The following is a 144,179-nucleotide window of genomic DNA, read 5'->3' as shown; positions in this document are numbered from 1 at the left end:
AAAGGAGGTAATAATCTCTGCGTTGCACAATTATTGTGATGGATGAATGAAGAAATTCCTATGTAGCAGGTACTGTTGGTTTACTAGCCAACACCCATTTCTTCCTTTCTGCTCATTAACCCACCACCCACCTGTCAGTTTCTTGTACTGTGGTGGCTTGCGTGTTGCTGCAATGCTAGAAGCTATGCTACTGGTATTTCAAATACCAGCAGGGACACTCATGGGAGACAGGCTTCAGCAGCGCTTCCAGACTAAGACAGACTAGGAAGAAAGGCCCAGCGATCTAGTTCTAAAAATTAACCAATGAAAACCTTATGGATCACAACAGAATACTGTATGATATATAGTGCTGGAAGATAAGCTCCCTAAGTTGGAAGACATTATACAACAGCTGCAACAACGGATTCAAACATACCTATGGTAACGGAGATGGCGCAGGACCTGGTAACGCTTTGTTCTGTTATACGTAAAGTAAGGTTGCCATGTGTCAGAGCCGACTCCATGGCGACTAACAGCAACAACTCGTTAACAGAGATGTAAAATTTGCACAGGTGGCCACCCTCTTGGAGGATGACCGTATGCCAGCTGACGGGTAAACCCTGATCCTCGGAATACACTTCTGGGAGTCTTCTCTCTCTGTAGACTCCTCGATGTGCAAAATCAAAATGCTCTTATTATGTAAATCAGGGCTGTTCTTGTATTTATTGCCCAAATTTTCCTCATTGAAAGAGTTGTGAAATGCCTACCCCTCAAAAAAGAACACTTCGTAACTTTTAATTATTTTTCACCTCTCTGTAGAATTTGGCCCTGTTGATCACTTCCTTTTAATGAAAGTCTCTCCTCTTTTGCCTTAAATGCCAATACTTTTTTTTCTGGTTTTCTTCTCTAGTCTCAAAGGACAGCTTCCCTTTCTCTGTCCCCTAAACATCACCGTCCCTCAGGGTTCCATCCTTACCCTTCTCCTTTCTTGATCCTATCCACTCCCTTGGATTCATGACCCTGAAGTAATTATCTCCAGTTGACACCTCTCTTTTCAGAGCCTGGCAATAATTCCAGTGGTGTGCTGGGCATCTCCACCTGGATGTCCTGTTCAAACGAAACTTATATATCTTCCCTTTCCTCACTCATCTCTGCCGCTCCTCCTGCATCCCCTTTCTTAGGGAATCCTGCTGCTGTCTCTCCATTGTTATAAGCCAGAAACCTGTGGTCGTCTGTAGTTCCTCCCTCCCCATTACAATCAGTTGACTGCTTTCATATCATCAAGTTCCCTGCATCTTCACTGCTTCTCCTTTGGTTCATGATTTCTAATGTGCATCATTTCTAATCTGGGTTATTACAACAGGCTCTTAGCTGGACTCCTGCTTTTCAGTTCCTTCTTTATTTTATCTTCAGACTGTATAGACAGAATGATACTTTAAAAATACAAATCTTATCAACTCACTACCCTAATTTAAATTTCCCTTGCTACTTTCAAGAAAAATGTAAACTTCTTAGCATAGTATACAAGGCCCTTTTGTGATCTAACCTGTTAGTTCTCAACCAGACAACACCGATTAAAAAAACACCAATGTCCTGGCTCCACCCCCAAAGATTTTGATGCAGTTAATTTAACTTAAGGCATATTTTTAAAAACCCTCCAGGTGGTTTTAATGTAAGCAGAGGCAAGAGCCACTACATGCAGCTTAAATCTCCAGTCTCAACATGGTTGATTGCCTTTTGGCACCATAAATTGCAGTTATACAAAGCGATTTGCACTTTGTGAAATGTCAGAAAGAATGCTAATCTAAATTTTACTGCTAACTAGCTACGGCAGCCAGCCTCTATGATGGCCCCCAATGACCCCTGTCTCTTGGTATTCACACACCTCTGTTATGCCCTCCCCTTGAGTTTGGCTAAACTCACTGACTCGCCTCTATTAACAGAATACAGCAGAAGTGATGGGATATCCCATTTGAGATTAGGTTGTGAAATGGCTGTGGCTTGTATGTTGGGTGCTCTCTCTCACTCTCACTTGCTTACTATGAGGGAAGCCAGCTGCCATGTGGTGAGCTGCCCTATGGAGAGGCTCATGTGTCAAGGAACTGAGGGAAGCCCGAAGCTAGCAGCTAGTGAGGAACTGAGGTCCTTAGCTCAACAGCCTCAAAGAAATAATCCTACCATCAACCACCTGAGTGAGCTGGGAGTGAATTCTCTCTCAGCTGAGCCTTCAGCAGCAGCTTGATTGGAACCTCATGAGAGACCGTGACCCAGAGGCATCCAGCTAAGCTTGGAGCTGATTCTTGACTGATAGAAACTATGAGACAATAAACATTTTTTCTTCTTTTTAGCTTCCACATTTTGAGGTAATTGGTTACAAAGCAATAGACAACCAATACACACTGACTGTGTAGTCAAAAACAGTGATTTCATCCCCACACTCCAATCTTCTCATCTGTAAAAATGGGGATAATACAACCCAGCCCACAAAGTTGTCATGAGAATCAAATGATAGGATGCAAATACAAGCTATTCATGCACAGTAAGGTGCTATGTAAAAGGAAGACATCCATCCCAGAACTATCATAATTTAGTTAGACGGCTTTTCAGTCTTAATTGTTTAATGGTAAGTATCATGAGATCGATCCCTGGTTGCACAGTGGTTAAGCGTTCAGCTGCTAACTGAAAGGTTCCAACCTACCAGCCATTCCTCGGGAGAAAGATGCAGCTATCTGCTTCTGAAAGCATTACAGCCTTAGAAACCCTGGGGGACAGTCCTACTCCGTTGTATAGTCGCTATGAATCGGAATCAATTTGACAGCAATGGGTGGTGTGGATCATGACAGTCTAGAATTAACAGGCTAGAGGTACAGAGTTAACTGCAATATATCTGCTGGGGCAATGCTGCAGTGCCCAGATGTTTATTTAATTAGTTTCACATTAAATGCCTAAAAAAAAACTTTCTTTATTCATCTATGAGCTGACAATTAGCACCTGTAATAAAAATCACGTCATGCTTCATGGGTGTTTTGGTTTTCTATTTATGTTAAGACTAAGGGCTTCTTTTTACAAAAGAATTCATATAAGGTGACAGTAGAAAGGGTCCTATATTCAAAGCCTTAGCCTGGGCCCTGGGCCATGGGATGGACAGAGCCATTACAGTCTGCAACAGTCATTCAGTGGGGGTATCCCACTTGCCCTGTGTTATGCTGACCACTGAAAATTCAAAGAGCTGGAAATATGGACTCAGTTCCTGTGGAGCTCACCTCGACGAGGGTGATGGAGCTGTGAAAAGTTGCATGTGCAAAAGAGCACCCACTAAGGAGCATCTACTGAGGGAGATGGGGCTGTGAAAAGCTGCGTTTGCAATGGAGCACCCACTAAGGAGCATCTAATGAGGGAGATAACCCGTTGCTGTTGAGTTGATTCTGACTCATAGCAACCCCATAGGTCAGAGTAGAACTGCCCCATAGCATTTCCAAGGATTGCCTGATGGATTCGAACCGCCAACCTTTTGGTTCGCAGCTGTAGCAGTTAACCACTACGCCACCAGGGTTTCCCATGAGAGAGATGGAGCTGTTAAAAGCTGCATGTGCAGTGGAGCAGACACTAAGGAGCGGGAAGTATTGTGTGGGTAAAATACCCTACAGTCTATAAGAGGAAGAGATGGCCAGGATAAACCCTAGGATTGGATTTCTATTTCATCCTGTTCACTCTGCTCTATAACATGGTGTCTCCGACCACAGAAAAGTAGTAAGACATGATACGTGAATAAAAATATTTTTAAAATTTTTCAGGGACTTATGCTGAGGGGAGGAGGTAGGAATCGGTAGAGCACAGGGCATTTTTAGGGCAGTGACACTGTTCCTCATGACACTGTAATGGTGGACACATGACATTATTCATTTTCCAAAACCCACAGTACTATTCAACACCAAGAGTAAACCCTGAGGTAAACTGCTGACTTTAGTTAATAATGATGTATCGATATTAGCCTATCAATTGTAACAAATGTACCACAGGACTACAAGACGTTAAAAACAGGAGAAACCGTGTAGAGGGAAAGGGGGCAGATGGGAGCTCTCTGTACATTCTGCACAGCTTTTTTCTGAACTAAAAACTACTCTAAAAAACAGTCTATTGAAAAAAATTTACAGTGGCTCCCATCTTTTTATTGTTGTTATTAGGTGCCATCAAGTTAGTTCCTACTCATAGGGAGCCTATGTACAGCAGAATGAAACACTGCCAGGTCCTGCGCAACCCTCACAATCTTTGCTATGTTTGAGCCCATTGTCAGAGCCACCATGTCAGTCTATCTCATTGAGGGTCTTCCCCTTTTCCGCTGACCCCCTATTTACCACTCACCTGTCACCACCACTCGTCTGTCACCACTACTCGTCTGTCACCACCACTCGTCTGTCAGTTTGTCATACTGTGGTGACTTCTGTGTTGCTGTGATGCTGGAAGCTGCCACTGATATTTCAAATACCAGCAGAGGACACATGGTGGACCGGTTTCAGCAGTGCTTCCAGACTATGACAGCCTAGGAAGAAGGACCTAGCGATCTACTTCTAAGACAATTGGTCAGTGAAAGCCTTATGAATAGCAGCAGAACGTTGTCTCGGAAGATGAACCCCTCAGGTTGGAAGGCACTCAAAATACAAATAGGGAAGAGCTGCCTCCTCAAAGTAGAGTCAACCTTAATGACATGGATGGAGTCACGCTTTTGGGACCTTAGTTTGCTGATGTGGCACAACTCAAAATGAGAAGAAACAGCTGCAAACATCCATCTTTTTATTACTTCTTATCATCTTCAAAACTCAATCATTACTTCAAAAATTATTTTCTGGCACTTACTATTTGCCATTGCGTTGGGCAAATCTGCTGCAAAAGAACTCTTTAAAGTATCAAAAAGCAAAGATGTCACTTTAAGGACTAAGGTACACCTGATCCAAGCCATGGTATCTTCAATCACTTCATATGCATGCGAAAGCTGGAAAATAAGTAAGGAAGACTGAGGAAGAACTGATACCTTTGAATTCTGGTGTTGGCAAAGAATACTGAATATATCATGGACTGCCAGAAGAATGAACAAATCTGTCTTGGAATAAACACAGCTAGAGTGCTCCTTGGAAGCAAGGATGGCAAGACTTTGTCTCACATACTTTGGATAAATTATCAGGAGGGACCAGTCCCTGGAGAAGAACATCATGCTTGGTAAAGTGGAGGATTGGAAGTGAAGGAGATGAAGACCCTCATCGAGATGGACTGACACAGTGAATGCAATGATGGGCTCAAACATAGGCTGGTGCAGGACCAGGCAGTGGGCGGTTCTGTTGCACACAGGGTTGGTATGAGTCAGAAACAACTCAACGGCACCTAACAACAGCAACATTGTTTGCAAAGCACTTATGCTTAATGCTGTAGGACACAAAATATATGCGAAAAGGAGAAAATTATAACAACACAGTTCACTGAGTACCAGGCATTGTGTTAAGAACTTTGATGCGTGGTCTCATTTTATCATCTCAAAAACTTTAATAGGAAGATAAAAGTAAATCTATCAACAATGATAAGCTAAGGCTCAGTAAGGGAGGGGTTATACAAGAATTTTCCTGGAGTTATACAAGAATGAAATATCATAGCCAAGACTTCAGCCAGACTTTTCTCTGAGTCACTCACTGAACCTCACTGACTCCCGTCTACTTCCCATTGGTTGTTTAAAGCATCAAGTGACAGTTTATACAGCACTTTATGGTTCCACAAAGGCATCTTCATACAGTATCTTATCTCTTTTCACAACAAATCTCTGAAATTGATATTATCCTCCATATATAGAAGAGAAAACAAAGGTTCAAAAGCTTACGTGATTTGTCCAAGGTCAGCCAGCTCATTTGTGGCAGGCCTGAGACTCCACAAGGAGCACCACACAGGGTGGGAAACTGCGCATTGTCGGGGGCACGTTGTCCTCTGTGACGTAAGAGTGATAATGCTTGTCCGGCCTACTAGCATTGTTCTGAGAATTGAAGGAATTATGCAAAGTTGGAAAGCACTTAAGAAATACCAAGTCTTACCCCCATTTTATATGTTTCTGAGGCTCAGAATCTTGAAGAACTTGTGCAGGACCACCCAGGAAGGCCCAGTAAGAACCCAAGGGTCTATACCAAGCTCCCGGATGACCAGCCAGCATTGCAGGTCCCTGGGCCTTAGTCAGTGTTTGGAGAAACACCAGTTGCTGAGCTTTTTGTCTGTAAGGACGTGCTTTCTGTGATCACAAGGAAGTAAGCTAACTAAAGAAGGTAACTTCTCTGCACATTCCTTGCTCAGAGCAGGGTGTATGGGAAGGAGTTTTGCAGCAATGGCCTCGGGTTCAGGACTCCTTGCTCTGCAGGGGCACAGGTGCCGTCTCTGTACCCCAGGTCCCATTTGTAATGCAATGCACGGCTTAGGCATCCCTGGGGGTACAAAAGGTTAACATGTTTGACTGCTAAACCAAAGGATGGAGGTTCAAGTTCACTCAGAGACACCTCAAAAGTAAGGCCTAGTGATCTACTGAAAACTCAGCCATCGAAACTCAGCGGCTCGCACTTCTCCTCTGACTCACATGGGGTTGCCAGGAGTCGGAGCTGGCTTGACAGCAACTGGTAAACTGGAATGCGTGGCTTACAACAGGGCTTCTCAGACTTTTCTATGGAAAATCTACAGACTCTACTCTGAATGATGTTTTCAAATGCACGAAATAAGATACACAGGATTACAAAAGAAACAAATTATATTAAAATGCAGTCATGAAAATGTTCAAAGTTTGTAATATAGTAACATAAACGCTTCTTTATTAAAGTATTAGATAAAAGATTTAACAGTGGATCTAATAACTATTGTGATCTCAAAGTAGAGATGAACAAAAACAATATTTCAAGATATTTGTAACACCTTAAAACGATGTTTAGAAATCTGTCATTTCTGTTGGGGACAAAGTTACAGGTATTCCTAAATACCACAATAGTTTGTTGCCAATATTTGTAATTTAAAAAATACTAAATTTCAATTAGAGGTTACTAAAATTAAAATGTCATTTTTTTCCTATCCATTCCGTGTGCATCCCTCAACACTCCAGAATCCTATCTATGAATCCTTTGGGACCCCAGATTAAGAATCCCTGGTTTAAAGGAAATTCAAGAGGCTTTTAAGTAGAAAGTAATACATTGTGGAGGAAATAACAGTTATGATTATATTTAGTATTTATTTTTTGCCATTTTTTATATTTTTTAAATCACAAATCTATCCAAACTCTTACCTTGATGAATTAACACTCTGTGCCTCAGTGTCCCCAGCTCATGATGACAGTAATAGTAACGAAGGGTACAAAGTAAGGGTCAAGAATATGGCATTTGGAGTCTGAAACAAAATGAATCTAGTGCCACCATGTATTAGCTGGGTGGTCGTGGGCAAATTATATGAACTCTCTATTCTGTTTTTAATTTTAAAATAGGAGTAATGTTATTAACTTCTGAGGGCTGTTTAAAGGTCATATAAAATTATATATATATGTATATGTGGACACTCACACACACACATATATATATATATATATATATATATATATATATCAATCATTTGGCACAGCATCTGACCCGTACTAAATGCTTAATTAGCAACCGGGAACCCTGGTTGCCCCGGCTGCTAACTAAAAGGTCAGTAGTTCGAATCTACCAGCCACTCCTTAGAAACCCTACAGGACAGTTCTACTCTGTCCTATACGGTTGCTATGAGCCAGAATCGACTCAACAGCAATGGGTTTGGTTCTTTTTTTTTGCTTTTATCACTGCAACTACAATAATTATTACCTGTTAGCATGGGGCATTTCGGCTATCAAATAGAAGTCGATATGCCTGGTACATACAATGACACATTTTACAGGCTCTCTTTCAGCAGAATCTACAGGTGGACTCAGAGGAGATGAGAAAGAACCAAAACCTCACACTTGCTTAGGGACCATCAGCTTCAGCTAGAAAATGGGGCAGAAATCAGCCCTTGTGCAAACGGAGTGAGAGTCCTGACCTTCGGTGTGATTGGAAAAATAGGCTATTTTGGCCTTGGGGAGCCTCTTATCACCCTTTCAGAGCACCTTCAGTTTTTAGCTCCCCCTTCCCTGGAATCCAGGACCTCTGGTGTCCAGCCTTCTTCCCCTAGCACTCCACTGTAACATCTCATGCAAGACAGGACAAGACTTGAGGGGATTAGTGCTGATTAGGCCTCTCCTGTGCGCTGGGTAGTTTGCTCTCTCCAGGTAGCAGGTGTCCTGAAACTTGGGAACACTTTTATTTTTCTGTGTTTTGTTCTCCTAAGGCCCAGCTTTCTCAGCCACAGCTGCCTAAACGGAATCAATTAATAATACTGAGGTATTGAGGATGGCTTGGTCCCAATCTGCTTCATAAAAACATACCTGTATATTAACAGAAGCTTTTACTATCAATACTGGTATGCTGTGGGCCCCTGGGAGGCATAAGCGGTTTTCCACCAGCTACTAACCTTGATGGTTGGTGGTTCAAACCCATCCAGTTGAGCTGCAGAAGAAAGGCCTGGTGATCTGATGCTGTAAAGATTACAGCCAAGAAAACCCTATGGAGCAATTCTACTCTGTAATGCATGGGGTCACCATGAGTCGGGATCAACTTGACAGCAATGGGGTTTGTGTCGTTTTGTTTTTCTTTTACTATGGTGGAAAGCCATAGGCATGGATCCATATAGGCATGGGTTGCAGCCTGCCTCTCCCACCTCCGAGGTTGCCACCTTGACCAAGGCAGGTATCCTCTCTGTGACTATTTATCATAAAATGGGAATGATAATAGCTACTTAGCTCTGTTGCTAAAATTATGAAATGAAATTTTGTTTATAAAGAGTCTAGAAAACTGTAGGTACTAAAGAGGGTAGTTATTGATATTAAGAGCAATGGGGCTTTTGGAGCCCAGGAAAATATTGGATGTTAGATGGGAAGGACTGTGGATACCTTGTATCACCCTATGTAGGTATCTGCTTTCTTTCTCAGTGGATGGTATTGCTTCCACACCGAAAAGATAAACACACTTCTGTCTAGACATGAACACAGCACTCGTGAGGAAAATTCTACCCAACCAATCTTCTTTCCCTTGTTTGGGGATGGGGCAAGACCTAAAACACAAATATGTAATCTCCCCGCTCCAGTCAAAGACGTCACCTTGGAGACTAAGGTGCACCTGACCCAAGCCACGGTATTTCAATCGCATCATATGCATGTGAATGCTGGACAATGAATAAGGGAGGCCGAAGAATTGAGGCCTTTGAATTGTGGTGTTGGTGAAGAATATTGAACATACCATGGACTGTCAAAAGAATGAACAAATCTGTCTTGGAAGAAGTACAACTACAAAGCTCCCTAGAAGCAAGGATGGTGAGACTGCATCTTAGATATTTTGGACATGTTGTCAGGAGGGATCAGTCCCTGGATTAGGATATCACGCTGGTAAAGTAGAGGGTCAGTGGAAAAGAGGAAGACCCTCAATGAGACGGACTGACACAGTGGCTGCAACGATGAGCTCAAGCATAACGATTGTGAGCATGCCCGGGCAGTGTTTCATTCTGTGGCAGGTAGGGTCGCTAGGAGTTGGCACCTAACAACTGTTAACAACAACATTCCAAACCAGACCGTCTATACTGGGTAATGCCTGGACTCTTGAAAAAATTCTAAACATCTGATGAAAATCAAAGTTAGGCAAGCACACAGCTTTGAGAATGACTGAGGGGTTTCAACCTTTTTCCTTCTTTTACTTATAAAGGCTTGAAGAGACATTCAGCATAGCCTCTTGGTCCTCCTTAAAGTTCTGGACTCTTCAGCTGTGAAATCCAAATCCCTCCTCCGCAAAATCTCCCAGAGCAAAGCTCTGGCCTTGAAATCTCTGGACTGCAGCCATGACAAAGGCACTTACTCCCGCCAGCATGTAGAGGAGAAACATGGAAAATACCGCTCAGGCGGGAACACAATCACGCGTTTCCAGGATACCTCAGCCAGGAGGAATCTTCGTCAGCGGATTCTCGGGAAAGAGAAGCCATGTCTTAGCCTCCCCCCTTGGCTGATCATCACTAGTGTTGCTGAACTGAAAAGAGCTTCAGGATATTGAAGGTGAATCACCCAGATGGAGAAATCTGAATCTCAGTTTCTGAATTTAAGAACAAGGTCTCAATCTGCATATTCCATCTTTGTGGGGCTCATATGTTTCCACGTGTTTAGGAAAAGCTTTTATTGGGGCCCAAGTTTGCCTTCCTATAACTCCCTGTTCCATACTGTGTACGCCTTTTTTTTTTTACTATGGATTTTAGGAGTAAATGTTTGATTTAATCATACTGCTATCCCAATTCAGGGCACACTGTCATGTCTGATCTCCTAAACTCCTGTCTTGTCTTATTTTAATTTTTCACTTCATCCTCCATCTCTCATTACCACTCCTGGACATTGAGTAGGCATCCACTCTAAGGTGTTTAATGTATATCTCTGTGCATAGATTCCTGAAAAATACACAGGAGTATTTTGTGTATGTAAATACTTTTTAGTTTCCATGACAGTGTCTCATCATATTTCTTACCTTTTCACTCAATGCTATGCTCTATGTAAACTTGCTAGTATTGCTTCTCCCATTGCCATTGAGTCGATTCTGACTCATGGCAACCTTTAGGACAGAGTAGAACTGTCCCATAGTATTTCCAAGGCTGTAATCTTTACAGGAGTAGACTGCCACATCTTTGTCCTGTGGAGCGCCTGGAGGGCTGGAACCGCTGACCTTTCAGTTAGCAACCGAATGCTTAGCCACTGCGCCACCAAGGCTCCTTTATTGCTTCTAAGAGCTGCATAATATTAATATTCCGTCTAATGACAGGCAACTATCTGCTACCAATAACGTTGCTATGTGAATTTTTCTATATGGTTCCTTACGGGTCTAAGCAAGAATTTCTCAGGCATGTTGCCAAGAGAGAGGTTGCTGTATTACAGGATACGCAGATACCTAATTTCATTAAAAACTGCCAGAGTGCTTCCAGAAAGGGTGGGTCAGTTCACACTCCTACCAGCTGTGCCTGTGGATTCCTGTTTCTCCTGACTTGTTGAAAACTCTGAGTTTTCTAACTTTTAAATTTTTGCCAATTGAGCAGATATTAATGGCATATCACTGCTGTTTTAAATTTTATTTCTCTTACTCCTGATGAGGTTGAGAATCTCTTTACTCAAGTTTAATTGTCCAGGCTTTTCCTTTTGTGAATTGTGTATTCATATCCTTTGCCCGTTTCCTTTTTTTTTTTTTTCCCTTGATGGTTAGCAGGAATTCCTTTTATAATCTAAATATTAATTCCTGGTTGATTTTTAGCTTGGCAAATATCTTCCCTCGGTGTTTTATGCATCTGTTAACATTGTCTATTATGCTCATGTTCAGCAGAAATACTTAATTTTTATGTAGTCAACTCCAACAATTTTCAACCTTATACTTTGTGTTTCAGAGTCTTGTTTAAAAATCCTTTTCCACCCCAATGTCATATTTTCTCTCATTAGCTTTAAAGTTTAAAGTTGTTTCCTTCATATTCCGGTCATCGAGCCATCTGGAGTCCAATGTACATGCAGCATGAAGGGAGGAATCTACATTTTTATTTTCAATATAATGAAGCCAGCTTTCCCAGCACTCTCTATTAGATAATTTATCTGTCCCCATCCTATTGTGTATCATTTTCTTACACACATGTTCCGTTCCTGGACACTCTCATCTGTTCCGTGTTTTATTTGTTTGCTGCTGTGCTAGTAGAGTCTATTCTCTATTTGTAGGGACAATTCCCATTTATCTATCTGTCCATCCATTTATTTACAAAATTGTCTCAGTTATTTATCAATCTTAATTCTTCATGTACGCTTTGGAATCAGTCTATTAAGCTTCTCAAAAATTCCTGCTTGGAGGGAGGGGGCCAAGATGGTTGACTAGGCAGATGCTACCTCGGATCCCTCTTGCAACAAAGACTCAGAAAAACAAGTGAATCGATCACATACATGACAATCTATGAACATTGACCATCAAACACAGATCTAAAGAGTTGACCTGAGTGACAGGTGAGCGAAAAGCTGCATCCTGAACCAGCAATGGCTTCTGGAACCCGCGACCCACCCCACAGCCTTGAGCCCCGACAGTTCCCTGGTGCCAAGTGGCGGGGCTGATTGCGGCTTGCTGAGATGGGGTAGGCACGGGACACAGCCCTAACCCCTAGCCCCCTGGGGTAACCTCCTCAGAGACTCAGCCAGCGCAAGCAGGCTGCAAGCTGATGGGGCTAATGAGAGAACAAACAACCACAGGGAAGCAGCGACTGTTTTCGGAGCCTGGAGCCAGCGTCCCAGTCAGAAAACCTTGGCGTGGGGCTTTGGACTGGGTGCAGGGGAGCTGAGCAGGGCTTCCTGAGACGGTGCAAACACGGGAGGCAGACCTAGCCCCCAGAAGTGACCTCGGGGGAAGCCCAGCCAGTGCACGCAGGCAGCGCAGCGAAGTGGCTGACAGGAGGAGAAGTCACCGGGAGGCAGCGACTGGTTTTGGAGCCAGGAGTGCGGCGTCCCAGCTGGGGAATGTAGGCGCTGGGCTTTGGACTGCGAGCGGAGGAACTGACCACGGCTTCTGAGACAGCACAAGCACGGGATGCGGGCCTGACCCTCGGGGACAATCTCTACCCAGCCAGCACACAGAGTCGACGCGCCCCTCGGGAATCTCAGATAAAACAGTCATCCCAAGCAAGATAAGTAACTTTGTGTATATTCTGGGCTGCTACTCTCTTCTATTTATCTGAACCCTCCCCTCCCCTTCCCAGGTGGCTTCATTAACATTGGAATTTCCTGGGCCAGACAGTGAAGTGCTCTGCAGTTTTTCTTTGTTTGTTTTGTCTTTTCCTAATCCATTCTCCTGGCCTGAGAGAAGCAACTACAAAAAACCCAGGGACCAAGAATCCTTCCCTGACTTCCCAAAATTGGACTAAAAATACAGAACCGGCTCCAGCCAAGCATCTGAGATCCACAGTCTTGGGCTTTCATCCCTACAGGGAACAAGGTGGCTATAATAATGCAAAGGCAATTCTGATAGGGATCGGACTGTAATTGTTTTAGCAGATTACTGGAAAGACAAGTTTCCCAGGTCTGATATCTCTACCTATTAAACAGAGCCCTCACTGACCCACAACGGGGAACTCAGGGCTGAAGCTCTACCCAACCCACCTAACCTCCTGCCATAGGGGTCTGAAGATAGTGACATCTACCAATCTGTAGAGGTACATGCATTGGGTGCGTAAGGTACAGCTGCAGAGCCCACCTACCAAAGTGCTTTAGGAATAGAGACACACCTACCTCACTGGCACTTGGGGGAAGCCTGCCAGCATCCTGTCCCTCCTGGAATGTGACCCCCTGCTGCTACTAGAATCTGGTACACACAACTATCACCACTACTCCTCTAGGCGAATAGGTGACAGTCTACACCACACACTTGGTGACCCAAAATCAGATTCTACTCAAGAATAGTGACTGGACTCTTAGGCTTATATTTCTGGTAACAGCCCAAACCACCTGGTAAGAGGACATAAGTGATTCAAAGCCTACAACAATCAAGACAGCGCAATCTAGTAGCCCATCTACATACATTGAAAGAAAACAAAACAAGATAAGTCTTAGTGAGCAAATATAAAATAAACCCTTACAATATCTTATAGATGGCTCGGAGCCAACAGTTGATATCAAACCACATAAAGAAGCAGACCATGATTGCTTCTACAACTCCCCAAATTAAAGAATCAAAATCTTTCCCAAATGAAGATACAGTCCTGGAATTGCCAGATGCAGAATATAAAAAACTAATTCACAGAATGCTTCAAGACATCAGGGATGACCTCAGAAATGAAATAAGAAAAAGCCAAGGAACACACTGCTAAAGAAGTTGAAGAAATCAAAAAGATTATTCAAGAACATAGTGGAAAAATTAATAAGCTACAAGAATCCATAGAGAGACAGCATTCAGAAATCCAAAAGATTAACAGTAAAATTACAGAATTAGACAACTCAATAGGAAGTCAGAGGAGCAGAATCGAGGAATTGGAATGCAGAGTGGCGGCAGTTGGAGGATAAAGCAATTGACACCAATATAGCTGAAGAAAAACCAGATAAAAGAATTAAAAAAAAGTGAAGAAACCCTAAGAATCATGTGGGACTCTATCAAGAAGAATAACTTGCGTGTGATTGGTGTTCCAGAACAAGGAGGGATAACAGAAAATACAAAGAGAATAGTTGAAGATCTGTTGGCAGAAAACTTCCCTGACATCATGAAAGACAAAAGGATATCTATCCAAGATGCTCATCGAACCCCATGTAAGATTGATCCAAAAAGAAAATCACCAAGACATATTATCATTAAACTTGCCAAAACCAAAGATAAACAGAAAATTTTAAAAGCAGCCAGGGATAAAAGAAAGGTCTCCTACAAAGGAGAATCAATAAGAATAAGTTCAGACTACTCAGCAGAAACCATGCAGTCAAGAAGGCAATGGGATGACATATATAGAGTACTGAAGGAGAAAAACTGCCAGCCAAGGATCATTTATCCAGCAAAACTCTCTCTCAAATATGAAGGTGAAATTAAAACATTTACAGATAAACACAAGCTTAGAGCATTTGCAAAAACCAAACCAAAGCTACAAGAAATACTGAAGGAAATTGGTCAGAAAATCAATAACACCAGATAACAACACAATACAAGGTCACAGAACAGAACATCCTGATATCAACTCAAATAAGGAAATCACAAAAACAAATTAAGATTAATTTTAAAAAGAAAAAAATGCTCAAAACAGGGAATCATTGAAGTCAATATGTAAAAGATCACAATAATCAAAAAGAGGGACTAAATACAGGACACATAGAACTGCAATATGGAGAGGAAAACAAGGCGATATAGGACGATACAAGTTAGGTTTTTACTTAGAAAAATAGGGGCAAATATTAAGGTAACCACAAAGAGGTATAACAATTCCATTACTCAAAATAAAAACCAAGAAAAACATAACGACTCAGCAAACATAAATTGGACGACTATGAAAATGAGGAACACACAATTTACAAAGAAAAACATCTCAGCACAAAAAAGTAAGTGGAAAAATGAAATTGTCAACAACACACACAAAAAGGCATCAAAATGACAGCACTAAACACATAAAAAAAAAAAAAAAAAACACATACTTATCTATAATTACGCTGAATTTAAACAGACTAAATGCATCAATAAAGAGACAGAGAGTCTCAGGCTGGATAAAGAAACACGATCCGTCTATATGCTGCCTACAAGAGACACACCTTAGACTTAGAGACACAAACAAACTAAAACTCAAAGGATGGAAAAAAATATATCAAGCAAACAATGAACAAAAAAGAGCAAGAGTAGCAATATTAATTTCTGACAAAATAGACTTTAAAGTTAAATCCACCAGAAAGGATAAAGAAGGACACTATATAATGATTAAAGAGACAATAGACCAGGAAGATATAACCATATTAAATATTTATGCACCCAATGACAGGGCCACAAGATACATAAAACAAACTTTAACAGAACTGAAAAGTGAGATAGACACCTCCACAATTACAGTAGGAGACTTCAACACACCACTTTCGGAGAAGGACAGGACATCCAGTAAGAAGCTCAATAGAGACACAGAAGACCTAATTGCTACAATCAACCAAATTGACCTCATAGACCTATACAGAACACTCCACCCAACAACTGCAAAATACACTTCTTTTCTAGTGCACATGGAACATTCTCTAGAATAGATCACATATTAGGTCATAAAACAAACCTTTGCAGAATCCAAAACATCGAAATATTACAAAGCATCTTCTCAGATCACAAGGCCATAAAAGTGGAAATCAATAACAGAAAAATTAGGGAAAAGAAATCAAATACTTGGAAACTGAACAATACCCTGCTCAAAAAAGACTGGGTTATAGAAGACATTAAGGAGGGAATAAAGAAATTCATAGAATGCAACGAGAATGAAAACACTTCCTATCAAAGCCTCTGGGACACAGCAAAAGCAGTGCTCAGAGGTCAATTTATATCGATAAATGCACAGATACAAAAAGAAGAAAGAGCCAAAATCAGAGAACTGTCCCTACAACTTGAACAGATAGAAAGTGAGCAACAAAAGAATCCATCAAGCACCGGAAGAAAACAAATAATAAAAATTAGAGCTGAACTAAATGAAATAGAGAACAGAAAAGCAATTGAAAGAATTAATGAAGTCAAAAGCTGGTTCTTTGAAAAAATTAACAAAATTGATAAACCATTGGCCAGACTGACTAAAGAGATACAGGAAAGGAAACAAATAACCCAAATAAGAGACGAGATGGGCCATATCACGACAGACCCAACTGAAATTAGAAGAATCATATCAGATTATTACGAAAAATTGTACTCTAACAAATTTGCAAACCTACAAGAAATGGATGAATTCCTAGAAAAACACTACCTACCTAAACTAACATAATCAGAAGCAGAACAACTAAATAGACCCATAACAAAAAAAGAGATTGATAAGGTAATCAAAAAACTCCCAACAAAAAAAAGCTCTGGCACAGACGGCTTCACTGCAGAGTTCCACCAAACTTTCAGCGAAGAGTTAACACCACTACTACTAAAGGTATTTCAAAGCATAGAAAAAGACGGAATACTACCCAACTCATTCTATGAAGCCATCATCTCCCTGATACCAAAACCAGGTAAAGACATCACAAAAAAAGAAAATTACAGACCTATATCCCTCATGAATATAGATGCAAAAATCCTCAACAAAATTCTAGCCAATAGAATTCAACAACATATCAAAAAAATAATCCACCACGACCAAAAAATTTTTTTTCTTTTTTTTATGCAAGCCTGGTTTAATATTTGAAAAGCCATTAATGTAATCCACCATATAAATAAAACAAAAGACAAAAACCACATGATCTTATCAATTGATGCAGAAAAGGCATTCGACAAAGTCCAACACCCATTCATGATAAAAACTCTCAGCAAAATAGGAATTGAAGGAAAATTCCTCAACATAATAAAGGGCATCTATAAGTCTTTTTTTTGTAAGTCAACAGCCAACATCATTCTAAATGGAGAGAGCCTGAAAGCATTTCCCTTGAGAATGGGAACCAGACAAGGATGCCCTTTATCACTGCTCTTATTCAACATTGTGCTAGAGGTCCTAGCCAGAGCAATTAGGCTGGACAAAGATATAAAGGGCATCCGGATTGGCAAGAAGGAAGTAAAATTTCTCTATTTGCAGATGACATGATCTTATACCCAGAAAACCCTAAGGAATCCTCCAGAAAACTACTGAAAGTAATAGAAGAGTTTGGCAGAGTCTCAGGTTATAAGATAAACATACAAAAATCAGTTGGATTCCTCTACACCAACAAAAAGAACATTGAAGAGGAAACCACCAAATCAATACCATTCACAGTAGCCCCCAAGAAGATAAAATACTTAGGAATAAATCTTACCAAAGATGTAAAAGACCTATACAAAGAAAACTACAAAGTACAACTACAAGAAACTAAAATGGACCTACGTGAGTGGAAAAACATACCTTGCTCATGGATAGGAAGACTTAACATAGTAAAAATGTCTATTCTACCAAAAGCCATCTATACATACAATGCACTTCCGATCCAAATGCCAATGACATTTTTTAAAGTGATGGAGAAACAAATCACCAACTTCATATGGAAGGGAAAGAAGCCTCGGATAAGTAAAGCATTACTGAAAAAGAAGAAGAAAGTGGGAGGCCTCACTCTACCTGATTTTAGAACATATTATACAGCCACAGTAGTCAAAACAGCCTGGTACTGGTACAACAACAGACACATAGACCAATGGAACAGAATTGAGAACCCACATAAAAATCCATCCACATATGAGCAGCTGTTATTTGACAAAGGCCCAGTGTCAGTTAATTGGGCAGAAGATTGTCTTTTTAACAAATGGTGCTGGCATAACTGGATATCCATTTGCAAAAAAATGAAACAGGACCCATACCTCACACCATGCACAAAAACTAACTCCAAGTGGATCAAAGACCTAAACATAAAGACTAAAACAATAAAGATCATGGAAGAAAAAATAGGGACAACCCTAGGAGCCCTAATACAAGGCATAAACAGAATACAAAACATTACCAAAAATGATGAAGAGAAACCCGATAACTGGGAGCTCCTAAAAATCAAACACCTATGCTCATCTAAAGACTTCACCAAAAGAGTAGAAAGACCACCTACAGATTGGGAAAAAATTTTCAGCTATGATATCTCCAACCAGCGCCTGATCTCTAAAATCTATATGATTCTGTTAAAACTCAACCAGAAAAAGACAGACAACCCAATCAAGAAGTGGACAAAGGATATGAACACGCACTTCACTAAAGAAGATATTCAGGCAGCTAACAGACACATGAGAAAGTGCTCTCGATCATTAGCCATTAGAGAAATGCAAATTAAAACTATGATGAGATTCCATCTCACTCCAACAAGGCTGCCATTAATCCAAAAAACACAAAATAATAAACATTGGAGAGGCTGCGGAGAGATTGGAACTCTTATACACTGCTGGTGGGAATGTAAAATGGTACAACCACTTTGGAAATCTATCTGGCATTTTCTTAAAAAGTTAAAAATAGAACTGCCATACAACCGAGAAATCCCACTCCTCGGAATATACCCTAGAGAAATAAGAGCCTTTACACGAACAGATATCTGCACACCCATGTTCATTGCAGCTCTGTTTACAATAGCAAAAAGCTGGAAGCAACCAAGGTGTCCATCAATAGATGAATGGTTAAATAAATTATGGTACATTCACACAATGGAATACTACGCATCGATAAAGAACAGTGACGAATCTGTGAAACATTTCATAACATGGAGGTACCTGGAAGGCATTATGCTGAGTGAAATTAGTTAGATGCAAAAGGACAAATACTGTATAAGACCACTATTATAAGTTCTTGAGAAATAGTATAAACTGAGAAGAACACATTCTTTTGTGGTTATGAGGGGGGGAGGGAGGAAGGGTGGGAAAGGGTTATTTACTGATTAGTTAGTAGATAAGAACTACTTTAGGTGAAGGGAAGGACAATACTCAATACATGGAAGGTCAGCTCCACTGGACTGGACCAAAAGCAAAGAAGTTTCCAGGATAAACTGAATGCTTCAAAGGTCAGCGGAGCAAGTGTGGGGGTTTGGGGACTACGGCTTAAAGGGACTTCTAAGTCAATTGGCATAATAAACTCTATTATGATAACATTCTGCATCCCACTTAGAAGTGTGGCGTCTGGGGTCTTAAATGCTAACAAGCGGTCATCTAAGATGCATCAATGAGTCTCAACCCACCTGGATCAAAGGAGAATGAAGAACACCAAGGTCACACGGTGACTATGAGCCCATGACAGAAAGGGCCACATGAACTAGAGACTTACATCATCCTGAAACCAGAAGAACTGGATGGTGCCCGGCCACAACTGATGACTGCCCTGACAGAGAACACAACAGAGAACTCCTGAGGGAGCAGGAGAACAGTGGGATGCAGACCCCAAATTCTCATAAAAAGACCAGACTTGATGGTCTGACTGAGACTAGAAGAATCCCGGTGGTCATGGTCCCCAAACCTTCTGTTGGCCCAGGACAGGAACTATTCCCGAAGACTACTCATCGGACATGGGAGGGACTGGACAATGGGCTGGAGAGAGATGCCGATGAAGAGTGAGCTACTTGTATCAGATGGACACTTGAGACTGTATTGGCATCTCCTGTCTGGAGGGGAGATGGGAGGGTAGAGAGGGTTAGAAACTGGCAAAAGGGTCACGAAAGGAGAGACTGGAGGAAGGGAGTGGGCTGACTCATTAGGGGGAGGGTAGGTGGGAGTATGGAGTAAGGTGTATACAAGGTTACATGTGACAGACTGACTTGATTTGTAAACTTTCACTTAAAGCACAATAAAAATTATTTAAAAAAAAATCCAGCTTGAGTTTTCACTGGAACACATCGAATATCTAGATTAATTTGGAGAATTGACAGACATAATACCAACTAATTCCATTAATTCAGTCATCTATCCATTATTCATGTCTTCTTCATTGGCTTTTAACAGAGTTAAAAGTTTTAACAGTATGTTTTTATATATTCCTTGTTATTTCTATTCCTGGAAACTTTAGAGATTCTTGACATTATGAATGGCATCTCATTTTCATTTCAATTTCTTGTTGGATATTGATAGTGTAAATTGAATTTGTACCTAGCAACCCTGCTGAACTCTCTTACTAATTTTTTAGTGCATTGCTCTGTGAATTTTCGATGTATATCTGACTTCTTTTATTGGATGGTACACTGAAGCTAGGTGCATGGGTGCTCTTTATACTTTTCACCAAACCACTTTGGACCTTTCCCATGCCGATCCCTTCACGAATATCCTGGCTATTGTTTTTGAGAATTTCCTCCCAGACCTTACACTGGTAAGGTCATTGCCTTACCTGATCCTCACAGTAGCCTTTCGTGGTGTTATTATTATTCACGCTTTACAGAGGCTAAGAGAAGTAAGTTGTCTCAGGTCACACAGCCAGTAAAAGACCAACACAAAACCAGGTAGCTCTGACTCCAAAGCCAAGCCTTCTACGTCGGTACTACTCAAAGTGTGGGCCCTAGACCTATGTGCATACTCTCAATGCAAAAGATACAGTTTTTTAAAATTCTTTTTCCCTATGCTATGTTTATTCCGATTATACTTACTGAAATGTAATTTATGTTGAATTTAATAATAAAAATTAAAAAATGGAGTAATAATAAATTTAAAATTGGGGGCTAGTGTTTTGTCTATCTTTTTAAAATAAATTTTTCCTCGTGATTACTTTTAGTGTATTTTACACATCTGTAAGTTGTTGACAATAATTTGGCAATAATTTGAAAATCACTTAAAAAAAAGGAAAAAAAGCGGCCCTTTCCCACTGATAGTTTGAGAATCACTGATACAGATTACATAGCTTTCCTCTGTAAAGATATCTATTAGTGGGTTAAGTGCCTGACGATCTAAATAGGGTGTAACACAAGTTATGAGCCAGTATATATTTGGATGCTCAATTGTTTCAATCATTTTAAGTAGGTGATTTGTGTTTCTGAAATGCTCAGTCTGGGTGAGAGCCATCCTGAGCAAGCCCTGTTCTACAAAGGAATGCCTCAGAGCATTTCTTTCCACTGTCCCCCTTTCAGCCTTCTCTGCTACTTCAAACCTCAGCATCCAGTGGGCCTAAAAGGCAAGAACCTACTGCTGGCCCTGTAAATACTAAGCAATGTCTGAAGTAGGAGTTGGGGAAGAGTCTTTTATTCTAAAAGAAAATCACCAACCTTTAGGTTCAACTCTCTCCCTTTTGGAAAAAGCAAATATTGAGCTTCAGTGTGACAGAACCTAGAGATTAGTTATGAAGTTGTTGACAATGTTAACAAAACTCTGTTATTTAGAACACTAAAGTACAGTGTTTGAACATAGACTGAAATATTTAAGAAGTCAGCACAGATGAGTTCATATAGTAATATTGAGATATATCATTGAATCTGTGAAGGGACATGTTAATATCTGTAGGGAAACTGTGATCATTAATGTTGTGTGCCAACTTGGCTGGGCCATGACTCTCGGTGGTTTGGTAGTTATAATGTAGTTTGGCAGTTGTAGGATGATGTAATCACTTCCACAATGAGATCTGATACAATGCGACCGCCTCCACGATGGGATCTGCTATGAGTAGCCAATCAGTTGAAAGGGAGTTTCCTTGGGGGTGTGGCCTACATCCAATACAGGTGAACTTTCTAGCAAGGTTCCCTGGCTTTTTCTTGCTCTGGACCCAGCTGGCTCCTGTTCATCTGACTTCTAGTTCTTGGGGCTTGAGCTAGTAGTTTGCCTACTGATCTTGGGATTTGTTGGCCTCTGCTGTCTGGATCTTGGGTTCGGCAGCACCTGCAGCTACATGAGTTGGGAGAGGCCTCCAGTCTGGCCCACAGACTTGGGACTTTCCAGCCTCTACAACTGTGTGAGCCATTTCCTTGATATAAATCTCTCTCTCCACAGAGTTTCCAAGGAGCGGCTGGTGGATTCAAATTCATCTTGGTAGCTCTTAACCACTGTGCCATCAGGGCTCCCTCTGTCTCTCTCTCTCTCTACGTTTATATATGGTTTCACTTCTCTAGAGCATACAGCCTAAGACAGAAACAAAAAACTTAAAAAAGTTAAGATCAAATCACTAGAGCTATATGACCTGAGTGTGTGGTAAAAGTGAATTAATATAACCTAAACAAAAAAAAAAAAATTTTTTTTTTTTTTTTTAAACTACAGCCTATATTAACTTTTTTTTTTTTTTTTTAAACTACAGCCAGGGTCACCTAGACAATTCAGGGCTCCCTAGGAGCTTTCTTGTCCTGTTGGAAAAGAATCTTGAATGTACCATGGACTGCCAGAAGAACAAACAAATCCGTCTTGGAAGAAGTACAGCCAGAACACTCCTTAGAAGCAAGGCTGGCAAAACTTTGTCTTACATACTTTGAACATATCATCAGAAGGAATCAGTCCCTGGAGAAGGCCATCATGCTTGATAAAGTAGAGGTTCAGCACAAAAAAAGGAAGACCCTCAATGAGATAGAGTGACACAGTGGCTACAACTTTGGGCTAAAACATAGTAACAATTATGAGGATGACAAAGAACCAGGCAGCAGTTCATTCTGTTGTACATAGGGTTGCTATGAGTTGAAGCTGACTTGACAGCACCTAACAAAAACATTGTGTAGGAAGCTTTCTATCCCTTAATAGGGTCATACAATGTTCTTATAACATTGCCGTTGAGTCGATTCCAACTCATAGTGACCTTATAGGACAGAGTAGAACTGTCCCGTAGAGTTTCCAAGGAGCACCTGGTGGATTCAAACTACTGACCTTTTCATTAGCAGCTATAGCACTTAACCACTCTGCCACAAGGGTTCCCCCCAGTATTCTTATGGTGGCGTCAAATTAACAAAGGAAAGCTTGATTTCCTGAAGCTGTGAGAGCAAGAGTGAGTCTCAGGGGAAACCGCCGGTACACATCTCCTTAAACCGTACGTAATCTCTAAATAAAGACAATTATAATTGTCTTTATAAATAAACTTTATAAAGTCATACTTGCCCCTAATATGATACAACTAACATGAGTACAACTGAAAACTCACTAGATGGATTTACATCTTATTTTATAATAAGTACTGTATAAGGAAAAACCCTGGTAGCACAATCATTAAAACACTTGGCTGCTAAACAAAAGGTCTGCAGTTCAAACCCACCAGCCTCTCTGCAGGAGGAAGATGTGGCCATCTGCTTCCGTAAAGATTTACAGCCTTGGAAACCCTGTGGGGCAGTTCCACTCTGTCCCACAGGGTAGCTGTGAGTAGGAATCCACCTCACGGCTGTGGTGTTGGTTTGGCTTGGTAATGGAATAAAAGACGGGAGAAAGCCAAGATATTTGATTAATTTCCCACACTCCAGCACACAAATCTATGTCAAATCTATTCTTGAGATTCTCTCTAAATTCATATGGGATATAATCAATTTTGTACTTTGACCTTGTGGATTTGTTTTAATTTCCTTCAGCTTCAGCTTGAACTTGCATATGAGCAATTGCTGGTCTGTTCCCCAGTCAGCCCCTGGCCTTGTTCTGTCTCATGATATTGAGCTTCTCTATAGTCTCTTTCCACAGATACAGTCAGTTTGATTCCTGTGTACTCCAGTGAGGTTCACATGTGTAGTTGCCATTTATGTTGTTGAAAAAAGGTATTTCCAGTGAATAGGTCATTGATCTTGTAAAATTCTATCATGAAATCTCCAGCGTGATTTCTATCAACAGGAATATATTTTCCAACTACTGATTCTTCTTTGTTTCCAACTTTTGCATCAATCACCAGTAATTCTCAATGCATCTTGAATGCATGTTTGATCAATTTCAGACTGCAGAAGTTGGTAAAAATCTTGATTTACTTCGTCTTTGGCATTAACGGTTGCTGTGTAACTGTGAATAATAGTCATATTAACTGGACTTCCTTGTAGGCTTATGGATAATATCCTATCACTGATAGCATTATTTTTCAAATGGAATGAGGTGATACTGCAGGGTTTAAAATCAGGAAAGGCATTCATCAGGGTTGTATCTTTTCACCATAGTTATTCATGCTGAGCCAATCATCTGAGAAACTAGATGATATGAAAAAGAATGTGGCAACATGACTGGAGGAAGACTCATTAACAGCCTGCATTATGCAGGTAACACAACCTTGCTTGCTGAAAGTGAAGAGGACTTCGCACACTTACTGATGAAGATCAAAGACTACAGCCTACAGTATGCACTGCGCTTCAACCTGAAGAAAACAAAAATTCTCACGATTGGACCAGTAAACAACATCATGATAAATGGAGAAAATATTGAAGTTGTCAAGGATTTCATTTTACTTGGATCCTTGGAAGCAGCAGTCAAGAAATTAAATGACCAATGTGCATCAAGCAAAACCGCTGCAAAAGACCTCTTTAAAGTGTTGTGAAGCAAAGATGTCATTTTGAGGACTAAGGTGTGCCTAGCCAGAGACATACTATTTTTAATTGCCTCATATGCATGTGAAAGGTAGACAATGGATAAGGAAGAATGAAGAAGAATTGATGATTTGAATTACGGTGTTGGTGAAGAATATTGAATATACCACAGACTTCCAGAAGAACGAACAAATCTGTCTTGGAAGAAGTACAACAAGAATGCTCCTTAGAAGTAAGGATGACAAGACTTTGTCTTATGTACTTTGGACATGTTATCAGGAAGGACCAGTTCCTGGAGAAGGACATCATGCTTGTTAAAGTAGAGGGTCAGTGAAAAAAAGCCACACCCTCAACCAGATGGACTGACACAGTGACTGCAACATGGACTCAAACATAGCAACAAATGTGAGGATGGTGCAGGATGAGGTAGTGTTTCCTTATGTTGTACATAGAGTCACCATGAGTCGTAACTGATTGGATGGCACCTAATTACAACAACAAACACACAAACGTCTTATCCAATCTCCCCTCAATCTCTCCAACATTTGTTATTTTCTGTTTTTTGGATTAGTGCCATTATTGTCCTGTTGGATGGTATCTCAATGTCGTTTTGATTTTCATTTCTCTAATGGCTAATGTTTGAGAATACCTCCTTGTATGTCTTGTTAGCCATCTGAATGTCTGCAGTGAAATTTCTGTTCATGTCCTTTGTCCATTTTTAAATTGGATTATTTAACTTTTTGTCATTGAGGTGTTGTGGCATCTTGTAGATTTTAGAGATTAGACCCTCGTAGGATATGTCATAGTCAAATTTTTTTTACAGGTCTGTAGGTTTTCTGTTTACTTTTTTGGTCAAGTCTTTTGATGAGCATAAGTGTTTAATTTTTAGGAGTTTCCAGTTATCAAGTTTCTCTTCTGGTATTTGTGTATTGTTAGTTATTGTTCATATACTAACTATGCCATATTTTCTGCCCTAGTATTGTCCCTATTTTTTTTTTCAATGATCCTTATCATTTTAGATTTTGTATTTAGGTCTTTGATCTATTTTGAGTTAGTTTTTGTGTATGGCATGAGATATGGATCTTGTTTCATTTTTTTTTACAGATGGAGATCCAGTTATGCCAGCACCATTTGTTAAAGAGACTGTCTTTTCCCTCATTTAACTGACTTTATACCTTTGTCAAATATCAGCTGCTCATAGATGGATGCATTTACGTCTGAGCTCTCAATTCTGTTTCACTGGTCTATGCGTCTGTTGTTGTATCAGTACCAGCCTGTTTTGGCTATCATGGCTGTATAATAAGTTCTAAAATCAGGTAGTGTGAGGCCTCCCACATTGTTCTTCTTATGTAATGCTTTACTTATCCGAGACCTCTCCCTTTTTCATATAAAGTTGGTGATTTGTTTCTACATCTTGTTAAAGAATGCTACTGGAATTTGGATCAGGATTCCATTGTATCTGTAGATCATGTTGGGTAGAACTGATATTTTCACAATGTTGAGTCTTCCTATCCATGAGCATAGTATGTTTTTCTACTTACACAGCTCTCTTTTAGCTCCTTGCAATAGTTTTTTGTAGTTTTCTTTGCGTAGGACTTTTACATACCTGGTTAGATTTATTCCTTAAGTACTTTATCTTCTTGGGGACTATTGTAAATGATATTGATTTAGTGATTTCCTTTTTGAAGTTCTGTTTGTTGGTGTAGAGAAATACAACTGATTTTTGCATGTTAATCTTGTGTCCTGCTGCTTTGCTGAAATCTTCTATTAGTTCCAGTTGCTTTCTTGTGGATTCTTTGGGGTTTTCAGTGTATAAGATCATATAGTCTACAAATAAGTGTAGTTTTACCTCTTCCTTACCTATTTGGAAGCCCTTTATTTCTTCTTCTTGCCTTATTGCTCTAGCTAGGACTTCCAACAGAGTTGAACAAGAGTACTGATAAAGGGCATCCTTGTCTGCTTCCCATTCTCAGGGAGAATGCCTTTAGTCTCTCTTTGTTTAGAATGATTTGGGCTATTGGCTTTGTATAAATGCCCTTTGTTATATTGAGTAATTTCCCTTCCATTCCTATTTAGCTGAGAGTTTTTAATCAGGAATGGGTGTTGGACTTTTTCACACGCCTTTTCTGTGTCAATTGATAAGATCATGTGGTTCTTTTCTCTTGTTTTATTTATGTGGTGGATTACCTTAATGGATTTCCTAATGCTGAACCATCCTGCACACCTGCTATTAATCCCACTTGGTCATGATCTTTTATTTTTTTTTTTTATGTGGTTGAATTGTATTGGCTAGAATTTTGATGAGGATTTTTGCATCTATGTTCATGAGGGATATTGGTCTGTAGTTTTCTGTTTTTGTGTTATCTTTGCCTGGCTTTTGTATCAGGGTTATGCTGGCTGAGTTCAAGAATATTCCTTCCTTTTTTATGCTCTGAAATACAGTGAGTAGTATTGATGTTAGTTCTTCTCTGAAAGTTTGGTAGAATTCGCCTGTAAATCTGTCCAGGCCAGGGCTTTTTTTGATGGGGAGGTTTTTTATTTTTTATTTTTTTAACCCCTTCTGTCACTTCATTCGTTACGGGTCTGTTCAGTTTTTCTACCTCAGTTTCTGTTAGTTTAGGTAGGCAGTGTGTTTCAAGACATTTGTCCATTTCTTCTAGGTTTTCAAATTTTTTGGAGTACAATTTTTCATAGTATTCCATTATGATCTTTTTTATTTCAATCAGGTCTGTTGTGATATCACTTGTCTCATTTTTTATTTGGGTTGTTTGCTTTCTCTCCTGTTTTTCTTTTGTCTGTTTGGACAATGGTTTGTTGATCTTTTCAGAGAGCCAACTTTTGGTCTTGTTGATTCTTTCAATTGTTTTTCTATTCTCTGTTTCACTTATTTCTGCTCTAATCTTACTGTTTTCTTTCCTCTGGTCACTGAGGGCTCCTTTGGTTTGCTCTCCTTCTATTTGTTCGAGTTGTAGGATTAATATTTTGACTTTGGCCCTTTCTTCTTTTTATGATATGTGTGTTTATTACTATATATTGACCTCTAAGCACTGCTTTTGCTGTGTCCCAAAGGTTATGATAGGAATTGTTTTCATTCTTATTTGATTCTATGAATTTTTTAATCCCATCCTTGATTTCTTGTGTTACCCAGTAGTTTTTAAGCAAGATGTTGTTCAATTTCCATGTATTTGATTTTTTTTTTCCTTGATGTTTCTATTATTGGTTTCTACTTCTTTTTACTTTTATGGCATTATGATCAGAGAAGATGCTTTGTATTATTTTGATGTTTTGGATTTTTTTAAGGCTTGCTTTGTGGCCTAAAATGTGGTCTATTCCGGAGAATGTTCTATGCATGCTGGAAAAGAATGTGTATGTTGCTGCTATTGGGTGGTGTATTCTGTATATGTCTAAGAGGTTGAGTTGGTTGGTTTTGGCATTTAGACATTTTTGTGCCTTTATTGAGTTTCTTTCTAGATGTTCTGTCCTTCACTGAAAGTGGTGTGCTGAAATCTCCTACTATTATTGTAGAATGGCCTACTTCTGTTTTCAATGCTGTTAGAGTTTTTTATGTATTTTGGAGATTCGTCATTAGGTGCATATATATTTATTATGACTATGTCTTCCTAGTATATCAGCCCTTTCATCATTGTACAGTGTCCTTCCTTATCTTTATGGTGGATTTTCCTCTACAGTCTATTTTGTCAGAGATTCATATTGCCACTCCTGCTCTTTTTTGGTTATTGTTTGCTTGATTTTTTTTTTTCCATCCTTTGAGTTTTAGTTTGTTTATGTCTTTGTGTCTAAGGTGTGTCTCTTATTGACAGTGTATTGATGAATCATGCTTTTTTATCCATTTTGCCAGTCTGTCTCTTTACTGGTGCAGTTAGGCCATTTACATTCAGAGTAATTATAGATAAGTATGAATTTACTGCTGTCCTTTTTAAGTTTTTTGTGTGTGTGTGTTTGTTGACAGCTTCTTTGTTTCGCTTAATTTTCTGTGCTGAGCTCTTTTTGTTTATGTGTTTTCTTTTCATCTCTTTCATTACTGTTGGTTTTGTGTTTTCTGAGTCTTTATGTTTTTCTTCTTTTTTCTTTTGATGTACAGATTTGTTAGCTTCCTTTGTGTTTACCTTGAAGTTTACCTTCATTTTTCTAAGTTTAAACTGGTCTTGTAGTTCTTGCTTCACCTTGACTTCCCCTCCATTTGGAAGTTCTATGACTACACCATTTATTCCCTCTTTTTGTTTTGACGTCGTTGTTTACATATTCTTGTCTCTAGTTTCATCCCTAATTTCAGTCTTTTAGCTTTGATTTGTTTTTGTGAATTCCTTATCTGGGTTGATATCTAGTTGATCTGTCCTGTGCCTTAGTCTTGGATTGTTGTCTGATGTTGGTTGTTTAAAAAAAAAACTGGAAGACTCCCTTTAATATTTTTTGTAATTTTGGTCTTTTTTTCTTTTTCCTTCTTCTTCAAATTCCCTTTATTCCTGTTTATCTGGAAGTGACTTAATTTCACCATAATATTTGAGAGACAATTTTGCTGGATATATAATTCTTGGCTGCAATTTTTCTCCTTCAAGGTTTTGTATATGTCATTCCATTGCCATCTTGCCTGCATAGTTTCTGCTGAGTGATCAGAGTTAAGTGTTATTTCTTTTCCTTTTTAGGTGACTTTTCGTTTATCCCTAATCACTCTCAGAATTCTTTCTTTGTGTTTGGTTTTGGCAAGTTCAATTATGATATGTGTGGTGGCTTTCTTTTTGGGTCTATCATGTATGAGGTTCAATAAGCTTCTTGGATAGATATCTTCTTATCTTTAGTGATTAGGGAAATTTCCTGCCAGCAAATCTTCAACAATTCCTCTGTGTTTTCCATTACTCCCCCCTGTTCCCGTTTTGGTACTCCAATCACTTGTGGGATTTTTCTCTTGAAATTGTCGCACATAATTCTTAGGCTTTCTTCATTTTTTTTTTTCCATTATTTTTTCTGATTTTTCCTCAAACAAATTGATTGAAGGATTTGTCTTCAGTCTTACTAATTCTGACTTCTATTATCTCAATTTTGCTCCTATGGCCTTCTGTAGAGTTGTCTAACTCTGAAAAATTTTTTGAATCTTTTAGATTTCTACTTGCTGTCTCTGTATGGGGAAACCCTGGTGGCATAGTGGTTAAGTGCTATGGCTGCTAACCAAAGGGTTGGCCATTTAAATCCACTAGGCACTCCTTGGAAACTCTATGGGACAGTTCTGCTCTGTCCTACAGGGTCACTATGAGTCAGAATGGACTCAACAGCACTGGGTTTTTTGGGTCTCTGTATGATGTCTAACAGACTGTTTATTCTGTTGTTTTATTCTTGTATTGTTTTCCTGAATTCTTCTATTGCTTTATTGGTTTGTTCCTTAGTTTGGTCTGTGTTTTGCCTGATCACCTTCCTGATCTTTCAGAAAGCTCTGTATATTAGTCTTTTGAATTCTTTATCAGGTAGTTCCATTGCCTTATCTTCCTTCAGAAGTTTTTCTGGTTCTTTATTTTGGTTGGTTGCTGGAGCCATCTTGTCCTGCTTCTTTATGTGATTTGATATTGACTGTATGTCCGAGGCATCAATAAGTTATTATATTTACATATTTCTTGTATTTTTGTTTACTGCATCCTATATTTTTGTTTTGTTTTGATATGTCCAAGTAGGCTGAGTGTGTGCACTACTTTGATTGTTGGCATCAGTGAAGCCCTCACCACCTGTCTTCAGGTGGCCAGAGCAAATACTAGGTGTGTGAGCCTGGGAGTCTGTTCACTGTTCTTGCAGAGGTGCAGTTGTTCAGGTCACAGGTGCCTGGGTCATTGGTCACCAAGTGTGTGGTGTGGAAACTGTCATCTATAGTCTTAGGTAGGCAGGGTTGCTTGGGGGTGTTCAGAGCAGACACTGGTCTCTGGTTGCAATGGGGGGCAATACAGGGGCAAGGCAACGAGCTGTCAGCTGTCCCTAAGTCCCTGGATGGAGGGCATGCCCCTGTCCACTAGAGCACAAAGTGGTGGGGGGCATAGTGCAGTTGGTTCTTGGGTGGTGCAGTTGGCTGGAGGGATTAGGAGGCACCACTAATTCTCAGGCCCCTATGGTGGGTGGCTTGATAGAGTGGGTTGTACCACTGGCTCTCAGGCCCCTGGTGTGGGTTGGTGAGCCCCTTCTTAGGTGGTGGAATGATGTCGAATATTACAAATCTGCAGCTCCCACTTGGCTTCAGATGGATGCCCTGCCCATGTTATCCTAATGAAGGCATGAAGTGTTTGGATCAGCTCACTAGGCACAGGGGTGGGGGTAAAGAGCACTGCAAGTCCATGGACACCCTATGCCAGTGGCTGGGTGAAGGAGCTGGTGCCTCTGGATCCAGCCATGAGTTCTCAGCTTAGAGGGTGTGGAGTTGGTAAATGCCACAGGACTGACTTTGGACCTGGGAGGGGGATTGGTGGAGGAAGGGAAATGCTCCCTGGCTGTGGAGCCCTGGTAGGGGAGGGGCACATGGTGGATTGGGAACTTGCACTTGACTTTTGCAGGTCTGTTTCAGTCCTTCTGGCTCTGGAGGTGTGTGCAGATTCACCGCTGCATGGCTGCCCCAGATGGGGTGGGTTTCAGCTTGGTATGTTGCTGCTTGCCTCAGCCTGTGTGTGCTGTGCAGATTCAGCTAGCAGGACACCAGTGATTCCACAGTCTGTAATTCCCCATTTTCACTGTTTTTGAATTTCTCTCCCTCTACCTGCCACTACTGTGTCCTATAGGGTCGCTAGGAGTCAGAATCGACTCGACGGCACTGGGCACTGGGGTACCTGACACTCAGTCTGATTCTTCAGCTTTGTCTTTGATGATGAGGGTTCCTAGATTGTCATATATATCCAACTCACTTGTTTCTTCAGGTCTTAGTAGTAAGAGGGACAACATGAATAGTCTGATTCTTCTGCCATCTTCTCCTTGCTCCCAGTACCAAATGTCTTATGCTAGGTTCTCTAGAGAAGCCAAACCAGTGAAGCATATATATAGAGAGAGAGAGAGAGAGGTTTATTTTAAGGAAACGGTTCACAGAGTTGTGGAGGCTGGAAAGTTCCAAGTCCACAGGGTCACATGTCAGACTGGAGGCTTCTCTTGACTTATGTGGTTGCAGGGGCTAATGAACCCAAAATGTGCAGGACAGATAGCAGGTTGCTGGCTCAGGGGGCTGTGGTAGCTGGAGAATTACAAAATCCACAGGTCCGTTGGCGGGCTGCTGGCTCACATCCCAAGAACCAGAGGTCAGAGGATGACGAGTTGGATGCAGGATCCAGAGTGGGCAAGCTTTGACAGAACATCTATATATATATTGAATGTAGGCCACACCCCCAAGGAAACTCCTCTTTCAACTGATTGGCTGCTCACATCAGATCACAAAAAGGAGGATGATTACACAATATCTGCAAAACCACTGAGAATCATGATCTAGCCAAGTTGACATATAACCTTAATCATTGCACTGACTTTCTGAGCTCTTCTTTTTCTCTGACACACTTTCCAAGTGATCATAGATAAAATCATATTCATAATAAGACTGGATACTGGTATCTAGACATATATACCCACCCACAGGCATGCGTGTGCTCTCACATGTGCAATAATTGATAATGGCCTCAGAAAATATGGCACAAAAGAGAGGAAGAGATCTGAAGAGTGTTGCGGGCCATAGGGTTAGAGATCTGGTTAAACCAGTAAGGATTTAACCATTTCTGTGTCTGTCCTTTTCTTCTTATTCTCCTTTGTCAATTTCTTCCTGGATGCATACCCAACCCAGAAGCTAGAGTGCTCATAAAAATTCTCCTAAGACTGAAAAAATTTTTGTGATTAATTTATACTAAAGTATCAGTGACTCAGGTATGATTGCTCTCCAGGGTATTTACTTAAAAAAACAACAAACAAATGGACCAAGGGGAGAAGACAATATATCACTGAAATAGACATATTTCTAGTAGTTGCATTTCAAACACCATGGCACCTAGTGAGGAAGCTTTTTTTCTTTTTGGATGATAGTAGAAGAAAGGGCTATGAAATTTCCTTCAGAACACACTACCCAAATACTCTCTTAATTTTTTTGTATGTAACTCCTTTGTTTGTAAGGAAATATTGCTCTCGACATCATTTACATTATTCACTAATCTGTGTTAAAGAATTTTAATAGAACTATTTTGTTCCCATTTTAAAACAACTGAGAAAAGTGTGATAGGTTCTCATTTATTTTTTTTTATTTCTTTATTTTCTAAAAAAAGATTTTATTGAATTTTTGGTGAAAGTTTACACAGCAAATTAGATTCCCAGTTAACAATTTCTATGCATATTGTTCAGTGACACTGGTTATATTTTCTACATTGCATCAACATTCTCATTTTTTCTATTCTGCTTGTTCCAGTTCCATTATTCTTTCTTACCTGCCCCTCCTGAACCTCTTATCTTTGCTTTAGGCTAAATATTGACCATTTGGTCTCAGATAGATGATTTTTAAATATATATATATATATATATATATATATATAAAAGGAGAATAGGACTTATGGGTGATACTGTTTATCTTATAAGCTAATGTGTTGTTTAGTTGAAAGGTGACCTAACGGAGTAGTTTCAGTTCAATGTTTAAAAGGTATCTCAGAGTGATAGTCTTGTGGGTTCCCCAGGTCTCTGGTGGTCCAGTAAGCCTGGCCTTTTTTTAAGTTTTGAGTTTTGTTCTACAATTTTTTTCCATTCTATCCAGGACCATCTATTGTGGCCCCAATCAGAATGGTAAGTAGTAGTAGCCCATCACCATCTAGCTATTCTGGTTCCTGGATAGGTGAGGCCATGATTACACTACCCAGATCCTCTTAACTCTCTCCTGCCCCTCCCTTTCCGTACCCACCTTCCCTAGCGCTAAGAGTACTTATGAGCACAAATTTGGGCACCACAATTCAAGGCACAGCTTTCCCAACCCCCAGGCATGTATCCTCCAGACTCCACAAACAGCTAGAGTAACAAATGCAATCCAAGGCAGCTCTGACAGCCAGGTGGTGGTGAGCTCATGGCTCTTCTTTGCTTTCTTCTACCCACACCCGCTCTCTGGAAAGCGTCAGAGTCTGGCAGAACCACTAGATGAACTGGATCAAAGAAGCCTTCACCGAGAATCCATCTCTGAGCACATAAAGCACACAAGAGGAGCAAGTGTGAGGGAGATGGGAGGAAAGGGCTGGACAGTGAAAGCATGATGGAGAGAAAAGACAATGAGAACCAGAGCTGGCACTGGCCAAATTCTGAAGTGAAGTTTGTTTCTGGGGTCCTCATCCTCCTTAAGCTTTACTATGATCCCAAGTTGGCAGTGCCTTCCCAGTGCCACCACTGACCTGTCTTCCCTTGGTGTCATCCCCAATGTCCCCACCTTTCTTACCCTCTGCCTCCATGAGATAATTCTCAAACACCTCCTTTTCTCTCTCTCTCCTTTTTCAGGATCTGGCTGTCTTTTTCTCTGAGAAAAGAATCTGTGGTAAGGTTTTGATGAGTAAAAACAAATTCATCAGTTGACTTTCTCAAATAAAACATTGCATTTTTTAAAGAAAGAAAGCAAAAGAAAAGGTAGAATTTAAAAGGAAGCTCTCTTTCTCCCATCAAGAAAAAAAAAAATGTACCTAGGGTGGTGTCTTAGTCATCTAGTGCTTTAATAACAGAAATACCACAAGTAGATAGCTTTAACAAAGAGAAATTTATTCTCTCACAGTCTAGTAGGTTACAAATCCAAATTCAGGGTGTCAGCTCCAGGGGTTGGCTTTCTCTCTCTGTAGGCTCTGGAGGAAGATTCCTTGTCACCAATGTTCCCCTGGTCAAGGAGCTTCTCAGGTGCAGGGACTCCAGGTGCAAAGGATGAGCTCTGCTCCTCGTGCTGCTTTCTTGATAGTATAAGGTCCCCAACTCTCTGATTGCTTCTCTTTCCTTTTTATCTCTTGAGAGTTAAAAGGTGGCGCGGGCCACACACCAGGGAAACCCCCTTTACATTGGATCAGGAATGTGACCTGGGTAAGTATGTTACAATCCCACTCCAATCCTCTTTAACATAAAATTACAATCACAAAATGGAGGACAACCCCACAATACTAGAAATCATGGCCCAGTCATATTGATACACACATTTTTTGGGGGGACATAAGTCAATCCATGACAGATGGGTCCTGGCCTTAAACCAATCCTTCTTGAGGATCTTTTTCAGGGCTTAAAATAATTTAGAGCTACAACCATAAATTGTGTATGCTTTCATGGTATTTACAGAAGCTGAGTTTTTAATTTGCAGATAACATTCATATTAAAGATTTCTTTTTAGTAATTGGTTTTCTATTGTCTGGAGTATGGATTCCTGATCCAGAGCCCCTTAAAATCCAGGTGTGTGGGTTAGATGGGAACAGGAGTGGAAAAGACACAAAGGGAAAGACTCAGCAGATGGTTGAGTTTTACTAAAAAACATCTTTTGGGCCCCAGTTTGAGGAATGAATTATGTCATTTGCTGTTACTTATTACAGATGGATTGCTAGACAAACCCTATAAAGACCATTTCTTTTCTCCTGATTATCATTATTCCCTTGATCACAACTACCATAATTACAGGAGTTTTTTTCCATGAAGAAGATAACCTAGTAACTGAGAATATAGTGGGTGAAAACTTGTTTTTCTCTTGCAACAGTGGGAAGAGCTTTCGGATAGGTTAAAGTTAACTATCAGTCTCATTCTTATACCAAAACTCCACACTTATGTCTATTGAGGAAGATAGTGTAAGCTCCTTTTATATTTATTTGGAGGTTAGAAATGGAGCAGTTATTTCAGGATGAAGAAAAGTTAGACAATAATTTATTATGAGCTTACTTTATAATAGTTATTACAATGGTTCGATAAATATGTATGAATATAAACATACAAACACAAATCAGAATCCTAGAACCAGTAGGAGACTGAGTTGGGCATTACATCCAGGTCTCCTGAACCCTTCCACAACATCCCATTGTCAGTTATTGTAGTTCCTCAGCTTCTGAGCTGGTCCACCCAGACCATCCTAGTTAGCAATACAGGCAGATAACTAGTTCTTCATAATGGAGTGTGAAGCAGGGGCAGGATAGCACATTGGAAATCAGCAAATATAACATATTAACCCATGTTAATATGGGTTAAAGTATTTGGACAATGTCAGAATAAAGCAAACCTTTTTTTAAAAATTTGTGTTCATGTGACGTAAAAGTCCTGTTCATTATTCTGCCCAAAATCCTACTTCTTCCTACCTATACAACTGCCCCATAACATGAAATGAAGCCAGTGTTTACCTTGACTCTATGCCTGGTTCAATGATTGCTCTTTAGGTGCCTGGCCGCTTGTATGTTGGTGAAGAACACAGAATTATCATTGTCAGTTTATGTTCAGTCCCAAAGATGATAATAGGAGCAGCATGTCCTTCCTCTGGAAAGGAGGAAAAAAAAAACTTATTAAACATCAAAAATCTTTTGAGAGCTCCCCAAACAACATCAGGAGTGAAACCACTTACAAAAGACTGCCAGGACTGCCTCCTTGTTGTTGTTTTTGTTAGGTGTCATTGAGTTGGTTGTGACTCATAGTGACCCTATGTGCAACAGAATGAAACACTGCCAGGTCCTATGTCATCCTCATAACTGTTGCTATGTTTGAGCCATCAATCCATCTTGTCCAGAGTCCTCCTCCTTTTTGCTGACCCTTTACCTTACCAAGCATGGTGTCCTTCTCCAGGAACTGATCCCTCCTGATAACATGTCAAAATATGTGAGAATAAGTCTCACCATCCTTGCTTCTAAGGAACATTCTGGCTGTACTTCTTCCAAGACAGATCTGTTCATTCTTCTGGCAATCCATGGTATATTCGATATTCTTTGCCAACACCATAATTCAGAGACATCGATTCTTTTTTGGTGTTCCTTAGTTATTGCCCAGGTTTTGCATGCATATGAGGTGGTTGAAAATATACTGGTTCGGGTCAGGCTCACCTTGGTCCTGAAAGTGACATCTTTGCTTTACAACACTTTAAAGAGGTCTTTTGCAGACGATTTGCCAGATGCAGCACGTCATTTGATCTCTTGACTGATGCTTCCATGGGCATTGATTGTAGATCCAGTAAAAATAAATTCTTGACAACTTCAATATTTTCTCCCTTTATCATGAAGTGTTACTTATGGGTCCAATTGTGAGGATTTTTGTTTTCTTTATGTTGAGGTGTAATCCATACTGAAGGCTATAGTCTTTAGATCATCACCTGTAAGTGCTTCAGATCCTCTTTGCTTTCAGCAAGCAAAGTTGTTGATGAGTCTTCCACTAATCCTGATGTCATATTCTTCTTCATGTAGTCCAGCTTCTCAGATTACTTGCTCAGATTAAAAAGTATGATGAAAAGATACAACCCTGACGCACACCCTTTCTGATTTTAAAGGATGAGTTATCCCCTTGTTCTGTTCCAATGACTGCCTCTTGCTTGGTCTACGTAAAGCTGTTGATGAGGAGTGAGCTACTTGTATCAGGTGGACACTTGAGACTGTGTTGGCATCTCCTGTCTAGAGGGGAGTTGGGAGGGTAGAGAGGGTTAGAAACTGGCAAAACGGTCACAAAAGGAGAGACTGGAAGGAGGGAGAGGGCTGACTCATTAGGGGGAGAGTAAATGGGAGTACGTAGTAAGGTGTACATAAGTTTATATGTGAAAGACTGACTTGATTTGTAAACTTTCACTTAAAGCACAATAAAAATTATTTAAAAAAAAAAAACAATTACAGTAGTACATAACAGGTAACTGCCAGAAACTCAAGCTGGATTCAGAAGAGGACATGGGACAACGGATTTCACTGCTTATGCCAGATGGACCTTGGTTGAAAGCAGAGAATATCAGAAAGATGTTTACCTGTGTTTTATTGACTACACAAAGGCATTTGACCGTGTGGATCATAACAAATTATGGATAACATCACGAAGAATGGGAATTTCAGAACACTTTGTTGTGTTCACACGGAACCTGTACATAGACCAAGAGGCAGTTGTTTGTACAGAACAAGGGGATACTGCATGACTTAAAGTCAAAAGAAAGGGGTGTGCCAGGGTTGTGTTCTTTCACCATACTTGTTCAGTCTGTATGCTGAGCATATAATCCGAGAAGCTTAACTATATGAAGAAGAATGGGCATCAGAATTGGAGGAAGACTCATTAACAGTCTGCGATATGCAGATGACACAACCTTGCTTGCTGAAAGTTAAAAGGACTTGAAGCACTTACTTTGATGAAGACAAAGACCACAGCCTTCACTATGGATTACACCTTAACATAAAAAAAAAAAGAAAGCATAAATCCTCACAACTGGCCCAATAAACAACATCATGATAAACAAGGGACTACCCACTGCCATTGAGTCAATCCTGACTTTTAGTGACCCTATAGGACAGGGTAGAACTGCCCACGGGGTTTCCAAGGCTGTAAATCTGTATGGAAGTAGACTGTCACATCTTTCTCCTGTGGAGCAGCTAGTGGATTCCAACCTCCGACTTTTAGGTTAGCACCCAAGCTCGTTAACCAGTGTGTCACCAGGGCTCCTAAACAAGGGACTAGTCCTTCCGTATTGAGTAAGGACATGGAATCTCTGATAAATGAAGAAGACTTTGAAGACTTAAGCAAGCATAATCTCCTGGGAGAAAGGCAGCCTGTTTTCTGTCAGGGAAAGCCTTTTCTGATAGTAAATTGAAAGAAAAAGGACAATCAAAGGGCACATTTTAATTAAACTTAAAAATTTTTTTTTAGTAGTTCTAAATTCTATAGATCAATAAAATTAGTGACATTATGGGAAGAGCTTAGGAAAAGTGGGAAAATTACACAGGCAACACTTGGGGGTGGGTTCCTCTTCTAGGGTAAGTGAGAGTCTCCATCTGTAGGTCTCTACGTGTCCTGGGTTGGCTCGTTGTCTTCCTCTCCAAGACCGATGCCCCTTCTTCCTATAGCCACAGTTAATAACACCGTGATCTTCTTCACCAATGGGAAAAAAAAGTCACCCAAAATCCTCATTTTACTTGCCATAGGTCTGATCATGTCTCTTCCCTGACTAAACCCTCTAGTACTTCTTCGTAGCTGGCAGAATAAAGTGCGTATGTCGTTACAGGACATGGACACAAGACAAGTGGCCAGTTCCTTACAATGTGTCCACAGCAACTGCAGACACGAAGGCTGCTTTATTAAAACACTGGGATTGGGAGTGGTTATAGAATCCCAAACCGGAACCCCAACTGCGTGTTTTCTTTACTTGTATACTTGTATGTGTGTGTGTGGGCAAGTTGTATGTATACAGGAGTATAGTTTGATGGTTCTGCAGCTAATCCTCGTTTACTTTTCTTTTTTTGTTTGTTGAGAAGACTCTTCACACTTCTCTCTTCTCTTTTCTGTCTCTCCTATGCGTCCATTCTACCACGGTCTGCCAGGTGGAAACGACCCTTTCAAGTACCCCCCTCTTGAAAGGACCATTATTTCAAACGAGGAAATCCTCTCTGTTTCTGCTAAGCGTGGGCCATGCATAGTTGTTGCTGTGAAATACTGAAATAAAATATCCGAAGAGATATTAAAGTGAAAACTAATATTTTCTCCTAGCAAGACATGAAAATGAGATGAGTTGCCTTAAGCAACACATCACCTGTCACTGGAAGTGTGTACCATAAAGCTTGGATTTTCTAACATTTTATAATTGTGCCAGAAAAATGTCTGCAGACTGGCCCCCCACTTCCCCAGGTCCTGAAGACTAGTTCTTGGTCCTATTCTTTTCTACAAGGCACTTGCCCTATGTAGCTGCTCCTCCCCAGTCTTAATCTCAGAAAAATAGTAAATTTCTCTGTTTCCCTTGAAGTATTGAAATATGCCATTGATTCTTTTATTTCCATTAATTTATTTACTCAACAACATTTATTGAGCTCCTACTAAATGCCAGGCACTGTGCTAAGCCCAGGAGATACAATGGTGAGCAGAGCACAGTGGGGTGGGGGCTGCACATTAAAGTTCTGACAAAGGCTGACCCAGCGGAGAGAGGAAGAAGGTAATGGGACCGGTGGTGTTAACAGCAGCAATGTTTTATTTTTTGAAAAAATAGGACTGAAGCCATTGTAACAATGTTAACATTTAAAAAATTTTGGAAACCACAACAAGAGCTGTACCTGGAAAATCAACGGAGTAAACAGCAGACTGAAGTGTGTGCTGAGGAGTGAGGTGTAAGAGAGAAAAGAGGAACAGTGAATTTGGACTATTCTTTCAAGACATTTGATAGTAAAAAAGAGGCGAGAGGTTGGGAGGAGGATGTGGGTTGAGTCATTTGCACTTTATCGGGAAACACTTGAGCATGTTTAAATGCCAAAGTGAAGGGTTCAATTGAGAGGCAGAGTTGTCATATGCAAGAAAGAGAAGGGAAAACTGTCCATAAGAAGATAAAGCAGAAGGGCCCAAAGCACAGGAGGAGGCACTGAGTGTTGGATCGGATGGACAAGTTCTCAACTTCTAATAAAGGAAAGGAGGAGAGGATAGGTGCTGGTCTAGGTAAGTGTCTTGACAGTTGAAAATTGAGGGTGTTGTTGTTGATGGCTTCTCAGGGCAAGTATATATAGATATGGATATGCATATATATACACGCATGAACATAAACACATATGTTTTGCAGTCAGAGGTCAGAGATCTTCGTGACGGTTGAGTTAATTGCTTCTCATTGTCAAGCTGACAGCAAAATGTCACCCACCTGGCTACTAAAGTCCAGTTCTTCTTGATTTCTGCTCAACCCAGGAACCCTAGTTGCTTTTGCAATCTACATTCTCATTGCCTCTAGAATCCAAACTTCTTTCTTCATCTCTACAGCCACTGATAATGATTCAGGACATTTTCATTTGTCAACATTACTCAACATTACTTCAACAGCTTCCTAACTGACCTTTCTGCTTCCAATCTGGTCTCCATGATGAAACATGGATTCCCTTGGTAGAATCTATTAGAATCTCCTTGGTTAAAACTCCATGGCTTTCCACTTTCCTCAGGATGAAAGTCTATCTTCTTAACTTGGCCTCCTAGATGCTTCATAATCTGGACCCTGCCTACCTCAATTATCTCTCCTCATTGCATACTCTCTAAGACATATTAAAATGCTTATAATTCCTCACCCAGGTAACTTATAATACCTTCACCTGGGTAACTGCTGTTTATTCCCCAGGTCTTCTTTTAGACATCATTTCTCCATACACCTCTCCTGGAGGTGACTGAGGTGCTTGCTGCTCAGAAGAGTACCAGGTCATCCAGGCAACACCCTCGCCTAGCATTCATTTGTCTCTGTCTCACTCTAGATGATATACATTTTTTGAGATGAGGTCCCTGTCATGTTTACCAGTGTCTCCTCAACAACTTACACAGTGTCAGGCCTATAAAAAACATTTAATAAATTATTTGTCAAGTGAATGAATGAATAACTTTTTTATGAAAGATATAATTGTCACCTAGGATAATCAAAAGCCTTTCCTGAAGTCTATCAGTAAGTAAATAAATGGTAAATCTGAGACTAGAGCTCCATTGCCTTCCTCCCCTGCCCTCTCCTCCTCTTCCCTCCATTTCCTTCCCCTCCCTTCTTCTCCCTTCCCATCCCTGCCCTCTCTTTTCTCCTTGCCTCACTTCCCTTTCCCTTCCTTCCCTCCTTGCCTTAAATTCCTTTTCCTTTCCCTCCCCTTGTCTTTTCTTCTCTTCTGTGGTAATCTTTTACCCTGGGAAATTGTACCTACATTTTTTATGACTTCCAAATGTAATATTTCCAGCCTACAACTCTCTTCAGAGTTCCAAAGTCACATCCAGTGGCCTAGTCAACATTTCCTCTTGGAGGACTTACGGGCATTTCAAGCTTAACACTGTCTGACTAATTCAGTCTCTGTGTTCTAAGCCTCGTAATAAAGACATTCTGCTCGGCCATATATGGATCAGGTGACCATCTTGTTCCCAAACAGAGCACAGAATGATGGGAGCACCGTCAGAAAGTGGCTAACTCTACAAGCAGGGTCAGATAAAACCTCTCAAGGAAGTTATATAAAAGGAGGATGTTTAGAAGGAGATTCACAGCGTGGTTTGTCCCACTTTGGTTCCAGGAAGTCAGTTGGTAAGTTAAGAGTACCATCCCCCCATTGGCTGGAATCTATCCCTGACTTTCCATATCAACATCTTACTTTCTAAGTGAGGCGCCTCCACAAGAGCTGGAGTATCATCCTCTTTGGCCCCCAGCTCAGCCCCTCTGCTGCAAGTCCTGCCTCCAGAGCCCTGTGGGACAATGAAATCCGAGGTCATAACTTGAAAACAGAATGTGCGTCTGGGCTGAACTGTTGTTTTGGTTTAATTAGGACTTGCTGTTTCCTGAATTCCTATAATCTCATTTGACGAATTGTGTTGGTTACTCTCTCTGCAAGCTTTGAACACGTGGCACTTGTCAGGGGAAATGATTCCCCTCTGCCATTTGAAAATCATCTTTTGGTGCGTTAGGAAAAAAAAAAAAAAAACACATGTGGCTGCTGTTTTTTTGTTTTGTTTTGTTTTGTTTTTTTGGCTATTTATAGAATTACAAATAGTTTGATAGACATTTGTCTCTCTAGAGGAAGAAGAACCTGGCTCAATATGTGCACTCAGCACATTCAACTCAACACCTTCTAACGTGCACCTACTGTGTGCAAGGCATAGTGGGAGCTACAGGAGTGAATTAAACAGTCTTCATGCTCTCAGGATTTCACAAACCAATTTAGATCCACTGACACGTAACTACAATACAAGGCTGGCATGATAAGAGCTGTAGAAGAGATAATCGCCCCTTTAGTTAGTTTATCCAGGGTTCAGTTCACAAAGAATGTCTATATACATTACCTCATTTGATCCTCACAATGGCCCTGTGAGATAGGTGTTATTATCCTCATTTTAGAGTTATAGATCACCACGGCTCACAAAGATTAAATGTTTTGCCCATGTTCCAACAGATTGTTATTGGCATACAGATCTTTCAAATCCCAGTTCAGTACAATGGAAGGACAAGGGAAGGGGAAAGTTAAAATTTAAGTCAAAGCAGTAAGGGGAAGCCTCCTGAAGGAAGAGTGATATAAGTTGGCACTCGATCTTCTGGAACAGAGGTAAGAAGGAAAGGAATTCCAGAAAGAGAAAAAATATATGAGTAAAGAAATCTTTGAAGACAGACATACAAGTTGTCAGAGGTAGCTATGACTTTCCAATTAACACTATCATACTTAATATAGCAAATATACGTTGCACACTATATTAGTACTTATATAATTCAAAAGAAAATGGCTCTTGGCCTTAAAGATTGTCTAGTTTGGGGAAAAACATAAACATAAAAAATGAGACTAATCCAAGAGAATATCGCAATAGAAGTTTTGTGCTTGGGTTCTGTGAGATGCACATGATAGGTGCTACAGGAGGGAGGCTTTGTTTGTTATTTATATTTTATTTCATTTATTGATTGATGGCAGGGAAGACAGCGTGAAAAAAATGTGAGGAGATTAAATTACTCTAAAGAAACCAATGTTTTAGGGAGACACCAGTAATTGAGTTGGGCCTTAGGAATGAGAAAATATTCAAAAGTTCTGCATGAGCCGGGGCTCACATTGTTTGTTAGCTGTGAGTGTCCTCAGGCCGACGTGGGAGGACTAGTGCTGCCTAGAAATGCTCATCAGACTTGAAGACGGGTGGACAGACTTAAGGACAATGAGGTGAGCTCTCTGTGTGAGGTGCTGAGCTGTGCTGACTCATCCCACCACGAAACAAACTGAACTTGAAGATTCTTAGACACAAGAAAAGAGAGAAACTGGAGGGAGATTGAGTCCCTGGGTCCAAGGCAGTCAGAAGAGCAGCAGTTAGATATTGACTGAGTGTAATGTGTTTCTGTTTGGATGCTGGCACACGTAGAAACACGATTTCACTTAATCCTTACATCAAGGTTTGAAATGGGTCAAGAAAGTATCATATATGTGTTTTACAGGTAGTAAAACACTCTTTTTGTTGCTGCTGTTAGCTGCCTTCAACTCGGCCCCCATCTCATGATAATCCCACGTACGAAGTGATTTGGACCATTGCGAAGCATAGGGTTTTCACTGACCAACTTTCAGAAATAGGCCATCAGGCCTTTCTTCTAGTCCCTTTTAGCCTGGAAGCTCCGCTGAAGCCTGTGCCACATCATAGCAACACGTAAGCCTTCGCTGACAGACGTGCGGTGACTGTCCTTGAGGTGCATTGGCTGGGAATTGATCCTGGGCTCCCATGTGGACAGCAAGAATTCTACCACTAAAAACATTCTTAAGAATTTACTCAGAGTCACATTATTAGGCTGTGGTAGAACCCAAGCTCAAAGCTTGGTCTATTTGATCTCTAAGTCCACAACAACAATGGTGTAACCATTTAAACAGTAAACAGGGTAACCTTTTTGTATTAACATCCATCACAGCTCATTAGTTTAATGAACAGTGTGGCAGAAGTATCATGTCCAAATTGACAACGTTTGAGGAAATGACAAAGGTGGTTGTGATCAGACCTGGGAAACTCCGTATGTGTGTTTATGTGTATGTTGTGCGGTATTGTGTGTGTGTGTGTGCATCTTTTAATAACGTACTTAAAAAGAAAGCAGGTTGATTTCATTTTAATGAGGAAGTCACATTGCCACATTTCTTTGGATGGTATGCAGTAGGAAGGTTGGGTTTGTTTCTGGACTCTCTACTGTTTCATTGACTGTTTGTCTTGTCTTCGATGCTGCATTGTCTTGATTATTGCAGTTCTGTAAGGTCCAGGAGCTAGAGTAAGCCTTCCAGCTGTGTCTGTCTTTTCCAACGTTGTATTGACTATTCTAGGTCGTTTGAACTTTTATATAAATTTTCTGCAAAAATGCCTGGTGAGAATTGAATGGAATCCTATGAAATCTATAGATCAGTATGGAAGAATCGACATTCTTTTTTTTTTTTTTTTTGCTGCCTACTTGTTCTACGGAAACCCTGGTGGCATAATGGTTAAGTGCTACAGCAGCTAACCAAGAGGTCGGCAGTTTGAATCCGCCAGGCGCTCCTTGGAAACTCTATAGGGCAGTTCCACTCTGTCCTGTAGGGTTGCCATGAATCGGAATTGACTCAACAGCCGTGGGTTTGGGTTTTGGGTTTGGACTTGTTCTATCAATAACTTAGAGAAGGGTATTATTGAAATTTCTAACTATACTTGTGGATTTGTCTATTTTTTCATTGTAGTTTTATTGATTTTTGAAGCACTGCATTTATTTTGATGTCTGTCATTAGGTGCCTAAATGTTTAGGGTTTTTATGTCCTTTTGCTTTTTATTTAAAAAGCAAAAATCTGACACTCACTGCCTGGCAATCACTGCCTCTAAATCATTGTGTCCAGCTCATTTACATTTCATGTGATTGTTGATAAAGCTGGATTTAAATATAACATTGGTTTACTTGTTTTCTATTTGTCTCATTTGTTCTTTGTTCCTTTTTCTCTTGTCCTTTTTTTTTTTTAATCTTCCTTTAAATTGATTATTATTTTTTAAGGTTCAATTTTGTCTCCTTTCTTAGTTTATTAGACATAAAATTTGTTATTATTACTTTACTTATTTGCTTTAGGGTTGAGGTTTACATACTTAAATGATCACAGTATACATTCAAATAATATTATAACACTTCACATAAAGTGTAAGAACCTTCCAATGATGCACTTCTGTTTCTCCCCTCCCAACGTTTGTGCTATTTTTGTTTTGGTATTGTGAAGATTTGCTCTACTTTCTTCTTTCTTGCATTGTTTCTGATGAAAAGTCTAACTGTTCTTAAATTTGTTTCTCTGTACATAAGTATATTTTTGTTCTATGGATGTTTCCAGGTTTTTCTCATTATTGCTGTTTTTAAGCAATTCAGTTATGACTTGCAGAGGAGAAGTCTGTCATCAGAAAGACCTGGTAAAATATGATGCATGATACAATCCACATATGACACAAGGAAGGCTATAGCAGTCATATGGAAATTAGATGAGAAATATAGCCAGCAAAGGTTTGAGATACAAAAGAGAGAAAAGAAAGAGGAAATAGAAGATGAGAGAATATTTTCCCCTCTCCAAAACAAAGATGGATGCTTCAGTTTGCTGTTGTATCAAAAGTGCAAACCTGAGAAAAATTGTTTGAAAGAACAAAAAATGTTCTTCAGGATAGATTTTCATTTTACATAAATAGCAACTTTTTAATTATCAGTGTGACGAAATACACTAATAAAAAGCTTAGTACCTAAACCCCTCGAGTAGAAAATGAGTGATCTCTACCGGTTTGTAGACATTCACCTCCCAGAGGCTGTGGATTACACCGCTTCACCTCATGAACACTTCTCTTTGAGAATCTCTCAACTCATGCAGACAAACAGATGTGAAAACATATTTCTTAGGGTACCCTAATGGCTCTAAAAACCTGATACAGTCTGCTACGTTAAGTGGACTTCCAGAGAGTAAAAACACAGGTATCTTTCCAAAGACAGAGTTTTCATTCCAGCCCTGCTACGTTCTATCTTTGTGACCTTGAGCAAGTCACTTAACCATTTAAGCCTTAGTTTCTCCCACCATAAAAATAAATGTAGTTACATTACTGTTCCTGTCCAACTAACTGGAGTATTACAAGGGTCTAATTGCACAGTGCTTGTGAAAATACTTAGTCAACTATAGACAATTATACAAATATTAATTTTAGTTTTTCCTAAATGAATTAAGTTAGTGTAACTTAAACAGGAAGTGGAGGCTCATGAATGCCCTTATGGACACTTGGGGTGAATAACTTTGTCAACATCATACTTTGAGTGGGAATGGAAACCTAGAATGGAATCCAGAGCTTGTGAAACTCCTACGATGACAAGAGGGGGACAGGAGCAAAGAGAGGTGTGGAAAATGTCTGAATTTATAGCATGCACCAGATAAAACAAACAAAAGTTAAATCAGTGCTAGTAAGGACTGGGTCCATCCGCTGCTTGTAGGTGGAGACCTGTGTACACCACCCTGCGGATGGGTCTCATCTTTGAATTGCCAATGTCACCGTCGCCCATCACTGCTAAGAGCAAAGCCATGACCTAGGACAGGAGGTAAAACTACATTCTTTAAAAGGTTTAATTTATTCCTACTCCCCAAATTGTGATAAGAGTTTGATTGATTAATGATGTAATCCACGCACAGAGAACAGCAATTTTGACTCCAGTCAAGAAAAAAAATGAGCTATTTTCCCCCCTGCAGCCAGCAATGCTGTTGATATACTGTATTTAAAAGTTTGACCTCTAGTGGATACATCAGGCATAAAATCTGTCACAACCTAATGGAAGACTAAAACCAGAAAAAACCCCATTGAGACGGAGTTGATTCCGACTCATAGACTATTGAATGCCAAAGAGGTAGGAAGCAGGTCTGCTTTAAAGCCTCAGGAGTCTGTCATTTCCTTTGTATCCTGAAAGAGCTTGCATGAAACTATTGGTTAGGCTGATTTTTCCGAAGTTCGCTTTTTTCTTTTTTTGTGCTTTAAGAGAAAGTTTATAAATCAAGTCAGACTCTCAAACGAAAATTGCTATGTACTCCTAGTTGCTCTCCCCTGATGAGACAGCACACTCCTCCTCTCCACCCTCTATTTCCATGTCCATTCGGCCAGCTCCTGTCCCCCTCTGCCTTCTCATCTTGCCTCCTGACGGGAGTTGTCCGCACAGTCTCACGTGCTGCAGTTCACTCTTAAGACTGCCTGCAGGGCCAATATGCTCACACATGAAGATTCTTCATGGGCACTGTCTAAATCGGATTTCTCAATCCCACTGGCAAATTCAAAGCCATCTCCATCTACCTACATGCTAACTCCTATTGAAACACAATGTTCACAAAGAGGAACACAGACTGGAGCAGAACCCAAAGCTCATTCAGATCCTTTTTGGGCCTTCATTATAGATTGAATTGAACCCCCCCTCCCCCAAATATGTATTGTAAATCCTAACCTTTATGTCTGCATTTGTAATCCCATTTGAGGATGGGTTTTCTTTGTTAAGTTAGTGAGGAAGGAACAGTGTAAGATGTGTCTTGAGTCAATCTCTTATAAGATACAAAAGGAGCAGGTTAAGCAAGCAGAGGTAGGGGAAGATAGCTGCCAAGCCACATGGAGATCTCCAAAGAACCGGGAAACAGGAGCTAAAGAGACAAAGACCTTCCCCAGAGCTGACAGAGAGAGAAAGCCTTCCCCTAGAGCTGCCACCCTGAATTCGGACTTCCAACCTCCTCAACTGTGAGAAAGTAAATTCCTGTTAAAACCACCCACTTGTGGTATCGTTATAGCAGCACTAGATAACTAAGAGTGCACTGTTTATGTTCTGTATGCCAACCACTATTCTATGCCCTTTACATGTATTAGCTCCTTTAATTATATATTCCAATAACTCTCATTGAGGTCTTACCAAGCAGTTATCATATAGCATGCTTGCTGTCAAATACTCCCTTCCCTCAAGGAACTCAGAGTAAGTTAGGTGCGGCAGACATATAACACAATGCTTTATAATCATCTCTGTGTCTAAAGGTGGTGATTAGTTATGAAGAGAGAGATACAGAACCATGGAGGAAGGATACCTAGTCTAGTAAACAGCGTCCAGGGGAGATGTTAGGGAGAATCTCCTGAAGAAGATGTCATCTGAGTGCTGAGTCTCAAGGGTGAACTGAGGCTGAGGGTGGATGAAAGGTGTGCCAGATAGAGTGGGATGGGGCTGTGGTGGTGGTGAGTAGGATGTTTCAGGCAGAGAGGTGAGCAGAAACAAATGCATGGAGGAGTTGAGCAGTGTGAGCTGTCTGGAAGCCACAACCAGCTCAGTGATACTGAGTAAAACCCCTTCAAAACATGTGGGACAAGCTGTAGCCCCCCTACTTTTTATGTCTCCGGAGGGAGTTCTTTGGAAAGGAGGTAGCTTGCCTTTAACATGTTTAGCCTCAAGGTGGGAGCCTTTGAGATGCGTGAAATTCAAGAACCACAACTTGGAGCCTCATTTTTGTGTAGATTAAGTGTTGCCTTAGGTGAAACCTCCTGGATTTGTGAATTTTCTAAACTTTTTGGTGGGATTGTTTTATTTCTGTGAAATAAGCCCGCTCACTCTGTTTCCTAGTTACTAGGTTCTTGTGACAATGCACTTAATGTGAGAACAAACTGTTGCCAGTCTTCAGTCAGTCATCGTGACCATTTTCTCCTTGACGCCATTCGTTGCTTTCAGGTGATACTGGCTTCTGCTTTTCTAGCTTCTGAACAGTAAACGATGCCTTTGAAATGAGAATAATGCATTGCGCTGGTCCTTTCTGAGAAATCGGAACACCTGTAGGTTATTCTTGCCCTACATTAAATCTTCGGACTCAGTCATTCCTTCCCCGTATAGCAGGTGGGGTGCGCCACTGTGAGCAGGTCTGCAGTATTCCGGGGCGACTGCTTCTGCTCCTTCGTTGTTGGAACTACTTCTGTCACAGTGGAGAATACATAGTAGTAGTCATTTTTCTGAGATTCAAAATCCTTTAGTTTTATTTACTTGGCCTGTCAGTACTGCTTTTGCAGAAATGAAGAATGCCTTGTAGTGGTAATTTTCCTGAGATAAAAAATTCCATGGCTATGCTTATTTGGACTGTAAGTACCGCTTTTGCAGTAAGGAAAAATACATTGAACCATGTTTTGAAAAGTGTCATGAAAAATAAGAAGGAGACTAGAATAAAATGTATGTGCAGTTATTGCCAGGTGCCTTCATGTTTCACCTTATGTTTTGCAAACTTTCAAGAAGTTACAAAAAAAATTATTATTGACTCATATTAGTAGAACTTACTACGTCCTTTATAGGGTCGCTATGAGTCGGAATCGATTCGACGGCAATGGGTTTGGTTTTTTTTGGTTAATCAGCATGGAAAACCTGGTGGCATAGCGGTTAAATGCTATGACTGCTAACCAAAAGGTCTGCAGTTCGAATCTACCAGGTGCTCCTTGGAAACTCTATGGGGCAGTTCTACTCTGTCCTCTAGGGTCGCTATGAGTCGGAATCAACTCGATGGCAACGGGTTTGGTGGGTTTTGGTTAATCAGCATGCTTCCATTAGTGAAAATGTATAGTATCATTAAAAAATTCAAAGGAGAAAAATAACTGGCTCTTGAAAGGGATAAAGACTGAGACAGGCAGTGTAAGAGATGAGGCTGAAGATGTGGACAGGGCTGAATGAAGTCGCTTTTCTTCGACCTGTGTCAATGGAAGGGAGGCCACTGAAGAACTTTAGTCAGGGGAAGACATGGTTAGATTTATAGTTTATATAGTTCATATATTTAGATAGTCTGGTGGCACGAGGTGGGGGGGACATGATTGGAATTGTGCAACCAGTTAGGACATCCGTGTCATTAGCATTCTAAATTTAAGCATAACAAAAGTGTCCTTATTATCAGTGTAATAAGCTACTGTATAGCTTTCGATAAAAATATGCACAAATAGTGAATTGAATGTTGTTGTCGTTAGGTGCCGTCGAGTTGGTTTCAACTCTTAGTGACCCTGTGCACAGCAGAACAATACCGCCTGGTGCCATCCTCACAATCGTTGCTATGTTTGAGCCCATGGTTGCAGCCACTGTGTCAATCCATCTCATTGAGGGTCTTCCTCTTTTTTGCTGACCCTCTCATCTATCAAGCGTGATGTCCTTTTCCAGGGACCGATCTCTCCTGATAACATGTCCAAAGTATGTGAGACACAGTCTTGCCATCCTTGTTCCTAAGGAGTATTCTGGGTGTACTTCTTCCAAGATAGATTTGTTTGTCCTTTTGGCATCCCTCAATATATTCAGTGCTCTTCGCCAGCGCCACAATTCTTCAGTCTTTCTTATTCGTTGCCCATCTTTTCATGCATATGAAGCAATTGAAAAACTTGACCACACAAAGGAAATTGTAACTTTTATAAATCTTCATTAAACTTTAATATTTTCTCCTTTGTTATTCACTTGAAGGAAGCCACGGTTGGGCCCATTTTTGCTTAAAGACTAGGAAAAATCAGAAAGAACTGGGTGTTATCTCTTCTAGTCTTGTCTTTGCTATTGGGTAGCTGTGAGACATTGGAACAAGGATCAGGTTCCCCAGCCATAAAACTATTGGATTGGAAAAGATGGTGCCTTAATTCTGTTTAAGCATGAAAGTTCTATTGAACAATTTGTATCCTTCTAACATTTTCTTAGTTTTCTAAGGGAAATGGAAACAGATACATAAATACTTTTATATATCTTATCTCTGTGTGTGTGAGTAGGATAATCAGTGTGATTATGTATGATAATTTAACCTCATAAATCTGCAACTTGAACATTATAGATTTCAACACGCATAAGCTACTGGCACTGAATAGTGCATAATACATTTATAAATATGCCAAGACACTGAACCATCCAGAATACCTTCATGTGCCAATATAGTGAGTCAAGTCTAATTTTTTAACTTATTTAAATTTTTAAAATTTCCTCCTTTATTTTTCCTTGAAAGATGCTCTGATTGAATTCGTATCTGGCAAAAGGTGAAAACCAGCTAATGGCTTTAGTCAAAGAAAAAACTCAGATTTTTTGAGCTAAAATTCTATTAGCATTTAAATTTTCAAAATTAATATTTTATTAGAATAGAAAACAGGTGTTTATTGTTAAAAATGACAATGTTTCAAGAGCATAACTGATTTTCATTATTCTAAATTTCATAGCAGGTAGTAAGAGTTAAGATAAAACTCGATTCACTGACACCTGGTAGTAACGTAAGGACTTGCTGAAGTCGACATATGATTATCCTCCATACTGAAGTGTAAACAAGACCATAATTTATGATTGCAGATTGTTCTTTCTCTTTAAGGGCATCCATATTGTTGTTGTTAGGTACCTTTGAGTTGATTTCAACTCGTAACAACCTCATATGACAGAGTAGAACGGCCCCGTAGGATTTTCTAGGCTCTAATCTTTTTTTTTTTTTTTAATCTTTATGGGAGCAGATTGCTAGGCCTCTCTCCTGCAGAGCCATAGAGGGGCTCTAATTGCTTTACCTGGAAATGAAACCATCTACAACAATTCAACTATGTGGTCTTTGGTCATGTGATCAGATGGTTTTGGCTCAGGTGATCAGATTCACTATCTAGCCATCCAAAGCATTAAAATGGACAAAATAAATGACTAACCATGACACTTTCTTGTGATCAGTGATGTGACACCTTGTCAGTGACTTGGTGTGTATATGTTCTCTTGCAAAGGAGGCCCTCAATAATTCCATCATAAAAAGAAATGGGGTGAGAGGATGGTTAAATTATCTAGGTTGTCCATCTGTACTGTCGATAATGAACACATGATCATTTATTTCCTTCTCTTGGTGTCAGCTCAGCCTTAAAAGCAGTTTTTCTTGAACAGCATGCATAGATGTGGGTGGGTGCACGTGGACTGAAACACACACACAGAATTTCCATGAGAAAAGAGAGTAAGTTCAATGTGAGGAATCCATGGTGGAAACCAACCAACCACATGGACCTGGAGGTGTAACTGCCAGTAATGAATCTGTGAAACATATTATAACATGGTTGGACCTGGAGGACATAATGCCAAGTGAAGTAAGCCAATCACATAAGGACAAATATTGTATGATTCCACTTTTATAAGAAGACAAGAATAGATAAATATATATAGAGACCAATGTTCATTGGCGGTTACCAGGAGGAGGGCAGGAAGGGGAATCATGCCTTAGATCACAGATACTTGTTACTTATGGAGATGGGAAGAGTAGCACCCAGTGTGGGTGGAGTTAGCACAGCTTGACCGAAGTAAATGATGTCACTGAGAAGCACTCAAGAGAAAAGGATGTTTGTACTAAAGAATTTGATGTATATAATTTGGCAACGACACCAACAATGACCAAAAAAAAACATACGTATGGTAACCTATGTATGTGTATAGGCATACAGGTTTAAGGGTAGGTTCACGTGTATACATACAAGTGCATAGATAGAAGAAACTATATATGTGTGTAAATAAAGGTATGAGTGTGCAGGCACATTTATTCACAGAGGACACAATTACAGATACCCCCAGACATAACCAAACATCTTAGGAGATAGCTTTTCTGGGTTTGAAAGCTTAGGGCCTTAGTCTCACGAGACAGTGCAGTCAATTGGCATCACAAAGTTTATGTTCTGCATCCTAGTGAGATGAGTAGTGGCTGGGGTCTTAAAAGCTTGTGAGCAGCCATCCAAGATACAACTATTGGTCTCCACTTGTCAGAAGCAAAGGAGAAAGAGGGAAACTAAAGTCTCAGAGAAGAAACTAGTCTACAGGTCTAACAGCCTACACGAGCCACAGCCTGATCTACCTCGAGACCAGAAGAGCTAGATGGTACCTGGCTACCAATACTGACCGTACTAATAAGGGCCATAGAGATGAATCCTGATAGAATGAAGAAAAACATGGAACAGAACTCAATTTCTTAATAAGTTCAGACTTATTGGACCAATTGAGACCGGAGGACTCCCTGAGATTATCACCTTGAGATACTCTTTAAACCTTGAACTGAAACTATCCCCTGAAATCACCTTTTAGCAAAATAACAGAGTGGCACACAAAATAAAGGATATCACCTATCAGTATGGTGCTCTATTAAAAAAAAAAAATCTATACGCCATTAAAGGTCAGCAATTATTCTAAAAGAAAGATAAGGGGGAAGGGAAACTAGAGTACTGGAAATGGAACAAAGAGACTGCAATGAAAGAAAATGCTGACTCATTGTGAAAAATGAAACTGTTGTCACTGAACAAAACGTATAAAAATTGTCAAATGGAAACCTAATTTACAATGTAAACTTTCACCGAAAACACAATAAAATATTATTAAAAAGCGAACTGCCAGGGATCTGCAGAAGACTGGGAGGAAAGCCTGCCTAGGAGAGAGACTGCCTTGTGCACTGCTTCTGAGAGGAGCGATTTTCATATTGCTGTTGGTAGGGATGGAGAGCAATGAAAATTACTAAAGATTCTGCAAAAGACTTGGCATAGTCTGAACTTGGCAAAAGCTGGCTGGTACTGTGACATTTATATCCCTCCCACTGTAGGCTTAGGGTGCCCACGGTTCTGTGTTAGATGGGGCAGGCAGCAATCCAGAGCTGAAGCAGAATGGGGACTGAGAAAGAGAGGCTGCCTTTAGCTGAAAACTTCCCTATAGCACTTTCATGGCTAAATTCAGTGGTTTTCCAAGTTGGGGGCATTCACTCCAGGGATAAAGATGATCCATTGGGGTGCAGGATGAAATTACTATATTTAATTTTTGTTTTTGTGTATGTTTTATAAAATACATAATAATATATCACTACAATAGTACAAAGGTGCCCTGGTGGCTGCTAACCAAAAGGTCAGTGGTTCAAACTCACCAGCCGCTCCATGGGAGAAAGGTGTGGTAGTCAGCTTCTGTAAAGATTTACAGCCTAGGAAACCCTATGGGGGCAGTTCTACTCTGTTATATAGGGTCACTGTGAGTCAGAATCTACTCAGTGGCAATGGGTTACAATAATACATGTACTATAAATACATGGTTAAGAACTACGGCTGCTAACCAAAAGGTCAGCAGTTCGAACCCACCCAGTGTCGCTGCAGGAGGAAAGGCCTAGCAATCTGCTCCTGTAAAGATTACAAACTAGGATACGCTATGGGGCAGTTCTACTCTGTGCTACAGAGTTGCTATGAGCCAGAATTGATTCGATGGCACATGACAAGAGCAAAGCAGGTTTACCTAAGAAAGAGGAAATTCTGCCTCAAGATTGCAGCGTCAGCAGTTGCTCAAGTTTCTGGCCTGTCATTCAGATTTTGCGCTTGCCAGCTCCCAAAATTGTGTACTCCAATTCCTTGAAATAAATCTATCGATGTCTGTCTATCCTTGATGGCACAAATGGCTAAGTGCTGGGCTATAACCAAAAGGTTGGTGGTTCGAAGCCACCAGTTGCTCTGCGGCAGAAAGACCTGGCAATCTGCCTCCATAAAGATTAAAACCAACCAAAACCAAACCCAGTGCCGTCGAGTCAATTCCGACTCATAGCTACCCTATAGGACAGAGTAGAACTGCCCTCTAGAGTTTCCAAGGAGCGCCTGCGGGATTTGAACTGCCGACCCTTTGGTTTGCAGCCATAGCACTTAACCACTAGGCCACCAGGGTTTCCTCAGAAAGATTACAACCAAGAAAAAATAAAGTCGGAATCGACTCAACAGCACTCAACAACAATGTCTGTTTGACTCTCTGTCTATTGCCTACCGGTTCTCTTCCTCTGGAGCACCCTGGCTGATACAGTGTCTTTCCTTCCCTCAGAAAGAGTTCCTCAGATTCCAGAGCCCTGTTTTTTGGTCAGTCATTTTCATGGTTACTTGTTTTCTTTTTGCAAATATACTACCTATATCTGTAAAGGTGTTCTATAATCTGTAGCTGTTTTACTAGAAGAGAGCTCTTCAAAGAAAGATTTAGTTTAAAAACATATGGAAGGAGGTTCAATTTATTTGAGGATTTTAATCAATTGTAGGGGAAGTGAAGGATGACTAGATATTGCAAGGTGCCCTATTTCCTGGGCTATTTTTGAGGGTGTGGTTTGGCTACTGTCTTCTTTCCACAGACATCTATTGACCAACTCCCTCAACCTACCTCTTCAATAAAACCTAACTTGGCCACCCTGTTAATACCACAGCCTGCCACCCACACCCTCACCACCCCTCTGCACACTCAAGCTTCCTCACCCTGCTCTGTTATGCTTCTTTTCTGCCATATAGTTAGTTAATACATTAATAAGTTAATTTATTAGCATATTATATATTGTCTGGCTCACCCAGTTAGAATATAAGCTCCTTAAGGGCAGAACTAATTGTCTGTTTGTTGAAAATACACACAACAAAACATACAACAATTCAACAACTTTTACATGTATAATTCAGTGACTTTGATTGCATTCTTCAAGTTATGCAGCCATTTTCACTATCCTTTTCTAGATCATTTCACCACTATTAACATAAACTCAATGCCCCCTAAGCAAAAACCCTGTTTCCCTCTCCCTCCTACCCCTGGTAGCCAAAAACAACCCAGTGCCATCAAGTCATTTCCGACTCATAGCGACCTTATAGGACAGAGTGGAACTGCCCCACAGAGCTTCCAAGGAGCGCCTGGCGGGTTTGAACTGCCTACCCTTGGTTAGCAGCCATAGCACTTAACCACTGTGCCACCAAGGTTCCCCCACTTCTGGTAACTACTAGTAGTCTTTGGTTTCTATAAATTTACTTAGTCCGTGTAACTGCGATAATACAGTATTTGTCCTTTTGCAGCTGACTTATTTTGCTCAGTATGTTTTCAAAGTTCATCCAAGTTGTGGCATTTACCTTACTGTCTGTTTTGTTCCCTAACGTATCCTGAGAGCCTAGAGAAGTACCTGTCAGGCAGCAGGGGCACAATATTTGCTGAATGCGTGGTGAAACCCTGTAACCAAAGGCTTCATTCAGTCCCCACGTTTTGTAAAAAACCAAACCTGTTGCCGTCAATTCCAACTCATAGGTTTTTTGTTTTGTTTTGTTTTACATTTTATAAAGGTGGGAGTTTAAATAGCAAATATTCAATGAATTGATTAGCCTTGATTGGTCTTTCCCATGGGTTGAATTGTGTCCAAAAAATGTGTGTCAACTTGGCTAGGCCATGATCCTCACTATTGTGTGATTGTCCATTTTGTCATCTAATACGATTTTCCTGTGTGTTGTAAATCCTGCCTCTATGATGTTAATGAGGTAGGATTAGAAGCAGTTATGTTAATGAGGCAGGGCTCAATCTACAAGATTAGGTTGTATCTTGAGTCAATCTCTTTTGAGATATAAAAGAGAGAAGCTAGCAGAGAGACAGGGAGACCTCCTACTACCAAGAGAGCAGAGCGGGGACCGGAGTACATCCTTTGGACCCAGGGTTACGGCACTTGAGAAGCTCCTAGACCAGGGGAAGGTTAATGACAAGGACCTTCCTCCAGAGCCAACAGAGAGAGAAAGCCTTCCCTAGAGCTGACCCCCTGAATTCAGACTTCTCCTAAACTGCAGACTAAACTTCTGTTCGTTAAAAGCCATCCACTTGTGGTCTTTCTGTGATAGGAGCACTAGATAGCTACCACAGTCTTCATGATTCTAATTAGGGATTTTTTTTAGACCTTCAGTGTTCTAGAAAGAGCTACCCCAATGCACTGACTGAACAATCCCTAGGTGGTTTATTTTGGGGAGCCCTAAATGACTCCTCTTCAGTCATTAGAGGTTTGTTGTTTTGACTTAACTGGTTTGCATATCCAGAAACCTCTTGTTAAAATGGAAATGGCACCTGAGAGGTCACATATCCTGGCACAATTGTTCCTTATATTGTTTTCCACTGCTGGGAACACAAAGTATCTGTGCAAGGGAGGAAGGGAGAGGATAAAGACAGTTAGTACGCTTTGATGAATACCAAAATCAAACCAAACCTGTTGCCATTGACCCTAAAGGATAGAGTAGACCTGCCCCATAGAGTTTCCAAGGAGCAGCTGGTGGAGTTGAACTGCTGACCTTTTGGTTAGCAGCTGTATCACTTAACCATTATGTCACCAGGGTTTCTGTTTTGATGAATAAAAGGGTAAAAAGATGGATCTAGGACCTGAGACACTATTTAGAGAAGGCAAGCCTCTATGAGAGAGTGTACCCATTCATTCATACATTCACTCATTTGTTTAAGTATCTCCTGCAGTCTTGCTTACTGGCTATGTCTCAAGAAGTGTAAGGAGTGCATAGACCCAAGGAATAATGCCCATACACGACAGGGAGTGGTGCAACCCAAGGAGATATGACTACATGGGAGGAAGAAGAGCACAAAGAGAGAGGAAAATGCTGCAGATCTCAGAGTTTTCCCTTCAGCTCTCCAGAGATGGTTATAGACCAAACATACTCATGCCTTTTGGGTTCTTCACTCTTCATGGAGTGTTTTGTCACACATAGATGTGACCAGTGAGTGTTAGGGTCAGAAGGAGCTTTCACAGTCAGATAGCCCCAGATTCTTATTCAAACAAGTTTGTGTCAAGACCAGAAGCATCCATTTATAAGTGCCTGCCTTGCTCATTTGGGTTTTTCAGGGGAGCTCTTTGCAAACTCTCTTTCTCACATGTTTCAATGTTCAAACACCAACTAGGGGAGCAGAGCTGTTTATATCTAAGCAAATTCCCACAATACAGTTTATACCCAGTTCTTCTCACCTTGTTCTGTGAAGATTCAGAGTGAATGGCAGGTTCCTGGTAACCCTGTTTATATCAGTGAAGAAAAGTGGCTAAACCATCCTCTGTCTTCTTTTCAGAGACATCTTGAGTCTATTAACCCTCCTAATAGAGTCTAACTTTTGTTTCTTAAATTATTGTAACTGTTGGTCAAATTAACATTTTCAAAACTTAGCTTTATAGTAATTTAGAGTCATAAATGTACTGCATTTGTCAAAGAACTGCTAGTTTTGCCTCAATTTCCATGATTCATATTAGTCTTTTCTGTGTAAGCTATAGTATGTCATGGTGGTTTGTTCCAAAAATGCTGGTGCGTACCTTCTGTGGTTCATAAGTACAGAAATAATTATTCTTCTCTGTATGCATACAGAGGAGTCACCTGCTTAAAACACATTTAAATTTCAAAAATTCCTTTTTCACAAATTGCCAACTAAAAGGAGAATATTTGTTTTATATATAGCTCCTCCAAAGTTTTCCTTTAAATACAAAGAGGTTCTTTCACCTTATTGATTCCATTTACACACGATTTTTCAGGACATAGTAACTCAGCAGAAGTGCAGAAACAAGATCCTCTCACGTTTTTCCTCCTTTGGCTCTGCTGCTTTGTCACCATCTACCTAGAATGGTCTTTAATATTCTTCATCATGTATCAATATTCTTTCCCCTTCCCAACAGCATCAACAGGGCAACTAAAGGTCTGCTTTATTTTCCTTTAACTTGAAACACATAGACATCATTCTCTTCTATGTAAATCTCTGCATATTAATTTACAGATACAGAACTCACTGTTCATGTTCACTTTTGCCAAGAAACACAGGCTGATTCCTTTTCTTTATCCACGTGATCAATGAACATGTGAGATTTGAGGGACCAAATTCTGAGCGTTGGCTCTGCTGAGTTAAGAACTGTCACTCCTGTGCAGGTGCACAAAGAAAAGAACGAAGGTTCCCCAGTTTTCCAAACCAGTGTCATTATTGTGTGGCTTCACAGTTTTGAAAAGCCAAAGTTAAAATCTCAGGTTTGTGGTCCAGATAGGACTAACATTTATTGATCACCTACCATAGGGTTGGTTCTGACACTGGTTCTTTTCACATATACACCGGAATTTAGTATTCACAGAAATCCTCAGAGGTAGATAGTGTTCGTTCCATTATGCAAATAAAACACAGATATCCACCCAACTGTATCTGGCAGAATTAGGGTTCAAACCCAGAGGCTCTGATGCTAAGTCCAAAGTTTCTAGATGTTCCACCACATCCTCACTTGCAACCACCAACCCGGGCAGACTTTCGATGCCTTTATGAATTATCTCTCAGGGCTTCCTGCAGTTAGCCCTTTCATGGCCAAATTATTTTTTGTTACTAAGTTTTTTACGATATGTTTTTTCAGTAATGGAATACATGCTAAATCTTTGAGTCTTATTAAATTTTTGTTAGGCAAGACAGGTTTTGATAAATATTATGTGGGACACGTATGTCCTACTAAACACTGGTGCTAGGATAAGTGGGTTGAGGCATAGAAAAAATTGTTTTATCTTAGCAATTTTATTTTATTGAGTGAAACCTTTAAAAACACGAGGTAATGCGTAAAGGCACCTTTCAATGGCTGCACATAGTTGTGGTTCGAGGCTCCTTTTTAGTACTGCATTCTATGCATTGCCTTCTAAATCCCTTGACAGGTAAATGCTTCCCAACTTGCCAGGGCCATATGCCATTTGGCACCCTGCTTACTCTTGGCTTGTTCCTCACAAGACAGGAGGGTCTTCCAGCCTCCAGTAAGCTGTCTAATGAGAGTGAAGCTAAAGTAAATTTGGTCACATCTGCCCTGATATTTACAGTTCCACATTGTAAAACTGTTTACAAACCAGAGTCAATAAGGAAATACAGCAATCGATGCCATCATTTGAGAGAGTGCCTGCCGATTGTGTACCTCTCATGTCTCTGGTCAAAGTGGCCCACAAAGCAGTACAGCTCCCTTCAGGTGTTCTATTCTGTGACTGCTCTCAGGCAAGGGATTAATGAGGAGGAACTGTTTTTGTTCCACTAGTGATGTCCCTTGGACCGCCTGTGGATAGAACTGTCACAGGTTTATTGTCTGGTCACTTTACTGCTGACATACATTATTTCATACAAAGCAGAAATTCTCCCCATTGTAATTTATCTTTAGTCTTCATCATCTCTGGTAGCCACTTTCTACTTGCTCATACTGTGCCTACAAGTCCCCTTTCATTCACACTGTTCATCTGGCGATAGGAAGAAAAGAAACTGTCAAAGGCAATGAGCTTATGAGAATGGTTGCATGAATGACATAGTCCAAGTACAACACTCTCACCAAGGGAGAAAGAGGAGTCATGGTCTATGCCTTTCTTTCCAGAATAGATATCGAAGTGACTTACAAAGTCAGTGCATGAGTCAGGCAAGCACCAAACTTTGTACCCACGCTTGATGGGCTTCATTGGCACATATCGTTTTATTGACGAATGGCCCTTGAATAGCATCATGTGTTCATTGACTGCCACGTCACTTGATGCCACATATGCTTCTTTTGGGCAGCTATTGAGAGTACTGATAATCAGGTGCAATTTGTGAAGATCGTCACAGCCAGGTTCTCCTTATACACGGCTTTTGAGTTTCACCTTTTTTTTTTTTTTTTTCCACTTTCATCACAGGCATCGTCATCTGGTGCACCCTTTCTTCTGCAACATCAACACTTCATCATGCCCTAATCTCCTGTCAGTATCCTGTTGTTCCAAACAAAATGAGCTTCAGATTCCAGAATACAGGTAAGCTCCTCTGAGGCATCTTCATCATACTTCTCCTCAGAATCATCCTCATTCTTGGGTACAGAAAAGAAATAATCTAGATTTGCTTTGTCCTTCAAAGAGCCCATTTCTGAAAAAGAGGAATTATTCAGAAAAAAGTAATCCCAGGGTCAGCAAAACCAAGATAACACAAATACCATACCTCCAAACCAATATGATAATACACAAGAGGAGATATTGTGTAATTCCAGCCTCCTGTAAAAATAAAAGCACGAGAAGGAATTGGTGTTGTGAGAAAAGCACTACTATAATCAATCAATTTTTATCACAAATGACCTACTTACAGCTCATAAGCCAGAAGAGAGGTCCTCGACAGTTACATGAAATGTTCATACAGTGCATCAAGGACACTACAACACACGCTTGTAATGTATTGTGCCTGAAAATAAATTATTCACGTGAAAATTAAGTCATCACAAAAAATGCCACTTGCAAATAACGCACCCAGAAAAACCCACTTCTGACTGGGTTAAATAACACACAGGAAACTATAATTATACCTACAAGGTTTATCTTGCTGTACCAAAGCCAAAAGAGACAAAAGTTTTACACAATCAAACCTCCAGGATGTGCCACCTCATACAATAACCTACACACAGGGATTTGGTGCCAACGAAAGTTTCTTCAGTTTTACTGAGATACATTTATGTCCCTACCAGATGGCAGCATGTAGTAGAAGTGGGACAAAACATCCCAAGAAACCAGAGAGGCAAAAAGTGTAATTGGGGCCTATATGTCTCAGTTGTTATGAAAGGTTAGAGCAAAGTTACCAGTCAGAATCCTCAGAGTCCTCTGGATCCTGCATCTGACTCATCATCCTATGACCACCATTTCTTGAATTGTGAGCCAGCAGCCTGCTATCTGACCTGCAGACCTTGGGATTTACCAGCCTCCACGACCCTGTGAAACAGCAGCCTTCAACCTGACCTGCCAATTTTGGGTTCATCAGCCCCTGCAACCATGCTGGTCAGGAAAAGCCTTCAGCCTGACACCTGACCCATGGATTTGGGACTTGCCAGCCTCCACAACTGTGTGACCCATTTCCTTGAGATAAATCTCTCTGTATATTCATACATATATGCTTCACTTGTTTTGCTTCTCTAGAGAACCCAGCCTAAGCACACCTGCATTAGATGAAGGTGTTTTTGTCAGAAGGCCTGTTTAACTGGGTCCCACTTCCCCCTCTTCTCAGCTCCTGTATCACACTGAATGTGCTGCACTCACTTCCATTGTTCAAAACACATCTGCCTGCCTTAGGGCCCGAAGTCTCCAAAAGTTGACTTAGAGCCGTTGACAAGAGTTACTAAAAGTAGATGTATCAAAAACAGTTTGGCAGTTCCTCAAAATATTTAAGCATAGAATTACCATGTATTCCAGTAATTACACTCCCTTGTATATACCCAAAGAGTGAAAGACAAGAGAGCAAACAGATAGTTATACACCAATGTTCATTGCAGCACTCTTCACAACAGCCAAAAAGTGGACACAGCCTAAATATCTACCAACAGGTGAATGGGAAGATAAAATGTGGTGTATACATGCGATGGACTGTTACTCAGCCCTAAAGAGGAAAGAGGTCCTGACACATGTCATAACATGAGCGAATCTGGAAAACATTATGCTAAGTGAAGTGAACCAACCACAAAAGGACAAATACTGTATGATGCCACTTATATGAAATACCTAGACTAGGCAAGTGTACACTGACCAAAGTTGATTAGTGGTTTCCGGGGCAAGTGGGAGGAAGGGGAAAAGGGGGACTCATAGCGTGAGGGACATCGAGCTTCTGTGAAGGATGATAGAAAATTTTGGAAATATATAATGGTGATGGTTGAACAACATGTTAACATAATTAATGTCACTGAATTGTACATGTGAAGAATGCTGAAATGGCAAACGTCCTGTTACATAGGTATTTACCACAATAAAAAAGTAAACATGCCTCATTATAAGAAGTTTAATGATACCAAATGAACACATCATGCACCAAACATGTACAAATAGGGAATTAAATAAATAAGACAATTTAATTGTTAACTATATAATTACTACTTAAATTTATTATTACTATATAAATTATATTAGTAATATCTTAATCATGGTAGTAAACCAATCACCTAGCAAGACTCAGAGGTAATATTATATATTTGAAGTGTGGTATGTGTTTGTTTTATTGTATTTTGTTTTTGCTTCATTTTTAAAGCCAGACAGAGAGAGGTACTAAAAGGTATGAAATACAGGGCCCACCTGAGTCAGTTAGAAGGAGGTGATGAGTTCTGAGAACCTTAGGCCCTGCAAAGAATGATCTAAAACAAAACAAAACAAAACAAAACCCTGACCTTGTGCAAATTTAATCTAGTTGGGGTGAGAACACATAATAAGTAAAATAAATAAATATGTTATCTATACTATGTTAGAAACTAAGAAGTGCTTTGGAGAAAAATAAAGTGCAGGAGCAGAATAGGAGTGCTGTTGGTATTGCATCTAAGTCAGAAAGTAAAAAAATTGGAAAATTTCTAAACCTCCTTCTGAAGACAAATTTGGTCGTTTGTTTTTACAGAAAATTGCCCATGTCATTTGAAAGTCCAAATTTATCGGCACGCTAGTGTGCTCAGAGAGGGATGGGTGGTGGAGATTCAAGGATAGTTTTGTGTGTGTGTGTGTGTGTGTGTGTGTGTTCCTTATCTGTTCAATGGAAATGATAACACGTGCCTTTCATGTTTGCAGCAAGGATTATGAATCTTACAATTTAAAATATTGTAGTAATGATATCACATAGTATATGTGCAATATACAGTCATTAATAGTTCTATTGGGTGATGGCACAGGACTGGCAATGTTTTGTTCTACTGTACATGGAGTCGCCTGAGTCGGGGGCTGACTCTACAGCTGGTCACAATGACAGCAGTGACAGCGCCATTGTGGAAGTAGAAGGATGATTTAGATCAGTGGTTTTTAACTCTGAGTACACAAGAGTGACTGGGAAGTTTTAAAATATCCAGGTGCCTAGCATACACCTCACATCTATGAAATAAGACTATCTGGAAGATTCCAACGTGCAGCCAAGATTGAGAATCACCGATCTAAATTACTTGTCCCAATTCAAACTTTACTGTGGGACAAGAAAATATCTACTCAAACCGTTAAAAAGGCCATAGGCATTAACATACGTATGCATATAGAGAAAGAGAGAGAGAATGCGTCAATGTAATTTTTAATAGTCCTCATTTTTTAGAGCAGTTTTAGGTTTACAGAAAAAGCATTCCCATACATCCCTTTCTCTTTTCAAAGTAGTTATTTTAAATAAATTTTCAGTTATCTTTTATAACTGAAGTGAAACAAAAAATCACACTCATCACATTGAATTAGGATATATTCACTTTGCCACGCAATTTTCAGATTTTAGAAATTAAGACGTGTAAATGGAAGCATTTAGCAGATAGGTGAAAATTATGCTGTAGGTTGGTGTCAGTATATGGATCAATAAACTAGGAAATGCCGGTACTTTCCAAACACCTAACTCTTCGGCCTTCAGAGGCCTGAATACCTTTCGTTTATCCTGTTCTTCAGGTTTACTAAATACACCATCTTTCTACCTGAACTTCTGGTCACTTCCAGTAAGGACAAGCACACCTCCTCCAAAGTCACTTTGAGCGATGAAGGATCAAATCAGGCTATGATCCCAGGAATGAACAGAATCTTCCTTACTCTGGGGATCCTAGTGGCAGGGTTTGCTTGCAAAGTAATCCTCAGTTATACAAACCATTCAGTGGATGTGCTCAGTTTAATGGAGCCAGGATCTGGGTTGAATGCAGCTCTCTTCAGAAGGTGCGTGTCAACTTCTCTGTGGTAACCCTTGCTTGCATCTCCACAGAGCTGGCTCAGGCACCCTAACAGAGATGGCTCAGCCACTTAGACTTTGAGGATAAGCAGAGTATGAGGCTGTCAATATGATAACATTGGAGGAACATCTAATGGAAAATCCAGCCACAGACACCTTATCCACTGGCCACCTGAAAAATTTCTGAGCTGGGGACTGAAGATCTCAACAAACATAAACATGTTATCTGAGAGGACTAATCATTAAAAATCATCAATTCCTCAGAATGAATTATCGTATTATATTTGTTAATCAGTCACCTGCTAAGAATTTTAAGGATAAATAGAAAATCATTAAAATGTTGTGGGGACTACAAGATGCAATGGATTGTTCTGCTATTTTTGGCAAGAAAAGAGTAACAGGCACATTCATGTATATATTGCATGAGATTGGAAGGTAAGCTACCTTGTCCCCTGATGAATTAGGCTTAAGCATGGAGTTCCCTGAAGCAGTGTTTAAAAGGGGTATGTTTAGAAGGGCAACTGCCTGTGTCACTGAGGTTGAAGGTGGGTGAACAAGCTATATGAATGGGAAATGCCACATTGGAAGGAGAATCCAACTCTCAGCATCTGGAATGGTTGGCTTCCACTGTCAGAGAAGGGTGAGATGCCAAGTACTGGGCTGGACATATAAGGCTTGGAGTAAATCAAGCTGCATGACTTAAGGTCATGCTCTTCCATGTATTCTCTATTCAATTCATTCAAGAAGTTATTTTAAAGCAAGGGATAGACACTTTGCTCAGTTTTGAGGATACCTTGGTGAATAAAACATGCAGAATCCATGATTTTGGAACTCACAGTTTAGCAAACTGCTTTCTTTGAATTCCAGAAATCAATTACTCTTGGGGACTCACAGATATTATCATCTAGCCAGGCTTGGGAATTTAATAATTAATTTTGATGGGTAAGAGCCATAAGGCAAGGGTGGTATCCCTGGAAGAGGTGACAAAGTTGGGGAAATGGATATCAAAGGGATTCCATGTAGACCCTGGGGGCCGGTTGAGAGCAGGAAGGAATATGGTGATCCAAGCACTCTTCGAAAGGAGAAGGAATTCCAAGATAATAAACATACATTGGGATTGTCCTGGGAAAACCAGAAAAGTAGGTCCTGTGAATGATTAGTATTTCAAGATAGCAGCAGCAGAAGAAACAGCCTTGATGAGAAATTTACTTCGTGATCGTTTGGAGGGAAAATTCCTTAGAAGTTAATAGTGAGCTGTGAGTTTAACCAGTATTCCCTTCTATTGCCTTTTAACCTTTGCATGATATCTACTGGTAATCCCTACACATGTTCAGCATTTTACACTTCACACAGCAATTTCACATTCAGTAACAGCAGTAGGTGCCTGAGATGCATCACGCTCTGAACGAGGTACTGGGACATGCTGTTGAACAGGACTGACCAACACCCGCCCTCACAAAGGTTCACGGCAACCCTTTGGAGATTGGTACTTTGCATTACACAGATGTAAAATTGGTTCCCTATCTTTGGACAACTACATGGGTGGACTCAAGAAACTAATTTACTTGACTGTAATCATTCAAGTTAAGACGTAGCAGAATCAAGTCTCATGCTCAGGTTTCTCACTGAAAGTTCAGTTTATTTCTATCACATCAGTTAAGTGTGGTGGACTGACCACCACTCCATCCGGGAACCATACTAAAGTTATAGTAAAGGATTTTATAAATTTATAAATATATAAGGAAAAAGATAAATGAAAGGGAGACAACAATCAGTAAGAAATGCCAAGAAAATTTTGGAAGATGGAAAAGGAAAGGACCAGTGGCAACCGACCAAGTAGGTCTGATAAAGCTGAAACCTAAGTGTGTAGGAGGAAAGTCAAGGAAAAAGCAAGCCAGTTCAAGTCCCAGATTCCCAGAAAGGCTTAGAAATGACAGATTTTCCAGCGGGGGGGGGGGGCAATAGGGATGGAAGGTTGAGAAAAATAAGAGCGTCTGTAAGTTTGTATACAGAGATTAGTCCTACAGATTCTCTCTACTCATCCTCCATAGGCAGGAGGCTGCCCTTCTCCCACTTTGGGAAAGGAGAGAGGTTTCTTCTCTAAAGAGGTTAAAATAGAGTAACACCGGGTGTGAGAACACCAGGCCCACCTGAGGATACCAGGACCACCCGGTTCACCATACTGAAGCATCAAAGAATTGAGTAAAAGCCTGCAGGTTGGACAGTGGAACACACTGCAGTCTTTCCCAGTCTGACTCCCAGAACCCTGACACTCAAGCTTGCAGCCCCATTTGACCCAAGTTCCCCAATCAGCTTTTTGTGCCTCTAATTTCATTATGAGTTGACAGGTATCACTTCACGAAAGAGAAGAAAGATATAAGACAAAAAGAAAGAATAACTCAGGAGAAATGGAGACACTCCTGGTTAGCAAAAAATGACAACTTTGAACACCAAAAATTAATTGATTTAACTAAGATTTTATAGCAGTAAGACAAAAACAGGGTAACACTAAAAAGGAGCACTGAGAGAACGTGAAAGATCTTGGAAAATTAAACATAGCAGAAATTTACACCCCTCCAAAAAAAAAAAAAAAGTCAATGCATAGGTTGGAAGATAGAGTTAAGGGAACTATCTCAAAAAATAAAACAAAAAGATCAGTGAGGTGGAAAATAGAAGATAGGAACTAGGAAAATCAGAGAATGATCCAGAAGATCCAGTAACCGAAGACATGGAAAGGGTGGAAGGGCAGGGATGTGTGAAGAAGACTATTAAGGAAATGATGATATCAGAAAACTTCCAAGAACTGAAGGACAGAAGTCTGAAACTGAAAGCCTCACTAATAGCCCTTTATACAAATCTTTATTTTAATCACTCTTTTTTGATGACCTGGAAAATTATGTAAATAGAAATACTATCTATTTTGAAAAAAGATATAAATTCCCTTTTATGGTATCACTGTCTATAGAGTCCAGTCACTAATTTTAAGTTGTTGTGTTGTTGTTAGATGCCATCAAGCTGGTTCCAACTCATAGCGACCCTGTGAACAACAGGATGAAACACTGCCCGGTCCTGAGCCATCCTCACAATCGTTGCTATGCTTGAGCCCATTGTTCCAACCACTGTGTCAATCCATCTCACTGAGGGTCTTCCTCTTTTCTGCTGGCCCTCTACTTTACCAAGCATAATGTCCTTCTCCAGGGACTGATCCTTCCTGACAACATGTCCAAAGTATGTAAGACGCAGTCTCGCCATCCTTGCTTCTAAGGACCATTCTGATTGTACTTCCTCCAAGACAGATTTGTTCATTCTTTTGGCAGTCAATGGTAAATTCGATATTCTTCACCAACAGCACAATTCAAAGGCATCAATTCTTCTTCAGTCTTTCTTATCCATTGTCCAGCTTTCACATGCATATGATGCCATTGAAAATACCATGGCTTGGGTCAGGCGCACCTTAATCTTCAAGGTGACATCTTTGCTTTTCAACACTTTAAAGAGGCCTTTTGCAGCAGATTTGCACAGTGCAATGCGTTTTTTGATTTCTCGACTGCTGCTTTCATGGTTATTGATTGTGGATCCAAGTAAAATAAAATTCTTGACAACTTCAATCTTTTCTCCAATTTTTTATAGCTGTAAAAATATATGTAGCACAACATTTGTAATGACCCTTTATGATGGATGAAAAGACTCATGCCAAAGCACATCATTATGAAATTACAAAGCACTGACTATATAACACATGCTCAATGTTTTTTGAAGGAGGAAAGGAAAAACAGGTCATATCCAAATGACTTGAAATCAGAATGGCATTAAATTATCCAACAGCAAAGCTAGAACCTCGATGATAGTGAAGAAATGCTTTTAAAATATTGAGGAAAAATTCAATTCCAACCTATAGATGAATACCAAGATAAACTATCACTCAAATATCCAGGTAGAATAAGATTTTCATTTACATGCAAAGTCTCAAAACATTTATACCCTTTCTTAGAAAGTTTCTAAAGGTTATTTTGCATCAAAAGGAGGATAAACAAAAGATAAGGAGGGCCAGATCATAGAATCCAAGAGACAAGATCAACTTAGGTGAAAGACAAGGGACATTTTGGGGTAAGGACGAAGAGAGAAGGAGCCAAGTTAAGGACTTGGCTGCTAAATGAAAGGTCAGCAATTCGAACTCACCAACCACTCTGTGGGAGCAAAACGTGGCAGTTTGCTTCCGGAAAGATTACAGCCTTGGGAACCCTGGGGTGGGGGCAGTTCTACTTTGTGAAGCCCCTGTAGGATCACTCTAAGTTCACTCTAAGTTGAAATTGACTCGACAGCAATGGGTTGGGTTTGGTTTTTGATGAAGAGAGAGTCCAGGTGACAGCTGTTTAGCAAAAAAAAAAAAATTTTTTTTTTTTTTTGCTGTGAAAAAAGCCAGTGCAACAGAAGCAATGATTACATCTTAAGAGTAGGAACCAGGAGTGGAAAAGGGTGCAGCTGAGAGCTGTTGTGTTTCATGATCTATTTTAAAACCAGTTGCCTTAGAGTTGGCTCTGACTCACGGTAACCCCATGTGTGTCAGAGTAGAACTGTGCTCCGTATAGGTTTTCAATAGTTTATTTTTCAGAAGTAGATAGCCAGACCTTTCTCCCAAGGCACTTCTGGGTGGACTTGAACCTCCAACCTTTTGGTTACCAATCGAGTGCACACGTCATTTGTACCACCCGGGGACTCCTTGGTAAACTTAGCACTATTTGAATGTTGAAACTATGTACGTGTATTATTTGATAAAAATTTAAAAATTAATTAAAAAATTTTAAAGCAAATTAAGCATGTGAAAAGTTAATGGTATAGAGTTTTAAGAAGTTTTGATGCTAGTTCTTTCTTTTTCATTTTTATCAATTTGGGCATGATTATGTACAAAACACCATATATTTAAGAAACATGTAATTTTCTTCTTTTCATTTTTTAAGAGAAATCATACACCCTGATCCTTATTCCTTCACCTGTTGGGATGTCATTGATGTCTCTAGGAAGTGCTTAGCTTGGGAAACTAGAACACTTGGATGTGAGTCATCAATGTAGGAGCAGGATATTCTGAGCTCACCCCAACGTCTCCACTAGCATTTAGCATTCACTGATACCATCAACACTACCAAAATGACTGCAACAAAGAGATTGTATTAACCCAGGACACAACTGAGGAGTATTTAGGAGGTTTTAATTAGGTTTTTTGCCTTACTGGACACCACGAAACTTCCACCTCTTCTGTTAGCACACTTTCTCAGAGTGCATCTGATGAAAGACTGTTATGAAAGGAAGGCAATTATTACATTTGCTAAAAGTCCTTTCCATGCTTCAGCTATTCCTAGGAACCTTGGGAAGTCAGGGAAGAGAATATGCACCAGTGGCAATATTCTATCAAACTAATTTTCAGAAAAACTAAGGAAAGTATGTTGACTCTGGTAGGTTTGTATATGGAATAAGTGAGAGTTGTCGTAGTTTGGCTATTTTAGGTCTTACATAGGTAGAGAGAAAGAAATAAATGCAGGGGAAACTGAAGAAGAAGGGAAAAAACAGATTAAAGGGAAGTGTTATAGAGGAAAGAGAGAAATAAGGGGATTAGGGAAGGCAAAGAGTAGGGGAAGAACGGGCAGAGTGACAGCTGGGATGAAATTCATACAGTGGATGTTGCCCAGTCCCTCAGCCATTCTTGTATTACTTGCAAACCTGACAACCCAAGGACCTTTCCTGACTCTGCCGCTTTGTCTGGAGCCAAGTGGAACAAGCCACTCCAGCTCTGCCCCAGACCCTGACCCTGTCCCTTATGGCCAGAAAATTTCTCTCATAGATATCCAAGGACTTTTCCTATACCCAGCCTGGGGCCACAGGGCCCAGACACCCAGGTCAAAGGGCACCCAGCTTAATCTGTCCTTTGATAAATGGTGTTTCTGGCCTTCCTTCTGTTGTCACTCTAGGGGAAGAGAGAGAATATATCAAGAAGCCTCATTCTTTCTAGAATGACCTGAGTGCCTAATGCCCAATCCTGTTCTATCTGTAGTAGGGTTGTCTATGGAAGTGGGGATGTGAGTGTAAATGTGGTTGAGTGTGATGGTGGTATGTGTGCATGCATGCATTTGTCTGTATTTCTCTAAGTGGTTGCCTAATGCCTGATGGCCCTTGGCTGTGTGTTTATTTGTACATAAGGGTAAAGCTCTAACAAGCCACTTGGAAGCTCTCTCTGCATGGGAACAGCTTGTAAACCAGTGGGCCTCATTGACAACGTGATCAAACTGGGGCACAAAATTTTTTTTTGTAACATCCCTGTGGCAGGCATAACAACGACACCCAAAGATTGTACATAGGGCCGTTGAGTCAGAACTGACTTGACAGCACCTAACAAAAACAACATTTCTCAGAACTTGTGAATATTTTAGGTTACATGGTGTCTTAGTTATCTAGAGCTGCTATAACAGAAATACCACAAGTAGATGGCTTATACAAACAGAAATGTATTTTCTCACAGTTTAGGAGGCTAGAATCAGAGTGATGGCTCTAGGGAAAGGCTTTTTCTCTCTGTTGGCTCTGGGGGAAGGTCCTTATTTCTTTTGAGTTTCTGCTCCCAGGCCATCTTCACGTCTCTTGCATCACTTTTCCCTCATCTCTGCTGTGCTTGCTTGTTTAATCTCTTTTATAAAGACATAACTCTTTTTATGACACCTCACTTTATTGCAGTTTGCAGATACCGCATTTTTACAAATGAAAGTTCGCAGCAACCCAGTCTATTGGAGCCATTTTTCCAACAGCATGTGCTCACTTCATGTTTCTGTGTCACATTTTGGCAATTCTTGCAATATTTCAAACACTTTCATTATTATTATATCTGTTATGGTGATCTATGATCAGTGATCTTTACTGTTACTATTGTAATAGTTTTGGGTCAACACGAACTGCCCATATAAGGCAATGAACTTAATCGATAAATGTTTTGTGTGTTCTGACTGCTCCATCAACTGGCCGTTCCCCATCTCTCTCCCTCTCCTCGGGCCTTCCTGTTCCCTGAGATATGACAATATTGAGATTAGGCCAATTAATAACCCCACAGTGGCCTCTAAGTGTTCAAGTGAAAGGAAAAGTCACACATCTCTCACTTTAAATCAAAAGCTAGAAATAATTAAGGAATATCAAAGGCATATTGAAAACTGAGATAGGCTGAAACCGAGGCCTCTTGCATCAAACAGCTAAGTTGTGAACACAAACGAAAAGTTCTTGAAGAAAATTAAAAGTGCTGCTCCAGTGAACACATGAATGATAAGAAAATGAAGCAGCCTTATTACTGATATGGAGAAAGTTTCAGTGGTCTACATAGAAGGTCAAACCAGCCACAACACTCCCTTAAGCCAAAGCCTAATCCAGAACAAGGCCTTAACTCTCTCCAACTCTATGAAGGCCAAGAAGGGTGAGGAAGCTACAGAAGAAAAGTTTGAAGTTAGCCGAGGTTGGTTCATGAGGTTTAAGAAGAGAAGCCATCTCTATAACATAGAAGTGCAAGGTGAAGCACCAAGTGCTGAGGAAGAGGCTGCAGCAAGTTGTGCAGAAGATCTAGATAAGATAATTGATGAAGGTGGCTACACTAAGCAACCGATTTTCAGTGCAGACAAAATAGCCTTATATTGGAAGAAAATGCCATCTAGGATTTTCATAGCTAAAGAGGGGAAGTCAATGCCTGGCTTCAAAGCTTCAAGAGACAGGCTGACTCTCTTGTTAGGGGATAATGAAGGTAGTGAAGCCAATGTTCATTTACCATTCCAAAAATCCTAGGATCCTTAAGAATTATGCTAAATCTACTCTGCCTTTGCTCTGTAAATGGAACAACAAAGCCTGAATGAGAGCACATCTGTTTATAACATGGTTTACCAAATATTTTAAGCCTACTGTTGAGACCTACTACTCAGAAAAAAAGATTCATCTAAAATATTATTGCTCATTGGTGGTGCACCTGGCCACCCAAGAGCTCTGATGGAGATGTACAAGGAGATTAATTTTGCTAACACAACATCAATTTTGCATGGATCAAGGAGTAATTTTGACTTCCAAGTCTTATTATTTAAGAAATACATTTTGTGAGGCTATAGCTGCCATAGTTAATGATTCCTGTGATGGATCTGGGCAAAGTAAATTGAAAAACTTTTGGAAAGGATTCACCATTCTAGATACCATTAAGAACATTTGTGATTCATGGGAGGAGGTCAAAATAATCAACATTAACAGGAGTTTGGAAGAAGTTGATTCCAACGCACATGGATGACTTTGACGGGTTCAAGTCTTCAGTGGAGGAACTAACTGCAGATGTGGTGGAAATAGCAAGAGAACTAGGATTAGAAGTGGAGCCTGAGGTTATGACTGAATTGCTGCAATCTTGTGATAAAATTTAATGGATGAGGAGTTGCTTCTTATGAATGAGCAAAGAAAGTGGTTTCTTGAGATGGAATCTACTCTTGGTAAAGATGCCGTGAACATCGTTGAAATGACAACAAAAGATTTGAATATTACAAAAACTTAATTGATAAAGCAGTGGCAGGGTTTGAGGGGATTGATTCTAATTTTGAAAGAAGTTCTACTGCTGGTAAAATACTATCAAACAGCATCACATGCTACAAAGAAATCTTTTGTGACAGGAAGAGTCAGTTGTTGTGGCAAACTTCATTGTTGTCTTATTTTAAGAAATTGCCATAGCAACCCCGACCTTCAGCAACCATCAACCTAATCAGTCAGAATCCATCAACACTGAGGCAAGTCCTCCCACCAGCAAAAAGATTGCAACTTGCTGAAGACTCAGATGATGGTTAGCATTTTTTAGTAAAAAGTGTTTTTTATTAAGGTATGCATGCTGTTTTTCTTTTTTTTTTTTAGACATAATGCTATTGCACACTTAATAGACTACAGTATAGTGTAAACATAACTTTTATATGCACTGGGAAACCAAAAAATTTGTGTGACTTGCTTTATTGTGATATTTGCTTTGTTGCAGTGGTCTGGAACAAAACCTACAACATCTCCAAGGCATGCCTGTATTTCAAGAGATCGATTCACGATACACACTACACTAACCCTGCCTCCTTAACATAACAAAAACAACCTATGGCAAATTGGAAATATAACCACAGCCATGGAAGTTAGGATTTACAATACATATTTTGGGGAGACATAATTTCATACATAACACATGGCAAAGAGAAATGCGCGTTGTATATGGAGTTAAGTTTGTTAATCAGCTGACCTTAAAATAAAGAGATTATTCTGGAATATCTGGTGGGCTCAAAGTAATCACAAAGGTCCTTATATGTGAAAGAGAGAATTGGGAAAAGGAACCAGACTGATGACAGCGTGGGACTCATCTGATGTTGCTGGCTTTGAAGATGGAAGAAGGCTGTAACCCAAGGAATGTGGACAGCCTCTAGAAGTTGGAAAAGGCAAGCAAACTAAGGCTTAGGCTATAGTTCTGTGATCTACTCACAAGTTATCTTGAATGCCTTGTTCGAGAGTGTAGATGCATGAGATCCTTGGTAGACTGATTCAAAGACTGTGTTCCCATCACTGAAACACCCAAGTAGACAGGGGTTCCTTTTTTAGGATTAATACTACCTAGAGTAGAGAGTTAGAGGAGATTATTGATATGAGCCTTTTCAATTCTAAGATTCAATGACAAATTAAATGGCTACCAATGTGTCTATGACATCTGGAGACCCAAAGAGACAGCCAGTTGTCCTGAGCTCTGGGATGTAAACCCACAGAAAATGATGGATGCAGCATGGTAGGTATGATGGAGGTCCTACTTGATATGGAATTTGCTGTCTATAGAGGCACAAACAGTTCTTCTTTAGATGAAAGCAGTAATTACTTCCCTGACTGGCTTATCAGGCTGTCAGACTTTGAGCTCTGTTGCTGTGCCATTGTTGTTGTTGTTAGGTGCCATCAAGTCAGATCCAACTCATAGTGGCCCCATGTACAACAGAGCTACAAACTGTCCAGCCCTGTGCCATCCCCACAATTATTGCTATGCCTGAGCCCATTGTTGCAGCCACTGTGTCAATCCATCACATTGAGGATTTTCCTCTTTTTCACTGACCCTCTACTTTACCAAGCATGATGTTCTTCTCCAGGAACTGATCCATTATCAGAATCAAATTACTTAAAAGAGACTCCAGAAGGAATGCAGGCCTGCCAGCACATTGAGTTTGGCCCAGTAAGACATATTTTGGATGTTTGACCTCAATATGAAGAGAGCAAGGAGTGAAAAATTCCAGACAGAAAAATCTGTGAGCGCCTAGGGCCTTGAGTAAAAGTTTTGCCATGGTTTGTTTATTTTACTGTTATTATCATTTGTTTATAGGTATACAGATCAAGATTACTAAGCCTAAAATCACCCGCAGAAACTTACAAACCATATCGTCATCTAAATGAGTCTTGACCTCCTTGTTCCTGGATGAAACATACCTCTGTCTCTTCGCAGCCAGTTGTAAACTCCTTGATGACAGAGATCCTGCTTCCTTCTAGCTCAGCTGGCAATTTCTTTGGGGCATTCATAAATACTTGAGCTGTGATGATTTATTACTTCAAAACTTGAAGGCAGGGCCAAAATGGTGGAATAGCCAGGTGCTTCCTGTGAACCCTTTTACAACAAAGGCCCCCCCAAAAAACAAGTGAAATAATTATATTTATGACAGCCTAGGAGCCCTGAACAACAAAGGCAAAGTTAGAAAACAGACTGAGTAGCAGGGGGAGAGATGGTTTAGAAGCAGAGAGGAGTTGCTGACCTGAATCACGGGGATCCCTCAGGCACCATTCATGGGAATGGATGTGTTGGACTGGTAGTAGCATTTGGCTGCAGTTTCCACAGGGAGAAGCAGCCAGGCACACAGCCTACTCACACCTCCGGAACCAGAGAAGAATAGAGCTCTCAGCAAAAGCTAAGTACTTGCATATATTTTACCGTGCCCACCACTCCCAGCCACCTTCAGTGGCTGTTGATTTCCCTGTGCCTGAGATAGGCCCTGCTGAGTACCTAGAGTCACCCTCCAGGCCTTGGAGAAGGAATAAATTTGCAATCGGGGAAAAGCTAATTTGTCAGCTCCACTAACCTGGGGAGCTCAGGACAGAAGCGCCTCCTGCCCAGGCATTAACGGTCCGTGGACTTTGAATACCTTTCCCCACTGCATGAATCCGTGTGGGCCTATTTCAGGAGAATAGGCCCTTCTTGGCAGACTACAACTATTTCAGCTGTGAGGTGGAGAGGTGAGTGTTCAATGTTTGACACCACTTTGCCTATTAAAAAGGGACCTAACCTACCCACATAAGGGGCCCAAGGACTGGTGGCTCTACTCAGGTCACCCAGACACCAGTGACAGGGGTCAAGGATAACTGGTACCTCCCAGTCCTTAAAACCAAAAACACTGGATGCCCATGGTCCATCTGCAGAACCCACCTACCTGTACACTCTAGGGAAGAGGGACATGCTTTTCTCAGAGATAGTTAGGGGATGATTCTCAGCTCCCTGCCTTGTTCAAAGTGTGACCTCCTGCTGCAACCAGATACCGGTACCTACACCATTCTTCCCTGCCCCTCTAAGACTATGGGACAGAGCCTGTACCACACACTTGATGATCAGCTACCTGGACACATGAGCTGAATTCATACAAGAAAAGTGAATGGACTCCTAGACTGATATACCTGATAACAGCTCTAGCCATCTGGTAACAGGACGTCAGAGCTCCAAAGGCAAAAATAATCAAGCTATCTCACTCAAGCAACCCATTTGGGCATATCAAAAAAAACAAAGCAAGAAGTTAGGATAAGTAACCAAACATAAAATAAACTAATAAAATAACTTAGAGATGGCTTGGAGACAACAGTCAATATCAAGTCACATAAAGAAACAGATCATGATTGTCTCAACAAGCTATCAAAACAAAGAATCAACAAATCTTCTGGATGAAGGCACTGTCCTGGAATTACCAGATGCAGAATTGAAAAGATTAATATACAGAACTCTTCAAAAAAAAATTTTTTTTTTTTCAAGACAGCAGGAATGAATTTAGAAAGGAAATTAGGCAATACACAGAACAAGCCAAGGAACACACAGATAAAGTAGTTGAAGATATTAAAAGGTTATTCAAGAACATAATGAAATATTTAATAAGCTGCAAGAATCCATAGAGAGACAGCAATCAGAAATTCAGAAGATTAACAATAAAATAACAGAATTAGACAACTCAATAGAAAGTCAGAGGAGCAGAATTGAGCAAGTGGAAGGCAGAATTTCTGAACTTGAAGATAAAGCACTTGGCATCAATATATTTGAAGAAAAATCAGACAAAAGAATTTTTAAAAAATGAGGACACTTTAAGAATCATGTGGGATTCTATCAAGAGAAATAACCCACAAGTGATTGGAGTACCAGAACAGGGAGGGATAACAGAAAATACAGAAAGAATTGTTGAAGATTTGTTGGCAGAAAACTTCTCTGATATCGTGACAGATGAGAAGATATCTGTCCAAGATGCTCATCCAACTCCACATGAGGTAGCTTTGAAAAGAAATTCACCAAAACATATTATAATCAAACTTGCCAAAACCAAAGATAAAGAGAGAAATTTAAGAGCAGCTAGGGATAAACAAAAAGTCACCTAAAAAGGACTGTCTATAAGAATAAACTCCAACTACTCTGCAGAAACCATGCAGGCAAGAAAGTAATGGGATAACTTATATAAAATATCAAAAGAAAAAAAATTGCCAGCCAAGAATCATATATCCAGAAAAACTGCCTCTCAAATATGAAGGTGAAATTAGGTCACTTATAGACAAACAGAAGATTAGGGAATTCGTAAAAACAAAACAAAAACTATAAGAAATACTAAAAGGAGTTCTTTGGTTAGAAGATCAAAAATATCAGTTATCAACCCAAGACCAGAACACTGGGCAGAGGAATCAGATGTCAACCCAGACAGGGAAATCACAAAAATAAATTAACATAAAAAAATGCTCAAAAGTGGGAAACAGCGATGTTATTATGTAAAAGAAGATAACATTAAAACAATAAAGAGGGACTAAGAAATGCAGTCATAGATCTTTCATGTGGAGAGGAAGACAGGTGATACAAAGAAATAAAAGTTAGGTTTAAATTTAGAAAAATGGGGGTAAATATTAAGGTAACCACAAAGGAGACAAACTATCCTACACATGAAAATAAAACACAAGAAAAAAATAGAGACTCAGCAGAAACAAAAACAACAACAACGAATATGAGGAAAAGACAATATATAAAGTACTCAGCACAAAATATTAAGTGGGAAAAAGAAACTGTCAACAACACACACAAAATAACATCAAAATGACAGCACTAAATTCTTACCTATCCATAATTACACTGAATGTAAATGGACTAAATGCACCAATAAAGACATAGAGAGTAGCAGAGTAGATAAAAAAATACAAGCCGTCTATATGCTGCCAACAAGGGACAAACCTTAGACTTAGAGACACAAACAAACTAAAACTCAAACGATGGGAAAAAAAATACATCAAGCAAATGATGATCAAAAAAAGCAGGAGTGGCAATATTAATTTCTGACAAAATAGACTTTAAAGTTAAATCCATCAAAAAGGATAAGGAAGGACACTATATAATGATTAAAGAGACAATATACCAGGAGGATATAACCGTATTAAATATTTATGCACCCAATGGCAGGGCTGCCAGATACATAAAACATAAACAGCATTGAAAAGTGAGATAGACAGCTCCACAGTTATAGTAGGAGACTTGAACACATCACTTTTGGTGAAGGACATGAAGCTCAATAAAGGCAAGGAAGACCTAAATGCCACAATCAGCAAACTTGACCTTATTGACACCTACAGAACACTCCATCCAACAGCAACCAAGTATACTTTCTTTTCTACTGCATATGGAACATTCTCTAGAATAGGTCATAAAGCAAGCCTTAGCAGAATCAAAAATGTTGAAATATTACAAAGCATCTTCTCTGACCGTAAGGCCATAAAAGTAGAAATCAATAACAGAAAAAGCAGGGAAAAGATATCAGACACTTGGAAACCGAACAATACCCTGCTCAAAAAAGACTGGGTTATAGAAGACATTAAGGATGGAATAAAGAAATTTATAGAATCCAATGAGAATGGAAATACTTCCTACCAGAACATTGGGGACACAGCGAAAGCCGTGCTCAGAGGTCCATTTATATCAATAAACATACACATACTAACAGAAGAAAGAGCCAAAAATCAAAGAATTATCCCTACAACTTGAACAAATAGAAAGAGACAACAAAAGAAATCCTCAGGCACTAGAAGAAAGCAAATAATAAAAATTAGAGCAGAATTAAATGAAACAGAATACAGAAAAACAACTGAAAGAATTAACAAGACCAAAAGCTGGTTCTTTGAAAAAATTAACAACACTGATAAACCACTGGCCAAACTGACAAAACAAAAACAGGAAATGAAGCAAATAACCTGAATAAGAAATGAGATAGGCAATATCACAAAAGACCCAACTGATATTAAAAGAATCATATCAGGTTACTATGAAAAATTGTACTCTAACAAATTTGAAAACTTAGAAGAAATGGATGAATTCCTAGAAACACAATACCTACCTAAACTAACACACAGAGGTAGAACAACTAAACAGGCTCATAATAAAAGAAGAGATTGAAGAGGTAATCAAACAACTCCCCAAAACAACAACAACAACAAAAGGCCCAGCCCAGACGGCTTCACTGCAGAGTTCTACCAAACTTTCAGAGAAGAGTTAACACCACTACTACTAAAGGTATTTCAGAGCATAGAAAAGGACAGAATACTACCAAACTACTTCTATGAAGCCAGTATACCCCTGATACCAAAATCAGGTGAAGACATTACAAAAAAAGAAAATACATACCACTATCCCTCATGAACTTAGATGCAAATATCCTCAGCAAAATTCTAGCCAATAGAATTCAGCAACATATCAAAAAATTAATTCACCATGACCAAGTGGGAATCATACCAAGTATGCAGGGATGGTTCAACATTAGAAAAACAATTAATTGTAATCCATTATATAAATAAAACAAAAGATAAGAATCACATGATTTTATCAATTGATGCAGAAAAGGCATTTGAAAAAGTTCAACACCCATCATGATAAAAACTCTCAGCAAAATAGGAATAGAAGGAAAATTCCTCAACATAATAAAGGGCATTTATACAAAGCCAGTGGCCAACATCATCCTAAATGGAGAGAGTCTGAAAGCATTCCACTTGAGATGGGAAACCAGACAAGGATGCCCTTTATCACCACTCTTATTCAACATTGTGCTGGAAGTCCTAGCCAGAGCAATTAGGCTAGACAAAGAAATAAAGGGCATCAAGATTGGCAAGGAAGAAGTAAAAGTATTCTCTATTTGCAGATAACATGATCTTATACACAGAAAACCCTAAGGAATCCTCAAGAAAACTACTGAAATGAATAGAAAAATTCAGCAGAGGATCAGGATACAAGATAAACATACAAAAATCAGTTGGATTCCTCTACACCAACAAAAAAGAACATCGAAGAGGAAATCACCAAATCAATGCCATTTACAGTAGCCCCCAAGAAGATAAAATACCTAGGGACAAATTTTACCAGAGATGTAAGATGTAAACTCCAAGAAAACTACAAAACACTTCTGCAAGAAACCAAAAGAGACCTACATAAGTGGAAAAACATACCTTGCTCATGGATAGGAAAACTTAGTGTTGTAAAAATGTCTACTCTACCAAAAACCATCTGTAGATTCGTTGCAATTCCTATCCAAATTCCGACAACATTCTTTAATGACATGGAGAAACAAATCACCAACTTCATATGGAAGGGAAAGAGGCCCCAGATAAGTAAAGCATTACTGAAAAAGAAGAACAAAGTGGGAGGCCTCACTCTACCTGATTTTAGAACCTATATATTGCCACAGTAGTCAAAACACCTTGGTACTTGTACAACAACAGATACGTAGACCAATGGAACAGAATTGAGAATCCAGACATAAATCCATCCACATATGAGCAGTCGATATTTGACAAAGGCCCAAAATCAGTTAAATGGGGAAAAGACAGTCTTTTTAACAAATGGTGCTGGCATAACTGGATATCCAGCTGCAAAAAAATGAAACAAGACCCATACCTCACACCATGCACAAAAACGAACTCAAAATGGATAATAGACCTACAATGCAGAAGAGAAACTATATAACTGGGATCTCCTAAAAATCAAACACCTAGGCTCATCCAAAGACTTCATCAAAAGAAGTCAAAAGATTACCTACAGATTGGGAAAAAGTTTTTAGCTATGACATTTCCAGTCAGCGCCTGATCTCTGAAATCTACATGATTCTGCTAAAACTCAACCACAAAAGGACAAATAACCCAATTAAAAAAATGGGCAAAGGATATGAACAGGCACTTCACTAAAGAAGACATTCAGGCTGCTAAACAGATACATGAGGAAATGCTCAGGATCATTAGCCATTAGAGAAATGCAAATCAAAAGTACGATGAGATTCCATCTCACCCCAACAAGGCTGGCTTTAATCAAAGAACCCCAGAAACCCAATGCCATCAAATCAAAGAAACACAAAATAATAAATGTTGGAGAGGTTGTGGAGAGATTGGAACACTTATACACTGCTGGTGGAAATGTAAAATGGTACAACTACTTTGGAAATCGATTTTGCTCTTCCTAAAAAAACTAGAAATAGAACTATCATACAATCCAGCAATCCCAATCCTTGGAATATATCCTAGAGAAATAAGAGCCTTTACATGAACAGATATATGCACACCTATGTTCATTGCAGCACTGTTTACAATAGCAAAAAGATGGAAGCAACTAAGGTGCCCATCAACAGATGAATGGATAAATAAATTACGGTATATTCACACAATGGAATACTACGCATCAATAAAGAATAGTGAGGAATCTGTGAAACATTTCATAACATGCAGCAATCTGGAAGGCATTATGCTGAGTGAAATTAGTCAGTTGCAAAAGGACAAATATTGTGTAAGACCACTATTACAAGAAACTGAGAAATAGTTTAAACAGAGAAGAACATATTCTTTGATGGTTACGAGAGGGGGGAGGGAGGGAAGGAGGGTGGGAGAGGGGTATTCACCAATTAGATAGTAGACAAGAACTATTTTAGGTGAAGGGAAAGACAACACACAATACAGCAGAGGTCACCACAGCTGGACTAAATCAAAAGCAGTTTCCTGAATAAACTGAATGTTTCAAAGGCCAGCGTAGCAGGGGTGTGGGTTTGGGGACCATGGTTTCAGGGGACATCTACGTCAATTGGCATAATAAAATCTATTAAGAAAACATTCTGCGTCCCACCTTGGAGACTGACATCTGGATTCTTAAACACTAGCAAGTGGCCATCTAAGATGCATCAATTGGTCTCGACCTACCTGGAGCAAAGAAGAATGAAGAACACTAGATAATTTTGAGCCCAGGAGACAAAAAGGGCCACATAAACCAGAGCATGAGACCAGAAGAACTAGATGGTGCCTGGATACAACCAATGACTGCCCTGACAGGGAACACAACAGAGAACCCCTGAGGGAGCAGGAGAGCAGTGGGATGCAGACCCCAAATTCTTGTAAAAAGACCAGACTTAATGGTCTGAATGAGACTAGAAGGACTCTGGTGGTCATGGTCCCCAGACCTTCTGTTAGCCCAGGAGAGGAACCATTCCCAAAGCCAGCTCTTCAGACAGGGATTGGACTGGACAATGGGACAGAAAATGATGCTGGTGAAGAATGAGCTTCTTGGATCAAGTAGACACATGAGACTAGGTTGACATCTCCTATCTGGAGGGGAGATGAGAGGGCAGAAGGGGTCAGAAGCTAGCAGAATAGACACGAAAAAAGAGGGTGGAGGGAAGGAGTGTACTGTCTCATTGGGGGAGAGCAATTAGGAGTATATAGCAAGGTGTATATAAATTTTTATATGAGAGATTGACTTGATATTTAAACTTTCACTTAAAGCACAATAAGAATTAAAAAAAAAAAAATCCAGGTAAGAATCTTGTATGAAATAAGGGTTTCCTGAAGGGATTTGGGGGCTCAAGACAAAGGTTTTCATGAGGACAATAATCTGAGTCCCAGGTCCAGCTAAGCCACCATTTTGTATGACTTTGTATCATAACTTTTTTTTTTTTTGTATCAGTAACTTTACCTTGAAACTATTCACTTTTCTATTTTGCAGAGCGGAACTTGCTGTCCCTTTGATGTAACTTAAAATTATAACATATAATGAATCCATAATTAATATTCAGGTTTTTTTTTCCTTTCATATAGTACAACAAAGTAACTATCAGTTAGACATCAGTTCTTGATTACAGGATAAGTTGTATCAGAACAACAGGTAAGTGACAATTCCTAAAATTGCTAAGAACCCTAGTTTAGACATCAAAGGGCCTGAATTCTAGCTTCACCCAGTTCGGTGCTGTAAGCTTACTGCTTTCTTAACGCATGGTAAATTCCGTTGATTGGCTTGCTTGCTAACTTGTTTTTACCCCTCTAGGCCTCAGTTTTCTTATCTGAAAATAAGAGTATCACACTAGGTGATTTTTAAGGTTTTTTTTTCTCAGCTTTCAGATTTCTATGGTTTCAAAGGAGACACGTGAATGTAGCAGCGTGACCAAAATTTCCACCACTTGAACCACGGCTCTAAGATCATAAATTGGTCCCATGTTGTCATCTCTAAATATGTAAGATAAGAGAAAAGCAATGCATTATATTATAATTTTTTTGGGCCATTTGTTTATTAAGCAAGTTACCTGTAGACTAACAGACAGTGAACTCTTAAAGAATTGGGATCCAAATGGTTTAGATTAATATAAATATGGTGTTTCAGAATATAAGTGTTACCTAGTAAGGAAAAGCTAATGACAAACTCCTCTTGCTTCACAGTTTTGACAAGAGCGGCCCTGGGTTTAAACTTATTTTTAAAATGTAAAAAGGCACTAGTTACCATGAAAATCATTTCTTTGGAGTAGAGAAGACAACAATGAGAAACATTTAATGATAGAGAAACCTCACCAAAGAGCAATAATTCCTATTAGTATAATTACTAGTGCTGTTGTTAGGTGTCATCAAGTCAGTTCCAACTCCTAGCGACCTATTTATGTACAATAGAATGAAACACTGCCCAGTCCTCTGTCCCCTCACAATCGTCGCTATATTTCAGCCCATTGTTGCAGCCATGGTGTCAATCCATCTCATCTAGGGTCTTCCCGAGCCACTGCTTTATCAAGCATGATGTCAGTCTCCGGGGACTGGTCCCTCCTGTTAACTTGACCAAAGTACGTAAGATGAAACCTCTCTGTCCTTGCGTCCAGAGAGCACTCCGGCTGTAGTTCCTCCAAGACAGACTTGTTCATTCTTCTGGCAGTCCATGGTATATTCAACATGCTTCACCAACGCCATAATTCAAAGGCATCTATTCTTCTTCGGTCTTCATTATTCATTGTCCAACTTTCCCATGCATATGAGGTAGTTGAAAATATCAAGGCTTGGGTCCGGCACACGTTAGTCCTCAAAGTGACATCTTTGTTTTTTAATGCTTTAAAGAGATCTTTTGCAGCAGATTTGCCCAGTGCAATACTTTGATTTCTTGACTGCTGCTTCCATGGGTATTGATTGTGGATCTAAGTAAAACAAAATCCTTTGGCAACTTCAATCTTTTCTCCATTTAGCATGCTGTTGCCAGTTGTGAGGAATTTGTTTTCTTTATGTTGAGGTGAAATCCACACTAAAGGCTGCCCAGTCTTTGGTCTTCATCAGGAAGTGCTTTGAGTCCTCTTCACTTTCAGCAAGCAAGGATCTGTCATCTCCATATTGCAGGTTGTTGACGAGTCTCCTGCCATCCTTGATGCCACATTCTTCTTCATATTCTCCAGCTTTTCAGATTATTGGCTTAGCATACAGATTGAATAAGTATGGCAAAAGGATACATCCCTGACACACACCTTTCTTGATTTTAAACAATGCAGTATCCCTGTGCTCTGTTCAAACACCTGCCTCTAGGCCTTTGTGCAGGTTACTCATGAGCACAATTAAGTGTTCTGGAATTCCCATTTTTTACAATATTATCCATAATTTGTTATGGTCCACACAATCGAACGCATTTGCATAGTCAGTAAAACACTGATAAACATCCTTCTGGCATTCTCAGCTTTCAGCCAAGATCCATCTGACATAAACAATGATATCCCTTGTTCCATGTCCTCTTCTGAATCTGGCTTGAATTTCTGGCAGTTCCCTGTTGATGTACTGCTGCAAATGCTTTTGAATGATCTTTGCAAAATTTTACCTGCATGTGAAATTAATGATATTGTTCAATGATTTCTGCATCCTGTTGGATCAATTTTCTTTCCAGGCAGCTGTCTTCCAAATTTTTTGGCATATAAGACTGAGCACTTCTAGTGAGGCATCCCTTTGTTGAAACTTCTCAATTGGTACTCCATCAGTTTGTGGCCCTTGTTTTTCACCAATGCCTTCAGTGCAGCTTGGACCTCTTCCTTCAGTGACATTGGCTCTCGATCATATGCTACCTCCTGAAATGGTTGAACAGTGACCAGCTCTTTTTGGTAAAGTGAGTATGTATTTCTTCCATCTGCTTTTGATGCTTCCTGCATCATTCAATAGTTTCCCTGTAGAATACTTCAATATTGCAACTCGAGGCTTGAATTTTTTCTTCAGTTCTTTCAACTCGAGAAATACTGAGCATGTTCTTCCCTTTTGGTTTTCTAACTCCAGGTCTTTGCACATGTCATTATAATACTTTATTTTGTCTTCTCGAGCTGCCCTTTGAGATCTTGTTCAGCTTTTTTACTTCATTTCTTCCACTCACTTTAGCTGCTATATGTTCAAGGGCACGTTTCAGAGTCTCTTCTGACATCCATTTTAGTCTTTTCTTTCCTTCCTGTCTTTTTAATGATCTTCTGCTTTCTTCATATATGATGCCCTTGATCCATGGCACCTCTGGTCTTTGATCATTAGTGTTCACTGAGTCAAATCTCTTCTTGAAATTGTCTTCAAATTCAGGTGGGATATACTCAAGGTCTTATTTTGGATCTCGTAGACTTACTGTAATTTTCTTCAGCTTCATCTTGAACTCACATATGAACAATTGATGGTCTGTTCCACAGTGGGCTCCTGGCCTTGTTCTGACTGGTGTTATTGACCTTTTCCATCATCTCTTTCCATAGATGTGGTTGATTTGATTCGTGTTTTCCATCAGTGAAAGCCATGTCTACAGCTGCCGTTTATGTTGTTGAAGAAAGAGTATGTGCAATGAAGAAGTCGTTGGTCTTGCAAAATTCTATCACATGGTCTCTGGCATTGTTTCTATCATCAAGGCCATATTTTCCAACTACCTATTCTTCTTTGTTTCCAACTTTCACTTTCCAATCACCAATAATTATCAATGCATCTTGACTGCATATTTGATAAATTTCAGGCTTCAGAAGTTGGTAAAAATCTTCAGTTTCCTCATCTTTGGCATTAGTGGTTGCTCCATAAATTTGAATAATAGTCATATTAACTGGTTTTCCTTGTAAGCATATGGATATTTTCTTATCACTGACAGTGTTGTACTTCAGGGTAGAACTTGAAATGTTCTTTTTGACCATAAATGCAATACCATTCCTCTTCAAGTTGTCATTCTTAGCATAGTAGACCATATCATTGCCTGATTCAAAATGGCCTATACCAGTCTATTTCAGCTCACCAATGCCTAGGATATTGATCTTTATGCATTCCATTCCATTTTTGATGACTTCCAATTTTCCTAGATTCATACTTGGTACATTCCATGTTCTGGTTATTAATGGATGTTTGTACTGGCCAATTTTTCCAGAAGTAGACTGTCAGGTCCTTCTTCCTAGCCTGTCTTACTCTGGAAGCTCTGCTGAAACCTGTCCACTAAGGGTGACCCTGCTGGTATTTGAAATATCAGTGGCAAAACTTCCAGTAACACACAAGCCACCACAGTATGACAAACTGACAGGCGTGTGGTGTTTATTAATGCTAATTATTAATAAAGCAGAGAAGGTGAGATTAAAGTTGTGAATAAAATCAGTACAAGGGACCAAAGACAGAACACTGTCTCTTTCCTTCATATATATTTACTAAAATGTTGGGATTGTCTCCGGAGAGTTTATATCAGTCTACCCATGAAATAACATTTCTTCTCTAAAACTATTAACTTTTGCAGTAAGATACACTCCCTATCTTGCATTCAATTCAACAAGCAGTTACCAAGAGCTTACTTTAAATCAGACCCTGTGCTTGATGCTGTAAGAACTGTACCCACTCTGGATCACTCCTTTTCCTGAAACCCTCACATTTGAGTTATACTTTAAGTCATGTATGGTGTTCTAGTGTGATTATGGTGTACTTGTCTTACATGCTGTGTAGTGACAAATTAACCTTACTCAAAGAGAGGTCCAGCCTTTGCTCTTACCTGCTGGTAGGTGATCTCTTAAAAAAAAATTCCCTTAAGTAAATTCTGACTCATAGGACCCTATAGGACAGAGCAAAACTACCCGCACAGGGTTTCCAAGGCTGTAATCTTCATAGAAGCAGGTTGCCACATCTTTCTCCCATAGAACAGCTGGTGAGTTTGAACCGACAACCTTTTGGTTAGCAACCACACTTAACCACTGCACCACCAGCGCCCCTCTAAGTACTTGGAATGTCCTGCCTGATAACAATATTTTTGTTTACCTGGTGCTTTCAGCCTCTCCAGATATTGACTATGTGATTTTTGATGGAGTCTTTGAGCCCATCAGCTCAACCACTGGAGATGCTGGAAAATAAAGGTCAGTCACCCAAGTGGTCAAAGATGGCTACATGACTGATCACCAGTAAAAACTCTGGACACCAAGAATCAGTTGAGCTTCCTTGGTTCACAATACTCCATGAGTACACAATACTCCATAAGTATTGTCACTCATCATTGGTAAGAAAAGAAAGCACTGTCCGTGACTCCACCAGAGAGAACAACTGGAAGTTTCGTGCTTGGAACTTTCCTGGACTTTGCCCTATGTGTCTCTTCCCTTGGCTGACTTTAATCTGTATCCTTTCTCTGTAATAAATCACAACCATGAGTAAAACTGCTTTCAGTGAATTCTGTGAATTCTAGCAAATTATTAAACCTGAGGGTGGTCTTGGGGACATCCAAGCTTTAAAGTTTGTGTCAGAAGTGCAAATACTCTTGGGGACTCCTGAACTCTGCACATGTCTACTTAATTGGAAGCCTGACACTATCCTTTGGATATAGGAGGTGCTCAATAAATATTCGGAAAATGAAAATAGAGGCTGTAATCACTTCCAGATGTAGACCAATAAGTAATAAAAATAAATATTATTATCTCTAAAATTATAATGTAATTGAATGAGAAAATACAATTTTATCTATAAAATTTCCATTACATATGACCTTTGGGGATAATGTTTGTTGTGTGTGCTTCTATTAGTAATGTAGATGAATAGCTGTGTCTCTTTAAAAAATATGCTTAGGCTAATTCTGCAAAACAGCAATCCAGGCTCAGAAATGGACCCTCTAGCATTAGCGATAGTGCTCGACTATGAATGAAATGCTTTCAAGACAGCTGAGAGTCAGGCAGACATCAAAACATCCTTGTAAATTCTCAGCCCTGTCTGCGCACAAAGAAAACTCTCTGTAAATAATGCTCATAAATAAAATCCAGACTCTGTGAGGCTGAGGCAAAAGTCAGAGATTACCTAAACTGACTTTCTGTATGTAAAGGTGGGGTGGGTAGAAGGATTTGAGGTTTGACCCACTAGTTGGGAATTTCTCTAACTACCAGTTTCTTGTACTGTAGTGGCTTGCATGTTGCTGTGATGCTGGAAATTATGTCACTGGTGTTCCAAACACCCATGGCGGCAAGGTTTCAGCAGAGCTTCCAGACTAAGAGAGACTAAGAAGAAGGATCTGGAGGTCTACTTCTGAAAAAATTGGCCAGTGAAAACCTTATGAATAGCAGCAGAACATTGTCTGGGATAGGGCCAGAATATGAGCTCTTCAGGTTGGAAGGCCCTCAAAATATGACTGGGAAAGAGTTGCCACCTCAAAGTAATGTTCACCTTAATGATGTGGAGAGAGTAAAGTTTTCCAGGCCTTCATTTGCAGAGGTGGCATTACTTAAAATGAAAAGAAATAGCTGCAAACATCCATTAATAATCAGAAAGTGGAATGTATGAAATATGAATCTAGGAAAACTGGAAATATTCAAAAATGAAATGGACCACACAAAAATCAATATCCTAGGCATTAAAAAAAAAAAAAAAGGCATTAGTGAGCTGAAATGGACTAGTATTGGCCATTTGGAACTGGACAATCATATGCCAGCAATGACAAAATGAAGAGGAATGACGTCACATTCACTGACAGAAAGAACACTTCAAGATCGATCCTGAAGTACAATGCTGCCAGTGGTAGAAAAATGTCTATATGCTTAAAAGGAAGACTGGTTAATATGATTATTATTCAAATTTACACACCAATCACTAATGCCAAGGATGAGAAAACTGAAGAAATTTAGCAGTTTCTGCAGTCTCAAATTGATCAAACATGCAATCAAGATGCATTGGTAACTACTGGTGATTGGAATGTGAAAGTTGGAAACAAAGAAAAATGATCAGAAGTTGGAAAACATTGGCCTTGGTGATAGGAATGATGCTGGAGATCCCACGTTAGAATTTTGCAAGACCAATGATTTCTTCATTACACATACCTTTTTCAACAACATAAATGGTGGCCAAACACATGGGCCTCACCAGATGGAATACACAGGAATCAAATTGACTACATCTTTGGAAAGAGACAATGGAAAGCTCAATATCATCAGTCAGAACAAGGCCAGGAGCCCACTGTGGAACAGAACATGAATTGTTCCTATGTGAGTTTAAGATGAAGCTGAAGAAAATTAAAGTAAGCCCACAAGATCCAAAATAAGACCTTGAGTATATCCCACCTGAATTTGGAGAACATCTCAAGAACAGATTTGGCTTATTGAATACTAGTGACTGAAGACCAGAGGAGCTGTGGGATGACATCAAGGACATCATACATGAAGAAAGCAGAAGATCATTAAAAAGACAGGAAAGAAAGAAAAGACCAAAATGGATGTCAGAAGAGACTCTGAAACTTGCCCTTGAACATAAAGCAGCTAAAGTGAGTGGAAGAAATGAAGTAAAAGAGCTGAACAGAAGATCTCAAAGGGCAGCTGAGGAAGACAAAGTAAAGTATCACAATCACATGTACAAAGACCTGGAGTAAAAAAACCAATACCAAGGAATATGCTCAGTATTTCTCAAGTTGAAAGAGCTGAAGTTCAAGCCCCAAGTTGCAATACTGAAGTATTCTACAGGAAAAATGTTGAATGATGCCAGAAGCATCAAAAGCAGATGGAAGGAATACAGAGAGTCACTGTGCCAAAACATTTCAGGAGGTAGCATATGATCAAGGACCAACGGCACTGAAGGAAGAAGTCCAAGCTGCACTCAAGGGACTGACGAAAAACAAGCCTCCAGGAATTGACAAAATACCAACTGAGGCGGTTCAACAAATGAATGCAGTGCTGTACGTGCTGAGTTATCTATGTCAAGAAATTTGGAAGACAGCTCCCTGGCCAACTGACTGGAAGAGATCCATGTTTGTGCCCATTTCAAAGAAAGGTGATCCAACAGAATGCAGAGATTATCAAACAATATCATTAATATCACACTCTAAAATTTTGCTAATCATTCAAAAGTGGTTGCACCAGTGCATTGACAGGGAACTACCAGGAGTTCAAGCTGGATTCAGAAGAGGATGTAGAACAAGGGATATCGTTGCTGATGTCAGATGGATCCTGGCTGAAAGCAGAGAATTCCAGAAAGGTCTTTACCTGTGTTTTATTGACTATGCAAAAGCACTTGACTGTGTGGATCATAACAAATTATGGGTAACATCGTGAAAAATGGGAGGAATTGTTCAAACAGAACAAGGGAATACTGCCTGGTTTTATATCAGGAAATGTGTACATCAGGGTTGCATCCTCATCGTACTTATTCAATCTGTATGCTGAGCAAATAATCCAAGAAGCTGAATTATGAAGAAGAACGCAGCATCAGGATTTCAGGAAGACACATTAACAACCTGCGTTATGCAGATGACACAACCTTGCTTACTGAACATGAAGAGGACTTGAAGCACTTACTGATGAAGATCCAAGACCACAGCCTTCAGTATAGATTTCACCTCAACATAAAGAAAACAAAAATCTTCATAACTGGACCAATAAGCAACATCCATGGTAAATGGAGAAAATATTGAAGTTGTCAAGGATTTCATTTCACTTGGATCCACAATCAATGCCCATGGAAGCAGCAGTCAAGAAATCAAGTGATGTATTGCACTGGGCATATCTGCATAACAAAAATCTCTAAAAATCTGAAAAAGAAGGATGTTATTTTGAGCACTAAGATATGCCTGACCCAAGTCATGGTATTTTCAATTGCCTCATATGCGTGCAAAAGCTGGATAAGGAACCCTGGTTTGATCTTAGAATGTTTCACTGAAGGTTCACATCTTGTGTTCTCCAGACACTGAGAGTTTCTAACAAATGGAATAGGGGTGATAAGCATTGGTGGTTGGGGTGGGGGGGTAGGGCTCTTTGCCAAGATATAACAAATAGGTGAGTCTTATCTCTTTGAAAGAGTTTACCTAAGGAAAGCATTTTACTCCATTTGAAAACTAACAAGTTAGCCTGCCACATTTTCATAGATGCAGACTTAGAGGACTTTCCTGCCCTGGTGTCACCCTGTGGTGATTAGGGCTTGGGGACTCAGATGTCAGTTGGACATACAGTGGGATGCCTTATAGGAAAGGAACTCTGAGTTTAGGGAATCCAAATATTTTTTAATGGGGAGTAAACCTCCCAGCCCTTCACTTTAGAAGAAGAGACTATCTTTGTCTTCCAAGACTGTTCACTGTTCAAACATATCAAAAAAAATTGTCTGGAACAAAGGTAGTTCCTGCCTGAAAGATGTGCAGAAACATGAGAGACCCATGGAGAATAGTGTCAATGATCTTCTATTATAGTGGAGAAGAGAAATATGAACAAGCAAATGAGTGAATACATAGAATTAGGCAGTAAATAGTGATATAAAAACACGTAAATCAGAATATAGGCATAAAGATTGATGGGGAAGATTATTTTCAATAGGGCTTGTCAGGGAAGGATCTTAGGAGGACGTATCGTTTGAGCAGACACCCTGAATTCAGACTACTAGCCTCCAGAACTCAGAGACAAAAAGTTTCCATTCTTACAAGCCACCCACTTTGTAGCACTCTGGTATGGCAGTCCCTAATACACACAGAGATAAGAGAGAACTAGCCTCTTCATCAAGGAGTTACAAGCACTTCTGTATGACTTAAGATAAGGGAGAAGGTGATGGGGAGATGGGCCCCGCAAGAGATGAGACTAGAACTAATCAGCTGGGGAATCACTTCTATAAATGTTCACGGAGGAAGTGTGTAATGCTATCATTCTGGAAGAACTTACCAAGTTCATTCCCTGTCTTATTTATTAGGTTACAGTGAACTTTTGAAGAATGACTCATCACCTGTGTTGGAGCAATGTATACCCATGTATATAAAGCCACCCATAGATACACCCGACCCAAACACTGTAAGACGTATGTAGGCATTTGTTTCGGCTTCAGAAAATAGATGGATTCCACAGAAACATTTAACATTTTAAAATAAATTTTGCTAAATATTTTTTCATTATAAAAGTAACACATTTTTATTATAGAAAGTTAGCAAAGCAGAAAGTGAAATAAAAGCAAAAGAAAGAAAAATATATTCCTATTTCCTAAAAATAGCTATTGATAATATGCTGGTTGTGTCCTTCTAGCCTTTTTTCTATGCACATTTTATTTATTTGCTTAACATGAGTGTAAACCCAAACAATTTTTAGTTGAGAGAGAACTAAGTGGTTTGGAATTTCTCCTCAAATAAATGATTATAAAGGCCACTCAACAATGTTTATGGATTTTCTGCTATGTACCAGGCACTGTGCTAAGCACTGTAATAGAGCAGTAAACACAATAGACCAAGTGCCTTCCCATGCAGGTCACTATGGAAATGTGAAGGACTGGAAATAAAGGTGTGGCATGGAGACCTGCAAAGGCCTAACCAAAGTTTTGGGTCCCTCAATAAGAACTGTCACCACCACTCACTCTGTCCTCCCTGCCCACCTCCCCCCTGCCCCCCACAATGCTCATGAAGCCATTGAATGCTGGTGTTGGAAGCGTCTTTGGGCACTTGTGGTCCTGATAACAGGCTTCTTGGTGGAAACCAGCAGGTCATGTTTAGGGCTTTTTTTTTTTTCTCCTAATTCTTGAACCATTATCAACTTCTTTAAACTACCCTTCCTTTGGCAGCCAGTGATCCCCCCTGCTACCTGCCCCCTGCCACCATGGCAGCCTAAAGAACAGGAAACCGGAGGTAGCCCTGCCAAAGCTCTCAACCCCAGCAGGCTTCTTCCTTCTTGCCGCAGGGGTGATAAGACCCAAGGCCAAGGGGGGCTAGTCCCTCGGGGCTGAGCACACCAAATATTTTCTTCTGTTTTAGAAAAACAAAATCATAATTCCTCCTTTCCCACCAAAATAGCAATCACCACCAGCATGGAAGACAAATGAGTAAGCTAAACATAATCACAATTACTTCTTTTGAGATCCAGCATCACATATGAGCTGAGTTGGTGGTTTCTAATGCCTTACTGTCAACCGCAAATAATATTCCCCCACAGGCAACACAATATCCCAAATTCTACTTTGAAAACCTATCCCTTTGAACTGAGGAACTGTAGTTTCTGCAAACCCCATGCTTAATTGTGCTAAACATTGTTCGATTCTGACTCATAGTGACCACGTGTACAACAGAATAAAACACTGCCCAGTCCTGTGCCATCTTCACAATCTGTGTATGTTTGTGCCCATTGTTGCAGCCACTGTGTCAATCCATCTCGTTGAGGGTCTTCCTCTTTTTCTCTAACCTTCTACCTTACCAAACATGATGTCCTTCTCCAGGGACTGGTCCCTCCTGATAATATGTCCAAAGTTGGGTAAGTAGGCTGTCCTTCCTTCTAAGGAGCATTCAGGCTGTACTTCTTTCAAGACAAAATTGTTTTTCTTCTGGCAGTCCATGGTATATTTAATATTCTTCACAACACCATAATTCAAAGATATCAAGTCTTCTTTGGTCTTCCTTATTCATTATGCACAATTAAATCACCTCAAATTGTTATTATTTATTGATAACATCGTGGTAATAAACTCACACCAGATTTCACTGTAGCCTGATCAATACCATTATAAGATACTGGCTAGTCAGTGCTAGTGAATAACTTAGGAATCGGCCCAGGTTAAGAGCCAGGCAGCCCTGATTGTGTTACCACAGTGGGGGCCTCTGGGAAGCCTGATATATGAATGATGCGAGGAAAAATAGTATAAAAGTAAAGTACTGATGTCTCTATTTTGCAGTATACATATCCTGATAAATCAAGGTTATTCTTAAAATAACTGATGATTCTATGAACTTTAGAACCCATTCTGGCAATCTCATGTCTTTGTCAACTGTACTAAATGTCTTTGAAGCTGGTAAATTCCTACATAATACATACCTGCTTTGAATGAGCAAACCATAAACTGTACAGCAGAGTCTGGGAGAAAGAACCCTGAACTTGGAACCATAATCTCTGGGCTTGAGTCATTCTAGTGGCTTCACCTTGCGTAGCACAGCTTCTCTAGATTTCGGTATCATTCAAACCTGTGCCTTATTATAATTTCCTCTATGAAAGATTCCCTAGCTATCATTCTTGCAGACCCAGACAGAATTAACTTACTCCTTCTGTGGTCTTTCTACACTTTGTACTGACTTGTGTCCTGTGCATAGCATGGAATTATATGCACATACACACATACATTTTTATTTCCCTCACTTAACTCTGGTTCCTGCAGGACTCCTGGCTGGGACTCCCCAGGCCCTCCCTGCCCAGCATCTAACTTATAGCGTTGCTTTCGTTAGGTGCTGTCAAGTTGGTTCTGATTCATAGTGACCCTATGCACAACAGAACAAAACACTGCCTGGTTCTGTCCCATCCTTACAATTTTTGTTATGCTTGAGCCCATTGTTGCAGCCACCGTGTCAATCCATCTCGTCGAGGGTCTTCCTCTTTTCTGCTGACCTTCTATTTGACGTCCTTCTCCAGGGACTGGTGCCGCCTGACAACATGTCCAAAATATCTAAGAGGCAGTCTCACCATCCTTGCTTCTAAGGAGCGTCTGGGTTGTACTTCTTGCAAGACAGATTTGTTTGTTCTTTTGGCAGTCCATGGTATATTCAATATTCCTTGCCAACACCACAATTCAAAGGCATCAATTCTTCTTCAGTCTTCCTTATTCATTGTCCAGCTTTCACATGCGTATGATGCGATTGAAAATACCATGGCTTGGGTCAGGTGCACGTTAGTCTTCAAGGTGACATCTTTGCTTTTCAACACTTTAAAGAGGTCTTTTGCAGCAGATTTACTCAAGGCAATGCATCTTTTGATTTCTTGACTGCTGCTTCCATGGGTGTTGACTGTGAATCCAAGAAAAATGAAATCCTTGACAACTTCAGTCTTTTCTCTGTTTATCATGATGTTGCTCATTGGTTCAGTTGTAGGGATTTTTGTTTTATGTTGAGGTGTAATCCGTGCTGAAGGCTGTGGTCATTGATCTTCATCAGTAAGTGCTTCAAGTCCTTCACATTCAGCAAGCAGGCTGTGTCATCTGCATAATGCAGGTTGTTAATGAGTCTTCCTCCAAACCTGATGCTCCATTCTTCTTCATACAGTCTGGCTTCTCAGATTATTTGCTCAGCATACAGATTGAATAGGTATGGTGAAAGGATACAATCCTATGGAACACCTCTCCCAACTTCAAAGCAATCAGTATCCCCTTGTTCTGTCCGAACAACTGCCTCTTGATCTATGTAAAGGTTCCTCGTGAACACAATTAAGTGTTCTGGAATTCCCATTCTTTGCAATGTTATCCATAATTTGTTATGATCCACACAGTCGAATGCATCTGCATAGTCAATAAAACACCTCTCTGGTATTCTCTGCTTTCACCCAGGATCCACATGACAACAGCAATGATACCCCTGGTTCCATGTCCTCTTCTGAAACCAGCCTAAATTCTGGCAGTTCCTTGTCGATATACTGCTGCAGCCACTTTTGAATGATCTTCAGCAAAATTTTGCTTGCTTCTCTTATTAATGATATTGTTTGATAATTTCCACGTTGTTGGATCACCTTTCTTTGGAATAGGCATAAATATGGATCTCTTCCAGTCAGTTGGCCAGGAAGCTATCTTCCATATTTCTTGGCATAGATGAGTGAGCACTTCCAGTGCTGCATCAGTTTGTTGAAACATCTCAATTTATTTCCCACCAATTTCTGGAGCCTTGTTTTTTGCCAATGCCAAAAAAAGAAAAAAAAATTTTTTTTTTTTTTCTTCAGTGCAGCTTGGACTTCTTCCCTTAGTACCATCGGTTTCTGACCATATGCCACCTCTTCAAATGGTTGAACATCAACAAATTCTTTTTGATATAATGACTCTGTGTATTCCTCCTATCTTCTTTTGATGCTTCCTGAGTCATTTAATATGTTCCCTATAGAATCCTTCACCATTGCAACTCGAGGCTTAAATTTTTCTTCGGTTCTTCCAGCTTGAGAAATGCCGAGTGTGTTCTTCCCTTTTGGTTTTCTATCTCCAGCTTTTTCCGCATGTCATTTTAATACTTTACTTCGTCTTCTTGAGCTGCCCTTTGGAGTCTTCTGTTCATTTCTTTTACTTCATCAAGTCTTCCTTTTGCTTTAGCTGCTTGACATTCAAGAACAAGTTCAGAGTCTCCTCTGACAACCACCTTGGTCTTTTCTTTCTTCCCTGTCTTTTCAATGACCTCTTGCTTTCCTTATGTATGACGTCCTTGATGTCATTCCACAACTTGTCTGGTTTTCAGTCATAAGTGTTCAATGCATCAAGTCTATTCTTGAAATGGTCTCTAAATTCAGGTGGGATATACTCAAGGTTGTATTTTTGTTCTCGTGGACTTGCTCTGATTTTCTTCAGTTTCAGCTTGAACTTTCATATGAGCAATTGATGGTCTGTTCCACAGTCGGCCCCTGGCCTTGTTCTGACTGATGATATTGAGCTTTTCCATTGTCTCTTTCCACATATATAGTGGATATGATTCCTGTGTATTCTATCTGGTGAGGTCCATGTGTATAGACGCCACTTATGTTGTTGAAAAAAGGTATTTGCTATGAAGAAGTCGTTGGTCTTGCAGAATTCTATCATTCCATCTCCGGCATTGTTTCTATCACCAAGGCCATATTTTCCAACTACTGATCCTTCTTCTTTGTTTCCGACTTTTGCATTCCAATCACTAGTAATTATCGATGCATCCTGATTGCATTTTAGACTACAGAAGCTGATAAAAATCTTCAATTTTTTCATCTTTGGCCTTAGTGGTTGGTGCATAAATTTGAATAATAGTCGTATTAACTGATCTTCCCTTGTAGGATATTATCCGACCATTGACAGTGTTGCACTTCAGGATAGATCTTGAAATGTTCTTTTTGACGATGAATGCAACACCATTCAAGTTGTTATTTCCAGCATAGTAGACTATATAATTGTCTGATTCAAAATGTCTAGTACCATGTCAATGTTTATGTGTTCCATTTTGTTTTTGACAATTTCCAATTTTCCTAGATTCACACTTCGTATATTCCAGGTTCCAATTATTAATGGATGTTTGCAGCTGTTTCTTCTCATTTTGAGTCTTGCCACGTCAGCAAATGAAAGTCCCGAAAACTTCATTCCATCCACATCATTAAGGTTGACTCTACTTTGAGAAGGCAGCTCTTCCCCAGTCATCTTTTGAGTGCCTTTCAACCTGGGGGGCTTATCTTCCAGCACTATATCAATGTTCCGCTGCTGTTCATAAGGTTTTGCACTGGCTAATTCTCTTCAGAAATAGCCTGCTGGGTCCTTCTTCCTAGTCTGTCTTAGTCTGAAAGCTCAGCTGAAACCTGTCCTCCATGGGTGACCCCGTTGGGATCTGAATACTGGTGGCATAGCTTCCAGTATCACAACAACATGCAAGCCCCCACAGTATGACAAACTGACAGACATGTGCACACTCACTAAATGTTGTACTAGCCTGGCTGAACCTCAACATGGAGGTCATAACAAGCACTTCTCAAGGGCTGTTAAGAGGCCTAAAAGAGACAATGCTCAGACTCGCGTTTCATAAACTACAAAGTCACGCATGATTGTAAAGTATTGTCATTATTTGTATAACAATACTGTTTCTGACTGTATTGCATTTTATGAAAATCAAGAAACTGAAGGAAAGAGAACAAAGAGCAGGAAAAGGTGATTAACTCTAGAGGTAGGATGGAGAGGCAATAGTGAGGGTGGAGGTGAGGAGAAGGCAGGAAATTTTAAGTTTTTACTTTATATCAATTTTCAGTATTGAATATATGCATGACTTTATGTTGATATATGTTTTACTAATTTAAATTAAAATAAGTGCATGCAATACCAGTCAGCTCCTTTGGGATTTACCTTGTGGCTTATGGACATATGTGGAATGCTAACTGAAACCAAAGCCTTGCCATGCTATTTATTACATCATTACTGACAAGGATAATGATACTTTTTTCACTTTTATATTGCACTTAAATCTTCCTGGGATGTTATTTATTATTTCTCTAATTCCCAAGGTTATTAGGCTAATTATTTTTAATTACATTTAATGAATAGAAAACTAAGACCACAGAGATAAAATCAATTGCCCAAGATTCCAAACTTAATGGAAAAGTCAAGACTAAAATTCAAGAGACCTGATTAGAGTCCTTTGAAGTGGGTGAAATCTTTGGAGCACTAAGAAGGCATGGCATAGCTCCCAAAGACAATTTTCTGTACCGTCTGTCCTTGGCAGAGACCTGAAATTCCAGAAAAACTGTTACCTACCGACAGATGGCTTCTGATACCCTATTTTCTGCCACTCATTATATCAGTCATTGGGTTCCAAAGTGTGGTGGAAAGAACACTGAATTTGGAATCAGACAGCCTACTGGCTTGAATCTGGTCTTGCCACGAAGTGAGCTGTGTGACTTTGAGCAGTGTCCAATACATCCTTACCAAGTGGAAATGACATCACACCTCAGTGACAGGGATTTGTGAGTATCTAAGGACATACTATATGTGAAAGTGTAAACTATGTAAACTATGAGACATTTTGTACATGTCAGGTATGCTATTGTTTATAAGACTCTAAATGCTATTTTGCATAGGCACATATTCCCCGGGCCATGAAGAACGTAAAAGAATCTAGGAGCAAAAGAATAAAATCACGCTGAAAAAGAAGAAGAAGAAGAAAAAAAAAAAAAACTCCCAGTATATGTGCCACCTGAATCAGTGGTAATTGCACCCCAATGATCTTTAATATCAATTTACATTCCCTCCTGTGACGTGATGTCCTTCTCCCTGTATGTCCTCCTCTGATGTGATGTCTTCCTCCCTATTCACCCTCCTCTGATGTGATATTCTCACTGCACGCCCTCCTGTGACTTGATGTCCTCCAACCTGCATGCCTTCCTGTGACATGTTTTCCTCACTGCGTGTCCTCCTGTGACATGATATCCTCCTCCCTGTATACACTCCTCTGACGTGATGTCCTCACTGCATGCCCTCCTGTGACTTGACATCCTCCTCCCTGTATACTCTCCTGTGACATAATGTCCTCCTTGCATGGCCTCCTTTGACTTGTCCTCCTCACTACTTGTTCTCCTGTGACCTCATGTCCTCTCTGCATACCTACCTATGATGTGGTGTCCCCTCCCTGCATGTCATCCTGTGATGAAATGTCCTCTGTGAAGGTCCTCCTGTGACGTGCTGTCCTCCTCCTTGTATACCCTCCTGTGAAGTCGTGTACCCCTTACTGTATATCCTCCTTTGACATTGTGTCCTCCTCCCTGTATGCCCTCCAGTGACATGATGTCCTCCTCCTCTCTGTATGCTCTCCAGTGACATGATATCCTCCCTGCATGTCTTCCTGTGATGTGATGTCCTCCCTGCATGTCCTCCTGTGTCATGATGTCCTCCTCCCTGCATGTGCTCCTATGACATGATGCCCTCCTCCCTGTATACCCTCCTGTGATGTGATGTCCTCCCTGCATGCCCTCCTGTGATGTGATTTCCTCCTCCCTGCATGTCCTCCTGTGATGTGATATCCTCCTTCCTGCATGTCCTCCTGCGAAATTCTGTCTTCCTCCCTGTATACCCTCCTGAGACATCATGTCCCCCTCCCTGCATACCCTCCTGTGATGTGATGTCTTCTCCTCATACCCTCCAGTGACATGAAGTCCCCCTCCCTGCATACCCTATCGTGACATGATGTTACCCCTCACCCCCGCGTACCCTCCTTTGATGTGGTGTTTTCCTCCCTGCATATCACCCAAGCTGGGACAGTCATTCAATCAGTGCAACTACCAGTGTAATTGATTTGCATTTTCTGGGTCCTTTGCCTCAGGATACATAGTAGGATAAAAAGGTTGTAAATTCTTCTGTTTTTAGTTACTGAAACGGGGAAGCATCAAAACATTCAGCTTCCTATGATGTTTGGTAAAATTTGTTTTGTGAAAAAACTATAGGAATCTAAAAATCCTTCACTGTATTGACTGAAAGTATGGATTAACTGTTATATGAAATTCTGCCATATTTTTTATACAGCCTCAAAATATCCCTAACAGCCTATGGTGTAATTATGGTATGGATCTGTAACCAAACGGACAAAGAGAAATGTGTTATGGAAAGATACAATCCAGTGGTCAGTGAAGGGAATCTGACCAAAGAAAGAATATATCACAGAAAATTTGACTGCATAATAAACCAAATAAATAAATAAAACCAAAGCAGTTGCCATCAAGTAGATTCGGACTCATAGTGACCCTACAGGACAGAGCAGAACTGCCTAAGGGCAGTTCCTAAATAGTGGCCGGGGGATTTGACCTTTTGGTTGGCAGGGGTGCCTTTTAACCACTGTGCCACCAGGGTGACACCACAGTTGCTTATAATAACTAAAGTGAGGTCTGGAGCAGGAACAGCTGGAGGGGGAGTGTGTGGACCATTACACGCCTACATAGTGGAACTCACATTCTGAAAACAGATCCCTTCTCCTCATCTTCTAAGATATTTCTGAATATTGACCCTATAACTTAAAAGATGTTCAAATTTTTGTTCTAATAGCTTATCTGGACATGGAAAATTTTATTTCTTCCTATCTAACCTTTTTTTCTCTTATTTCATTTTCTAGCCTCGTTGCATTGCCAAAGACCTCCAGTACAAAGATGAATAGAAACAATAGTAGTGGGAATCTCTGCCGTATTTCTGACATCAAAGGAAAAACTTACAAGGTTATAAATATGGTATTCATTGTACGGATTTGTTAGATTATCTTAATCAAGTTAAAGAACTTCTCTTTGATATTTTGATAGGTGTTGCTGCTATTTCACATCACAAAGGGTGTTGAAATTTTATAAAATTTTTATAAAATGCTTTCTTTGCATCTATCAAGTTATTTAAGGTGGTGCAATGGTGAAGCGCTTGGCTGCTAACGCAAAGTTCTGTTGTTTGAACCCACCAGCCTTTCTGAGGGAGAAAGATGGGGCGGTCTGCTTCCATAAAGATTAAAACCTTGGAAACCCCATGAGGCACTTCTACTCTGTCCTATATGAGTCAGAACTAACTCAATGGCAACAAGTTTAGTTTGGTAATGCATCAAGTTGTTTATTATATGATTTTTCTCCTTGAATCTATTAATATGGTTGTCTTGGGCTGGGTTCTCTAGAGAAGCAAACCAGTAAAGCCTATAAATATGTATACACAGAGAGATTTATATCAAGGAAATTGCTCACACAGTTAAAGATGTTGTACATCCCAAATCCGTGGGATAAGAAAGAGGCTTCTCCTGACTATGTAGCCACAGGGCCTGGTGAACCCAAGATTGGCATGCCAGAGAGCAGGGATGTTGCTCACAGGTTGTGAAGATCAACAAATCCCAAGATCCACAGTCAAGGCCGCAGGTAAGCCGCCAGCTCAAGTCCCAGGAACAAGAGGTCAGACAAACAGGAGCCAGCTGCAGAATTCAGGACAAGCAAAAGCCCTGACAAGGAGAGAAGAAAGAGCTAGGAGGGGGAATAGATTAAGGCTGAGGGAGGTGGGGAGCCACCAGACCCAGACCCCACCACTACCAACGCACAGCAGATCCCATCATGGGGGTGATGACCTAACAAATTTTCAACAGAGAAGTGATCACAACATTATACAACTGCCAAAACACTGAAAATCATGGCCCAGCCAAGTTGACACACAATCTTAACCATCATAGTCCACCCCTTGTCAACTTGGCACCTGTACACATCTCCTTAAACGATATATAATCTCTGAATAAAGACAATTATAAAGTCATACTTGGGCCTAACATGATACAACAAACACACATACAACGGAAAATGCAATAGCCCCATTTACATCTTATATTTTATAAGTAAAGAGGACAAAAATATTTGATTCACATATACAAAGCAGAAATACTCATAACAATTACAATCCTTGTTTCCAAAACTGGTCACTTGGTCATAACTGGTATTTAGAACTACCTTCTTCCACCACCCATTCCATATTTCCTTTGCCCTCAGCAGGCACGTTAGTTGGTCATGGTTCTTTGCCTGGTTGGGTGACTCAGGCTTTCATTCCTAAAGGGTCTGGGCCATTAGTAGTAATGTCTGAATTGGGTTGCTATAGTTTTCCATTAACTTTAATCCCAGAGCATGGTAGTATTATGAGACCCTCTAAGTGATCTCCTGCATTCCAGACATACTCTTCTTTACCTCCATTATATAGTATCAACCCAATTTCCTCTTGGCAATCAGGATTAATCACACCAGCCAGTATGGTAACTCTCTTCTTTGCCTGTTGATCCAGAGGCATAAGGAGCCCAAAGTGGCCAGGTGGCATTCTTAAATTCCAGCTCAATGGAATCGGTGATGTGTGTCCAGATGGGAGCATTCTTCCCTTTGGAACTAAGACCTCCAGACCTGCAGAACATAAGGTTGCAGGGATAGGAAACAAAAATCTTGTGAGGGGGTCACTAGGGGTAATGGTGAATGATGCCACTTCCACTTTCACCCCTTGATTCCTGGGCCCATGAATCCTGGTTATGGGAGAAACAGCACCATGTATAGGATGCTGTTTTATTGCAAATAAAGCCTCCTGGAGAACATAGCCCCAGTCCTGCAAGTTATTGCCATGTAGCTGGCACCATAATTGTGTCTTTAGAAGGTCATTCCACCATTCTATCAAGCCAGCTGCTTCAGGATGATGGGGAACATGGTAAGATTAGTGAATGCCATGAGCATGGGCCCATTGCCACACTTCATTTCTTGTGAAATGAGTCCCTAGTTCCAAAGCAATGCTGTGTGGGATACCAGGATGGTGGATAAGGCATTCTGTAAGTCCACAGATGGTAGTTTTGACAGAAGCATTGAGTGCAGGGAAGGCAAATCAATATCCAGAGTAAGTGTCTATTCCAGTAAGAATAAAATGCGGCCCTTTCCATGATGGAAGTGGTCCAATGTAATCAACTTGCCACCAGGTTGCTGGCTGATCACTTCTAGTGATGGTGCCATATTGGGGACTCAGTGTTGGTCTCTGCTGCTGGCAGATTGGGTACTCAGCAGCTGCTGTAGCCAAGTCAGCCTTGGTGAATGGAAGTCCATGTTGCTGAGTACATGCATAACCTCCATCTCTGCCACTCTGACCACTTTGTTCATGAGTCCATTGAGCAATGAAGGGAGTAGCTGTGGAAAGAGGATAAGTAGTTTCCACAGAATGTATCATCTTATCCATTTGATTGTTAAAATCTTCCTCTGCTGAGGTCACCTTTTGGTGAGCATTCACATGAGACACAAATACCTTCACTTCTTTGGCCCTTTTAGAGAGGTCTAGCCACATACTTGGAAACACTGGTGGCATAGTGGTTAAGAGCTATAGATGCTAACAAAAAGGTCTGCAGCTCGAACCCATCAGGCACTCCTTGGAAACTCTATGGGACAGTTCTACTCTGTCCTATAGGGTTGATATGAGTCAGAATCTACTCGACAGCAATGGGTTTGGTTTTTTGGTTTTTCCACATACTTCTTCCCCATAAATCCTTGTCTCCTAGTCTCCAATCATGTTCCTTCCAAGTCCCTGACCATTCAGCCAGACCACTGTCACAGCCCATGAGTCAGTATACAATCACACATATTGCCATGTCTCCTTCCAAGCAAAGTGAACAACCAGGTGCACTGCTCAAAGTTCTGTCCATTGGGAAGATTTCCTTTCACCACTGTCCTTCAGGGAGGTCCCAGAAAGGGAGTACGGTGCTGCCACTGTCCACTTTCAAGTGCTGCCAGCATATCAAGCAGAACCATCTGTAAACCAGGAATGGGTTTTCTCTTCTTCAGTCAGCTAATCATAAGGAACTCCCCATGAAGTCACAGGTGCAGACTGGGAGATGGAAGGTAATGTGACAGGAGTAGAGACCATGGGCATTTGGGCCACTTCCTCATGCAACTTATTTGTGCCTTCAAGTCCTGTATATCACTTCCTTTTAATGATGGAGTGCTGCTGTGCACGTGCAATTTTATGGCTCTGAGTGTCAGACAACACTCAGTTCACGACAGGCAGTTCAGGCTGCAAGTTGACTTGGTGGCCCATGGTTTAGCATTCTGTCTCTTCTGAGGCCCAGTAACAAGCCAAAAGCTGTTTCTCAAAAGAAGAGTAAGTACGTGCAGAGTATAGCAAGGCTTTGCTCAAAAATCCTAAGGACCTGTCCCATGATTCACCAATAGGGACCTGCCAGAGACTCCAAATAGCAACTCTATCTGTCACTGACACTACAAGCACTATTGGATCAGTGGGATCATATGGCCCAAGTGGCACAGCAATTTGCATAACAGCCTGAACCTGTTGCAGAGCCTTGTCTTGTTCCGGGCCTCACTCAAAACTGGCAGCTTTTCAAACATATTCCTCATTTGGGTGTGCTACCCCAAATGAGGAGTTCTTGTTGTTGTTAGGTGCCATCGAGTCAGTTCCAACTCATAGCAACCCTATGCACAACAGAACGAAACACTGCCCTGTCCTGAGCCATCCTTACAATCGTTGCTATGCTTGAGCTCATTGTTGCAGCCACTGTGTCAATCCACCTTGAGGGTCTTCCTCTTTCCCGCTGACCCTGTACTCTGCCAAGCATGATGTCCTTCTCCAGGGACTGATCCCTCCTGACAACATGTCCAAAGTATGTAAGACGCCGTCTCGCCATTCTTTCTTCTAAGGAGCATCTTGGTTGTACTTCTTCCAAAACAGATGTGTTCATTCTTTTGGCAGTCCATGGTATATTCAATAACCTTCTCCAACACCACAATTCAAAGGCATCAATTCTTCTTCAGTCTTCCTTAATCATTGTCCAGCTTTCACATGCATATGATGAGATTGAAAATACCATGGCTTGGGTCAGGTGCACCTTAGTCTTCAGGGTGACATCTTTGCTCTTCAACACTTTAAAAGAGGTCGTTTGCAGCATATTTACCCAAGGCAGTGCATCTTTTGATTTCTTGACTGCTGCTTCCATGGCTGTTGACTGTGGATTCAAGTAAAATGAAATCCTCGACAACTTCAAACTTTTCTCCGTTCATCATGATGTTGCTCATTGGTCCAGTGATGAGGATTTTTGTTTTCTTTATGCTGAGGTGCAGTCCGTACTGAAGGCTGTGGTCTTTGATCTTCACTAGTAAGTGCTTCAAGTCCTCTTCATTTGCAGCAAGCAATGTTGTGTCATCTGCATAACGCAGGTTGTTAATGAGCCTTCCTCCTATCCTCATGCCCCATTCTTCTTCCTATAGTCCAGCTTCTCGGATTATTTGCTCAGCATACAGGTTGAATAACTGATTGAATAGGTATGGTGAAAGAATACCACCCTGACGCACACCTTTCCTGACTCTAAACCACTCAATATCCCCTTGCTGTGTCTGAATAACTGCCTCTTGATCTATGTAAAGGTTCTTCATGAGCACAATTAAGTGTTCTGGAATTCCCATTCTTCGAAATGTTATCATAATTTGTTATGATCCACACAGTTGAATGCCTTTGCATAGTCAATAAAACACAGGTAAACCTCCTTCTGGTATTCTCTGCTTTCAGCCAGGATCCATCTGACATCAGCAATGATATCCCTGGTTCCATGTCCTCTTCTGAAACCGGACTGAACTTCTGGCAGTTCCCTGTTGATATATTGCTGTAGCCATTTTTGAATGATCTTTAGCAAACTTTTGCTTGCATGTGATATTAATGATATTGTTCTATAATTTCCACATTCAGTTGGATCACCTTTCTTGGGAATAGGCATGAATATGGACCTCTTCCAGTCAGTTGGCCAGGAAGCTGTCTTCCATATTTCTTGGCATAGACGAGTGAGCACCTCCAGCACTGCATCTGTTTGTTGAAACATCTCAGTTAATATTCCATCAATTCCTGGAGTCTTGTTTTTCACCAATGCCTTCAGAGAAGCTTGGACTTCTTCTTTCAGTACCACTGGTTCCTGATCATATACCATCTCTTGAAATGGTTGAACATCGACTAATTCTTTTTGGTATAATGACTCTGTGTATTCCTTCCATCTTCTTTTGATGTTTCCTGCATCTTTTAGTATTTTCCCCATCGAGTCCTTCACTATTGCAACTCGAGGCTTTTATTTTTCTTCAGTTCTTTCATCTTGAGAAACACTGAGCATGTTGTCCACTTTTGGTTTTCCATCTCCAGCTCTTTGCACAAGTCATTGTAACACTTTACTTTGTCTTCTCAAGACGCCCCTCGAAATCGCCTGTTCATTTATTTTACTTCATTAATTCTTCCTTTTGCTTTAGTTGCTCGATGCTCAAGAGCAAGTTTCAGAGTCTCCTCCAACATCCATCTTGGTCTTTTCTTTCTTTCCTGTCTCTTCAATGACCTCTGGCTTTTTTCATGGATGATGTCATTCCACAGCTCGTCTGGCTTTCGGTCACTAGTGTTCAGTGGGTCAAATCTGTTCTTCAGAAGGTGTCTAAATTTCGGTGGGATGTACTCAAGGTCATATTTTTGCTCTCGTGGACTTGCTCTGATTTTCTTCAGTTTCAGCTTGAACTTGCATGTGAGCGGTTGACGGTGTGTTCCACAGTCGGCCCCTGGCCTTGTTCTGACTGATGATATTGAGCTTTTCCATCGTCTCTTTCCACAGATGTAGTCAATTTGATTTCTGTGCATTCCACCTGGAGAGGTCCATGTGTATAGTCACCGTTTATGTTGGTGAAAGAAGGTATTTGCAATGAAGAAGTGGTTGGTCTTGCAAAATTCTATCATTCGATCTCTGGCATTGTTTCTATCACCAAGATCATATTTTCCAGCTACTGATCCTTCTTTGTTTCCAACTTTCGGATTCCAATCACCAGTAATTATCAATGCATCTTGATTGCATGTTCGATCAATTTCAAACTGCAGCAGCTGATAAAAATCTTCTATTTCTTCATCTTTGGCCCTAGTGGTTGGTGCATAAATTTGAATAATAGGCGTATTAACTGGTCTTCCTTGTAGGCGTATGGATATTATTCTATCATTGACAGCATTGTACTTTAGGATAGATCTTGAAATGTTCTTTTTTACAATGAATGCAACACCATTCCTCTTCAAGCTGTCGTTCCCAGCATAGTAGACTATATGATTATCTGATTCAAAATGGCCAATAGCAGTCCATTTCAGTTCACTAATGCCTAGGATATTGATGTTTATGCGTTCCATTTCTTTTTTTATGATTTCCAATTTTCCTAGATTCATACTTTATACATTCCAGGTTCTGATTATTAATGGATGTTTGCAGCTGTTTCTTCTCATTTTGAGCCATGCCACATCAGCAAATGAAGGTCCCAAAAGCTTTATTCCATCCACATCATTAAGGTTGACTCTACTTTGAGGAGGCAGCTCTTCCCCAGTCATCTTCTGAGTGCCTTCCAACCTGGGGGGCTCGTCTTCCAGCACTATATCAGACAGTGTTCTGCTGCTATTCATAAGGTTTTCACTGGCTAATGCTTTTCAGAAGTAGACTGCTGGGTCCTTCTCCCTAGTCTGTCTTAGTCTAGAAGCTCAGCTGAAACCTGTCCTCCATGGGTGACCCTGCTGGTATCTGAACACCGGTGGCATAGCTTCCAGCATCACAGCAACATGCAAGCCCCCACAAACTGATAGACACATGGCAGAAATGAGGAATAACACACCCAAATGAGGAATATGCAGCCTCCAAAATCCAAAGAGGCCCACTAGGTATTGTGCCTCCTTTTTAGTTGTGGGAAGAGCCAGATGCAATAACTTTTCCTTCACTTTAGAAGAAATATCTTGATATGACCCACACCATTGGATCCCTAAAAATTTCACAGAGGTAGTAGGAGCATGAATTTTTGTGGAACTAATTTACCACTCTCTAGGACACAACTATTTTACCAATAAGCCCAGAGTCATTGACTCTTCTTCCTTACTAGGTTCAATCAGCATAATGTCATCAATGTAATGGACCAGTGTGATGTCTTGAGGAAGGGAAAGGTGATCAAAGTCCCTGTGGACTAAATTATGACATAGGGCTGGAGATTTGATGTATCTCTGAGGTAGGCAACCAAAGGCATATTGCTGATCTTGTCAGCTAAAGGCAAACTGCTTCTGATGGTCCTTCAAAACAGGTGTGGAGAAAAGGCATAAGCCAGATAAATAGCTTCATACCAGGTATCAGGAGATGTATCAATTTGCTCAAGCAATAAGACTACATCTGGAACAGCAGCTACAATTGGAGTCACCACCTGGTTAAGTTTTCAATAATCCATTGTCATTTTCCAAGATCCATCTATTTTTTGCACAGGCCAGATAGGTGAGCTGAATGGGGATGTGGTGAGAATCACCGCCCCTGCATTCTTCAAGTCCTTGATGGCAGCAGTAATCTCTGCGATCTCTCCAGGAATGCAGTATTGCTTTTGGTTTACTATTTTCCTAGGTAGGGGATGGTTCTAATGGCTTCCACTTGACTTTTCCTACCATAATAGCCCTTACTCCCTTCATCAGGGATCCAACGTGGGGGTGCTACTGGTGTCTGAGTGTATCTATTTCAATTATGCACCCTGAAGCTGGGAAAATCACTACAGGATGGGTTCAGGGACCCACTGGACCTACCCTGAGACTAACATGAGCTAAGACTCCATTAGTAACCTGACCCCCATATGTCCTCACTCTGACTGGTGGGCCACAGTGATGTTTTGGGTCTCTTGGAATTAGTGTCAGTTCAGAGCCCAGAGTTCAGAGCCAGTATCCAGTAATCCTGGAAAAGTCTGATTATTCCCTTTTCCCTAGTGAACAGTCACATGTAAAAGACCATAGATCCCTTTGGGGAAGGCTGGGAGAAAGATTAATAGTACATCTTTTTGGCAGTGTATTGGAGGCCTTCCTCAAGGGGACCCCATCTTCCCTTCAATCAAGGGGCTGTGGGTCTGTAACCTTGCTCAAGTCTGGGAAATGATTGAGGGGCTGTGACTCTCTATTCTGGTGATTTGAGTTAGACTGCTATTTATTTGACCTAGAATTTACCTGCTTGTACAGACAAGGAAATATTTAGTATATTTCTGATCTATTTCACTCCTAGGGACACCATGACTAAGTAGCCAAGGCGGTAAGTCCATACGAGTCAGAGTATTCTGATTACTACTTTGATTCTGCGGTCCATTATGGTAACCACACCCACCTTGTCTTTTTCGATCGAGTGCCTCCACTTGGCCCCTACCACCACGGGCTCCAATCAGCTCCATTGCAATTAGGTATCTCACTTCAGTTAGGGCAGTTCCCACTGTCAAATCTGACTTACATAATATAGCAATCACAGCATTCTTCAAGGATGCTGGAGCTCTCTTTGCAAATATGATCCTCTCGGTTGTGGTAAAAGGTGTGTCCTCTGGGTACTGTATGTGTGGGCCTGTGGGCCTAACCTGATAAATCTGCTCTAGCATGCCAATTTCCCTAAGGCTTTGGATGCCTTCTACAGTATACCAGAGCAGGTCTGGCACTTCAGCTTGGTTTATTTTAGGCTGCTGCATAATCCATACTTCAGCAACCCAATCAAAAAAACTGTTAGATCTTTTCCTAACTTCTCGAGCTGAAATATTGAATGAAGAATGTGTGTTTAGTGAGCTGATATCAGTGAACTCAGACTGATCCATCTTTATGTTCCTTTGTACCATTATTCTACTCGCTTAATAACCATTCCCACACATGCTCCCCAGGGTTCTGTTTGTACATATTAGAAAAGTCAAGAATTTCTTTTGGAGTATAGTGTACCTCCTCCTGAGTTACACTTTGTACTTCACCCTTTAGGGCACTCTGGGACTTAAGTCTATTTATAGGTCTAGAAGTCAAAATCGGTGGGGAAGTGTTCTGAGAACATTCAGCGTTGTCTTGTAAAACTTCTACCTCAGGTAATGTCCCAGACAAAGGTGCTTTAGATGCAGCTCATTAGTTGGGAGTGGAGGGGCTAATGGTTCTGTTCGCAGGAGTGATTCATTGTGAAAATATCAATACTACCCAAAGCGATCTACAGATACAATGCAATCCTGGTTCAAATTCCAACAGCATTCTTTAGCAAGATGGAGAAAAAAAATCACCAACTGTGTATGGAAAGAGAAGAGTCCCCAGTTAAGTAAAGCATTATTGAAGAAGAACAAAATGAAAGGCTTCACACTACCTGATCTTAGAACCTATTATACAGCCATGGTAGTCAAAACAGCCTGGTACTGGTACAGAAGCAGACACATAGACCAATGGAACAGAATTGAGAACCCAGATGTACATCCATCCATCTATGAGCAGTAGATATTTGACAAAGGATCAAAGTCCATTAAATGTGGAAAAGACAGTCTCTTTAATAAATGGTGTTGGCATAACTGGATGTCTGTCTATGAAAAAATGAAAGAAGACCCATACCTCATGCCATAAACAAAAAGTAACTCAAAATGGATCAAAGACTTAAACATAAAATCTAAAATGATACAGACCATGGCAGAAAAAATAGGGATAATGCTAGGGGCCCTAAAGATGGCGTAATTAGTATAAAAAACCATAAATAACAATGCACAAACAGCAGAGGAGAAACTAGATAACTGGGAGATCCTAAAAATTAAAAACTTATGCTCATCAAAAGACTTCACCAGAAGAGTAAACAGGCAACCTACCGACCAGGAAAAAATTTTGGGATATGACAAGTCCGATCAGTGTCTAATCTCTAAAACCTATAGACTACTTCAACACCTCAATAATAAAAAGACAAATAATCCAATTAAAAAATTAGCAAAGGATATGAATATACACTTTGCCAAAGAAGACATTCAGGCAGCTAACAGATACATGAGGAAATGCTCTCCATCATTACGCATTAAAGAAAGGCAAATCAAAACTACAATGAGATTCAACAGCACTAATCAAAAAAACAGAAAATAACAGATGTTGGTGAAGTTGTGGTGAGATTGGAACTCTTATACACTGCTGGTGGGTATGTAAAATGGTACAACCACTTTGGAAAACGATGTGATGCTTCCTTAAGAAGCTAGAAATAGAAATACCATAGGACCCAGCAATTCCACTACTAGGAATACACCCTAGAGAAATAAGAACCATCAGACAAATAGATATATGCACACCATGTTCATTGCAGCATTTTTTACAATAGCAAAAAGATGGCAACAACCTAAATGCCAATCAACAGATGAATGGGTAAACAAATTGTGATACATACACACAACGGAATACTATGCAATGGTAAAGAACAATGATGAATCCGCAAAACAGCTCACTACATGGATGAATCTGGAGGGCATTATGCTGACTGAAATAAGTCAATCACAAAAGGACAAATACTGTATGAGATCACTATTATAAGAACTCAAGAAAACTTTTACCTACAGAAAAAAAAAATTCTTTGGTGGTTACAAGGGTGGGGAGTGCTGGGAAAGGGAAATCACCAACTAAATAGTAGACAAGCGTCAACTTCGGTGAGGGAAAGGACAACACACAATGTAGGGGAAGTGAGCACTACTGGATCAAAGCAAAAGCATAGAAGTGTCATAGACACATCCTTGTTTGAGGGAACAAGTAGGTGGTGCCGGGGTCTTGGGACCATAGCTTCTGGGGATATCTAGTTCAACTGGCATAACAAAGTTCATAAAGAAAATGTTCTACCTTCCACTTTGGTGAGTAGTGCCTGGGGTCTCCAAAGCTTGCAAGCGGTCATCTAAAATACACCTATAGGTCCCAATATGTCCGGAGAAAAGGAGAATGAAGAAAACCAAAGACACAAGGAACATACTAGGCCAAAGGACTAAAGGACCACATGAACTAGAGACTCCGCTAGCCTGAGACCAGAAGCACTAGGTGGTGCCCAGCTACCACCACCAATGGCTCTAACAGGAATCACAACAGACAGTCCTGGACAGAGCAGGAGAAAATGTAAAACAAAATTCAAATTCACAAAAAAGGACCAGACTTATTGGTTTGACAGAGACTGGAGGAACCCTCTAGACTATGGTCCCTGGACACTCTGCTAACCCAGAATTAAAATCACTCCTGAAGCCCACTTTTCAGACAAAGATTACACAGGCCTGTAAAAGAAACAATAACACACTGAGGAACATTCTTTTTAGTTTAATCAAATATATGAGATCAAATGAGCAACTCCTGCCCAAAAGCAAGATGAGAAGGCTGGAAGGGACAGGAACTGGATGAATGGACACAGGGAACTGGAGGTGGAAAGGGGAGTATGCTATCACATTATGGGATTGCACCCAACATCACAAAACAATATGCATATAAATATTTGAAAGAGAAATTAGCTTGAGCTGTAGAATTTCACCTAAAGCACTATAGGAGTTTAGCAGTTCAAATCCACCAGGTGCTCCTTGGAAACTCTATGGGGCAGTTCGGCTCTGTCCTATAGGGTTGCTAACAGTCAGGATCAACTCTACGATGTCTTAGTCATCTAGTGCCGCCATAACAGAAATACCACAGTGAATGGCTTTAACAAAGAGAAGTTAATTTCATCACAGTAAAGTAGGCTAAAAGTCCAAATTCAGGATGTCAGCTCCAGCGGAAGGCTTTTTCTCTCTGTTTCTGTTGCCCTTCTCATCAATCTTCCCCTGGACTAGGAGCTTCTCCACATAGGGACCCCAGGTCCAAAATAGAAAATTTTATGTTAACATAAAATTACAATCAGAAAATGGAAGACAACCACACGGTACTGGGAATCATGGCCTAACCAAGTTGACACATATTTTGGGGGACACAATTCAATCTCTGACACACGGCAGTGGGTTTGGTTTGGGTGGTTTAAAGCATTATATATATATAAAAAAAAGATTAGCTTATGATTAAAATTATAATTAGCACAAGTAAATGTGTTTTTGCTTGAATATTGAGGAAGACTTAGCAGATGGCACAGACAGGAAAATGCTCATTTGGGAAAACTGTAAAAAAAAAGAATGAGAAAATACATGTACTAGAGTTTATTTTAGAACATTAAAAGAAAGTGTAGAAATCAGAAGACAAGCACTTAATAGTATGAGACAAAAAGCAGAAAAAAACCCAGAATTTCAAGAAATAAAAAATATGGTCATTACATTGAAAACTCAGAAAATTAGATGCACCTGAAGACAATTAATTAATGGAAGCTAGATCTGAATAATGCATTCAGAATGCAACAAAGAATGATAGATGGGCTATACTATAGAGAAAGTCAGATAAATTGAGATTAGAATGAGAAGATTTAATATACGTCTGCTAGTGCGAGTGAGAGTGAGATAATATTTAAAAAGATACTGGCTTAGAATTTTCCAGAACTAAATAAAGATATGAGTCCTTATATTAAATGTTCTCCAGAAATTCGAAGGAGGGTAAAGTGAAACAAAAGAATAACAAAGATGAGGAAGAATAAATTTATAAGAAAAGGCAGATTATTCACAGAGTAATACCAAAAACATCTTCAAAATGATCAACTATTATTTCAAGGTAAGGTGAAATAAAGGTACTTTCAGGCAAAGTTTGCTAATCATAGACTGAATTTCCTCATCACAGACGTTTATTTTATTTTTTATTGTGCTTTAGGAGAAAGTTTACAGCTCAAGTTAATTTCTCATTCAAAAATTTATACACATTGTTTTGTGATATCGGTGGCAATCTCCACAATGTGACAGCATGCTCCGTCTTTCCACCCTGGGTTCCCTGTGTCAGTTTGTTCATTTTCTGTCCCTTCTGCCTTCTTGTCCTGCTTTTGGGCAGGAGCTACCCATTTGGTCTTGTATATTTGATTGAACTAAGAAGCACGTTCCTCACGTGTGCTGTTTTTTTGTTTTACTGGCCTGTCTAATCTTTGTCTGAAAAGTGGGCTTCAGGAATAGTTTCAGTTTTGGATTAGTGGAGTGTCCGGAGGCCGTAGTTTCTGGGGTCCCTCCAGTCTCTGTCAGACCGGTAAGCCTGGTCTTTTTACATGAATTTGAATTCTGTTCTACATTTTTCTCCCATTAGTGTTTTGTAGTTTCATTTGTATAGGTCTTTTATGTCCCCATTAGATTTATTCCTAAGTACTTTGTCTTCTTGGGGCTATCGTACATGGTATTGATTTAGTGATTTTCTTTTCAAAGTTCTCTTTGTTGGTGTAGAGGAATCCAACTGATTTTGGGGTGTTAATCTTGTTTCCTGTTACTTTGCTGAAATCTTCTGGTAGTTCTAGTAGCTTTGTTGTAGATTCTTTGGGGTTTTCTGTGTATAAGATTATATCATCTGAAAATAGGGATAGTTTTACCTGTTCTTTACCGATTTGGATGGCCTTAATTTCTTCTTCTTGCCTTTTGCTCTAGCTAGGTTTTACAGCACGATGTTGGATAAGAGTGGTGATAAAGAGCAGCCGTGTCTGATTCCCATTCTCAAGGGGATTGTTTTCAGTCTCAGTTTAGAATGATGTTCACTGTTTGCTTTGTATAAATGCCTTTTATTATGTGGAGGAATCTACTTTCTATTCCTATTTTGCTGAGAGATTTTATCAGCAATGTGTTCTGGGCTTTGTCAAATGCCTCTTCTGCATTGATTGATATGATCATGTGATTTTTTTTGTTTGTTTTATGTAATGGATTACATGGATTGATTTTCTAATGTTGAATCATCCCTGCATAAAAAAAAAAAATAGCTGGTATAAATCCCACTTGGTCATGATGTATTATTTTATTTTGATATGCTATCAAATTTTTATTTTTTTATCGAATTCTGTTGGCTAGAATTTCTGCATCTATGTTTTTGCATATATGTACAGCCTTCAGTATGGATTACGCCTCAGCATAAGGAAAACAAAAATCCTCACAACTGGACCAATAAGCAACATCATGATAAAGGGAGAAAATATTGAAGTTGTCAAGGACTTCATTTTACTTGTATCCACAATCAACACCCATAGAAGCAGCAGTCAAGAAGTCAAATGATGCATTGTGTTGGGCAAATCTGCTGCAAAAGACCTCTCTAAAGTGTCAAAAAGCAAAGATATCCCCTTGAAGACCAAGGTACACCTAACCCAAGCCATGGTGCTTTCAGTAGCCTCATATGCATGCAAAAGCTGGGCAATGAATAAGCAACATGACGAATTAACGCCTTTGAAGTATGGTTTTGGCAAAGAATACCGAACATACCATGGACTGCCAAAAGAACAAACGAATCTGTCTTGGACGAAGCACAGCCAGAAAGCCCCTTAGAAACAAGAATGGCAGGACTACATCTCACATACTTTGGACAGGTTAACAGGAAGGATCAATCCCCTGGAGAAGGACATCATGCATCATGGTTGGTAAAGTAGAGGGTCAGTGAAGTAGAGGAAGAGCCTCAAGGAGATAGGTTGACACAGTGGCTGCGATAATGGGCAACAATTGTGAGGATGGCGCAGGACTGGGCAGTGTTTCATTCTGTTGTACACAGGGTCGATATGACAGAGTGGTAGAATGGATTAAAAAACATGATCCATCTACCTGCTGTCTACAAGAGACAAACCTTAGCCACAGAGACATAAACTAAAACTCAAAGGAGGGAAAAAAATATGAGTCGATATGAGTCAGAACCGACTTGACAGCACCGAACAACAGAACATGTTCTTGAGGGATGTTGGTCTGTAATTTTCTTTCTTTGTGATTTCTCTTCCTGGTGTTGATATCAGGGTTATGTTGGCTTCATATGATCAATTTGGGAGTATTCCTTCCTTTTCTATGCTCTGAAATAGCTTAAGTAGTATTAGTGTGAACTCTTCTCTGAAAGTTTGGTAGAATTCCCCAGTGAAGCCATTTGGGCCAGGGCTTTTTTTTGGGGGGGGGGGGAGTTTTTGTTATTATTACGTGTTCAATCTCTTTTTTTATTATGGGCCTGTTTAGTTTTTCTAGTTTTTCTACCTCAGTTTGTGTTAGGTTGGGTAGGTAGTGTGTTTCTAGAAATTTGTCCATTTCCTCTAGGTTTTGAAATTTGTTGGAGTATGATTTTTCATAGTATTTTGTTATGATTAACCAAGTTTTGGTACTGCTGATTCTTTGTATTGTTTTGCTGCTCTCTTTCATTTATTTCTTCTCTAATCTTTATTATTTCCTTTCTTCTGGTGACTGAGGGCTTCTTGGCTGCTCCCGTTCTATTTTTCTCAGTTGTAGGGTTAATGTTTTGATTTTGGCCCTTTCGTCTTTTTTGATGTGTTTATTGCTATAAATTGACCTCTAAAATGGCTTTTGCCGTGTCCCAAAAGTTTTGTAAGATGTGTTTTCATTTTCATCTGGTATTATAATTTTTTTATTCCATCCTTGATTTTTTCTAATACACAGTAGTTTTTAAATGAGGTGTTTTTCAGCTTCCATGTATTTGATTTCTTTTCCTTGATGTTTCTTTATTGATTCCTACTTTGATGGCATTATGATCAGAGAAGATGCTTTGTATTATTTTGATGTTTTCGGTTTTTTTAAGGCTTGCTTTGTGGCCTAAAATGTAGGCTTTTCTGGAGAATGTTCCATGTGCATTGGAAAAGAATGTGTATTTTGCTGCTGTTGGGTGGAGTGTTCTGTATACATCTAAGAAGCCAAATTGGTTGACTGCAGCATTTAGATCTTCTGTATCTTCATTGAGTTTCTTTCTAAATGTTCTGTCCTTCACCAAAGTGGTGTGTTGAAGTCTCCTACTATTTTGTAGAACTGTCTAGTTCTCTTTGCGATGCTGTTAGAGTTTGTTTTTTGTATTTGGGAGCCCTGTCATTGGCTGTGGTTATACCCTCCTGGCGTATTGACCCTTTAATCATTATATAATGTCCTTCCTTATCCTTTTTGGTGAATTTTGATTTAAAGTCTATTTTATTGAAGATTAGTATTGTCATTACTGCTCTTTTTGGTTATTCTTTGCTTGATATATTTTTTTACCTCCTTTGAGTTTTAGTTTATGTCTCTGTGGCTAAGGTTTGTCTCTTGTAGACAGCAGGTAGATGGATCATGTTTTTTAATCCATTCTACCACTCCGTCTTTTTACTGGTTCATTTGGGCCATTTAGATTCAGTTTAATTATTGATAGGTATGAGTTTACTGCCGTCATTTTGTTGTGTGTATGTGTGTGTGTGTGCAATGTTGATGGTTTCTTTGTTCCACTTAATTTTCTGGGCTTTCTGTTTATGGATTTTTTCCCCATTATTGTTGATTTTGTGTTTGCTGAGACTTTATGTTTTTCTCCTTTTTAATTTTGGTGGATAGCTTTGTTAGCTTCCTTTGTGGTTACCTTGAAATTTACCTTCACTTTTCTAAGTTTAAATCAGTCTTTTATTTCTTGATGTCACTTTGTCTTACTCTACATATGGAAGTTCTATGACTACACTGTTTATTTCCTCTTTTTTGTTTTGATGTTGTCTTCATTTACATACTGATATTTCTGGTTCCCTATTTTCAAAACGTGGTGGCATAGTGGTTAGGAGCAACATCTGCTAACCAAAAGGTCAGTAGGTCGAATCCACTAGATGCTCCTTGGGAACTCTATGGGGCAGTTCTACTCTGTCCTGTAGGGTTGCTATGAGTCGGAATTGACTCCAGAGCAGTGGGTTTGTTTTTTTTGGTTTATTTTCAGTCTTTTAGCTTTATTTGGTTTTTGTAAATTCCCTATCTGGGTTGCTATCTGGTTGATCTGTCCTGTGCCCTAGTTGTCTGGTGTTGGTTCTCTAACTGGAGGACTCCCTTTAATATTTTTTGTAATTTTGGTCTGGTTTTTACATATTCCCTTAATTTCTGTTCATCTGGAAATGACCTAATTTTGCCATCATATTTGAGAGACCGTTTTGCTGGAGGTATAATTCTTTGTGGGCAATTTTCGTTCTTCAAGGCTTTATATATGTCATCCCATTGACTTCTTGCCTGCATGGTTTCTGTCGAGTAATCAGAGCTCAGTCTTATTGGTTCTCCTTTGTAGGTGACTTTTCATTTATCCCTAGCCACTCTCAGGATTCTTTGTCTTTGCTTTCGGCAAGTTTAATTATATGTCTTGGTGACTTTCTTTTGGGGCCTATCCTGTATGGAGCTCGTTCAGCTTCTTGGATTGATATCTTCTCACCTTTTATGATATTAGGGAAGTTTTCTGCCAGCAAACCTCCAACAATTCTCTCTGTGTTTTCCATTCCTCCCCAATCCCCTATTCTGACACTCTGATCACTCATAGGTTTTTCCTCTTGATAGTATCCCACGTAACTCTTAGGTTTTCTTCATTCTTTTTTTCTGATTTTTCCTCAAACAAATGGATGTCAAGGTATTTATCTTCAATCTCATTAATTCTGACTTCCTTTGTCGTAATTCTGCTCCTACGACTTTACACTGAGTTGTCTAATTCTGAAATTTTATTGTTCATCTTTTAAATTTCTAGTTGCTGTTTTTGTATGGTTTTAGTTGCTTATTTATTCTCTTGTTTTGTTCTTGTATTGTTTTCCTGAATTCTTCAATTGCTTCATCTATGTGTTCCTTGATTTGATCTGTGTTTTCCTAATTTCCTTCTTGATATCTTGGAGGACTCTGTATATTAGTAGTTTGAATTCTTTGTCAGGTAGCTCCATTGCCATATCTTCCTCCAGAAGGTTTTCTGGTTCTTTATTTTGGTTGTTTACTAGAACCATCCTCTCCTGCTTCTTTATGTGATTTGATGTTGACTGTTGTCTCTGAGACATCAAGAAGTTATTATATTTATTTATTTATTGTATGTTTGTTTACTGCATCCTGAATTTTTGTTTTGATATATCCAAGTAGGCTGGACATGTATGCTGCTCTGGTTGTTAATCTGGCCACATTGCAGCTCTCACCTCTTGTCTCCAGGTGGGTGGAGCAGATACTAGATGTGTGAACCAGGAGTCTGTTTACTATTTTTGTGAGGCTGCTGAGGATATAGGCGGAACTTCGGAGGCAATAAATCTGTCCTGCTGTTCCCCTGGCTGTGGGAGAAGGGGTGTTCTCCCTGGTCATTGCGTTTGGTGTTGTGTGTGTGCTCTGCTTTTTGCCAGACAATTGGGGTGTAGGTGCCCGTGTAGTTAGTCACTGATTGGGCAGTCTGGAGACGCACATACAGTCCTGGATGGGCAAGACTGTATGGGGGTTTTCAGAGTGTTTGGAGCAGGCACAGGTTTCAGTAGGGCGATGTGGGGTGGAAGATAGGGGGCTGTTGATGTCCCTGGGTATCCGGGTAGGGGGCACGCACCTATCCTCTAGAGCTCATTGCGGGAGGTGTAGTGAAGCTGGTTCTTAGGCACCTGGTGCCATTGCCTGGTGGCATTGGAGGGCACCACTTGTTCTCAGGTCCCTGTTGAGGATGGCTGAATGGAGTGGGTGTTACCATTGACCCTCAGACCTCTGGTGTGGCTGGTTGAGACCCCTCTGAGGGGGTAGGGCTGTGTTGAATTCCACAAATCTGTAGCTCCCACCTGACTGCTGCAAGTGAAAATGGGCTTCAGCTGGGAACCCAGCCCACTTTGTCCTAATGAGGGCTGACCTGCTGGGGTGGCCAGTAAGGCACTGGTGTGGGTGATCGAGGGGGGTGAAGGGGACTGCAAGTCCGTGAATCCCCTATGCCAGTGGCTTGGCTTAAACCAGGCTGAGAGCCTCAGGCTTGGCCTAGAGCTACCAGTTTAGGGGGTGGGGTGGTATTGAATGTCACAGATCTGCAGCTCCAACTTGGCTACTGCTGGTGAAAATGGGCTTCAGCTGAGAACTCTTGCCCACCTTATGCCTACATGTGGGTGCTGTGCTGAGTTGGCTGGCATGGCACTGGTGCAGGTGATCAGAGGGGATGGAGGTCACTGCAGGCCCAAGGACCCCTTGTGCCTATGGCTGGGTGAAGGGGCGTGTGCCTCAGGACCAGGGCCTTGAGCTCCCTGCTTAGAGGGTGTGGTGGTGTTGAATGCTGATGGACTGGTGTTGGAATGGGAGGGGGATGAATGAGGGAACAGGAATGCTCCTTAATCCATGAAGCTCTGGTGAGGTTAGGGCTGTGGTACATACTGTGGGTTGGGAGCATGCACTTAACTTTTGCAGGTCCGGTGTCCCTCCTGTCTGATTCTGGAGGTATGTGCAAAGTCACTCCTGCTTAACTGAACCAGATGGGGTAGATTTTGGCTTGGGATGCTGCTGCTTGCCTCAATATATATGTGCTATGCAGATTCAGCTAGTAGGACACTGGCAATCCAGCAATCCATAATTCCCCTTTCTGCTGTTTTTGAATTGTCTCTCCTTCCGCCTGTCACTCAGTCCTATTCTTCAGCTTTGTCTTTGATGCATAGGGTTCCTAGATTGTCATATATATCAGATTCACTTGTTTTTCCAGGTCTTTGCTGTGAGAGGATCGACATGAAGTGTTTGACTACTCTGCCATCTTGGCCCCACTCCTATAAGTTAATCTTTAATGGAGGTAGTTTTCAGTGGGGATTCTGATGGTTTGTGGGAGTGTACCTACAAAGTAATTTCACATTTGCATGAGGGTTTTCACCAGATCTGCAGCAGATTTTGTGCTAATTTATAAATCTGGGTTTGCTGATCACATGGGTAGGTTCCTGCAACCACTCTGTCTTAGTTATCTAGTGCTGCTATAACAGAATTACCACAAGTGGATGGCTTTAACAAAGAGAAATTTATTTTCTCACAGCCTAGTAGGTTACAAGTCCAAATGCAGGGTGTTGGCTCCAGGGGAAGTCTTTCTCTTTCTGTCGGCTCTGGAGGAAGGTCCTTGTCCTCAATCTTCCCCTGGTTGAGGAGCTTCTCATGTGCAGGGGCCCCGTGTCCAAAGGATGTGCTCTGCTCCTGGTGCTGCTTTCTTGGTGGTATGAGGCCCCCAGCTCTCTCCTTGCTTCCCTTTCCTTTTTATCTCTTGAGAGATAAAAGGTGCTGCAGCCCACACCCCAGGGAAACTCCCTTTACATTGGATCAGGGAGGTGACCTGGGTAAGGGTGGTGTTGTAATCCCACCGTAATCTTCACAACATAAAATTACAATCACAAAATGGAGGACAACAACATAATACTGGGAATCACGGCCTAATTAAGTTGATACACTTATTTTTGGGGGGATATAATCCAGTCCATGACACACTCCATACGCAATTTTGAGATTCTAAATTTTTACGATTGACACATTTTCCATTCAGGGTGCCAGTGGGTAGCTAGATCCTTGCCAATTCTTCAGTAAGTATGTGGAGTTTTTCCAATCTCTTTTTTTTTAAATAATGTTTTACTGTGTTTTCAGTGAACGATTACACAGCAAATTAGGTTCCCATTTAACAATTTCTCCACAGATTGTTCAATGATATTGATTATATTTTTCACAGTGTATCAACAATCTCAATATTTCTATTCTAGTTGTTCCATTTCTAGTAATCTAGTGTCCCTGCTCCCTTACCTTCTCACCTTTGTTTTAGAGTAATCGTTGACCATTCGGTCTCTTACAGATGTTTTTTTAAAGAAGCACAGTACTCATTGGTGATACTCTTTATTTTATGAGCCAAGCTATTATTTAGCTAAAAGGTGATTTCAGAAGACAGTTTCAGTTCAAAGTTTAAAGAGTATCTCAGGACAATAGTCCTGGGGAGTCCTCTAGTCTCAACCAGTCCTGTAAGTCTAGACTTTTTAAAAATATGAGTTTTGTTTCATATTTTTCTCTCATATTCTATCAGTATCAATCTATTGTGGCCTTGATCAGAATGGTCAGTAGCGGTAGATGGGCACCATCTGGTTCTTCTAGTCTCAGAGTAGATGAGGCTGTGGTTCATGTAAACTATTAGTCCTGTAGTCTAGTTTATTCTCTGAGTATTTGGTTTCCTTCTTTCTCTTTTGCTCTGGGTGAGTAGAGACCAATAGTTGTATCTTAGATGGCTGCTCACAAGCTTTTAAGACCCCAGACACTACTCACCAAACTAGGATGTAGAATGTAAACTTTATGAGCTATATTATGCCAATTGACTTAGTAGTTCCACAAGACTAATCCAGAAAACTAATCCTGGGAGGTGTTTGGTTATATCTAAGAAGTATCTGCAACTGTGTCAGTTATGTGCTTTATTATTTATCCGAATATATATGCATGCATACACATACATGTATGTATATCTACATATGCACATACACACATATATATAATACACACATATGTATACATACATATGAAACCACACATATATTTTTTGGTTGCTGTTGCAAAATTATTTATGTCATCCCCACCATTTACCAAAAATTTCCTTTGTTTCTTGTGTACTTCTTAGTGACATCATTTACCCTGGTCAAGCTGTGTGCACTTCACCCATATTCAGTGTTACCTTTACCATCATCAAATACGACAAGTATCTACTATGTAAAGAGCTATTTCTCTTCTTCCCCCACCCCCAGTCATCCCTGGTAACCACTAATGAACATTTGTTTTGGTATGTAAAACTATTCCTATCTTTTTATCAAATTGAGATCTTACAATATTTGTCCTTTTGTGATTCACTTATTTCACTGAGCATAATGTCCTCCAGATCCATCCACATTATAAGATGTTTCAGAGACTCATCGTTATTCTTTATGGTTGCATAGCATTCTACAGTATGTATGTATATATTACATGCATCCCTTGATGGATGCTTAGGTTGTTTCCGTCTTTTTGCTACTGTGAATAATGCTGTAATGAACATAGGTGTGCATATGTCTGTTCATGTCTCTTCTATTAGATCTCTAGGGTATATATCAAGGAGGCCTGGTGGTGCAGTGGTTAAGTGTTCGGCTGCTAACTGAAGGGTAGGAGGTTTGAAACCACCAGCAGCTCCATGGGAGAAAGATGTGGCAGTCTGCTTCCTTAAAGATTACAGCCTTGTAAATCCTATGGAACAGCTCTGTTCTGTCCCCTAGGGTCACTATGGGTCAGAATCAACCCAATTGCAATGAATTGTTTTTTGGTTTAGGGTATATATGTAGGAGTGGGATTGCTGGATCATAAGGTATTTCTAGTTTTTTGAGGAAGTGCCATATCGTTTTCCATAGCGTTTGTACCATTTTACAATTTCACCAGCAGTGGATAAGTATCTCAATCTCTCCACATCCTCACCAGCATTTGTTGTTTTTTGTTTTTTGGGTTTTCTTGGTGACATTTTAGCAGGATTTTTAAAAATTTGTTGTTATTTGTACAAATATCAGAACTTATTTTTTCACAGTCATGTTAGGTTTACAGAAAATTTGCACAGAAATACAGTTCCCATGTACTCCCGTCTAGATTTTTGTTTCTCTAATGGCTAATGATTGCAAGGATCTTTCCTTTTCATGCATTTATTGGTCACTTGAATGTGAATGTCCTCTTTGGTGAAGTGTCTGTTCATGTCCTTTGCCCATTTCTTAACTGGGTTGTTTGTCTTCTGTTGTTGAGTTGCTGGAGTTCTCATATGTTTTAGAGATTAGACCTTTATTGGATATGTCGTTTCTGAAGATTTTTTTTCCCAGTCTACGGGGTTGTCTTCTTACTCTTTTGATAAAGTATTTTGATAAGTATAAGTATTTAATTTTTATGAGATTCCAGTTACATTATTTGTTTTCTACTGTCTGTGCATTTATAGTTGAGTTTGATTATAAATATATATATATATATATATTTAATTAGGTTCCGTAGTTTGTACCTACGTTTTTTTCCAAGAACTTTATAGTTTTAGCTTTAACATTTAGGTCTTCATTTTTATTTGATTTTTGTATATGGTGTGAAGTATGGGTCCTGCAAGTACACGAGGCTATCCAATTTTGCAGCACCATTTAATAAAGAGCTTCTTCCCCATTATATTGACTTTTATGTCTTGTTGAAAATCCGTTGTCCATAGATGGAGGGATTTATTTCTGGTTTCTCACTTCTATTCCACTGGTCTATGTGTCTATCACTGAACCAGCATCAGGCTGTTTTGATTACTGTTGCTGTGTAGTATGTTTTGAGATTGGGAAGTGTGAGGCCTTCTACTTTGTTCTTCTTCTTCAATATTGCTTGGGCTATTTGGGGTCTCTTTCCTTTCCATGTAAAAGTTGGTGATTAGTTTCTCCATTTCAGTGAAGAATATTGTTGGTATTTGGATCAGGATTGCATTGTATCTATAGACTGCTTTGGGTAGTAATAGCCATTTTCACGATATTAAGTCTTTCAATCTATGAGCACAGAATGTCTTTCTATGTATGTAGGTCTCTTTTAGTCTCTTGTAGTAGTGTTTTATAGTTTTCATTGTAGAAATCTTTATGTCTCTAGTAAGGTTTATGCCTAGGTATTTTATCATTTGGGAGCTATTGCAAATGATATAGTTTTCTTGATTTCGTTTTCAGAATTCTCCTTGTTAGTGTAAAGGAAACCAACTAATTTTTTGTGTGCTGATCTTATACTCTGCAATATTGCTGAATTCTTTTATTAGATCCAGTAGCTTTCTTGTGGAATCTTTGGTATTTTCTGTGTATAGGGTCATGTCACCTGTGAGTAGAAATAGTTTTACTTCTTTGTTACTGATTGGATACCCTTTATTTCTCTTTCTTGTCTTATTTCTCTGTCTAGGACTTCCAGTAGAATATTGAATAAATGTTTTGTTCCTGTTCTCAAGGGGAAGACTCTCAGCCTTTGTCCATTAGGAATAATATTGACTGTTGGCTGTTTGCCCTTAATTATGTTGAGGAATTTCCCATCTATTCTTATTTTGCTGACAGTTTTTATCAAGAAAGGATGTTGGATTTTATTAAATGCCTTTTTGCATCAATAGAGATGATCATGTGGTTCTTTTGCTTTGTTTTATTTATGTGATGGATTACATTGATTGATCTTCTACCAATTGTTTTTTCATGGACAGGGTATGCCTTCAAACATCTCAGCAATAAGTAGGAGACTCTGTCCTAGGCTGGGTTCTCTAGAGAAGCAAAACCAGTGAAGTGTGTATATGTATATATAGAGAGAGAGATTTACCTCAAAGAAATGGCTCATGTGGTTGTAAAGGCTAGCAAGTCCCAAGTCTGTGGGTCAGGCATCAGGTTGGAGGCTTCTCCTCACTCACGTAGCTGCAAGGGCTGATGAACTCAAGATTGGCAGGTAAGATGGCAAGCTGCTGGCTCACAGGCTGCTGAAGGCAACAAATCCCAAGACAGGCAGGCAATACAGCAGGCTGCTGGCTCAAGTTTCCAAAACTGGAAGTCAGATGATGATGAACCAGATACAGGATCCAGAGTGAGCAAAAGCCAGGGGTTTTGCCAGAATTTCCATATATTGGATGCAGGCCACACCCCAGAGGAAACTCCCCTTTAAACTGATTGTCCGATTACATCATGAAAGCGATTACATTGTATCACTATATACATTATGACATCATTATGTAACTGCCAAACTATATCATTACATAACAGCCAAACCATTGAGAATCATAGTCCAGGCAAGTTGGCACACAACCTTAACCATCACAAACTCTATTACAACTGTTCACCTCAAATGCCTTTAGATGTAATCACTTGTCCTTTGTAACCATTAAAAACCCAATACCAGCCCCCTAAAGCTTATATCCAGGACCAGTCACTATGCTGTGGAAAGTCCAAACTACATGGAGGGGATATATGTAGGTTCTTCATTTGATAGCCCCAGGTAAGTTCCCCGTCAAAACCAACACCAACTACCATCTATGTGAATGAGCCATCTAGAATGTTCAGCCTAGTTTAGCCTTCAGATGACTTCAGCCCCAGCACTATCTGATTGCAATCTCATGAAAGACCCTAAGTAAGATTTGTCCAGCTGAGCCCAGGCAACCCACAAAATTATAATAGGATAAAGTTAACTATTATTTTAAGCCACTATGTTTTGGGGTATTTTGTTACACAGTGATAATAATCAGAGCACAAAGGGTTACCAGGCCCTGCTTATGCCCCACCCAGCCTCCTTGTCAGAGATGGAGTGCTAAATGGGAAGATAAATGTCTATGGAAGTGGAGTTCTCTCTGTTTTCTTTTTCCATTCATTCATTCATTCAATGGCATTTATTGAATACCTATTACAAATCATCCATATAAACCCATGGTTTGCAGCATATTACAATATGCTGGCATAGTGGTTATGTGCTTAGCTGCTAACTGAAAGGTTCACGGTTCAAACCCACCAATGCTCCACAGGAGAAAGATATGACAGTCTGCTTCTGTACAGATTACAGCCTTGGAAACCCTATGGGCAGTTCTACTCTGTTGCATGGTACACACCAACTTACATTAAGTGAGATACTCATGGGCTTACTTGTGTAACCCAATTTCACATGGGTTTTCATTGTTTATCTGAAATTCAAATGAAAACAGGTGAAATTGTTCACTACATTCAAGTAGGCCCATACTAACCTTGCTTACTGGGCAATCTTGCCTTGCTTTGTCCTATGAGGTCGTTGTGAGTCAGAATTGACTCCACAGCAATGGGTTTGGTTTTGGGTGGGGAGCTTTTAGCAATTGCAATGCCAGTGATCAGGTTGCACTCCATACCGATACATCAGACTGTGTGTATGTGGAGGAGTGGGGCTGGGAACCACGTAGCAGTGGTTCTAAATACCCACAGGTGATTCCCATGTGCAGCAAAGTCTTGGAACCAAGCAAACAGATAGATTTACTATATAGGAAGTTGTTGGTTTTGTTAGGTGCTGTTGAGCAATTTTGACTCATAGAGACTCCATGTGACAGAGTAGAACTTCCCCACGGGGTTTTCTAGGCTGTGATCTTTACGGAAGCAGATTGTTAGGTCTTTCTCCTGTGGAACCACTGGGTGGGTTAGAACTGCTAACCTTTTGGTTAGCACCTGAGTGCTTAACCATTGTGTCACCAGAGCTCTCTACTTTATTAGTCTTATATAATTATTTGTTGAGCATATGTTTTGGAAAGGCATTGTTTTCATAATTCTATTTACAATTCTAATATCTAGGACTAGGTGTTAATTTTAAAATGCTGGATTAGGGTTGCCATAGTTAGTAAACAAAAATGTAGGACTCTCAGTTAAATCTGAATTTCAGGTAAACAATTAATCATTTTTTTTAGTACAGGTATCCCATGAAATATTTGGGATATCCTTATTTTTTTACACTAAAAAAACAATTGTTGCTCATCTGAAATTCAAATTTAGCTGGGTGTCCTGCATTTTATCTGGCAACCGTACACTGGATCCACCTTTTCCAGCTTGCCCGATGATAGCCACCTCTGAAAGATCTCCTATATGTGTGTTACAGTGTTGCTAGTGTCCTACTTTAAATCAGAAAGCTAAACTCAGCTTTATTTTCACATAGAATCCCTGATCAAGGCATTTGGGATTTTGTAATCAAACAGTTCACTCTTGCAATTGAAGTATGAACCTCATTTTCATATAAATTTGTCTGTTTTTGGATTTAATAAGCCATGTTTAAAACATCAGCAGAGTGTAAGATTTTCAGTAAAAGTTGCTGTTGTTAGATGCCATCTAGTAGGCTCCTATAAGTCAGCTGGTTTTAAGAGAAAGGTGACTGAGCCCTCAGCAAATGGTAAGTTTGCAGGTTAGTTTTCAGAGAAGGACATTTTCTTGCCTGTATTTTCTGTCTGCTCTGTGGCTGCTAAGGATTTTTTCTGTGAAGGATTCCTGGTGGTGCAGTGGTGTGCCACAGGGAGAAAGATGTGGCAGTCTGCCTCCGTAAAGATTTACACCCTTGGAAACCCTATGGGGCAATTCTACTCTGTCCTACTATGAGTCAGAATCCACTCACTGGCAATGGGTTTGGGTTTGGTTTTCTGTGGCCTCTAATGGCTACAGGCTCTAAGTCACAGCTGTTACTTATGGGCTGGAGAGCCCTGGACAAGTCATTTTCTTTCTCGAGGATCTGTTTCCCATCAGAAAAACTACGAGTAATCACTCCCACCCACTGCAGGGACGGCTGTGATGTGAAGGAATGGTGGGAAGTAGAAAGGCATCGTACATTCAATGAAGCAACAAAGGTTTACAAAACACAGAAAGTAGAACTGGGATATGTACCACCGGGAAAGGAATTGAATTTGCACCCTGTTGAAGCAACCTAAAGTGGCTGTTCTTTGTCGGGAACTGATGCTACTTTGCCAGGTCTCCGCCGAATAAATGCTTCACCCGCTCCCTGATACCCACCATGGGCCCCCCCCCAAGGGGAACCCTTTATTCCCTTCCTTCTTTTGTACTTGTGGAGTCTCTGAGTAATATAAAGAATTATCCATTCAGCTGCTAACCCAAAAGTTCATCCAGGCAAAGGCCTGGTGGCCTACTGCCCCCAAATCAGTCACCGAAAACCCTATGGAGCACAGTACCACCCTGACACGCAGAGGGTCACTATAAGTTGAAATCAACTCAGCTGGCAACTGATTTGTCTGTGTGTGTGTGATGTGTGTGTGTGTGTGTGTACTTGGTCACTGGGAAATGCCTCTTTCTTTAGCCCAAGGCCAGAGGAGTGCTGGTATGTTTACACAGACAAGAAAAACGTGTGTTTCCCTATAGATTTTTTTCCACTTCTACCGTATGTACGCCAAGGTCCCTGAGAAGCTGTTACCCATTGCCAGGAACTAATTAAATCTCTAGAAAGTGAGAATGAAATGAGAGAAAGCCACTTGCCACTTGCTTCTCTTTCCTCTATTCTCTTACTCTCAGGAACTAGAGAATACCAACAGTGTACTGAGTTTAATCATAAAATTGGATACAGCGAAGTTGAGAAACCATGACCTTGAGAGAGAAGCGCAGAGCCAGAGCAAGGGGAGGAGGAGAAAGGAGATAGGAAAATGTTTCTCTATGACATTTTAGAGACTGGAATGGATGTGCAAAGAACCACCTTGATTTATGCAGCAGACTTACCCTTGCAAAGCTGTGAATAATGAAATGCTTAGAGAGCTGACATGTCTCGCTGACTGCCATCGCAACGGAAGCCGTGCGGTGTCTTCATTGGCAGAGGCCCCTGGAGCTGCATTTCTCTGCCCCGGAATTTAGAGTGAATCGCGTAGAACCAAGCTTCCTTCAATAAAGAAACTTCGTCACTTCTGCTTTTCAACCTGCCAGCTTTTCCACCCCCAGAGGAGGTCGTGCAAAATGGGGAGAGGGAACATGGGGCAAATTACTTAACCATTTTGTGCCCCAGGTTCTTCACGCAGGGAGAATAATAATACTTACCTGTAGATTAGGGCCTTTTTTTATATGCTCCCGTGGCATGCCATAATTTCCTTTTCAGAACACCCATCCCCTCATAATGAGTATATTAGTGCCCGTATTTCCCCTGAACTATAAACTCCTTGAGGGTGAACTGTGTCTGTCTCTTTCCTCGCTGTATGTCTAACACCAAAACAGCGCCTGATAACGTAGTAATTAATCAGAAGTCCCTGGGTGATGTAAACAGTTAATGCACGCAGCTGCTAACTGAAAGGTTGGAGGTTCAGGTCCACCCACAGAAGTGCCTCACAAGAAAGACCTGGTGATCTACTTCTAAAAAATTAGCCATTGAAAACCCTATGGAGCACAGTTCTACTCTGACACACATGGGGTCACCAGGAGTTGGGATCGACTTGATGGCAGCTGGTTTGGTTCATAGTATGGTTGTCTAACCCAAGGATGACAAATATCCGGCAAGCCTTCAGCCATGCCTCATTGCCATTCCATGCCTAAGGAAGACTTTGTTACGTGAGCAAAATGCTTCATCTACCCATTCATTCATTCAGTGTGGAGGCAATATAGTGTAGTGCGTTAGAGAATGGGTTCTGAAGTCAGCCTGCCTGGTTTCATACCCCAGCTCTGCCACTTACAACTTTGAGCCGTTTATTTCAGTTCTCCGAGCCTTGGTTTCCTCATCCGAAAATAGGGGGATATTAACAGGACCTACCTCAGAGTTGCGGAGAGCATTGATTGTCTGGTACTTAGAGAATGCTCCCTACGTGTACACTGTAGTTGTTTTTAGTCTTACAAGTTCAAAGACAGTGTTTGGGCCAGTGTACCACTCTAAGTCCTACTGAGCTTTTAAGGTCATGTCACAGAGCCTAGAGTCCTGTAAAATTTCTACTCTTTCTGCTTCTCTTTGCCTATAAATTTTGTGTTCCTCTTAATCTTGAAACACAGACAAGAGTTTTTCGGTTTTTTTTTTTCACCAAGAAGTTCTTATTTCTGCTTTTTTCCAAGAGTCAGAGTGTTTCAGCCCCCATAAAACCAGAAGCTGCTAGAATTGCATCTTCCCCTCCTCTTCCCACACTCATCTGAGCTGGGCCTCAGAATAAAACTTACAGAAATGAAAGGGCGTAACATAGTTCTCCTCCTTGGATAGGGCAAACCTGAAAGACCCCATGGGCTCCTATCCTGGCCAACCCTTGTCTTCCTTGGCAGGGTGAGGACATGAGAGCTGGGCCCGGGTTATGGAGACGACAGTATATAAAGTGACAGTTTGATCAAAGATCATAGCAGCTTAGAATTTTCCTCTTGAAGAGTCCTTAGACATAATCTAATTTAATTTCTAAGGAGACTGGGCCAGAATATCTCTAAGGCCCCGCCTAGGGTTTTTCAATCAGGTATTCTCAGCTGAACCCACTGAGACTGATGTTTGGAATCAAATGGGCCAAAACTACACACACTTCCAGTTGTGGCCTCGTAATATTTCTGAGGATGAAGAACAAAGTCAAACAGTAGACATCAAGATGAGAAGAGAAAGTTAATGGGGGAGAGAATTGTTTTTAATGTTTGAGAATCAAATCGAACTCTCCCCACTGAGGGATGGCATGGTAGAATGACAGCACTATTGAATTCCTCGGATATGTTTGGAAGCTCCATTTTGTGTCTTCATGCTTCAGGTGGCTTTTTATAAGGTGAGGATACATTTTGAGTTAGAAACTACTTTCCTAGATTATCTGAAAAGTTCATATGAATATTTAAGCCTTTTAGCTAAAAACCCAAAACCTACTGCCTTAAAGTAGATTCCGATTAACCGCAACCCAGCGTAGAAATGCCCCATAGGGTTTCCGAGGAGCAGCTGATGGATTCGAACATCCAACCTCCTGGTTATCAGCCAAACTCGTAGCCCCTGAGCCACCAGGGACCCTTGTAGCAAAAGAAATTACAATTTGGTACTTCACCTCTCTGAGTCTCACGTTACCTATTGGTAAAATAAGGCAAAGGCGAGATTATGTCTAAAACTATGTCAGCTCTAATGTTTCACAAAACAAGTCTATGACTCTATAGTTTATCAGATAACATAAACTCAAGATTAGGTTGGGAGCCATTACTCCATTCCTGTCAACTCCATCTCCATAATGTTTCTCAGACTATCTCCCTTTTTCCGTTCATACCTCCCACCCTTAGTTCAAGCTTCAGTCTTTCCCTCTCTCAAATTTCAGTCCACACGTGCGTACCAGAATTATCTTCCTTAAACACGCTTTGATCGTATCACTCCCCAGGTCAAAAACCTTCAGTGACCCGCTCCCTCGCCATCTGTGGGGTGAACTCCAAACCACTCAGCTCAACCTTCCACAAGCTGGTCTCTAACTATACAATTCCATCTCTTCCACCCCCCACATAGCAAATTCGCCTGAGACAATGCCATATTTCTCAAAGAGCAAACGTCCCTCACCCTTCCACACTGGACCTCAGTTCAAATTTTGGGTTCTGCAAAAAAAAAAAATTTTTTTTTTTGACAGGTTTCCTCCTTCTTGCTGATCTTCCCCAATCGCAAATTTAAATATGAAACCCCTCTGCAACCTTCAAGGTCCCATGTAAACCTTGTATCTTCTAAGAAGCCTTCTCAGATTTGTGGAGAAAGTAATCATACTTCCCACTCCCATAAAAGACGTTTGTAACCATATTTTAGGACTCAGCACAGAGTTACATCCAAGTTATTTAGATGTGTTTTCAGAAACCATGTACTTTTTTTACCTCTGAATCCCCAATAGCTCCAGAATCCAACTCTGCACATAGGTGATGAATAGTTGCTTTTTAAAAGTGAGTTCAGTTGATTTTTCTCTTAGTCATCCAAGGGCTGAAAGTAGGTATGCAGTGGAAAGCAGAGGTCTCCAAAGTTCTTTCTTCCTCAGCTCTCTGGCTAGCTTATCTCTCTGCTCAACACAGCCAAGGGTTCCAGGAAGCCTAGGCCTCTGGCTTTGCCCCACCTCTGCCTGGAGGCCTGTCCATTCTCAGGAAAGGAATAGAAAGTTGACATGCTTGTGAAAACCAACGCTTGCCCTTTATAAAGCAAGAAATTAAATATTAAGTCCCTTCCTTATTGATAATTCCTGTTAAACCAGTTCTCTCAGCCGCACATAAGCCTTAAGCTCTGAAATTAATGTTGGCCATTCAAAACCTCCCCCCTTGGCAGTTCAGATTGGTGGCAGGCAGCATGGCACCACTGGGGTGTCTGGACAATGAGCTTAGCGTCCTGAGCACAGTGGCCCTGGCCTCCTGGGTACACTTGGAAAGAAGAGAACGTTTACTAGCAAGCTGACAGGAGCTATGGACCCGTAGCAAGGGCTCCTTATCCAATCCATACTGCTTTGACTTGTTTGGAGTGATTGAAACATTTGGACTCTTAATCTGTTTTTTTCTTCACTTGGCGAGATGATGGGGGATGGAGTGAGTCGGGGAAGTGATGAAGGTGAATACATATAAGATTAGCAGGAGACTCTTCAAAGTGGTTGACTGCATCGCACAGAAATGCCTCTGGATTAATCAGAAATTATCTCCAAAATATTCTCATAAGAATGCACGTAAGTGATGAGACACTCAGATGAAGCAATCAGGTGTGTCTTGTGGAGTTAGTCTCCCTGCTTTCCGCCTGGCAAGTTACCTAAGCGGCAGCATAAAGATGTCAGGCCACAAATGCAGGTGGGTTTTTCAGATCTACAGAGTGCTGCTGTGGACAGGCATCTGCACTGTAGAGCACAAGCAAACCAGAGGAATCCTTCAGGAAGCCCTCAGCCTATTGTTTGACAGAGTTTTCTTATCACAGACCCATTCGCTCATCAATGCCAAGAAATCAATCTTCCTTTCAAAGATTTGAATTCCAAGAAGCTACATTCACAGAACCATAGAGATCAAGACCAAAAATGACCTTAGCCATAATCTATTTCAGTCTAAAAATTAAATGTTTGTAAACGTAAAAACAGAGTGCCTGGGTAGTGCAAACAATTAATGCACTCATCTGCTAACCAAAATCTGGAGGCTCAAGTTCAAGTAGAAGCACCTCAGAAGAAAGGCCCGGTGATCTGCTTCCAAAAAACCGAACCCGTTGCCATCGAGTTGATTCCTGTGCATAGCAAAAACCAACCACTGAAAACTGTATGGAGCATATTTCTACTCTGACACACATGGGGTCACCATGCGTTGAAGTTGACTCAATGGCAACTGGTTGGTTAAATGTAAACGCTGACTCCAGAGAGGGCAAGTATGAGTTACCCAAAGGCACAGACCCAACGTTAGAGCTCAGATATCTCAGCGTTCAAACCTGAGACTCTTCACTGCACCATCATTCTCCCCGGCTTGTGTGCTGGATCATCTATTGGCAACCGAGCACTTTTCTTTCCCTGCTCCTCACCCCTACCCTTGTGCTTCTCCCGTATTCCAGAGGCTGGAGGTCTGAAATCTATCTTTCTCAGAATTCCAACCAGTGAGGTTCTGGGTTAGGTTCTGACAATGAAAAGCAAGCGCAAAATCTGGAAATCAGAGGAGAAGCAGAAACCATTAATGTCCCTGTAGCAGCAACAGGCAGTTGTGTGAGCTATGTGGGCTTCAGAAGATAGTAGATGTGACACTGTCCAGCAGCTTCCAGGTGTCCTTCTGCAAATCGTACGCTTTAATGCTGCAGCAGCTGAGAATGTCAAGGATGGTTTCTTGCAATTCCTTAAACTTTGTTACTTCTTGAACACTAGTGGTAACTTTCCCTCCCCTGCGCAACCCCTAACTCCCTATATTCAATCTCTTTCTTCTTGAAATACCCAGAATAGTTTCTGATTACGGGCTGTACCCTGATGGCAGTATTTTTCTTCCTGCAGCATTATTTCTAAATTATCGGTTGCACATGTGGATTTCAAAGAGGTGAACAGAGTGCAGAGCATGTTGCAAGTGATAATGAATCATTGCCGATAGCTCCTCAAAGGCTGCTCTCTAAAAAGAGCCAGGGCTTCTTTGTCAAAGTCAAAATCATGCTACTGAGAAACATGGCTTAATGTTTCAGTCATCTTAGTGAATAGAAACCAAGGAGATGTGTCAAACATTTCATTAAGCACATCTAATCATAGATGCAGAGATGGTAATGCTATCTTGCAACATCTACAACAGGAGTTCTTAACCTTTGTGTGCCATGAACTCTTTGGTCGTGGGGAAAACCTATGGACCCCTTCTTGGAATAGTGCTTTTAAATGCATAAAACAAAACATAATGGATTAAAAAGGAAGGCAATTATATTGAAATACAGTTCTCAAAATATTAAAAATCCAATTTTTAATATGAATACATATACTCTTCTTTATTGACAAAAGCAACAAGATCAACCTGTGCTACATGTCTAATAACTATTATAATTCAAAGTAGTGATGAGTATACACAACATTCTTATATAAATCTGCAATAATTGTAACGTGATGGTGCTTCTAATGGTGATTTTGTTGTTGGTTACCGTGATGGTTAAGGTTGTGTGTCAACTCGGCTGGGCCATGGCTCTCAGTGGTTTGGCACTAATGATATAGTCTAGGAGTTATGTAATGTTGTAATCACCTCCATATTGAGATATGATATGATGTAATCACCTCCATGATGAGATCTGCTATGAGCAGCCAATCAGTTGAAAGAGAGTTTCCTTGGGGGCGTCGCCTACATCCAATATATGTGGATTATCTGGTGAAGCTAGATGACTTTTGCTTGCTCTGGATTCTACATCTGACCTCTAGTTCTTGGGACTTGAGCTAGCAGGTTATCTGTTGATCTTGCTATTCATCAGCCTCTGTGTGTATATTTCACCAGCTTTGCTTCTCTAGAGAGAACCCAGACTAAGGCAGTTACCTACATTTGTAATTGAAGGAAATGATAAATCGCAGGTAGAAGTTAGCAAAAATAGTGGTATAATTTTTTTCCATCCAAGTTTATGGACCCGAGTTTAACAATCCCTATTCTAGTTGTTTGGGAGATCCATTTTCACACTCTAATGTGCTTGGAGGGAAACTGGAGCCTGGCATAATCTTCAGGACATTAGATACCAATGGGAGGATTTCTCCAGGGGTTGGTCCCATGGCCCGCCCCCACAGGAGTGCCTGCCTCTCCTAGCACCCCACTCTTCCTCAAGCAGCCCTTGCTCAGCTGCCATCATTCTTGTTCCTGCCACACGAGATCACTGTCGGACACCGACCCACGCAGCCCCGTACTCAAGGGTTGTCACCTGACTCTCACCTGTCAACATAGGGACCAGATTTTCATTCCATAATCTGTAAAGCGTATATGGAATTTCCTTGGGGGAGGGGGAGGGGATGATTACTCAAATACTGTAAAAGTGATTTGTACAATTTCTCCAATGTAAACAAAGTTCGAAAGATTTAACAAAAAGCCATTTTTCACTGCCAGCATGTAAGTTAGACAAGAGAGGGGTGGTGTCTGTTTATTAAAAGGCTGGAGAAGAAACTCCTTTATGAATCTTCCCTTCCAGGAGGGAAGAAGTGAGCACTTGATTCTTTTTTTGTTTTTTAATAATAATCTATTTTCTTTTTGTTGTTGTTGGGAATATACACAGCAGAACATAATACAAATTCAGCAATTTCTGCATGTACAATTCATTACATTGATTATATTCTTTGAGTTGTGTGGCCACCCCACCCCTCCCACCACATGGGTTTTCTTTTTTCTCTTGCTTCCTTTTCTGTCTCCCAGTCACCTAGCTCCCCCTTCCCACCAGCCTCCAACACGCTGCCATGGATAGAGAGCCACAGGTTGCCACCACTCAGGGTCTACCCTGACCCCCTTGCCTCTACCAGCTGGTTCCCACCATGTCATTTTTTTTGTTTCCCTTTCTTCCTTTCCTTTCTCCTCCCACCTAGCCCCATACTTCACCTCCCCCACATCCCACCAGCCCCACCTCACCACTGTGGTTAAGAGAGCAATCACCCCACAGCTGCCCCAGGTCTGCCCCGCCCCACCCATAGGCTCCTGCCATGCTGAAACTTTTTATTAGCTTTTTTCTTTCTCTTCTTTCTTTTCTTTGTCCCTCCCACCTAGCCCCATGCATCACCTTCTCTCCCTTCCCATTGGCTCTCGGGTCCACCCCGCCTCAACTTGCTGGATTCCACTGCACTGCCAGATTTTTTATTTTATTTTTTTCTTTCTTCCTTTTCTTTTTTCCTCCCACTTAACCCAGTATGCCACCTCCATCCCTTCCCATCAGTCCCTATGGCAGGTAGAGAACCACTGGCCTACTGCTGCCCCAGGTCTACCCCACTCCAACCTGCCAGCAGCCACCACACCATTTTTTTTCCTCTCTTCGTTTCCTTTCTCTGTTCCACCTAGCCCTGTACACCACATCCCCACCCTTCCTGCCAGACTCTGCTGCACTGCCACAGCTAGAGAGCCATCAGACCCCTGCTGCCATGTGTTTGCCCTGCCCCTATTCACTCATTCCCATCATATTGCCATTTATTTTATTTCTCTTTTCTTTTGCTTTCTTTTCTTTCTACCTCCTAACTAGCCATGTACGCCATATCCACGCCTTCCCACTGGCTCCCAGGTCTGCCCTGCTGCATCTGCTGGCTACCCTATAATTTACTTTCTATTTTCTTTTCTTTCTCCCTCCTACATAGCCCCATATGCCACCTTTACTCTCTTCCCACCACCTCACTGCGCTACAATGGATACACCAGCCAGCCACTGCCACAGGTCCACACCACACCACACCACCTGCTGCCCGACCAACTGCTGAATGGTAGGAAGTCAGCCTGTACAACTCCCTGTCCAACACACCTGCCCATCTGGTGAGTGGCTGTGAACACTCCAACACTGCTGGACCAACATTAGGAGGCAGACAGTTCCCGCACAGTCCATTTTCAGACACCTTGCCAAACCAACATACAGCAAAGTGGGCTCACCCTGTCTACTGCTGCCTTGCCCACCCAGACAAGGTGGTGAGAGCTATCATGCCCAAAGAAGAGCAAGCAACAAAGAACACATGGCCTGAACACCCTGACATATCATGAAATAAAACAAAAAAACAGGATGAAACAAACAAAATAGAGTCAATAAAGAAAATAATACCTTAATGTCTCAGAGATAGCAGACAATATCAAAACATATAAAAATGCAGGATAAGATAGCTCCAGTAAGTGTCCAAAATAAAGAATCAGATAACCTTCTGATAGGAAAAAAAGGCAGTGGAAGTACCTGATACAGAAACGAAAGACAAATATTTAGGGCTCTCCAAGAGATTAGGTGGAGCAGTGGTTAGGAATTTGGCTCCTAATCAAAAGGTCAGTAGTTCAAGTCCACCAGACACTCCTTGGAAACACTTTGGGGCAGCTCTACTCTGTCCTATAGGGTTACTATGAGTTGGAATCGGTTTGATGGAAATGGTTTTTTTTTGGTTAAGAAATCAGGAAATAGATCAAGGAAAACAGAGATGAAAACATAGCCAACATCAAGGAAAACAGAGGCAAAGCAATAGAAGAATTCAAGAAAATAATACAAGAATAAAACATCAGAATAAATAATTAGAAATCATTCAAAAACTGCACCTAGAAATTAAAAAGATAGCAACATTTCAGGAATGGACAACTCGATAGAAGGTTTTAGGAGCCAATTTGAAACAATGGAAGGCTGAAGAGCAAGACTGAAGACAAATGCATGGATGCTAATTTCTTTGAGGAAAAATCAGAGAAATGAATGAAGAAAAGCTGAGAATTAAGTGGGACACAATCAAGAGCAAAAATTTTCATGTGATTTCGGAGTTCCAGAACAGGGGATAGAAGATGGAAAACACATAGAAGGTTGTTCAAGATTTACTGGCAGAAAACTTCCCAAATATCATGAAAGATGAAAAGCTGACCATCCAAGAAGCTCAATGAACCCTATATAGGATAGACCCCCAAAAGAAAATTACCAAGACATATCATCATCATACTTGCTAAAATCAAGGCAAAGAAAGAATCCTGAAAGCAACTCAAGAAAAACTAAAGTCACTTACAAAGAAGAAACAATAGGACTAATCTTTGATTACTCAGTAGAAACCATGCAGGCAAGGTAATGGGATAACATACATAAAACCTTGGGGGGCAGGGAAAAACTGCCAGCCAAGAATAATATATCCTGTAAAACTCTCAAATAAGATGGAGAAATTAGAACATTTTCAGATAAACAGAAATTAAGACAATTTGTAAAAAACAAAACCAAGCTTATAAGAAATATAAAAGGTAGTCCTTCACTTACAGAACCAACAACAGCATTCAACAAGTGAAGTCTAGGACACGGGACAGCATCAGCCAGATACCAACCTAGGTAAAGAACTGTCAGTATTAAAACACAGCTGAAAGACTTAAAATAGGGAACCAGAGATGTCAATCTGTAAATGATGACAATGTCAAAACAAAAAAAGGGGGGGATAAACAGTGTACCTGTAGAACCTTCAAATGGAGAGGAAGTCAAGGCGATACCAAGGAACAAAAGACTGATCCAAAATTAGGAAGATAAGAGTAAATTTCAAGGTAACCACAAGGAAATTACCAAACCAACTCATCAAAATAAAAAAGAAGAAAAACAAAGACTCAGTAAACACAAAATCTGTAATAAAGAAGGAAAAGAAAAGAAAATCCACAAACAAAAGGAACTCGGCACAGGAAAGTATGAGGAACAATGAAAACATCAGCTCCACAAAAAAAGCACTACAAAATGATGGCACTAAGCTCATAAAAAAACTCATACTTACTGATAATCACACTGAATATAAATGACTTAAATGCACCCATAAAGAGACAGAGAGTGGCACATTGGATTAAAAAAAATAAAGACTCATTTAAATATGCTGTCTACAAGAGACTTACCTTAGGCACGAAGACATAAATATATTAAATATCAAAGGATGGAAAAAAGTATATCAAGCAAACAGTAACCAAAAAAGAGCAGGAGTGACTATACTAATTTCAGAGAAAATAGACTTTAAGGCAAAATTAACCATAAAAGACAAGGAAGGGTGTTATATAATGATTAAAGGGAGAATCAACCAAGAAGACATAACCTTAATAAATTTCTATGCACCTGGTGATAGAGATTCAAAATACGTAAAACAAACCCTAACAGCCCTGAAAAGAGAACTAGCCATTTCCACAGTCATAATAGGAGACTTCAACACACTACTCTTAGGAAAGGATAGAACACTCAGAAAGAAACTCAGAAAAGTTACAGAAGATCTAAAGGACAAAATCAACCCACTTGATCACATAGACATATTTAGAACACTCCACCCAACAGCAGCAAAATACACATTGTTTTTCTAAGCACGTGGAACATTCTCCAGAATAGACCATATTTCAGGTCACAAACCAACCCTCAATTAAATTAAAAACATTGAAATAATACAAAGCATTCTCTATAATCACAAAGCCATGAAAGTAGAAATGAATAACATAAAGAGCAAGGAAAAATAAAAAACATGGAAACTTAATAAGACCTTACTAAAAACAGCTGGGCAATAGAAGAAATCAAAGAGGGAACAAACAATTTCTGTAATCAAATGGGCTTGAAAACATATCATAGTAAAACCTTTGGAACACAACAAAGTCAGTGTTCAGAGGTCAATTTATATTAATAAATTTTTGTTGTTGTTAGGTGCCGTCTAGTCGGTTCCAGCTCATAACAACCCTGTGTACAACAGACGGAAATGCTTCCTGGTCCTGCGCTATCCTCACAAACAGTTGTTTTGCTCGAGCCCATTGTTGCAGGCATTGTATGAATGCATCTCATTGAGAAAAAAAAAAGAAAAAAAAATGAGAGTCTTCCTCTTTTTCACTGACCCTCTACTTTACCAAGCATGATGTCCTTCTCCAGGAACTGATTCATCCTAATAACATGTCCAAAATACGTGAGACATAGCTTTGCCTTCCTTGCTTCTAAGGAGCATTTTGGCTGTATTTCTTCCAAGACAGATTTATCTTTTGGCAGACCATGGTATATTCAAAATTCTTTACAAACACCACAATTCAAAGGCATCAATTCTTCAGTCTTCCTTATTCACTGCCCAGCTTTCACAAGCATATGAGGTCATTGAAAATATCATGGCTTGGGTCAGGGGCACCTTAGTCTTCAAGGTGACTTCTTTGCTTTTAACACTTTAAAGAGGTCCTTTGCAACAGATTTGCCCAATGAAATGCATCCTCTGATGTCTTGATTGCTGCTTCCATGAGCAGTGGTTGTGGATCCAGGTAAAACGAAACCCTTGACAACTTCAGTCTTTTCTCCATTTATCATGGTGTTGCTTATCGGTTCAGTTGTGAGGGTTTTTGTTTTCTTTATGTTAAGATGTAATCCATACTGAAGGCTGTAGTCTTTGATCTTCATCAGAAAGTGCTTTAATTCCTCTTCACTTTCAGTAAGTAAGGTTGTGTCATCTACATATTACAGTTGTTAATGAGTCTTCCTCCAATCCTGATGCCCTGTTCTCCATACAGTCCAGCTTCTCTGATTACTTACTTAGCATACAGATTGAATAAGTACAGTGAAAGAATACAACCCTGACACACACCTTTCCTGGCTTTAAACCACGCAGTATTCCCTTATTCTGTTCCAATGACTGCCCCTTGATCTACGTACAGGTTTCTAATGAGCACAATTAAGTGTTCTGGGATTCCCATTCTTTGCAATGTTATTCATAATTTGTTAAATGTGTCTGTCAGTTTGTTGTACAGTGGAGGCTTTCCTGTGGCTCTGATGCAGGTGTTCAAATACCAGCGTCACCCACGTTTCAGCTGAGCTTCCATACTAACACTAGGAAGAAGGACCCAGTGGTTTACTTCTGAGAAGAATTAGCCAATGAAAAGGTTATGAATAGCAGTGAAACATTTTTCCAGCATTTTTCAATATTGCAACGCAAGGCGTGAATTCTTTCTTCCATTCTTTCAGCTTGAGAAATACTAAGCGTGTTCTTCCCTTTTGGCTTTCTAATTCCAGGTATTTGCACATCATAATACTTTGTTTTCTTGAGCTGCACTTTGAAATCTTCTGTTCAGCTCTTTTACTTCATCATTTCTTTCATTTGCTTTAGCTACTTGAAGTTCAAGATCTCTTCCGACATCCATTTTCGTCTTTTCTTTCTTTCCTGTCTTTTCAATGACCTGTTGCTTTCTTTATGTATGATGTCCTTGATGTCATTCCACAACTTGTCTGGTCTTCAGTCCTCACTATTTAATGCATCAAATCTCTTCTTGAGTTGGTCTCTAAATTCAGGTGGAATATACTCAAAGTTGTACTTTATTTCTCCTGAACTTGTTCTAATTTTCTTCAGCTTCAACTTAAACTTGCATATGAGCAATTGATAGTCTGTTCCATAGTTGGCCCCTGGCCTCTTTCTGACTGATGATATTGAGCTTCTCCATCATTTCTTTCCACAGATGTAGTTGAGTTGATTCCTGTGTATTCCATCTGGTGAGATCTATGTGTAGAGTCACAGTTTATGTTGTTGAAAATAGTATTTGCAATGAAGAAGTCATTGGTCTTGCAAAATTCTATCATGCAATCTCCAGCATAGTTTCTATCACCAAGGTCATATTTTCCAACTATTGATTCTTCTTCTTTTTTTCCAACTTTTGCATTCAAATCACCAGTGATTGTCAATGCATCCTGATTATATGTTTGATCAATTTCAGACTGGAGAAATTGGTAAAAATCTTCAATTTCTTAATCTTTGGCCCCAGTGGTTGGTGTGTAAATTTGAATAATATTTGTATTAACTGGTCTTCCTTGTAGGTGTATGGATATTATCCTATCACTGACAGCATTGTACTCCAGGATAGACCTTGAAATGTTCTTTTTGAAAATGAATGCAACACCATTCTTCTTCAAGTTATCATTCCTGGCATAGTAGACCATATGATTGTCTGATTCAAAATGGCCAGTGGCAGTCCATTTCAGCTCACTAATGCCTAGGATATCAATGTTTATGCATTTCATTTCATTTTTGACAATTTCTAATTTTCCTAGATTTATACTTCATACATTCCATGTTCTGATTACTAATGGATGTTAGCAGCTGTTTCTTCTCATTCTGAGTCTGCCACATCAACAAATGAAGGTCCCAAAAGCTTGACTACATCCATGTCATTAAGGTCAACTCTACTTTGAGAATGCAGCTCTTCCCCAGTCGTATTTTGAGTGACTTCCAACTTGAGGGGCTCGTCTTTTGGCACTATATCAGACAATGTTCTGCTGTTATTCATAAGGTTTTCACTGCCTAATTCTTTTCAGAAGTAGACTGCCAGGTCCTTCTTTCTAGTCTGTCTTAGTCTGGCAACTAAGCTGAACCCTGTCTGCCATGGACGACTGTCATGGATTGAAGTATGTTCCCCCAAAAATGTGTGTATCAACTTGGTTAGGCCATGCTTCTCAGTATTGAGTGGTTGTGCTCCATTTTGTGATTGTAATTTTATGTTAAAAGGATTGAGGTGGGATTGTAACACCACCCTCTCTTAGGTCACATCCCTGATCCAAGGTAAAGGGAGTTTCCCTGGGGTTTGGCCTGTACCACCTTTTATCTGTAAAGAGATAAAAGGAAAGGGAAGCAAGCAGAGAGTTGGGGACCTCATACCACCAAGAAAGAAACACTAGGAGCAGAGCACATCCTTTAGACCCGGAGTTCCTGTGCAGAGAAGCTCCTAGTCCAGGGGAAGATTGATGAGAAAGAAAGACCTTTCTTAGAGTCAACAGAGAGAGAAAGTCTTCCTCTGGAGCTGACACCCTGAATTTAGACTTTTAGGCTACTTTACTGTGAGAAAATAAACTTCTCTTTGTTAAAATCATCCACTTGTGGTATCTCTATTATAGCAGCACTAGATAACTAAGACAGTGACCCTGCTGGTATTTGAATGCTGGTGGCATAACTTCCTGCATAACAACAACACACAAGCCCCCACACTATAACAAACTGACAGACATGTGGGGGATAGTAATTAATACACACATCAAAAAAGAAGAACAGGCCAAAATCAAAACATTAGCCCTACAACTAGAACAAATAGAAAGAGAACATCAAAAGAAGTCCACAGCCACCAGAAGAAAGGAAACAATAAAGATTAGAGGAGAAAAAAAATGAAATAGAGAACAGAAAAACAATACAATCAATAAGACCAAAAGTTTTGTTCTTTTAAAAGATCAACAAAATTGACAAACCATTGGCCATACTGACAAAAGAAAAACAGAACAGGAAGGAAATAGCCCAAATAAGAAATGAGATGGGTTTGGGGGGAAGCATTATAACAGAACCATCTGAAATAAAAAGGACCAGAATAGAATGCTATGAAAAACTGTACTCCAAAAAATTTGAAAACCTAGAGGAAATGGACAAAACTCTAGGAGCACATTCCCTACTACCTTAGTCATCTAATGCTGCTGTAACAGAAATATCATAAGCAGATGGCTTTAACTAAGAGAAATTTATTCTCTCACACTCTAGTAGTCTACAA

At 40.3% G+C, this 144,179-nt stretch overlaps 1 long non-coding RNA gene across 3 annotated transcripts; it reads right to left on the bottom strand.

Moving 5' to 3' along the window:
• Positions 1–43,028: 43,028 nt before the first annotated feature.
• Positions 43,029–130,785, bottom strand: LOC111751992 (uncharacterized). Of its 3 annotated transcripts, XR_002787018.2 has the most exons (5): positions 129,376–130,785; positions 75,138–75,312; positions 74,158–74,285; positions 61,099–61,193; positions 43,029–61,009 (listed from the first exon to the last, which is right to left on the bottom strand). It is a non-coding gene; the product is annotated as an uncharacterized LOC111751992 (long non-coding RNA). The 3 variants fall into 3 exon arrangements; XR_002787017.2 differs by lacking the exon at positions 74,158–74,285 and having other exon boundaries at positions 129,376–130,771; XR_002787019.2 differs by lacking the exons at positions 74,158–74,285; positions 75,138–75,312 and having other exon boundaries at positions 129,376–130,767.
• Between the last annotated feature and the right edge of the window lie 13,394 nt (positions 130,786–144,179).

The sequence above is a fragment of the Loxodonta africana genome, chromosome 3, assembly GCF_030014295.1.
Source record: "Loxodonta africana isolate mLoxAfr1 chromosome 3, mLoxAfr1.hap2, whole genome shotgun sequence".
Lineage (NCBI taxonomy): Eukaryota > Metazoa > Chordata > Mammalia > Proboscidea > Elephantidae > Loxodonta > Loxodonta africana.
This window is presented reverse-complemented; position numbering and strand designations above follow the sequence as displayed.